The sequence below is a fragment of the Panulirus ornatus genome, chromosome 10 (genome assembly GCF_036320965.1).
Source record: "Panulirus ornatus isolate Po-2019 chromosome 10, ASM3632096v1, whole genome shotgun sequence".
Lineage (NCBI taxonomy): Eukaryota > Metazoa > Arthropoda > Malacostraca > Decapoda > Palinuridae > Panulirus > Panulirus ornatus.
The window spans coordinates 64,272,948-64,417,126 of record NC_092233.1 but is presented as its reverse complement, the minus strand read 5'-3'; the positions used below and the strand labels follow the sequence as shown (position 1 = coordinate 64,417,126).

Here is a 144,179-nt window from a genome sequence, read left to right as displayed (position 1 = left end):
GTATTTGCAACTGAATTTAATTTGCAATTTAAGGAATTTTCAGTCGACAGCATTTATGTATTCGGTTGAAAGGCAGTTCTTATCATCAATCCTCGCTCGTAATAACATTAATTACATACAACCCACAACTCCTTTTATAAAGTTTGTGCGGCTTCAAGTTGCGCTACAACTATGGAAATTCAGTTTCTAGCGATATCGGACTCGGCCTGCATGAGGCTACACCGCGAGTGGGAACCTCAACCTTGACGGGCCTATCATTAAAGGTACTCTCTCGTTAAAGAACTTCTTACGCTACTCTACAGGAGTCTATCATTTCCCTGCTAATGGAAGTACCGCAATCTTGGGTCGTAACATCTAGAAAGGTCGTGGGACGTTCATATATAAATGATAATAATCTACTTCTTACCCTCAAACTCTTGGCGATCATTTTGTTATGTACTAATCTAAAAATTTATGCAGCTAATCCTGCGTACACATGTGAGCTCTACACCGTAAGCGCATTTGATCAGTTTTACGGGGAAGTTAACATAGCCTCTCCATAACTATAGTATATATATGACGCAGATTTGTATATCATGTTAGAAAGAATAACAATTATCTATTCTAAGTGTAGGTGCAAACGAAAATAGTCTTTAAACGAAATAAGTCTTTGCCAAAATTAGTTTTCATAACTAAGCAATTACTAAAAAAAAAAATCGTGTTTGATTTGCAACTTAGTAACTTACAACTGATCCACTCATGTGTCTGTATGTATGTATGTATGTACTAGGGAAGTAAGTGAGGCTCAACCAGCCCCCTCCATGCATCCCTCACACCCACCCGAACATTTAGGCCTACACAACGAGATGCCACTTCAGCAGGGTTGGTACCACTGGTGTGCGAATTTCACCCCATTTCGCGAGGAGCTTCACAACGCGGCCGGCTGAGGCCTCCGTGCTTGCCAAACCGTCACGTTCCACCCGCCACACCGCCGCCTCTTAAGCCCTCCAAGGCCTACTTCTGGTAGCGGATCTCATCACCGCCTTGCCCTCACCACAACAGTACCTCCCTCCCCCACACCATTACGCTACTACCTCCAATGCACTACACCCAACACTACACGATGTTTTCTTATATATGTTTAACGGTATTGAATTTCCTTTTGGTATCCTAATATAAAATAACCAAGATAGTACTAATGAAAATTAAATGCTAATTTGCTATTCATTAGGTTAAACCTTTACAATCTAAGTTATCAGGCAATTATAACGTGAGTATTAGTACTTTGAATAACAAATGTAAACTTAGGCTTAATTAATACATATTTGAGCATACTAGATGTATGTTAAGTGTAATGATTAATCAACTTTATGCGTCAAAAGCACAATTTATCCACTCTCATACCTATCATGCACACGAATACGCCACAAAACCTGCCCCTCTCATCATACACAGGAATAACCTGCCCCTGCAGTTCATGAAATGTAGAATGCACAGACATAATGGAAAGCTCCATCCATAAACATAATATGTAACATACTACCATAAAAAACTGAGTACGAATAAATATCTTCAACCGAATTACACACCAACAAGAGACACAAAGACCTAATTAAAAAAGGTGTTCGTTTCACGCCCACGTCAGAGGTCCGTCAACGAGTTTCCCCACTGGAGATACAAGCGAAGATTGATGGCTAAATTGGTGCTAACAGGCCGGCTAAGTCACCCTTTCAACAAGGGGGATAAAAAGCCGGTGGACGCGGGCATAAAGAGTCCTTGTAAGCTGGTTGTGGAGGACACGCGCTAAAAAAAAAAAAAAAAAAAAAAAAAAAATGTGGCGACCGACGGGTGATAGAGACCGCGGGACGGGGAAAAAATATGTAAGAATGACCAGTGTTTAGCGAGAGTGAATGACGTCACGGTCACCGCCAGGACCTTCTAGTCCTTGTTGTCCCCTTGTCCCTTCACTCGCGCGCGGCACACTGGAATAAAAACGTTGTGGGGTTAAATGGTGGTTTTTTCCCCCCTTCCTATCGTGTTTTCTTTAGATCGAAGAGGACGGACACAGCTCAATGTATAGGCCTTTCTCCACAATTGTAAACATATACGATGCGCTTTATTTTTTCGTTCGATACACTATATAACCTATATAACCATTTAATTTTAAAAGGAAAAAGTTCGTTCTTAAAGATATTATACTCCAAAGACAACAGTTATTTCAATTTATCTTTTTAGTTAATACTTAAATCAATGGAAAGTCCAATCATATTCAAGAATCAGTTCCTTAAAGTCATGGTGCATTATATATATATATATATATATATATATATATATATATATATATATATATATATATATATATATATTTTTTTTTTTTTTTTTTTTTGCTTTATCGCTGTCTCCCGCTTTTGCGAGGTAGCGCAAGGAAACAGACGAAAGAAATGGCCCAACCCACCCCCATACACATGTATATACATACGTCCACACACGCAAATATACATACCTACACAGCTTTCCATGGTTTACCCCAGACGCTTCACATGCCCTGATTCAATCCACTGACAGCACGTCAACCCCGGTATACCACATCGCTCCAATTCACTCTATTCCTTGCCCTCCTTTCACCCTCCTGCATGTTCAGGCCCCGATCACACAAAATCTTTTTCACTCCATCTTTCCACCTCCAATTTGGTCTCCCACTTCTCCTCGTTCCCTCCACCTCCGACACATATTTCCTCTTGGTCAATCTTTCCTCACTCATTCTCTCCATGTGCCCAAACCATTTCAAAACACCCTCTTCTGCTCTCTCAACCACGCTCTTTTTATTTCCACACATCTCTCTTACCCTTACGTTACTTACTCGATCAAACCACCTCACACCACACATTGTCCTCAAACATCTCATTTCCAGCACATCCATCCTCCTGCGCACAACTCTATCCATAGCCCACGCCTCGCAACCATACAACATTGTTGGAACCACTATTCCTTTAAACATACCCATTTTTGCTTTCCGAAATAATGCTCTCGACGTCCACACATTCTTCAAGGCTCCCAGAATTTTCGCCCCCTCCCCCACCCTATGATTCACTTCCGCTTCCATGGTTCCATCAGCTGCCAGATCCACTCCCAGATATCTAAAACACTTTACTTCCTCCACTTTTTCTCCATTCAAACTTACCTCCCACTTGACTTGACCCTCAACCCTACTGTGCCTAATAACCTTGCTCTTATTCACATTTACTCTTAACTTTCTTCTTTCACACACTTTACCAAACTCAGTCACCAGCTTCTGCAGTTTCTCACATGAATCAGCCACCAGCGCTGTATCATCAGCGAACAACAACTGACTCACTTCCCAAGCTCTCTCATCCACAACAGACTTCATACTTGCCCCTCGTTCCAAAACTCTTGCATTCACCTCCCTAACAAACCCATCCATAAACAAATTAAACAACCATGGAGACATCACACACCCCTGCCGCAAACCTACATTCACTGAGAACCAATCACTTTCCTCTCTTCCTACACGTACACATGCCTTACATCCTCGATCAAAACTTTTCACTGCTTCTAACAACTTGCCTCCCACACCATATATTCTTAATACCTTCCACAGAGCATCTCTATCAACTCTATCATATGCCTTCTCCAGATCCATAAATGCTACATACAAATCCATTTGCTTTCCTAAGTATTTCTCACATACATTCCTCAAAGCAAATACCTGATCCACACATCCTCTACCACTTCTGAAACCACGCTGCTCTTCCCCAATCTGATGTTCTGTACATGCCTTCACCCTCTCAATCAATACCCTCCCATATAATTTACCAGGAATACTCAACAAACTTATACATCTGTAATTTGAGCACTCACTCTTATCCCCTTTGCCTTTGTACAATGGCACTATGCACGCATTCCGCCAATCCTCAGGCATATTGGAAAGGATCACAATTTTGCGCGTGATCAAGATGCAATTTGGTTTAGGTGTGTAGATGATGTTCTTTGTGTTTGGCCAACAAATGAAAATTTACAAATATTTCTCCCCTTACTGAACAATTCAGTACCTTCCATCAAATTTACAGTAGAAAATGAGAATAATGGTATGTTACCATTTTTAGATTTCATAGACAAGGAAACAAGTTTAAGTTTAACATATACAGAAAACCCACCAATGTATGCTCATATATCCATTATTACTCATCTCAACATGACAGAGTTAAATTATCATCATTTCAATCTATGTTCCTTAGGGCATTACATATTTGCAGTCCAGAGTTTATTGATGATGAGTTTGAGAAGATATATTCTATTGGATCTAAGTTAAAGTACCCTAGATCTTTCATTGATAAATCCCTTAAGTTAGCAAAGAAATCATTTTATAGAGTTGAGCCCAAACCTCCCATTGAAACCAAGAATCTTTTAGTTCTCCCTTTTAATAATAATTTCACTTTGCTTACCATGTTGCTTAAATCCTTTAATGTAAATGTTGCCTTTAGCAACAATAATACTATAAAGAATATCTTAATCAGGAATTCACCTGAAAATTCTCTTGGTTGCATCTATAAAGTGCCTTGTGGAAACTGTGATAAATCTTATGTTGGTCAGATTGGTAAGGATCTTTCTGTTAGACTTAAGCAACATACATATAGTATAAGAACGGGACAAGAATCAAATGCCTTGTTTAATCATGTTAAAAACTATGATCATTGTATTGACTGGAGTAACGCCATCTCAGTTATTAACTTTATTACTAAAAGAAATATCATTGAATCTTCTATCATTAAATACACAAAGAATTATAATCTTAATATTAGTGATGGTCTATACAAATCAGATAACTTTATGGTTGATAAGATTTGTAAAATGATAAGTTTATGAACGCTCGTTGTATGTTTTGGACAATCACATGTTTACCAAATGGCGTTCTAGCTTCGTCTCTTCGATGTACATCAAGTGACTGTTATATTTCTCTCTTGTGTCTCCCCTGATGATGTGATTATTACGCGAAAGTGCACTTTTCGTGTTTCATTTTCCCCGTGGACTCATAGGAATATATATATATATATATATATATATATATATATATATATATATATATATATATATATATATTATATATATATATATATATATATATATATTTCAACTATAATTCTAAAGGTATAGACTGTGAGTGTCATCTTGTACTGATGCGTGTGAGACCTGGCAAGAATCATACATGGTTAAATCTTTAATTCTTTAACAGTTAGAGCTTAACTATAGCGACTTTGCCAGATAATGATTGTGATGTTGAGGCAATTGGAAATACTGACTTAAACACGAAATACAAATTAATGGACTACCATTAAAGAGCGTACGTGTTTCAACACTAATAACACAATGAAACAAAATAATGAACAACAAAAACACTGACTGTATTTGTAAGCATTGTGGTCGTCCGGTCATGTACACCTTCGTACAAGCGTCAACCTAAATATATTTTTTCAATATCTTGAGAGATGATTATTTCATAATAACTGTTGGGCGTCATTTGTCACCTGTTAGCACCCAGTCGAACCTAATCAAACCAAGTTATCTTACAATAGAAGCACATAACATCATCAACAACAACAACAACAATAACAACAACAATGACAACCAAATCTATCCATCGTGAATTTCCAGATGGATAAGTTAAACTGCCTCCTTAGCTCCAGCTGTTCACCTTACAAGCGACGTCATATTATGTGACAATACTAACATAAGTACACATCATAAATCTTTCTCTTCATTCTTTATGCATAAAAATGGTCTACGACAGTTGTTATTCCATTAAGTTTTAAATGTCCGTTCCCGCGTTTTCAAAAAGATGGCATTGTGAAGACGACTTATCAAAATATGACCATTAACTATTTTCATACCGAAACACCGAGACACATTCCTTCATGACTATACATGGAACAAGACAGCAATTCTCTACCTCATGTAACAGCATCACCGCTGCCTGTACTGATCCAGTACACACACAACCTTGTGTACGCGCTGATCCAGTACACACACAACCTTGTGTACGCGCTGATCCAGTGCACACACAACCTTGTGTACGCGCTGATCCAGTGCACACACAACCTTGTGTACGCGCTGATCCAGTGCACACACAACCTTGTGTAAGCTGTTGGAGGGCGCTCCTGTGGGGCCTACCTATTATCCTCTTACGTCAATGTACTGCACCCACAGTACGTTACAGACTTGCCTCTACCTACCCCTGTATATGCACCCTTCACACATATCATCAATGAAATGCTTTTTCCATATATATATATATATATATATATATATATATATATATATATATATATATATATATATATATTATCCCTGGGGATAGGGGATTAAGAATACTTCCCACGTATTCCCTGCGTGTTGTAGAAGGCGACTAAAAGGGGAGGGAGCGGGGGGCTGGAAATCCTCCCCTCTCTTTTTTTTTTTTAAATTTTCCAAAAGAAGGAACAGAGGGGGCCAGGTGAGGATATTCCAAAAAAAGGCCCAGTCCTCTGTTCTTAGCGCTACCTCGCTAACGCGGGAAATGGCGAACAGTTTAAAAGAAAGAAAAAGATATATATATATATATATATATATATATATATATATATATATATATATATATATATATATACAATAAATGTTTCAAACCTCAAAAACTTAAAACTCAAGGCTCTTGTCCTGCATATACACTGGTGCAGCACAAACCCACCCACTAATCTTATTTTTTCTGTTGAAGGCTCCAGTCACGAACAAAAGTCCACATCAAGGCCAGGTCTTAACTGAAATATAGTTAGAATTATGAAACGGAAAAAGAAAATACACGATGTATTTATGAATTTTTGAGAAAGTGAAAAACCTGTTCTTTGAAATGTGCCAGGTCATAGTTGTTGGGAAAGACATGAGAAGTAGAGTTCCAAATCTTCGACGTGTAGGGAAAGAAGTAGGTATCAAAACGGCCCACCTTTGAGTTGCCAACAGCCACACAATAATCATGTGACGCAGCAACTTGCCGAGTACTGCGTGGTCTAGCTAAAGGTTGGGGGAACATAAGCAGCCAACTCTCGGAAACAAAAACCAAAGTAATACCTAAAGAAGAGACAGTGAACCAACATAGAGGTGTAGGGCAAGCGGGTCAAGTTTGGAAGTTAGCCTGGGACAATTTCAAAGACGGAGCGCTTTCGACTCAACTCTGTCAAGTAAGGATGTAGAGCTAGAACCACCCCAAATGCAAGAGCAGTACTCCATACAAGGATGACTCAATCCCTTCTATAAACGGAGCAACTGTTCAAAAGAGAAGCTTTGACATCTAAACAGGAACAGGACATCCAGTTTCTTAGAGGCAGACTTAGCTATTCCTGTAATGCGGGGTTTCCAAGAAAGAGTAAATGTTACAGTAATGCCAAGTATAATCAATGGGTCAAAAGGTGGAATTACAGAACCATTGAAAAACGGACGAGAGTTGTGAGGAGTTTTCGACAGAGAGAGGAGTAGAAACTGGGTGTTGGAGGTATTACACTTAACAAGATTTTGTTTTACCCCACTGAGAGATCCTGTCCAAGTCTGAGCTTATTTAGGAAGCTGTGCCAAAACGAGATGCAGATCATGTGGATGAATGCAGTGTTGAGTTGTCAGCGTATGAGTGCATAGGATTATTTGTGGAGATAAAATCATTGAAAAAAGGAGAAAAAGTGTAAGGGACAGGACAGAACCTAGATGGACACCGCTGTTGATGGAAAAAAGGGGGGAGGCTGATCCATCAACAACCACGATATAGATCGGCCAGAGAGGAAGTTAGATATGAAGGTGCAAAGTGAGGAAGGGAAGCCAAACGAGGGGAGCTTAGAGAGGAGACCCCGATGCCACATCCTGTCAAACGCCTTAGATATGTCAAGTCTAGAACACTCACTGGTTCAGTAAACGCATCAGTCTAGAGCACTCACTGATTCAGCGTACGCTCACTCCTTCAGCGAACGCAACAGCCTAGCACACTACTGGTCCAGCGCACGAACAAGCATGATGCTTTCAATGGTCTAAAGCAAGCACTAGTCTACACCAATCAATGACTCAACACACGAGGTAAAATAATGCTCCTACTGGCCCAGTGCATGCAATAGTCTGTAGCACTCACTGGTCCAGCACAAGCCCTAGCCTAGCCCACTAATGGTCCAGCGCACGCACTAGTTTGTAGCACTCACTGGTCCAGCACAAGTACTAGCCTAGCCCACTAATGGTCCAGCGCACGTATCGGTCCAACGCACGTACTAATCTCGCATATTCAATGATCCAGCACGAAAGTCAAGCACAAGCACTATCCAAACGCATCACTTGTCCAATGCATGAAAAGTCTAGCAAACGCATTGATCCAGTGCACGCTCTGGTCCAGCATGCGCAGCAGACAAACGTACTGATTGGTCCAGCGCCCTCACTGATCCAGCACATGTTGGTCCACCGCCCTCATTGGTCCAGCAAACGTAGGTCCGGCGCTTGCACTGATCCAGCGCACAAAGGTCAGGCGCCCTCACTGGTCCAGCACACGTAGGTGCAACGCCCAAACTGGTGCACAGTACATATGATTCCTACGCGCGCACTAGGCCAATGCATAAAGTGTCCAGTGTACTCACATTAAGAGTACGTACAGGCCTAGCGTCTTCACTACTCCTGCGCGCACACTGGTCCACCGCAAGTACCGTTCCAACCTTAAGCCAGGTGTCAAATTTGTCGACCAGCCTTACAGACAAGGCTGAACAACTGGGTTAACTACAGACTGACTGCAGCAGCCAATGTTCGAACTTTTGTGCGCCTGAGCCCGATCGGCCCGCGAATGCGTCACGGTCAGCAACGCTAATCACTAAGTTGACATTTAGCTGTACATGACGAATGATCCACTCAGGGATTTCACACGTCCTCATCTACAATAGGCCTTGACTGAACTGTGAAAGTGTTGACCACAGGCAGAAGCAAGGTCAATATTTCAGGAGTTTGGGAGGCATTGGAAAAATTCTTCCAGTTAAAAAGGGGCGGGTCATAATCATCAAGAAAGACAAGAGGGCATACACTCGCTGGGATATTCAATTACTTTAGGAGTGGGGCCGGATTATGAACTCAAATTGATGGAAGGGCTATACATTCATTTTACCTACGAAAAATTACAATTGATCATGTAATATACAGCTAATTAACAAAGTCACGGTAAAAATCCGTTTAAGCAAAATTTTGTAAGTATTCAAATAAATAAAACTTATCAATTCATTTTAATTCTTCTGAGTCTATCACATGGTCAATGAAAAGCCAGGGCCGTCTATTGAGTAGCCCTGGTATAGAGACCTCCAGAAACATACACAACGGTCCATCCTGGAGTTGGTAACAGCCTCAGAGTAAACGCATGACGCAGTTAACTGGCTGAGGATTAAGTGCTCTTGTTCACGGCCGGGGAGACACATGCAGCAGAAACTCAAGTAATTCCTACGCAAGATGGAAAATGAACCAAGGCTGCGGTTGATAGGCAAGTGGGTCAAGTATTACTCTAAGACCGTGACACGGTACACTTACACAAAAACCACGGTACACTAGGACAAAGACCACGATAAACCAGGACAAATACCACGGTAAACCAGGATAAGGAGCACTTAACACCAAAAAAAAAAGACCACGGTATAACAGGACAAAGACTAACATACACCATGTCAAAGACCACGGTACACCAGGAAAAGGAGCACTTTACACCAAGAAAAAGACCACGGTACACTAAGACAAAGACCACGGCGCACCAGGACAAGAGCAGGGTACACTAAACTGACTTAGTGCCGTTGAGGACGGGTTAGGTGATGGAGTAGTGCTCAGTGTAGTACCGTACTTCACCCCTCCCCTCCCTCCACCAGCAACCCCGGCCGGGCCGCGTCAACAATGTCCGCCATAATAAAATAGTGATAAATAATGCCAACACGAAATCGCCCCCATAAAACTCCACCCGACAAACGACCTATGACCCATGTACACACAATATTCCCTTCTCTTCCTTTATAAATATACAGAGCCATAGTAGGTTAAAGGAGGGAAAGGGCGTCGGCGGCGGGAGCGTCAATGGCAAGGGAAGAGGAAGGAAGGTATGTCATAAGTGTGGAGATTCATCGTGCGGAGTCCTCGGGGCAGCGGTGTGTGGTATTCCCGCACCAACACCTCCAACCGTCACGCATTTACCACCATCCTCTCTCTCACTATACAGCCACCTCAAGAGCAGCTGGTATACTATGTCCTTCAACAGCACACACACTTCACGAGCTAGACTCCTCCCTCTCATTACATGGGCTACTGGGTATATCAAACCCTCGCGCATGACATCACTCACAAACCTCACTTTATCATGAACCATCATGTACAGTATATCCATCAGGCTTAGCAGTCCACTATTACTATATTCATCTAGGTTTCTAGAGGGTATTCCTACCTGTATAACCTCTCGTGTTATTGATTAGACTTGGAGACGGATGAAGGTATATGGATAACATACAAAGCTTTACTGTGTAACCAAAGAGGTGACATAGATCAGCAGGGTGTGCAAAATTAGGTAAGGTTGAGAGCCGAGTCTCTGCGGTAAGAGGTTTCCAGAGGTGCTGACACGCCGGGGAGTCGAGTGTGGGCTGCTGCGTGGCAGCGGTGCGGCAGATATATGTGTTGAGGATGGCATTCCTTAAGAGAGTTGCGTACTGTTGGCTCTCTTGGAACTTCTTCAGAAGGGAAAATGAGTTTCCGAAGTTCTGAGTCAGTGGGTTGTTGCCGAGGTTTTGTGTTTTGTGCTGAAGAAGGAAGCGTCACGCCCAATATTTCAAAGTTGAGAATGCTACAGGAGACGGGTGTTGCCAAAAAATTTCCCCGGAGTCTCTCCTAGAGGGGCAGGAACTACAATAACTAGTAGGATGCTGCCTAAGGAGACCGTGGGAGATGAGGCACCACAGGACCCCTGCTGGAGAGGATTGAGCCAGGAGTCATGCAGACGTTTCCAGGTGTAAGGACACCCGGTGTCGAAGAGACAGTGGACGGCTAGACTGGCTGACTTTGACTCCTTGACAAGTGCACATGACTGCATCAGTTCTTTAAAATCCAGTCAGACTGACCATTCCGATATCTTTATTTGTGTGGTGTGGCAGGAGTTTAATTGCCCTTTGTCCCCTTGGAGATTAAGGAGAGGTTAGACAAGGTCAAACGTCGATAAATGCATTATGGCAGCAGGTCAGGTGTCAGTTTGGCTATGGGAGAACGATTCTATTAAGACCATATGGGTCTTGTGTAGTGGGGCTGACAGTGGACGCTAAGTACTGTTTTGGTATGAAGGGTGAGATGCCCACATCAACAATACCTACTAACGATCAAAAAGCTATGGGGAAAATGCCATGAGTCATCACGTTCATAAGGTTAGAGGTTGGGGTAACATATAAAGCCACTAAGGATGAAAACTGCGAAGCACATGAGATGTGTGAGGATGTATCAAGGGACACTGTCGACTGGTTTGTTGATGTTTGTTGCCACTAATGATACGTTGAGGTGTGGAGTGGGTGCGCAGTAGACTGAGTGCGTCTGACCCACACTGTGTGGGTGAGTTAGCTTGATTCTACTGAAGATCAGCATTTCAATTAATTTTGGTTACTGAAAACTGAAATGCTATTGAGCGGCAAGAAAAAAGGGAATTGGATTGTTTGGAAGGTCTTAGGACTGGTACTCCTTTGACAAGTTTCCAAATGTAACGGATTTTGATGTGTAGCCACAGGAGTGTTTTAAAGACAACTGTGAGTGCTTACTTTGCAACATGACCAAGTGTTTTAGTGCTTACTTACTAACATGGCCAAGTGTTTTAGTGTTTACTTTGCAACATGGCCACGTGTTTTAGTGTTTACTTTGCAACATGGCCACGTGTTTTAGTGCTTACTTACTAACATGGCCAAGTGTTTTAGTGTTTACTTTGCAACATGGTCAAGTGTTTTAGTGTTTACTTTGCAACATAGCCAAGTGTTTTAGTGCTTACTTTGCAACATGGCCACGTGTTTTAGTGCTTACTTACTAACATGGCCAAGTGTTTTTGTGCTTACTTTGCAACATGGCCAAGTGTTTTAGTACTTACTTTGCAACATGGCCACGTGTTTTAGTGTTTACTTTGCAACATGGCCAAGTGTTTTAGTGCTTACTTTGCAACATGGCCACGTGTTTTAGTGTTTACTTTGCAACATGACCAAGTGTTTTAGTGCTTACTTTGCAACATGGTCAAGTGTTTTAGTGCTTACTTTGCAACATGGCCAAGTGTTTAGTGCTTACTTTGCAACATGGCCAAGTGTTTTACTGTTTACTTTGCAACATGGCCACGTGTTTTAGTGTTTACTTTGCAACATGACCAAGTGTTTTAGTGTTTACTTTGCAACATGGCCACGTGTTTTAGTGCTTACTTTGCAACATGGCCACGTGTTTTAGTGTTTACTTTGCAACATGGTCAAGTGTTTTAGTGTTTACTTTGCAACATGGCCAAGTGTTTTAGTGCTTACTTACTAACATGGCTAAGTGTTTTAGTGCTTACTTTGCAACATGGTCAAGTGTTTTAGTGTTTACTTTGCAACATGGCCAAGTGTTTTAGTGCTTACTTTGCAACATGACCAAGTGTTTTAGTGCTTACTTTGCAACATGGCCACGTGTTTTAGTGCTTACTTTGCAACATGGCCACGTGTTTTAGTGTTTACTTTGCAACATGGTCAAGTGTTTTAGTGTTTACTTTGCAACATGGCCACGTGTTTTAGTGCTTACTTTGCAACGTGGCCAAGTGTTTTAGTGCTTACTTTGCAACATGGCCACGTGTTTTAGTGTTTACTTTGCAACATGGCCATGTGTTTTAGTGCTTACTTTGCAACATGGCCACGTGTTTTAGTGTTTACTTTGCAACATGGCCATGTGTTTTAGTGCTTACTTTGCAACATGGCCACGTGTTTTAGTGCTTACTTTGCAACATGACCAAGTGTTTTAGTGCTTACTTTGCAACATGGCCACGTGTTTTAGTGCTTACTTTGCAACATGGCCACGTGTTTTAGTGTTTACTTAGCAACATGGCCAAGTGTTTTAGTGCTTACTTTGCAACATGGCCACGTGTTTAGTGCTTACTTTGCAACATGACCAAGTGTTTTAGTGCTTACTTTGCAACATGGCCACGTGTTTTAGTGTTTACTTTGCAACATGGCCACGTGTTTAGTGTTTACTTTGCAACATGGCCACGTGTTTAGTGCTTACTTTGCAACATGGCCAAGTGTTTTAGTGCTTACTTTGCAACACGGCCACGTGTTTTAGTGTTTACTTTGCAACATGGCCACGTGTTTTAGTGTTTACTTTGCAACATGGCCACGTGTTTTAGTGCTTACTTTGCAACATGGCCAAGTGTTTTAGTGCTTATTTTGCAACATGGCCAAGTGTTTTAGTGCTTACTTTGCAACACGGCCAAATATTTTAGTGATGGCAAGGTTATTGGGGATGGACAGTGACGGCAGCACAGTGAACCAGCACGGCAGTGACTGTCACCCCCCCTCCCCCCACCTTACCTCCTTCCCTTCCCTACCTCAGGCTACTCTCACTTCTTCCTGCCACAAATACACGCCAGTTCCTGGCATTCAGTCCACAAAAGACACATTCTCTCTCCACCCTGCAACTCATACGGCCCATGACTAAATTTCCCTACGGTGAACGTTACGCGTTAGCCTCATCTAACGGCAAAGTCTTGTCAGTGGTAGCAAAGTTTCAAGACCCAGGGCCCTAAGACATTGTAAGTCTTTCCCGATTCGGCAGAAAAAAAATCAGACACTCACACACACACACTATCTTAACATGCTTCGAAAGACTGATAACCGCATTTAAGAAGAAAAATGAGAGAGAGAGAGAGAGAGAGAGAGAGAGAGAGAGAGAGAGAGAGAGAGAGAGAGAGAGAGAGAGAGAGAGAGAGAGAGAGAGCTCCTAAAATAAGAAAGTTGAGTTATATTAAGGGTTCTGAGACTATCAACTTACTTGCCATGAAGAGAGTATGTTGAGACTTGCACAAGTACACTGATCGTGTCGACCGTGGACACATCTTTGCGATGCATGTACTAAGCAATCAAAGGTCGTAACAATAAACTGAGCAAGAACTATGTCAGAAAAGATATACAGAAGGACTTTAATAATATCATAGTGGATGACGAATAAACTATTCACCCCCCACCTATCCCTTCCAGTAGAACACAAACATATTGAAAAGTAATTACGTAAAATAGTAAATGTCAAAAAAATAATAATAAATAAATAAATAAATCCTTCCCGGTCATCAGATAACTAAATGAAACATTTGTGCGTTTCAGAAGTATTTCTTGAAATGCCAAATCCAAAGGCGCAAAACGTTAACTGAAGACTTTCCCTTCAGGTCTGGTGAAACATGCATATCACAGCCTTCCACGAGTCCTTCAGATTGTTCAAATTACCGTTTCACGCTCTCATAGTATTAAAATTAAGAATTCCTATATTGTCTTACACCGTTGACTAGAAAGTATTTTACATTAAACAGATTTTCACGCTCTACCCTAAGATTTCAGGTTTTCAGTTCTTTAAATGAAAATATGTCAGCTTCAACCGATGTTAAATACTATAAATGTTAATTACTCGGTCTGTAGCTTATAACATTTACTCAATTTTCTTACTAACTAATTCAACCTCAACGGAATTCACAGCTGACGTAGAGTAATGCTCGTAGAGTAATGCTGTTCAGCTACTACATAAGGGGCATTGTGTGTGCGCTTGCATGCAAGCGGCACAACAGGTTAGGGTGTGAATATGTGCGTCCATACATACATAGTAGTAAAACATGGTACATATATACAAGGTTCAGACGGGGCAAAACGAGTGCAAAAATTCTCTCCCCGTAACACAAACAATAATCACAACTGTAACACATTACGATGTGTTGCTAAACATCTACTCTACGGCAAAACACTACCGAGTTTCATAACAATCCCTTCACATCTACCCTAAGGTGCAAGAGGTGAAAAAGAGGGCAAATGAGAGTTGGGGTGAGAGAGTATCATTAAATTTCAGGGAGAATAAAAAGATGTTTTGGAAGGAGGTAAATCAAGTGCGTAAGACAAGGGAGCAAATGGGAACTTCAGTGAAGGGGGCTAATGGGGAGGTGATAACAAGTAGTGGTGATGCGAGAAGGAGATGGAGTGAGTATTTTGAAGGTTTGTTGAATGTGTTTGATGATAGAGTGGCAGATATAGGGTGTTTTGGTCGAGGTGGTGTGCAAAGTGAGAGGGTTATTGAAAATGATTTGGTAAATGGAGAAGAGGTAGTAAAAACTTTACGGAAGATGAAAGCCGGCAAGGCAGCAGGTTTGGATGGTATTGCAGTGGAATTCATTAAAAAAGGGGGTGACTGTATTGTTGACTGGTTGGTAAGGTTATTTAATGTATGCATGATTCATGGTGAGGTGCCTGAGGATTGGCGGAATGCTTGCATAGTGCCATTGTACAAAGGCAAAGAGGATAAGAGTGAGTGCTCAAATTACAGAGGTATAAGTTTGTTGAGTATTCCTGGTAAATTATATGGGAGGGTATTGATTGAGAGGGTGAAGGCATGTACAGAGCATCAAATTGGGGAAGAGCAATGTGGTTTCAGAAGTGGTAGAGGATGTGTGGATCAGGTGTTTGCTTTGAAGAATGTATGAGAAATACTTAGAAAAACAAATGGATTTGTATGTAGCATTTATGGATCTGGAGAAAGCATATGATAGAGTTGATAGAGATGCTCGGTGGAGGGTTTTAAGAATATATGGTGTGGGAGGCAAGTTGCTAGAAGCAGTGAAAAGATTTTATCGAGGATGTAAGGCATGTGTACGTGTAGGAAGAGAGGAAAGTGATTGGTTCTCAGTGAATGTGGGTTTCCGGCAGGGGTGTGTGATGTCTCCATGGTTGTTTAATTTGTTTATGGATGGGGTTGTTAAGGAGGTGAATGCAAGAGTTTTGGAAAGAGGGGCAAGTATGCAGTCTGTTGTGGATGAGAGAGCTTGGGAAGTGAGTCAGTTGTTGTTCGCTGATGATACAGCGCTGGTGGCTGATTCATGTAAGAAACTGCAGAAGCTGGTGACTGAGTTTGGTAAAGTGTGTGAAAGAAGAAAGTTAAGAGTAAATGTGAATAAGATCAAGGTTATTAGGTACAGTAGGGTTGAGGGTCAAGTCAATTGGGAGGTAAGTTTGAATGGAGAAAAACTGGAGGAAGTAGAGTGTTTTAGATATCTGGGAGTGGATCTGGCAGCAGATGGAACCATGGAAGCGAAAGTGAATCATAGGGTGGGGGAGGGGGCGAAAATTCTGGAAGTCGAGAACATTATCTCGGAAAGCAAAAATGGGTATGTTTGAAGGAATAGTGGTTCCAACAATGTTGTATGGTTGCGAGGCGTGGGCTATGGATAGAGTTGTGCGCAGGAGGGTGGATGTGCTGGAAATGAGATGTTTGACGACAATATGTGGTGTGAGGTGGTTTGACCGAGTAAGTAATGTAAGGGTAAGAGAGATGTGTGGAAATAAAAAGAGTGTGGTTGACAGAGCAGAAGACGGTGTTTTGAAATGGTTTGGTCACATGGAGAGAATGAGTGAGGAAAGATTGACCAAGAGGATATATGTGTCGGAGGTGGAGGGAACGAGGAGAAGAGGGAGACCAAATTGGAGGTGGAAAGATGGAATGAAAAAGATTTTGAGTGATCGGGGCCTGAACATGCAGGAGGGTGAAAGGCATGCAAGGAATAGAGTGAATTGGAACGATGTGGTAAACCGGGGTCGACGTGCTGTCATGAATTGAACCAGTCAATGGATTGAACCAGGGCATGTGAAGCGTCTGGGGTAAACCATGGAAAGTTCTGTGGGGCCTGGAAGTGGAAAGGGAGCTGTGTTTTCGGTGCATTATTACATGACAGCTAGAGACTGAGTGTGAACGAATGGGGCCTTTGGTGTCTTTTCCTAGCGCTACCTCGCACACATGAGGGGGGAGGGGGTTGTTATTACATGTGTGGCGAGGTGGCGATGGGAACAAATAAAGGCAGACAGTATGAATTATGTACATGTTTATATATGTATATGTCTGTGCGTGTATATATATATATATGTGTACATTGAGATGTATAGGTATGTATATTTGCGTGTGTGGACGTGTATGTATATACATGTGTATGTGGGCGGGTTGGGCCATTCTTTCGTCTGTTTCCTTGCGCTACCTCGCTAACGCGGGAGACAGCGACAAAGCAAAATAAATATAAATATATATATATATATATATATATATATATATATATATATATATATATATATATATATATATATATAGGGGATAGGGGAGAAAGAATACTTCCCACGTGTTCCCTTCGTGTCATAGAAGGCGACTAAAAGGGGAGGGAGCGGGGGACTGGAAATCCTCCCCTCATTTTTTTTTTTTTTTTCCAAAAGAAGGAACAGAGAAGGGGGCCAGGTGAGGATATTCCCTCAGAGGCCCAATCCTCTGTTCTTGACACTACCTCGCTAACGCGGGAAATGGCGAATAGTTTGAAAGAATATATACATATATATATAAATATATATATATATATATATATATATATATATATATATATATATATATATATATATATATATATTTTTTTTTTTTTTTTTCTCTGTTCCTTCTTTTGGAAAATTAAAAAAAATTGAGAGGGGAGGATTTCCAGCCCCCCGCTCCCTCCCCTTTTAGTCGCCTTCTACGACACGCAGGGAATACGTGGGAAGTATTCTTTCTCCCCTATCCCCAGGGATAATATATATATATATATATATATATATATATATATATATATATATATATATATATATATATATATATATATATATATCAAGATTTACATTAAAAGATTTAAGCAAAATGGGAAGTAAAGTAAAATCATTATCACAGCTCAACAAGTTAAATCATCATCATTCCAATCTATGTTCCTTTGGGAATTGCGTATTTGCAGCCCAGAGATTATAGATAATGCGTTTGAAAAGATATATTCTATTGGATCCACGTTAAAGTACTCTAGATCTTTCATTGAAAAATCCCTTAAGTTGGCATAAAAATCATTTTATAGTTGAACCCAAACCACCCCCTTCACACCAAGAACCTTTCAGTCCTCTCTTTTGATAATAATTTCACTTTACTTCCCATTTTGCTTAAATTCTTTAATGTAAATCTTGCCGCCTTCAGCAACAACAACACCATAAAGAACATCTTAATCAAGAACACATCAGAAAGTTCTGCAGGATGCATCTAATAGTGTCATATAGAAATCCTTACCAGTCTGACCAACATAAGATCAGACTGGTACGGATCTTCCAGTTAGACTTAAGCAACATAAAATATAGTATAAGAACAGGACAAGAATCAAATGCTTGTTCAGTCATGGAGTTCTGCCTTCTCAGTTATTAACTCCAGTACCACGAGAAATATAATTTGAATCTTCTATTATTAAATACACAAAGAATTGTCGCATTTATATCAGCATCTTTCTATACGAAATAACTCGTTTGTAGTGGGATTTTGAGTAGGGTTCAAAGATTTGAGAGGTAAATAGACAGTTCATATGACTTATGAAGCATCTGAATCAGACTCTGAGGAACAGATACCCTATGCAACTATTCCTATATCTTTACAGACATCTGAACTCACCCAGCAATCTACAAAACTTGTTAACCTTACTTTACTTTAGGGTCACAATTTACTTAACATCCATCACAACAGGAGATAATAACCTAAACCCCTCCTCTATACATATTGACGTAAACATTTACAAGGTTATTTCACCTTGTATAACACAAAATATTCATTTGGTGTGGTATGGTGGTATGACTGATCGTTGTTCTTAATCTTGAACGGACAACCAACCACAGCCTATACTACTTTCAAAACATACACCAGTATTCTCGTCTCAATTCCTTGTCCACGGGCTTTCTTTTACAGCTCACCATCTCTTTTGAACCACCTTTAGCGTGACTATTACCCATGGATATAATGGCGTGCCATTTCAGCATATCCTTAAGTTATATCAAAAGCCGAGTTGATATATCTCGGTCGTTCAGTCGTGCTCAGGGGGTCTTATGCGTACGCTAGCGTTATACTGTCCAGCACATGGGGTGAACTTAAGGTCAAGGGTTTACTCTTGCATCTAGGTAATCTACCACTAGATGAGACAACAATTAGCCTCTAGATTGATCTAGTTATGCTTTCTATAAAAATGCGCATCTACGATGCACATCCTCAACTAGGGATAATAATGTATGCCCATTGTTTACACAATAAAGCTTCAACTTACCTTAATATCTAACGTGCAGAGCCACAGCCTAACACAAAATGGTTAGGAACTACATTCGCTTCTACACTTTAATTATATCGATCGAACACACTGCAGCACAACAAAAGCACAACTAAAAAATATTTTCATCCTAAGCATCGACGTAATTTCCGCGAACGTCAAGTTTGTTGTCCTGATCAAATACAGTCCGCTGATATTATTAAAGGTTATATAACATTTTGTTACTTTCTAATATCAGGTGATTTTCAATTTTCCATAACTTTTTTTACAGAACAAAAGTAATATGACACTAAAATATACAAAATGAAATTAGGATCTATAGAATAGTTGTTCATATAATTGATAACTTTCTCTCGTTTTAATGAATGTAATTAGTAGAGACCTTACATCATGTATATGATACTGGCGTCATTCAAGTCGTCTCTACATCTTTTAAAGTTAATGTAATATAACATATACAGCTTTGCCGATTTTCTTCGCTCACAATAATACGGCAATTGCGTGTGCTTGTATTTCTTGCTTAAATGATCAAGCTAGATATAATCCATAGATCCAACAACATCCACTCCATTTTCCTGCTTGAGACTACCCAAGTAATACAAATGACGCAGTCAATATTGATAGAATAAGATCACTAACCTTGAATGATAATGTTATGAAGCAAAAAAATATAGATGGTGGATTTACATTTTGGTAGTATATATTCTCTTTAGATATTTGGATTTCCATTAACATCCTTACTTGGCCGATCATTAAATACAGGAATGCAACTTTGCAGTCTTACAATAGTGTATCAACACCTATAAGGGCAGACATTTTGTACTTAACAGAGGGTATCGTAACTTTAACTATTTTAGCTAACCTAACCCAGGATCACGTCCACATTCCCCATCCCAGCGCTTTTCTGGACTAGAATAAGTAAGCTTTCTGTCCGAAACCAAATCTAACTGACAAAGAATAAACGTTGAGTGGGAGAATCTTCAATTCCTATCCCAGTCTCATTAAGACAGAATCAATGATGTTGACAATGCCAATACTAAGAACTTTAATTTGTCCCCAAGCAACTTTAAAGCCCATCCTACCATCAATCCTGTCACTCAGATATCAGCCTTGATACCAGAAGACCAAAAATTATTCTACTTAAAAATGTGCAGTCTTTGAAGAAATCTAATAAAGTTTTCAAAATATGAAATACTTTTGATACCCAAAAATTTCTTTGCTGTAGGCAGATATTCACTGACAAAAAATAATGGTATGAAGATTAAATGAAGATGTAATGGCAACATGGCCAAAGTTTTTTCAGCTATAAAAGTGTTTTAGATATCTTGGAGTGGATTTGGCAGCGGATGGAACCATGGAAGTGGAAGTGAATCATAGGGTGGGGGAGGGGGCGAAAGTTCTGGGAGCGTTGAATAATGTGTGGAAGTCGAGAACATTATCTCGGAAAGCAAAAATGGGTATGTTCAAAGGAATAGTGGTTCCAACAATGTTATATGGTTGTGAGGTGTGGGCTATAGATAGAGTTGTGCGGAGGAGGGTGGATGTGCTGGAAATGAGATGTTTGAGGACAATGTGTGGTGTGAGTTGGTTTGATCGAGTAAGTAATAATAGGGTAAGAGAGATGTGTGTTAATAAAAAGAGTGTGGTTGAGAGAGCAGAAGAGGGTGTTTTGAAATGGTTTGGTCACATGGAGAGAATGAGTGAGGAAAGATTGACCAAGAGAATATATATGTGTCAGAGGTGGAGGGAACGAGGAGAAGTGGAAGACCAAATTAGAGGTGGAAAGGTGGAGTGAAAAAGATTTTGAGTGATCAGGGCCTGAACATTTAGGAGGGTGAAAGGCGTGCAAGGAATAGAGTGAACTGGAACGATGTGGTATACTGGGGTCGACGTGCTGTCAATGGATTGAACCAGGGCACATGAAGCATCTGGGGTAAACCATGGAAAGTTCTGTGGGCCTGGATGTGGAAAGGGAGCTGTGGTTTCGGTGCATTATTACATGACAACTAGAGACTGAGTGTGAACGAATGTGGCCTTTGTTGTCTTTTCCTAACGCTACCTCGCGCACATGCGGGGGGAGGGGTTGTTATTTCATGTGTGGCGGGGTGGCAATGGGAATGAATAAAGGCAGACAGTATGAATTATGTACATGCGTATATATGTATATGTCTGTGTGTGTATATATATGTATACGTTGAGCTGTATAGGTATGTATATTTGCATGTGTGGATGTGTATGTATATACATGTGTATGTGGGTGGGTTGGGGCATTCTTTCGTCTGTTTCCTTGCGCTACCTTGCTAACGCGGGAGACAGCAACAAAGTAAATAAAATTAAATAAATGTAAAATATGTTACGACATTGGAATGCATTAACACTTAAGCAGTATACGCAAAGACTATCAATATCTTCAATTCAAGGTTACACAAATACTTGTGATATCTGTTATCATTACATAATCCTATTTCAAGAGGAGATATTTCAACCTGACCCCCCACGTTCAGCTCCAATGTAGCCATATGTTAAGTTAGTAAGAGAACTTTTTCCCATTCACCCTTTGTACAAAATGTATACGGCAGTCCACTTTCTTCATACTAAAAGGTGCTAGTCTTTTTTTCTTTCTAATGGTAGTTGAACCACTAAGAGAGGTGGGTAAGTAGATACCTTCTGCTCTCCCAACCTATTCTACCAAAATAATACCTCTCTTTACCTAACCATCCTATTTCTCCCATGATCTAACCTCAGTCAGTGGGTAACCCTGTCATGGATTATCAGGTCCCCTTTAATTGGTCCTTGATATACATCTTCCACTCTTATATTTAAATCAAGCACAATGAAACATAATCCTGTGCATCATGAGCATCTAAGCTCCTCCCAAAAGAATCTTCTTTTCTCCTAACTGCTCACTAGGTGCATAACACAAGCAACCACCCTCATGGAGTACTTTCATTTTCATCCACGAGTCTTGAACTCATTTTCCACACTCTTTAATACTTTCCCACAGTTCTTTCATCAGAAGTGCCATCCCTTCCTTTGCTTTCATCCTCACTATAATCCCAGAATTTCCCCTTGGACACTTCAAAACCTTCTTCCCCCTAGTTCGTGAGCATAGTTTCACTCAGTCAGAACATCCATACTACTTATCTTTCCCTTCTCATCCTTGTTACGTCCATGCACAATCAGACAACCAAGTCTGGGCCTTTAGGGAATTATCCTCACCTGGCTCCTTCACATGTTCCATGTTTTGGAAAGTTAGCAATAGGAGAGGAGGGTTTCTTGTCCCTATTGACAGCCTTGCATGATAATGAAGATATACATTAGTTTTTGTACACCCCTCTCCTCCTATCCTTATGGATAAAGAAAACTTGTGATTCAGGATAAAGAATCATGTGAGTGACATTTTGTTAAGTGTTACATATAACATGCAAAAAAAAAAAAAAAAAAAAAAAAAAGTGGAGCAACTCTCATGCATATGAGTCAAAGAAAAAAGTGATCTTGGTCAGGGCAGAAAAATATGACAGCCATACTCCTCCCATCAATCGAGAGGAACTTCCTCCCTGGTTAGTTCCAGTTCCACCCTTCCACTTACGACTTCCATATTCAACTTATATCTTGATTAAAGTATCATTTAAAAAGTACTCAGGGATGTATTATTTAATGTGCATATCGTAATACTCTTGAATGAAAAAAAATATCATGTTATTCACTACGAACACTTTACATGTTTAGAAAATAAGCACACGGTGATACCAAGTTTAAGAAAATAAACATGACATCCAAGCCTTTCCCCCTTTCTCAAGCTATCAGATGTCTTAGCCATACTCCCACCTCCCATTTAGCACTCAACTAGGCCAACACAAAGGTAGTTGTGTTACTTTCTGTGTAGAATACTTACTTTTGCAAGTCAGTCTATCAATTTATAAAGATTTTTTTTTCATTTAACAAACAGTGATAATGGTTTCAAACCTAACTTGCCATTTAGGTCTTAAACAGCTCATTTAGTTACTGCTGCTTTAAATGTACATCATAAACATAAAACACTTGAATAATAAAAAACTGAAAGAAATTTCACATTTATTGCACAACAAATTTTCAGTTATGAAATCTGTTTCAGGACATGAAAATAAGCAAAGCAATGATTACTTCCTTAGATAAGCCAACTGACAACAAAAATAAAGGTGAACTGAGGGAAAAAAAAAGAAAAAAAAAAAAAAGAAGCCTTCCAAGACTGATCCTACTTCCTAATGAGATGAAATGATCAGATGCACTACAAAAGTACCTGTAGTAAAACTCTTGCCAATTCACACTTCATAGGGATTGCAACCTCTCACGTTGAAAGGGCTTGCTTTGATCTCTTGACAAGCATTAATGTTATAACATGATATCCCAATACGGGTACTCATCTACAGTTGTAAATCATAGAAATAGAATTTTAAGTTTTAATGTAGTGTATCTATCTATATCTCTTATACCCATTCACTCCAGGAACTCCCATAAAGGGGCTAGCCTTTAGCAAAAGTCTCCACTTGTCCGTTCTTACATGCCTCCCTCACCAACCACTCCATGCACTCTTCCCCTTTTTCTCTCCCTCCAGAACTCTTCCACTCTATTTCCCCATGTTACAGGGTGTATTCCTCTCACTAACCCCTTTAATTGTATTATCATACACTGTCCTTGTAAACTCCACATCTTGCATTCTTTCCACATGCCTACACCTCCTCAAAGTGATATGTTTAACCCACTCTAACACTTGACAATTCATTCCCTACCATATCAAATCTCTCATACACCCTATCATTACTTTCTTTATTCCATCTAGTTACACCACATGCTTCTTTCATATGAATACACTTAAATATGTAATATCAAACTGTATAGATAAGCATGTATAAGCAAATTTGTGGTGCAATGTATTAATATTAGATAAAGCAATCAAATCCAGATGTTACCTGATATGATAAGCTGATAGCTTTTACTCAAGACAATCAGATGTCACAAACCAGAAAATTTCTGATCCATGAAGATGCTGCCCCACTTGTCAGTAAATTGTAATTGCTTTACAGCTTAAACTTTAATTTGTCATTAGACCCATTTAATACCAGGTTAAACAAATCCCAAAATTGTTAGTAGTTGGGTTTTGATTAACAAAATAACTAAACTTTTTTTTAATTATATCCAAAGGAAATTCCTGGAAGATTGTGAGAACACATAGGTGTAATAAAATATGACAAAAATTACAAAGATATGTAAATACATATATATATATATATATATATATATATATATATATATATATATATATATATATATATATATATATATATTATTTATTTTATTATACTTTGTCGCTGTCTCCCGCGTTTGCGAGGTAGCGCAAGGAAACAGACGAAAGAAATGGCCCAACCCCCCCCCATACACATGTATATACATACGTCCACACACGCAAATATACATACCTACACAGCTTTCCATGGTTTACCCCAGACGCTTCACATGCCTTGATTCAATCCACTGACAGCACGTCAACCCCGGTATACCACATCGCTCCAATTCACTCTATTCCTTGCCCTCCTTTCACCCTCCTGCATGTTCAGGCCCCGATCACACAAAATCTTTTTCACTCCATCTTTCCACCTCCAATTTGGTCTCCCTCTTCTCCTTGTTCCCTCCACCTCCGACACATATATCCTCTTGGTCAATCTTTCCTCACTCATCCTCTCCATGTGCCCAAACCACTTCAAAACACCCTCTTCTGCTCTCTCAACCACGCTCTTTTTATTTCCACACATCTCTCTTACCCTTACGTTACTCACTCGATCAAACCACCTCACACCACACATTGTCCTCAAACATCTCATTTCCAGCACATCCATCCTCCTGCACACAACTCTATCCATAGCCCACGCCTCGCAACCATACAACATTGTTGGAACCACTATTCCTTCAAACATACCCATTTTTGCTTTCCGAGATAATGTTCTCGACTTCCACACATTCTTCAAGGCCCCCAGGATTTTCGCCCCCTCCCCCACCCTATGATCCACTTCCGCTTCCATGGTTCCATCCGCTGCCAGATCCACTCCCACATATCTAAAACGCTTCACTTCCTCCAGTTTTTCTCCATTCAAACTCACCTCCCAATTGACTTGACCCTCAACCCTACTGTACCTAATAACCTTGCTCTTATTCACATTTACTCTTAACTTTCTTCTTCCACACACTTTTCCAAACTCAGTCACCAGCTTCTGCAGTTTCTCACATGAATCAGCCACCAGCGCTGTATCATCAGCGAACAACAACTGACTCACTTCCCAAGCTCTCTCATCCCCAACAGACTTCATACTTGCCCCTCTTTCCAAAACTCTTGCATTTACCTCCCTAACAACCCCATCCATAAACAAATTAAACAACCATGGAGACATCACACACCCCTGCCGCAAACCTACATTCACTGAGAACCAATCACTTTCCTCTCTTCCTACACGTACACATGCCTTACATCCTCGATAAAAACTTTTCACTGCTTCTAACAACTTTCCTCCCACACCATATATTCTTAATACCTTCCACAGAGCATCTCTATCAACTCTATCATATGCCTTCTCCAGATCCATAAATGCTACATACAAATCCATTTGCTTTTCTAAGTATTTCTCACATACATTCTTCAAAGCAAACACCTGATCCACACATCCTCTACCACTTCTGAAACCACACTGCTCTTCCCCAATCTGATGCTCTGTACATGCCTTCACCCTCTCAATCAATACCCTCCCATATAATTTACCAGGAATACTCAACAAACTTTATTTATTTATTTATTATACTTTGTCGCTGTCTCCCACGTTTGCGAGGTAGCGCAAGGAAACAGACGAAAGAAATGGCCCAACCCCCCCCATACACATGTATATACATACGTCCACACATGCAAATATACATACCTACACAGCTTTCCATAGCTTACCCCAGACGCTTCACATGCCTTGATTCAATCCACTGACAGCACGTCAACCCCGTTATACCACATCGCTCCAATTCACTCTATTCCTTGCCCTCCTTTCACCCTCCTGCATGTTCAGGCCCCGATCACACAAAATCTTTTTCACTCCATCTTTCCACCTCCAATTTGGTCTCCCTCTTCTCCTTGTTCCCTCCACCTCCGACACATATATCCTCTTGGTCAATCTTTCCTCACTCATCCTCTCCATGTGCCCAAACCACTTCAAAACACCCTCTTCTGCTCTCTCAACCACGCTCTTTTTATTTCCACACATCTCTCTTACCCTTACGTTACTCACTCGATCAAACCACCTCACACCACACATTGTCCTCAAACATCTCATTTCCAGCACATCCATCCTCCTGCGCACAACTCTATCCATAGCCCACGCCTCGCAACCATACAACTCAACAAACTTATACCTCTGTAATTTGAGCACTCACTCTTATCCCCTTTGCCTTTGTACAATGGCACTATGCACGCATTCCGCCAATCCTCAGGCACCTCACCATGAGTCATACATACATTAAATAACCTTACCAACCAGTCAACAATACAGTCACCCCCTTTTTTAATAAATTCCACTGCAATACCATCCAAACCTGCTGCCTTGCCGGCTTTCATCTTCCGCAAAGCTTTCACTACCTCTTCTCTGTTTACCAAATCATTTTCCCTAACCCTCTCACTTTGCACACCACCTCGACCAAAACACCCTATATCTGCCACTCTATCATCAAACACATTCAACAAACCTTCAAAATACTCACTCCATCTCCTTCTCACATCACCACTACTTGTTATCACCTCTCCATTTGCGCCCTTCACTGAAGTTCCCATTTGCTCCCTTGTCTTACGCACTTTATTTACCTCCTTCCAGAACATCTTTTTATTCTCCCTAAAATTTAATGATATATATATATATATATATCTTTTTCTTTCAAACTATTTGCCATTTCCCGCATTAGCGAGGTAGCGTTAAGAACAGAGGACTGGGCCTTTGAAGGAATACCCTCACCTGGCCCAATTCTCTGTTCCTTCTTTTGAAAAAAAAAAAAAAAAAAAAAAAAAAAAAGAAAAAAAAAAAGAGGGGAGGATTTCCAGCCCCCCGCTCCCTCCCCTTTTAGTCGCCTTCTACGACACGCAGGGAATACGTGGGGAGTATTCTTAATCCCCTATCCCCAGGGAATATTTTTTTTTTTTTTTCTTTTTCTTTTTTTTTTTTTTATACTTTGTCGCTGTCTCCCGCGTTTGCGAGGTAGCGCGAGGAAACAGACGAAAGAAATGGCCCAACCCCCATACACACGTACATACACACGTCCACACACGCAAATATACATACCTACACAGCTTTCCATGGTTTACCCCAGACGCTTCACATGCCTTGATTCAATCCACTGACAGCACGTCAACCCCTGTATACCACATCGCTCCAATTCACTCTATTCCTTGCCCTCCTTTCACCCTCCTGCATGTTCAGGCCCCGATCACACAAAATCTTTTTCACTCCATCTTTCCACCTCCAATTTGGTCTCCCTCTTCTCCTCGTTCCCTCCACCTCCGACACATATATCCTCTTGGTCAATCTTTCCTCACTCATTCTCTCCATGTGCCCAAACCATTTCAAAACACCCTCTTCTGCTCTCTCAACCACGCTCTTTTTATTTCCACACATCTCTCTTACCCTTACGTTACTTACTCGATCAAACCACCTCACACCACACATTGTCCTCAAACATCTCATTTCCAGCACATCCATCCTCCTGCGCACAACTCTATCCATAGCCCACGCCTCGCAACCATACAACATTGTTGGAACCACTATTCCTTCAAACATACCCATTTTTGCTTTCCGAGATAATGTTCTCGACTTCCACACATTTTTCAAGGCTCCCAAAATTTTCGCCCCCTCCCCCACCCTATGATCCACTTCCGCTTCCATGGTTCCATCCGCTGACAGATCCACTCCCACATATCTAAAACACTTCACTTCCTCCAGTTTTTCTCCATTCAAACTCACCTCCCAATTGACTTGACCCTCAACCCTACTGTACCTAATAACCTTGCTCTTATTCACATTTACTCTTAACTTTCTTCTTCCACACACTTTACCAAACTCAGTCACCAGCTTCTGCAGTTTCTCACATGAATCAGCCACCAGCGCTGTATCATCAGCGAACAACAACTGACTCACTTCCCAAGCTCTCTCATCCCCAACAGACTTCATACTTGCCCCTCTTTCCAGGACTCTTGCATTTACCTCCCTAACAACCCCATCCATAAACAAATTAAACAACCATGGAGACATCACACACCCCTGCCGCAAACCTACATTCACTGAGAACCAATCACTTTCCTCTCTTCCTACACGTACACATGCCTTACATCCTCGATAAAAACTTTTCACTGCTTCTAACAACTTGCCTCCCACACCATATATTCTTAATACCTTCCACAGAGCATCTCTATCAACTCTATCATATGCCTTCTCCAGATCCATAAATGCTACATACAAATCCATTTGCTTTTCTAAGTATTTCTCACATATATATTCCCCAGGGAATATATATATATATATATATATATATATATATATATATATATATATATATATATATATATATATATATGGATTTGTATGTAGCATTTATGGATCTGGAGAAGGCATATGATAGAGTTGATAGAGATGCTCTGTGGAAGGTATTAAGAATATATGGTGTGGGAGGCAAGTTGTTAGAAGCAGTGAAAAGTTTTTATCGAGGATGTAAGGCATGTGTACGTGTAGGAAGAGAGGAAAGTGATTGGTTCTCAGTGAATGTAGGTTTGCGGCAGGGGTGTGTGATGTCTCCATGGTTGTTTAATTTGTTTATGGATGGGGTTGTAAAGGAGGTAAATGCAAGAGTCCTGGAAAGAGGGGCAAGTATGAAGTCTGTTGGGGATGAGAGAGCTTGGGAAGTGAGTCAATTGTTGTTCGCTGATGATACAGCGCTGGTGGCTGATTCATGTGAGAAACTGCAGAAGCTGGTGACTGAGTTTGGTAAAGTGTGTGGAAGAAGAAAGTTGAGAGTAAATGTGAATAAGAGCAAGGTTATTAGGTACAGTAGGGGTGAGGGTCAAGTCAATTGGGAGGTGAGTTTGAATGGAGAAAAACTGGAGGAAGTGAAGTGTTTTAGATATCTGGGAGTGGATCTGTCAGCGGATGGAACCATGGAAGCGGAAGTGGATCATAGGGTGGGGGAGGGGGCGAAAATTTTGGGAGCCTTGAAAAATGTGTGGAAGTCGAGAACATTATCTCGGAAAGCAAAAATGGGTATGTTTGAGGGAATAGTGGTTCCAACAATGCTGTATGGTTGCGAGGCGTGGGCTATGGATAGAGATGTGCGCAGGAGGATGGATGTGCTGGAAATGAGATGTTTGAGGACAATGTGTGGTGTGAGGTGGTTTGATCGAGTAAGTAACGTAAGGGTAAGAGAGATGTGTGGAAATAAAAAGAGCGTGGTTGAGAGAGCAGAAGAGGGTGTTTTGAAATGGTTTGGGCACATGGAGAGAATGAGTGAGGAGAGATTGACCAAGAGGATATATGTGTCGGAGGTGGAGGGAACGAGGAGAAGAGGGAGACCAAATTGGAGGTGGAAAGATGGAGTGAAAAAGATTTTGTGTGATCGGGGCCTGAACATGCAGGAGGGTGAAAGGAGGGCAAGAAATAGAGTGAATTGGAGTCATGTGGTATACAGGGGTTGACGTGCTGTCAGTGGATTGAAGCAAGGCATGTGAAGCGTCTGGGGTAAACCATGGAAAGCTGTGTAGGTATGTATATTTGCGTGTGTGGACGTGTGTATGTACATGTGTATGGGGGGGGGGGGTTGGGCCATTTCTTTCGTCTGTTTCCTTGCGCTACCTCGCAAACACGGGAGACAGCGACAAAGTATAAAAAAAAAAAAAAAAAAAAAAAATATATATATATATATATATTAATAATCTAGACAATGTTTGAAAGAAAATTTACTCTGAGGCACATAGGCAGTTTTAAAGAGTAACTTCATCTTGGATCTGCTTGCTCTATGGTAGCTGAAGTGCAGACAGACTGGTGAAAAGTATGGGTCTTGTCAATGTCGATGCTAGAAATAATAGTTATAATCAATTAGTACACCAGTATTAACAAAAAGAAAATAACTTAATACAGATGCTCCCCAACTTATGATGGTTCGACTTCCGATTTTTCTACTTTACAATGGTGCAACATTCAACACTATAAAACAAGCTTTGTGTTTAATGATTTTGTGAAAGTGTTGGCTAATGAAAATGTTTTGAGAAAGTTTGAGATCAGCTAGGATAAGCTATGATGTTCGGTTGGTTAGATGCACAGTATCAAATGAATTTAATGTATTTTCGACATACAATACTTTCAAATTATGATGAATTTCTTGGAGCATAACCCCATTGTAAGTCAGGGTGCATCTGTACTTATTTCGACACATTAAAGAGCTATCTAGACTATCTAGAGCCTATCTAGACTGCCAGAAAGCATTTGACACTATCCCAAATAAGAAGGCTGGTAAGGAAGCTGAATCTTCTGGCAGGAATAATAGGGAGATTCCTCCGATGTATACATTACTTTAGTGGAAGGGAATGGGGAGTTCAAATCAGGCAGTACACATAAATTCAAGAGACTGTATGACAGAAGAGACTGTTCAAGAGTTGGGGCCCCATGAGTATAAAATTCCCTCAGCATATAGCTCAAACAGCTAACCACATACTCTTCTCTCATCCACGGTAGTCAAATTTGTGGCATTTAACTTTCTCATTGTAGTTCAGCTCTCTTAATTCTGATAAAATCTTGTTTGCCTTTCCTCAGATCTTCTTAGTCCTTTGTACCTCTTTAAGTAAGGTGACCAAACTTGAAAAGCATATTCTAGTTTTTGGTTAATGTAGGGTGTAAATATTTTGATGAACATTTTCTTGTTTGTGCAGTGGAGTGAAATTCTAATATTTACCAATATGAAATCTGTCTTTACAAATTTCCCAAGTTGGGGCTCTGGCAATAGGTTTGATGCAGTGTCAGTTCCCACCTTCTCTTACAGATTCCTGCAACTTATTTCCTGCTTGATAGTATACACATAAAGGCCTTCTTTGACTATGCATTTGCTTTGGCTGAATATCACTGACTGTTTATCTGACCAATTTTGGGTTTTGTCAAGGTCTTTATGTAAGTTGATACATTGTTCATCACTACTTTCCTCACGATTTTGGCAATATCTGTAACCATAATTCATGCAAGAGTCCAGCCCTTTTGACATGTCATTCACGTTGATCAAGAAGAGCAACGGTCTTGGAAATGTGCTTTGTGGCACCCTACTGGTAACCTCAACTAATTTTGAGAAGTTGGTTAGAGCTTGTCAGGTCATTATTGTAAGTATTGTGTTTTGTTAGTATTGTACAGTAGCTGAGGAGCATACTGTGGGGTTGCTTAGGTCTTATCAGAAACAATTTATTTATCTATTTATTTATTAATTATACTTTGTCGCTGTCTCCCGCGTTTGCGAGGTAGCGCAAGGAAACAGACGAAAGAAATGGCCCAACCCCCCCCCATACACATGTATATACATACGTCCACACACGCAAATATACATACCTACACAGCTTTCCATGGTTTACCCCAGACGCTTCACATGCCTTGATTCAATCCACTGACAGCACGTCAACCCCAGTATACCACATCGCTCCAATTCACTCTATTCCTTGCCCTCCTTTCACCCTCCTGCATGTTCAGGCCCCGATCACACAAAATCTTTTTCACTCCATCTTTCCACCTCCAGTTTGGTCTCCCTCTTCTCCTCGTTCCCTCCACCTCCGACACATATATCCTCTTGGTCAATCTTTCCTCACTCATTCTCTCCATGTGCCCAAACCACTTCAAAACACCCTCTTCTGCTCTCTCAACCACGCTCTTTTTATTTCCACACATCTCTCTTACCCTTATGTTACTCACTCGATCAAACCACCTCACACCACACACTGTCCTCAAACATCTCATTTCCAGCACATCCATCCTCCTGCGCACAACTCTATCCATAGCCCACGCCTCGCAACCATACAACATTGCTGGAACCACTATTCCTTCAAACATACCCATTTTTGCTTTCCGAGATAATGTTCTCGACTTCCACACATTCTTCAAGGCCCCCAGAATTTTTGCCCCCTCCCCCACCCTATGATCCACTTCCGCTTCCATGGTTCCATCCGCTGCCAGATCCACTCCCACATATCTAAAACACTTCACTTCCTCCAGTTTTTCTCCATTCAAACTCACCTCCCAATTGACTTGACCCTCAACCCTACTGTACCTAATAACCTTGCTCTTATTCACATTTACTCTTAACTTTCTTCTTCCACACACTTTACCAAACTCAGTCACCAGCTTCTGCAGTTTCTCACATGAATCAGCCACCAGCGCTGTATCATCAGCAAACAACAACTGACTCACTTCCCAAGCTCTCTCATCCCCAACAGACTTCATACTTGCCCCTCTTTCCAAAACTCTTGCATTTACCTCCCTAACAACCCCATCCATAAACAAATTAAACAACCATGGAGACATCACACACCCCTGCCGCAAACCTACATTCACTGAGAACCAATCACTTTCCTCTCTTCCTTCACGTACACATGCCTTACATCCTCGATAAAAACTTTTCACTGCTTCCAACAACTTTCCTCCCACACCATATATTCTTAATACCTTCCACAGAGCATCTCTATCAACTCTATCATATGCCTTCTCCAGATCCATAAATGCTACATACAAATCCATTTGCTTTTCTAAGTATTTCTCACATACATTCTTCAAAGCAAACACCTGATCCACACATCCTCTACCACTTCTGAAACCACACTGCTCTTCCCCAATCTGATGCTCTGTATATGCCTTCACCCTCTCAATCAATACCCTCCCATATAATTTATTTATGTACAGATAATAAAAATGCAGACAATTACAAATACTTAAAAACATTTTCTAATATGTTAAACAATATATTCATTTATTTTGCTTTGTCGATGTCTCCTGCATTAGTGAGGTAGCGCAAGGAAACAGACGAAAGGATGGCCCAACCCACCCAAATACACATGTATATACATACACATCGACACACGCAAATATACATACCTATACATCTCAATGTATACATATATATACACACACAAACATATACATATATACATATGTACACAATTCATACTGTCTGCCTTTATTTATCCCCATCGCCATCTCGCCACACATGAAATAACAGGCCCCTCCCCCCTCATGTGTGCGAGGTAGCGCTAGGAAAAGACAACAAAGGCCCCATTTGTTCACACTCAGTCTCTAGCTGTCATGTAATAATACATCGAAACCACAGCTCCCTTTCCACATCCAGGCCCCACAGAACTTTCCATGGTTTACCCCAGACACTTCACATGCCCTGGTTCAATCCATTGACAGCACGTCAACCCTGGTATACCACATCGTTCCAATTCACTCTATTCCTTGCATGCCTTTCACCCTCCTGCATGTTCAGGCCCCGATCACTCAAAATCTTTTTCACTCCATCTTTCCACCTCCAATTTGGTCTCCCACTTCTCCTCGTTCCCTCCACCTCTGACACATATATCCTCTTGGTCAATCTTTCCTCACTCATTCTCTCCATGTGACCAAACCATTTCAAAACACCGTCTTCTGCTCTCTCAACCACACTCTTTTTACTACCACACATCTCTCTTACCCTATAATATATTACTTACTCGATCAAACCACCTCACACCACATACTGTCCTCAAACATCTCATTTCCAGCACATCCACCCTCCTCCACACAACTCTATCCAGAGCCCACGCCTCGCAACCATATAACATTGTTGGAAACACTATTCCTTCAAACATACCCATTTTTGCTTTCCGAGATAATGTTCTCGACTTCCACACATTCTTCAACGCTCCCAGAACTTTCGCCCCCTCCCTCACCCTATGATTCACTTCCACTTCCATGGTTCCATCCGCTGCCAAATCCACTCCCAGATATCTAAAACACTTCACTTCCTCCTTTTTCTCCATTCAAACTTACCTCCCAATTGACTTGTCCCTCAACCCTACTGTACCTAATAACCTTGCTCTTATTCACATTTACTCTCAGCTTTCTTCTTTCACACCTGTACCAAACTCAGTCACCAGCTTCTGCAGTTTCTCACACGAATCAGCCACCAGTGCTGTATCATCAGCGAACAGCAAGTGACTCACTTTCCAAGCTCTCTCATCTACAACAGACTGCATACTTGCCCCTCTTTCCAAAACTCTTGCATTTACCTCCCTAACAACCCCATCCATAAACAAATTAAACAACCATGGAGACATCACACACCCCTACCGCAAACCTACATTCACTGAGAACCAATCACTTTCCTCTCTTCCTACACGTACACATGCCTTACATCCTCAATAAAAACTTTTCACTGCTTCTAGCAGCTTGCCTCCAACTCCATATATTCTTACTACCTTCCACAGAGCATCTCTATCAACTCTATCATATGCCTTCTCCAGATCCATAAATGCTACATACAAATCCATTCGCTTTTCTAAGTATTTCTCACATATATTCTTCAAAGCAAACACCTGATCCACACATCCTCTACCACTTCTGAAACCACATTGCTCTTCCCCAATCTGATGCTCTGTACATGCCTTCACCCTCTCAATCAATACCCTCCCATATAATTTCCCAGGAATACTCAACAAACTTTTTATTTATTATTATTTATTTTGCTTTGTCGCTGTCTCCCACGTTAGCGAGGTAGCGCAAGGAAACAGACGAAAGAATGGCCCAACCCGCCCACATACACATGTATATACATACACGTCCACACACGCAAATATACATACCTATACATCTCAATGTACACATATATATACACACACAGACATATACATATATACACATGTACATAATTCATACTGTCTGCCTTTATTTGTTCCCATCGCCACCTCGCCACATATGGAATAACAACCCCCTCCCCCCTCATGTGTGCGAGGTAGCGCTAGGAAAAGACACCAAAAGCCCCATTCGTTCACACTCAGTCTCCAGCTGTCATGTAAAAATGCACCAAACCCACAGCTCCCCTTCCACATCCAGGCTCCACAGAACTTTCCATGGTTCACCCCAACAAACTTATACCTCTGTAATTTGAGCACTCACTTTTATCCCCTTTGCCTTTGTACAATGGCACTATGCAAGCATTCCGCCAACCCTCAGGCACCTCATCATGGGTCATACATACATTAAATAACCTTACTAACCAGTCAACAATACAGTCACCCCCTTTTTTAATAAATTCCACTGCAGTATTATCCAAACCTGCTGCCTTGCCGGCTTTCATCATCCGCAAAGCCATTACTACCTCTTCTCTGTTTACCAAATCATTTTCCCTAACCCTTTCACTCTGCACACCACCTCAACCAAAACACCCTATATCTGCCACTATATCATCAAACACATTCAGCAAACCTTCAAAGTACTCACTCCATCTCCTTCTCACATCACCACTACTTGTTATCACCTCCCCATTAGCCCCCTTCACTGAAGTTCCCATTTGTTCCCTTTCTTACGCACTTTATTTAGCTCCTTCTAAAACATCTTTTTATTCTCCCAAAAATTTAATGATACTCTCTCACCCCAACTCTCATTTGCCCTCTTTTTCACCTCTTGCACCTTTGTCTTGATCTTCTGCCTCTTTCTTTTATACATCTCCCAGTCATTTGCATTATTTCTCTGCAAAAATCATCCAAATGCCTCTTTCTTCTCTTTCACTAATAATCTTGCTTCTTCATCCCACCACTCACTACCCTTTCTAATCTGCCCACCAAAAAGTTTCCAAATTTTCAAAAAATGTCATTTTCCTAAAACTGAAAGTAAGAAGACTAGAACAAAATGCAGAGAACAATAAAAATTGTATTATTCCTAAATATAAAAACCTGATTAAGACAACGCATATGAACTACAGTCAACAAAACTATAACAAAAGAAAAATGCTACTAACTATAAAGGTAGTCTAATGGAGTCATTACTTCTTAGATCTGCTTGATCTCTTGATACTGTCCTTGTTCGTTGCAGAGCAGACGGATTGGCAAGTAGTTGGGGTCTTATCAGAATCAGTGCTGAAGATGAATGAATTTACTATCAGTTGTTGCATGCATATGAAGCATAAATAAAATTTGGATAGCAATGGAGTTACACCATTCACAAGGGAAGAATTCTAGTGCAATCTTTAAATCAGGCACACTTTAAACACTAATCTGTGGTATGCAGAAACTATCAGGTTTTAAGTAAAAAGTCCTTGCATACCTGGATGTTACCCAGTTCCACAGGAAATAGCTAATGAGCACCTGTAAAACTATTCTCCTTTATATAAACTTCCAATGGAAACATGATATTGTAAGTGTGTAAAGCCATATCATGTAAAATGCATAATCTTCACACCCAAAGTGCAATATCCTGGAGATACTTTGGGATAGGAAATAAATGTCCACTCCTGGAACAGGTGAATTTAATAAAGTGATCATTTAAAATTCAAATATTGCTGAGTTGCAACTGACCCAAAGTTTGAATTAGAGGTAGAAGCCTAATACATGCTGTTTGCTATCTCCCTTTAGTTAGTGCATTTGGTAAAGCCCTTCAAACACTGCCAATGAATTTAGTAAAAGACAAGTTCTCCATGTTCTATAAGATGTACCATGCTATAAAGGATATGGTCATATGAACTGCAAGAAACTTCAAAAACCTGGAAAGTTCTAAGTAAAAACACTGATTCTACTTAGGACAAACAAAAAACAAGGTTTCAATGATGAACCAGGTCACTAAGTTGGTTAAAAGTGTGAGGTGCATGTTCACAAGCTTATCATTAATTTTCTATAATTTGGCTGATTCTATCGGTCCAAAATGAGTCTGTGGTAAGCCAGAGAACACAACTGCAAAGATGATACAATGACTGAGATTAGAAAATCCATGACAGGCTTAAGGAAGAAGGTTGTCATGGGATGAAAAAGACAAGCACATGTAAGCTACAGAGGATAAAAAACAAGAAGAGGAATGGAAAGACTAAAGCTTAGATACTAAGAAAATTACATTAGTTCATCTGATTAAAACGATCATACCCTACCTCGCTGAACTTGTCTCAATTCTTGCCGACCTACGAACTGGTGTGGTATCCTCACTTGATGTTAAAACTTGAGACCTTGTCCTTGTAGACTGGGTTGAATGTGAATGCTGTGGTGAACCATCAGAACCCTTGGCATCTACCTGTGTCTTCTGCTTCTGAGATGTCTTACGACGGGAAATTTTTGCACTATCCGATGACTGAGATGAATCCTCTACTGTCTTAGTCAGCTGAGGAGTATTCAAAGACTTTTTCTTGTTGCTCCTATCAGTTGGAGTTAAAGTCCTTGACTTAGATGCTGATGTCTTTTCAACTGGGGTAGTATATGATTTGCTACGTGTGATTCTAGTAATTGGAGTCAGGTGGCCAGAGTCTGAGGTAGAATCATCAGATGTTTCTAAGACCCTATGGTGGGAAACTTTTCCTGAGGGTGATGACAGACTAGAGTCAGGTGGTACCCCTAAACTGCGAGTGACTCTTCTTGCTCTTCTTGGACGATCTGTTGACATACTGCAATAAAAAAATGCATGGTTTTCAATACTGCTGGCCATTTTTCTGATACAGGCAAGGTGAGCTGAAGGTACTACTACTCACACATCTTGTTTCAACTTCATTTGGGATTAAAATTAAAACTCTTCATAGAAAAAATAGTAATATGCCATGATAGCAAAATCAAAATATATCTATTTAAAGCAAGTGAACAATTACCAGTGGGTGGAATAGCATGATATCCCTCAGTTTGTCCTAAGCCCAGTATTTTCTGAGTTTGACAATGAAATGATGGAAGCGATAATTATAATCAAATATAACACTCGTCAATATACATCTTTGTAGCAACCTATTCGTCCTTTGCCAAAGCTCAAGAGACTTTAACGTATATGAAGGACAATCAAAAATGCATGCTAGTAGTGAAAAGCATTTTAGTGATAAATCCCAAAACTATGGAAAATCAGAGTCCCTGGTATGAGACTGAACTTTCAACTTTGGAAAAGAAAATTTAACACAGAATTCAAAGTTCTGAAATCCAAATTTTGTATAACGTCTAAGAATTTTTCAAAGTCAACAGAATATGACACAGCCTTATTGTAATCTGATGCACTGTATCTATCTATTATCTATATCTCTGACGTTCGCACCCTTAAGAGGTAGCCACAGCAAAAGAGCGAACTCCAGAGTTGCTTCTTAGCCTTTAGTGCCACACCCTAACAGGCCACTAGCAGAAGACAACTCCAGCGCAGTGCTTTCAGAGGCTCCTACCTAATGTTCCTACCAACTTCTTCTACCTAATGTGTCTACCAAACACACTAATACATTACAATTCAACTATTCAAAGTATTTCAAAGTACAATTAACAAACTTACCTATATGGTAAGCCATATACTCCCTGTCTGAGGAAAGTATGGTTGCAAAAACACAAAATAGATATCAAAAACACTTGGATAATGGAACAAGTATCAAAGATATAATTTTACAAAATTATTGCCTTTCTCAAAGGTATATAGACAGAAAACTAGTGCTGTACCTTACGAATTTCATGGAAATACAGAGGTTCTAAAAGTAAAAGCATCATTTCATCTTTACATGTGAACAGTAAAAAAAAGGCAAAAAAAATATTTCACAAAACAGCTTAAGTTACAAAACAGTATGCCATAAACAGTAACCAGTCAGTTCAGAAGTATTTTATGTTGTTGGTTTTCAAGTCAATGTTACTTGCAGATATAGTATATTTCTAAGGCTAAAAACATTTTTTCTGAAAGTCCAACTGTAAAAGACATTCACTAAAGAAGCGGCATAAACACCTAACAACTCTCATGCAAGATCTTGCACATATGGGTGACATTGCAATGCATATTCTAAGAGGTAGAGGCAAACTAACACATACTCAAATAATACAATGCAGTTCCAACAATGTTATAGGGTTGTGAGGCATGGGATGTATGTAGGAGGGTGGATGTGGTGGAAATGAAATGTTTGAGGACAATATGTGGTGTGAGGTGGTTTGATCAGGTAAGTAACGTAAGGGTAAGAAAGATGTGTAGAAATAAAAAGTGTGCGGTTGAGAGAGCAGAAGAGGGTATGTTGAAGTGGTTTGGACATATGGAGATAATGAGTGAGGAAGGATTGACAAAGAGGATATATGTGTCATAGGTGGAGGGAAGAAGAAGCAGGAGACCTAATTGGAGGTGGAAGGATGGAGTGAAAAAGATTTTAAGTGATCGGGGCCTGAACATACAGGAGGGAAAGAGGCATGCAAGGAATAGAGTGGTATACCGGGGTAGACGTGCTGTCAATGGACTGAACCAGGGCATGTGAAGCGTCAGGGGTAAACCATGGAAAGGTCTGTGGAACCTGGATGTGGAAAAGGAGATGTGGTTTCAGTGCATTACATATGACTGCTAAAGACAGTGTGAACGAATGTGGCATTTTTTTGTCTTTTCCTAGAACGCAGGCAGGTTTGTGTGTGTGTGTTTTTGCGGTCAGAGGGTGCAGGCCCCACAGAACTTTCCAAGGTTTACCTCAGATGCTTCACATGCCCTGGTTCAATCCATTGACAGCACATCAACCCCGGTATACCACATCGTTCCAATTCACTCTATTCCTTGCATGCCTTTCATCCTCCTGCATGTTCAGGTCCCAATCACTCAAAATCTTTTTCATTCCATCTTTCCACCTCCAATTTGGTCTCCCACTTCTCGTTCCCTCCACCTCTGACACATATATCCTCTTGGTCAATCTTTCCTCACTCATTCTCTCCATGTGACCAAACCATTTCAAAACACCCTCCTCTGCTCTCTCAACCACACTCTTTTTATCACCACACATCTCTCTTACCCTTACATTACTTACTCAATCAAACCACCTCGCACCACATATTGTCCTCAAACATCTCATATCCAGCAAATCCACCCTTCTCCGCACAACTCTATCCATAACCCATGCCTCGTAACCATATAACATTGTTGGAACCACTATTCCTTCGAACATAGCCATTTTTGCTTTCCGAGATAATGTTCTCGACTTCCACACATTCTTCAACGCTCCCAGAATTTTTGCCCCCTCCCCCACCCTATAATTCACTTCCGCTTCCATGGTTCCATCCGCTGCCAAATCCACTCCCAGGTATCTAAAACACTTCACATCCTCCAGTTTTTCTCCATTCAAACATCCTTCTGAATTGACTTGACCCTCAACCCGACAGCACCTAATAATTACCTTGCTCTTATTCACATTTACTCTCAGCTTTCTTCTTTCACACACTTTACCAAACTCCGCCACCAGCTTCTGCAGTTTCTCACATGAATCAGCCACCAGCGCTGTATCATCAGCGAACAACAACTGACTCGCTTCCCAAGCTCTCTCATCCCCAACAGACGTCATACTTGCCCCTCTTTCCAAAACTCATGCATTCACCTCCCTAACAACCCCATCCATAAACAAATTAAACAACCATGGAGACATCACACACCCCTGCCGCAAACCTACATTCACTGAGAACCAATCACTTTCCTCTCTTCCTACACGTACACATGCCTTACATCCTCGATCAAAACTTTTCACTGCTTCTAACAACTTTCCTCCCACACCATATATTCTTAATACCTTCCACAGAGCATCTCTATCAACTCTATCATATGCCTTCTCCAGATCCATAAATGCTACATACAAATCCATTTGCTTTTCTAAGTATTTCTCACATACATTCTTCAAAGCAAACACCTGATCCACACATCCTCTACCACTTCTGAAACCACACTGCTCTTCCCCAATCTGATGCTCTGTACATGCCTTCATCCTCTCAATCAATACCCTCCCATATAATTTACCAGGAATACTCAACAAACTTATACCTCTGTAATTTGAGCACTCACTCTTATCCCCTTTGCCTTTGTACAATGGCACTATGCTCGCATTCCGCCAATCCTCAGGCACCTCACCATGAGTCATACATACATTAAATAACCTTACCAACCAGTCAACAATACAGTCACCCCCTTTTTTAATCAATTCCACTGCAATACCATCCAAACCTGCTGCCTTGCCGGCTTTCATCTTCCGCAAAGCTTTCACTACCTCTTCTCTGTTTACCAAATCATTTTCCCTAACCCTCTCACTTTGCACACCACCTCGACCAAAACACCCTATATCAGCCTCTCTATCATCAAACACATTCAACAAACCTTCAAAATACTCACTCCATCTCCTTCTCACATCACCACTACTTGTTATATATCCTCCAATTTGGTCTCCCACTTCTCCTCGTTCCCTCCACCTCTGGCACATATATCCTCTTGGTCAATCTTTCCTCACTCATTCTCTCCATGTGACAAACCATTTCAAAACACCCTCTTCTGCTCTCTCAACCACACTCTTTTTATTTCCACACATCTCTCTTACCCTTACATCACTTACTCGATCAAACCACCTCACACCACATATTGTCCTTAAACATCTCATTTCCAGCACATCCACCCTCCTGCGCACAACTCTATCCATAGCCCACGCCTCGCAACCATACAACATTGTTGGAACCACTATTCCTACAAACATACCCATTTTTGCTTTCCGATATAATGTTCTCGACTTCCAAACATTCTTCAAAGCTCCCAGAATTTTCGCCCCCTCCCCCACCCTATCATTCACTTCCGCTTCCATGGTTCCATCCGCTGCCAGATCCACCCCCAGATATCTAAAACACTTGCAAGGTAGCACAAGGAAACAGACAAAAGAAATGGCCCAACCCACCCCCATACATATGTATATACATACACGTCCACACACGCAAATATACATACCCATACATCTCAATGTACACATATATATACACACACAGACATATACATTTATACACATGCACGCAATTCACACTGTCTGCCTTCATTCATTCCCATCGCCACCTCGCCACACATGGAATAACATCCCCCTCCCCCCTCATGTGTGCGAGGTAGCGCTAGGAAAAGACAACAAAGGCCCCATTCGCTCACACTCAGTCTCTAGCTGTCATGCAATAATGCCCGAAACCACAGCTCCCTTTCCACATCCAGGCCCCACACAGCTTTCCATGGTTTACCCCAGACGCTTCACATGCCCTGATTCAATCCATTGACAGCACGTTGACCCTGGTATACCAGATCAATGCAATTCACTCTATTCCTTGCCCGCCTTTCACCCTCCTGCATGTTCAGGCCCCGATCACTCAAAATCTTTTTCACTCCATCTTTCCACCTCCAATTTGGTCTCCCACTTCTCCTCGTTCCCTCCACCTCCAACACATATATCCTCTTGGTCAATCTTTCCTCACTCATTCTCTCCATGTGGCCAAACCATTTCAAAACACCCTCTTCTGCTCTCTCAACCACGCTCTTCTTATTTCCATACATCTCTCATACCCTTACATTACTTACTCGATCAAACCACCTCACACCACATATTGTCCTCAAACATCTCATTTCCAGCACATCCACCCTCCTGCACATTACTCTATCCATAGCCCACGCCTCGCAACCATACAACATTGTTGGAACCACTATTCCTTCAAACATACCCATTTTTGCTTTCCGAGATAATGTTCTCGACTTCCACACATTCTTCAAGGCTCCCAGGATTTTCGCCCCCACCCCCACCCTATGATTCACTTCCACTTCCATGGTTCCATCCGCTGCCAGATCCACTCCCACATATATAAAACACTTTACTTCCTCCAGTTTTTCTCCATTCAAACTTACCTCCCAATTGACTGAACCCTCAACCCTACTGTACCTAATAACCTTGCTCTTATTCACATTTACTCTTAATTTTCTTCTTTCACACACTTTACCAAACTCAGTCACCAGCTTCTGCAGTTTCTCACATGAATCAGCCAATAGCGCTGTATCATCAGCGAACAACAACTGACTCACTTCCCAAGCTCTCTCATCCCTATATATATATATATATATATATATCCCTGGGGATAGGGGAGAAAGAATACTTCCCACGTATTCCCTGCGTGTCGTAGAAGGCAACTGAAAGGGGAGGGAGCAGGGGGCTGGAAATCCTTAGCTCTCGCTATTTTTTTTAATTTTTTGAAAGAAGGAACAGAGAAGGGGGCCAGGTGAGGATATTCCCTCAAAGGCCCAGTCCTCTGTTCTTAACGCTACCTCGCTAATGCGGGAAATGGCGAATAGTTTCAAAGAAAAGAAAAGAAATATATTAAGAATATATGGTGTGGGAGGAAAGTTGTTAGAAGCAGTGAAAAGTTTTTATCGAGGATGTAAGGCATGTGTATGTGTAGGAAGAGAGGAAAGTGATTGGTTCTCAGTGAATGTAGGTTTGCGGCAGGGGTGTGTGATGTCTCCATGGTTGTTTAATTTGTTTATGGGTGGGGTTGTTAGGGAGGTAAATGCAAGAGTTTTGGAAAGAGGGGCAAGTATGAAGTCTGTTGGGGATGAGAGAGCTTGGGAAGTGAGTCAGTTGTTGTTCGCTGATGATACAGCGCTGGTGGCTGATTCATGTGAGAAACTGCAGAAGCTGGTGACTGAGTTTGGTAAAGTGTGTGGAAGAAGAAAGTTAAGAGTAAATGTGAATAAGAGCAAGGTTATTAGGTACAGTAGGGTTGAGGGTCAAGTCAATTGGGAGGTGAGTTTGAATGGAGAAAAACTGGAAGATGTGAAGTGTTTTAGATATCTGGGAGTGGATCTGGCAGCGGATGGAACCATGGAAGCGGAAGTGGATCATAGGGTGGGGGAGGGGGCGAAAATTCTGGGGGCCTTGAAGAATGTGTGGAAGTCGAGAACATTATCTCGGAAAGCAAAAATGAGTATGTTTGAAGGAATAGTGGTTCCAACAATGTTGTATGGTTGCGAGGCATGGGCTATGGATAGAGTTGTGCGCAGGAGGATGGATGTGCTGGAAATGAGATGTTTGAGGACAATGTGTGGTGTGAGGTGGTTTGATCGAGTGAGTAACGTAAGGGTGAGAGAGATGTGTGGAAATAAAAAGAGCGTGGTTGAGAGAGCAGAAGAGGGTGTTTTGAAGTGGTTTGGGCACATGGAGAGGATGAGTGAGGAAAGATTGACCAAGAGGATATATGTGTCGGAGGTGGAGGGAACAAGGAGAAGAGGGAGACCAAATTGGAGGTGGAAAGATGGAGTGAAAAAGATTTTGTGTGATCGGGGCCTGAACATGCAGGAGGGTGAAAGGAGGGCGAGGAATAGAGTGAATTGGAGCGAGGTGGTATACCGGGGTTGACGTGCTGTCAGTGGATTGAATCAAGGCATGTGAAGCGTCTGGGGTAAGCCATGAAAAGCTGTGTAGGTATGTATATTTGCGTGTGTGGACGTATGTATATACATGTGTATAGGGGGGGTTGAGCCATTTCTTTCGTCTGTTTCCTTGCGCTACCTCGCAAACGTGGGAGACAGCGACAAAGTATAATAAAAATAAAATAATATATATATATATATATATATATATATATATATATATATATATATTTTATTTATTATATATATATATATATATATATATATATTTTATTTATTATATATATATATATATATATATATATATATACAATATATATACATACATACATAACTGCTTCTAGCAACTTACCTCCCACGCCATATACTCTTAATACCTTCCACAGAGCATCTCTATCAATTCTATCATATGCCTTCTCCAGATCCATAAATGCTACGAACAAATCCATCCGTTTTTCTAAGTATTTCTCACAACCATTCTACACAGCTAACACCTGATCCAAACATCCTCTACAACTTCTGAAACCACACTCCTCTTCCCAAATCTGATGCTCTGTACATGCTTTCAGCCTCTCAATCAATACCCTCCTATATAATTTCCCAGGAATACTCAACAAACCTGTCCCTCTGTAATTTCAATACTAACCTTCATGCCCTTTGCTTTTGTACAATGGCACTATGCATGCATTCTGCCAATCCTCAAGCACTTCACCATAAACCATACATGTATTGAGTATCCTCACCAACCAGTCAATAACACAGTCACCCCATTCTTTAATAAATTTCACTGCAATACCATCGAAACCCGCCGCTTTGCCAGCTTTCATCTTCCGCAAAGCTTTCACTACCTTTTCTCTGTTTACCAAATTATTCTCCCTGGCCCTCTCACTTCGCATAACACCTCGACCAAAACACCTTATAACGGCCACTCCATCATCAAATACATTCAACAAACCTTCAAAATACTCACTCCCTCTCACTTCACCACCACTTCTTATTACCTCCTTATTTGCCCCCTTCAACAATGTTCCCATTTGTTCTCTTGTCTTATGCACTTTATTTACCTTCTTCCAAAACATCTTTTTATTCTCCCTAAAATTTAATGATACTCTCTCACCCAGACTCTCATTTGCCCTCTTTTTCACCTCTTGCACCTTTCTCTTGACCTCTTGCCTCTTTCTTCTATACATCTCCCTGTCATTTGCACTATTTCCCTGAAAAACTTGTCCAAATTTGTCTCTCTCCTCTTTCACTAACAATCTTACTTCTTCATCCCACCACTCACTACCCTATCTAATCTGCCCACCTTTCACCTTTCTCATGCCACAGGCATCTTTTGTGCAAGCCATCACTGCTTCCCTAAATACATCCCATTCCTCCCCCACTCCCCTTACATTATTTGCTCTCACCTGTAAGGTATGTGTACGAGTAGGAAGAGAGGAAAGTGTTCGGTTCCCAGTGAACGTCAGTTTGCGGAAGGGGTGCATGATGTCTCCATGGTTGTTTAATATGTTTATGGATGGGGTTGTTAGGGAGGTGAATGCAAGAGTTTTGGAGAGGGGCAAGTATGCAGTCTGTTGTGGATGAGAGGGCTTGGGAAGCGAGTCAGTTGTTGTTCGATGATGATACAGCACTGGTGGCTGATTCAGGTGAGAAACTGAAGAAGCTGGTGACTGAGTTTGGTAAAGTGTGTGAAAGAAGAAAGCTGAGAGTAAATATGAATAAGAGCAAGGTTATTAGGTTCAGTAGGGTTGAGGGACAAGCAAACTGGGAGGTAAGTTTGAATGGAGGAAAACTGGAGAAATGAAGTGTTTTAGATATCTGGGAATGGATTTGGCAGCGGATGGAACCATGGAAGCAGAAGAGAGTCAAAGGGTGGGGGAGGGAGCAAAGGTTCTGGGAGCGTTGAAGTATGTGTGGAAGGCGAAAACGTTATCTCTGAGAGCAAAAATGGGTATGTTTGAAGGAATAGTGGTTCCAACAATGTTATATGGTTGTGAGGCATGGGCTATAGATAGGGTTGTGCGGAGGAGCGTGGATGTGTTGGAAATGAAATGCTTGAGGACAATATGTGGTATGGATGAAGGCAGCAAGTATGAATATGTACATGTGTATATATGTATATGTCTGTATATGTATATGTATGTATACACTGAAATGTATAGGTGTGTATATGTGTGTGTGTAAGCATGTACGTATATACATGAGTAGGTGGGTGGGTTGGGCCATTCTTTCGTCTGTTTCATTGTGCTACCTCACTAATGTGGGAGACAGCGACAAAGTATGATTAATATAAGAGTAAAACATACATATACATACACAGTGAAAAGTTTTTATCGAGGATGTAAGGCATGTGTACGTGTAGGAAGAGAGGAAAGTGATTGGTTCTCAGTGAATGTATGTTTGCGGCCAGGGTGTGTGATGTCTCCATGGTTGTTTAATTTGTTTATGGATGGGGTTGTTAGGGAGGTAAATGCAAGAGTTTTGGAAAGAGGGGCAAGTATGAAGTCTGTTGGGGATGAGAGAGCTTGGGAAGTGAGTCAGTTGTTGTTCGCTGATGATACAGCGCTGGTGGCTGATTCATGTGAGAAACTGCAGAAGCTGGTGACTGAGTTTGGTAAAGTGTGTGAAAGAAGAAAGTTAAGAGCAAATGTGAATAAGAGCAAGGTAATTAGGTACAGTAGGGTTGAGGGTCAAGTCAATTGGGAGGTAAGTTTGAATGGAGAAAAACTGGAGGAAGTAAAGTGTTTTAGATATCTGGGAGTGGATCTGGCAGCGGATGGAACCATGGAAGCGGAAGTAGATCATAGGGTGGGGGAGGGGGCGAAAATCCTGGGAGCCTTGAAGAATGTGTGGAAGGCGAGAACATTATCTCGGAAAGCAAAAATGGGTATGTTTGAAGGAATAGTGGTTCCAACAATGTTGTATGGTTGCGAGGCGTGGGCTATGGATAGAGTTGTGCGCAGGAGGATGGATGTGCTGGAAATGAGATGTTTGAGGACAATGTGTGGTGTGAGGTGGTTTGATCGAGTGAGTAACGTAAGGGTAAGAGAGATGTGTGGAAATAAAAAGAGCGTGGTTGAGAGAGCAGAAGAGGGTGTTTTGAAATGGTTTGGTCACATGGAGAGAATGAGTGAGGAAAGATTGACCAAGAGGATATATGTGTCGGAGGTGGAGGGAACGAGGAGAAGTGGGAGACCAAATTGGAGGTGGAAAGATGGAGTGAAAAAGATTTTGTGTGATCGAGGCCTGAACATGCAGGAGGGTGAAAGGAGGGCAAGGAATAGAGTGAATTGGATCGATGTGGTATACCGGGGTTGACATGCTGTCAGTGGATTGAATCAGGGCATGTGAAGCGTCTGGGGTGAACCATGGAAAGCTGTGTAGGTATGTATACTTGCGTGTGTGGACGTATGTATATACATGTGTATGGGGGTGGGTTGGGCCATTTCTTTCGTCTGTTTCCTTGCGCTACCTCGCAAACGCGGGAGACAGCAAAAAAAAAAAAAAAAAAAAAAAAAAAAAAAAAAAATACACATGCATAGATATTACATATATACACATGTACATATTCATACCTGCTTGCCTTCATCCATTCCTGTCGCTAACCCACCCCACACGAATACAGCATCACTAGCCCCTGCTTCAGCGAGGTAATTGCAGGAAAACGTGTATATATGTACATGTATTTCTATAAGTCTATGGGGAAAATGAGACACGATAAGTTCCCCAGTGCACTTTCGTGTAATAACCACTTCATCAGGGGAGATACAAGAAAGAAATATAAGTCAGTTGATATCCAACAAAGAGACGTAGCTAGGATGCCATTTGGTAAACAAATGATTGTCTTGGACAATCACTTGTGGAATGCAACTAGATACAGACACTTAGTGATGAAAATGTTTACTATATATATAGAAGTACACTTAAATACTGCTGTGTTGTATGGTCACCATAAAACACACTGAATTATACAAGGTACAAAGACAAAAAGATTTCAGAATTAAGATATATGAAATGAAGCATATGAATTAACATTAATGACTAAAAAATCTCAAGCCATACAGATTCTAACATCAAAGGGAGAGAGATATGATAATATATAACTGGCAACAAATAAAGGAAATATAGAACAATGTTCTGAAACTAAAAGCAACCAGAAAAGGGCAGTACAGGTTCATTTAAGTCAAGAGTAACTCTTGGAAACACCCCAAAAATGCACAAGATACATGGAATGCCAAGAAGGAATGATTATTTAGTGTGATACCAGGTTGTCTAGGAAATTCTAATGAAATGGCAACATAGACATTCAAAAGAAGATTAGTCTCATGGTGGCAGACACTACCAAATAGCTAGAACAGATAACTACACCAGAGGAGTTGATGCTCAAAAGAATAGCAAGACAAGAGAGAGGACAAGCGGTCAATAGAAACGTCGTTTATCAACATACAAGTCAAGTGGAGAGTACAACATGTGAGCCCTGCAACCAAGGCAAACTCTCATTGTAGGCACTTATGGGTCAGTAGGTACTATCACTGTAGCTGTCTTGTATAACGTACCATAACAAATGCCTCCAATCAAGTCAAATACTGCACATCATTCCATTGTTTCCTAGCACTGCTATCCTCTGATTCAACCCACTAACAGCATATTGCCCCCTATATATCACAATACTCCAATTCATCCAATCCCATTGATGCCTCTCATAATCTGCAATGTTCAAGCCCTGATAGCTCAAAGCTTCTTTCGCTCCATTGCTCCACATCCTTCTCAATTTCCCACCTTCCACATGCTTCCTCCATTTCTGATACATACACCCTAATCATCAGTTTCTTTCCTCAACCTCTCCATATGTCCAAACCATTTTTACATATCCTGGTCAGCTCTCTAAATCATACACTCTTGCATATACAACCTCTAGCACCAAGATGATATAATCCCTTGTACCAAAATTCTGAAGGGCTCCTTAAGATTTAAATCAACACAAATCATGAATTCCCATAAAATTTTCCTGCAAAAATTCTCTTGCAATATAACCCTAATGCCAAGCTAAATTACACTTCACTCCAAAAATACTCCCATATCATACCTATGAGTACGAGGAACTTTAGGAGGCAGGGTTGGCTCATCTTCACTTGAATTACAAGTAGTAAGTTTTTGCTTACTTCTCCTCCTCCAACTAGACACTGAGGAACTGCTTTCATCTTCATTTTCCAAGGACTCAAAGGCATCACTGAAAATAAACCCTTGAGATATTTAGAGAAAATGCAATGACCAAGCTTATGAAGGAAAATAAGGTATCAGGAGGGTTAGTGTCATCTATTTAGTGAGCCAGCACTTTAGTTGCATTCCTCTAACCCAGGTAGCTGTCTTTTTCTTCTACCTCACTAACAGGTGGACTACTGCCATTCTGTCCACAAATATACAATCTCTCCTTGTCATAAGTAACACTTGACAAAACTTAACTCATGCAGCTCATTCTTCATTACTCTAGATTTTCGTGTGGTGAGCACTATGCACTAGCCCTGCCTTTTGGCAAAATGGTAGGATCAGTAGATAGAAGTGGTAGAAAGGAACACTTAGGCAGGATTATCAAGTACAAACATTAAGTAGGAGCATTAGAAAGAAGTGGTCATTAGGTACATTTGATAAGAGCCTCAGCAAACCCTGCATTAGTACTGCCCTCTGCCAGTGGCCTGTTAAGGGTAAGACACTAAAGGTTAAGAAGCAGCACTGGAGTCCTTTAGTTATGGAGACTATTATCATGGCCACCCCTTTGAGGGAGTTCCAACTGGAACAGGCATTAGAGGTATTGATAGATTGAGGATTGGCAGAATGCATGCATACTGCTATTGTACAAAGGCAAAGGGGACAAAGGTGAGTGTTCAAATTACAGAGGTATAAGTTTGCTGAGTATTCCTGGGAAATTATATGTGAGGGTATCGGTTGAGAGGGAGAAGACATGGACAGGTCATCAGATTGGGGAAGAGCAGTTTGGTTTCAGAAGTGATAAAGAATGCATGGATCAGGTGTTTGCTTTGAAGAATGTATGTGAGAAATACTTAGAAAAACAGATGGATTTTATGTGACATTTATGGATCTGGAGAAGGCATATGATAGAGTTGCTCTGTGGAAGGTATTAAGAGTATATGGTGTGGGAGGTAAGTTGCTAGAAGCAGTGAAAAGTTTTTATCGAGGATGTATGGCATGTGTACGAGTAGGAAGAGAGGAAAGTGTCTGATTTCCAGTGGATGTCGGTTTGCGACAGGGGTACTTGATATCTACATGGTTGTTTCATTCGTTTATGGATGAAGTTGTTAGGGAGGTGAATGCAAGAGTTTTGGAGAGAGGGACAAGTATGCAGTCTGTTGGGGATGAGAGGGCTTGAGAAGTGAGTCAGTTGTTGTTCGCTGATGATGCAGCGCTGGTGGCTGATTCATGTGAGAAGCTGCAGAAGCTGGTGACTGAGTTTGGTAAAGTGTGTGAAAGAAGAAAGTTGAGAGTGGATGTGAATAAGAGCAAGGTTATTAGGTACAGTAGGGTTGAGGGACAAGTAAACTGGGAGGTAAGTTCGAATGGAGAAAAACTGGAGGAAGTGAAGTGTTTTAGATATCTGAGAGTGGATTTGGCAGCGAATGGAACCATGGAATCTGAAGTGAGTCACAGGGTGGGGGAAGGAGCGAAAGTTCTGGGAGTATTGAAGAATGTGTGGGAGGCGAGAACATTATCTTGGAAAGCAAAAATGGGTATGTTTGAAGGAATACTGGTTCCAACAATGTTATATGGTTGCGAGGCATGGGCTATAGATAGGGTTGTGCGGAGGAGGTTGGATGTGCTGGAAATGAGATGTTTGAGGACAATGTGGTGTGAAGTGGTTTGATCAAGTAAGTAATGAAAGGGTAAGAGAGATGTATGGTAATAAAAAGAGTGTGGCTGAGAGAGCAGAAGGTGTATTGAAATGGTTTGGTCACATGGAGAGAATGAGTGAGGAAAGACTGACATGGAGGATATATGTGTCAGAGGTGGAGGGAACGAGAAGTGGGAGACCAAATTGGGGGTGGAAAGATGGAGTGAATAAGATTTTGAGTGATCGGGGCCTGAACATACAGGAGGGTGAAAGGCGTGCAAGGAATAGTGTGAATTGGAAACATGTGTTGTACCAGGGTCGACATGCAGTCAATGGATTGAACCAGGACATGTGAAGCATCTGGGGTAAACCAGGGAAAGTTTTGTAAGGCCTGGATGTGGAAAGGGAGCTGTGGTATCGGTGCATTACACATGACAGCTAGAGGCTGAGTGTGAACGAATGTGGCCTTTTGTCTTTTCCTAGAGCTACCTAGCGGGAGGAGGAGGAGGATGCTATTTCATGTGTGGCGATGGGAATGGATAAAGGCAAGTATGAATATGTACATGTGTATATACGTATATGTCTGTGTATGTATATGTATGTATACATTGAAATGTATAGATAAGTATATGTGGGTGTGTGGACGGGTATGTATATACATGTGTATGTGGGTGGGTTGGGCCATTCTTTCGTCTGTTTCTTTGCGCTACCTCGCTAATACAGGAGACAGCGACAAAGTATAATAAAAATATTAAAATAAACAATACAGAATAATTTCATGCTGATATTATGTAGACATGCATGCCATTGAGGGGGAGGGGTATGAGGAGGAGCACTGCTGGCATTATACAGGCATGCATGCCATTACAGGAGAGGGGGAGGAGAAGAAGGAGAAGGAGGAGAAAGAGCCCAGCTCTAAAAGATGAAACTTTATTAAGAGAACAAAATCAAAGGAAAACATTGCAAATCTTTGTAAATACATTCCAAGAAAATGCAATGTTAATCAAAAGGTTTCACACAGATTCAGTGTTAAAAAATGAGACTGAATCCCTGGACAACAGAGCAGAAATAAATTTTGTGGACAAAGCTTCAAACCTTTCGGTGACTAGAAAAACTATAATAACTCATTAAACCATAAAATAAGTGTGCACTTAATAAAAGCACTGTAAACTGTAAAACAAGTCAACTACAGTATTATTGAATAAGATTTCAAGTATCCATGCTCAAGATAATGTGTACCATTATACCGTGATGAACAGCTTTTAGTGTCTGCAGTTCTTCTTGCTCCTGTCAGGCAGGTATTGCGATGGCTGGGTGGTATTCTATTTCTAATTTTGTAGCCAAGCAATTTTCTATCTTATAAACACAAGCACGAACTACAAACCCTCCCAAACACCTGTCTGTATTCTACAGGAAATATTTTATACCATATTTGTATCATACATATCATAACATAAATACATGGAAAGTAATCTACTATGCTGAAGAGAAAATAAAGTGGGCATCCATCACTTACAGTAAATAAAGTCCAGAAATATGCCAAAGTAACCACAAGAGCACACTATATGCCATAAAAGTGATCACATTTGTCTTTAAAGGAGTAGATAGAACAATATTTGACATAAAATATGAAAAGATTAATAGCATGGCAAAGAAAAAAAAAAAAATTTCACCATACTGCTCTCACTAGATCACTCTTGCAACCACTGAAGTATGTCTTTAAAACTAAAATAGTTAAGTAACTTAAAAAAAAATTTCTTTTATTCATGAAACCAAGGAACATTATTCATTCACCTATTATACTTGACGGCCATTTCCTGCGTTAGAGAGGTAGTGCCAGGAAACAGAAGAAAGACCAATCCACTCATATACACACATGTACATATTTATTTATTTATCTATTTTGCTTTGTCGCTATCTCCCGCGTTTGCGAGGTAGCGCAAGGAAACAGACGAAAGAAATGGCCCAACCCACCCCCATACACATGTATATACATACACGTCCACACACGCAAATATACATACCTATACATCTCAATGTACACATATATATACACACACAGACACATACATATATACCCATGCACACAATTCACACTGTCTGCCTTTATTCATTCCCATCGCCACCCTGCCACACATATATTTTTTTTTTTTCCTCCCACGTTTGCAAGGTAGTGCAAGGAAACAGACGAAAGAAATGGCCCAACCCACCCCCATACACATGTATATACATACGTCCACACACGCAAATATACATACCTACACAGCTTTCCATGGTTTACCCCAGACGCTTCACATGCCCTGATTCAATCCACTGACAGTACGTCAACCCTGGTATACCACATCGATCCAATTCACTCTATTCCTTGCCCTCCTTTCACCCTCCTGCATGTACAGGCCCCGATCACACAAAATCTTTTTCACTCCATCTTTCCACCTCCAATTTGGTCTCCCACTTCTCCTCGTTCCCTCCACCTCCGACACATGTATTCTCTTGGTCAATCTTTCCTCACTCATTCTCTCCATGTGACCAAACCATTTCAAAACACCCTCTTCTGCTCTCTCAGCCACACTCTTTTTATTTCCACACATCTCTCTTACCCTGACATTACTTACTCGATCAAACCACCTCACACCACATATTGTCCTCAAACATCTCATTTCCAGCACATCCACCCTCCTGCGCACTACTCTATCCATAGCCCACGCCTCGCAACCATACAACATTGTTGGAACCACTATTCCTTCAAACATACCCAATTTTGCTTTCTGAGATAATGATCTCGACTTCCACACATTCTTCAAGGCTCCCAGAATTTTCGCCCCCTCCCCCACCCTATGATTCAATTCCGCTTCCATGGTTCCATCCGCTGCCAGATCCACTCCCACATATCTAAAACACTTTACTTCCTCCAGTTTTTCTCCATTCAAGCTTACCTCCCAAATGACTTGACCCTCAACCCTACTGTACCTAATAACCTTGCTCTTATTCACATTTACTCTTAACTTTCTTCTTTCACACACTTTACCAAACTCAGTCACCAGCGCTGTATCATCAGCGAACAACAACTGACTCACTTCCCAAGCTCTCTCATCCACAGCAGACTGCTTACTTGCCCCTCTTTCCAAAACTCTTGCATTCACCTCCCTAACAACCCCATCCTCTTTACAAAAAGAGAAGGCAGTATCTTTTTTTTCTGATTGCATACAATCCAACATTCGAGAACTGAAGTACAGTTGACAAACCAAACTAAGACTAATAATTGTAGTGTCTACCAATTCAAGGCCAAAATTTGACCTCTGGTTACTACAACTACTTCTAGCTCTAAAAACATGCAATCAGTCTTACCTAAAGCTGATCCAAACCATAAAATTTTGGTGATCAATTAGCAGCTAAAATGTATTCTTCAAATTTTCAAACAGATATTTCTGGAGGTTCTCCTAGCATATACACTACATGCTTATTCTTCTATATAATTCTGATATTTTCTAACATCATTCACAGGATACACAAAACTGAATAAAAAAAATTCATTAGATAAATTTTTCAGTCATATACACATTTCTACAGAAAAAATGTTAAGTCCCCCTTGATCAGCTCAATAGTGTCAATGCTGGTTTTACATAAAAGCATGCAGTTTAAAAGATGGAATTTGTAGAGGAATGTTTCATTATTAAATCAAATGAGATCTTGCTTTTATTTATCAAAAATTATTCATAATAATTGGGTGTATTGCTAAAGAAAAGCTCACCTGGATACTTCCACAGAATCCAGTGACTTGAGAGTTGTTTCCTGGTTACCTGAATTGCCAAGTTGTCGACTGGGAAGTAGAGGAGAGCTACCAAGGGAGTTAATCAAATATGAACTTTGATCATCATCTTGGACAACACAAGTTCTGGAAAAGACAACCTCTTACGGAATGTAAAACAGACTCTATGATTACAACACCTGAACCAAACATCTTATGAAACTCCCATCCATCTCTATTAGGACTATATTTTCATACTCACCACAAGGTGGCTACATGACTCAAATTCTCCACAACACTTCATTGCATATTTCACATTTCTTTAGTTTGCTCTCCTATTAAATACACACATGCTCAATCTATCCCTCCTCATTAATAATAACCTTACATCAACGTTATTTCACCAATAAAAATTCAAAATCTCCTCTTCTGCTCTCTCAACCACACTTTTTATTTCCACACATCTCTCTTACCCTTACATTACTTACTCGATCAAACCACCTCATGCCACATACTGTATCATTCTCCAAAAATCTATTTCCAACACATCCACCCTCCACAAAAAAAGCTCCAACTCATCCACACATTTCTCATCAAAGACCAGCTAAAAGAGGCTAACCTTTTTATTACCACACATCTCTCTTACCCTTACATTACTTACTCGATCAAACCACCTCACACCACACATTGTCCTCAAACATCTCATTTCCAGCACATCCATCCTCCTGCGCACAACTCTATCCATAGCCCACGCCTCGCAACCATACAACATTGTTGGAACCACTATTCCTTCAAACATAACCATTTTTGCTCTCCGAGATAATGTTCTCGACTTCCACACATTCTTCAATGCCCCCAGAATTTTCGCCCCCTCCCCCACCCTATGATCCACTTCCGCTTCCATGGTTCCATCCGCTGACAGATCCACTCCCAGATATCTAAAAAACACTTCACTTCTCCAGTTTTTCTCCATTCAAACTTACCTCCCAATTGACTTGACCCTCAACCCTACTGTACCTAATAACCTTGCTCTTATTCACATTTACTCTTAACTTTCTTCTTCCACACACTTTACCAAACTCAGTCACCAGCTTCTGCAGTTTCTCACATGAATCAGCCACCAGCGCTGTATCATCAGCAAACAACAACTGACTCACTTCCCAAGCTCTCCCATCCACAACAGACTGCATACTTGCCCCTCTTTCAAAAACTCTTGCATTTACCTCCCTAACAACCCCATCCATAAACAAATTAAACAACCATGGAGACATCACACACCCCTGCCGCAAACCTACATTCACTGAGAACCAATCACTTTCCTCTCTTCCTACATGTACACATGCCTTACATCCTCGATAAAAACTTTTCAATGCTTCTAACAACTTGCCTCCCACACCATATATTCTTAATACCTTCCACAGAGCATCTCTATCAACTCTATCATATGCCTTCTCCAGATCCATAAATGCTACATACAAATCCATTTGCTTTTCTAAGTATTTCTCACATACATTCTTCAAAGCAAACACCTGATCCACACATCCTCTACCACTTCTGAAACCACACTGCTCTTCCCTAATCTGATGCTCTGTAAATATATATATATTTTTTCTTTTTTTTTTTCAAACCATTCGCCATTTCCCGCGTTAGCGAGGTAGCGTTAAGAACAGAGGACTGGGCCATTGAGGGAATATCCTCACCTGGCCCCCTTCTCTGTTCCTTCTTTTGGTGTGGGAGGTAAGTTGCTAGAAGCAGTGAGAAGTTTTTACCAAGGATGTAAGGCATATGTGCGAGTAGGAAGAGAGGAAAGTGATTGGTTCCCAGTGAATGTCAGTTTGCGGGAAGGGTGCATGATGTCTCTATGATTGTTTGATTATTTAATGGATGGGGTGGTTAGGGAGGTGAATGCAAGAGTTTTGGAGAGAGGCAAGAGTGCAGTCTGTTGTGGATGAGAGGGCTTGGGAAGTGAGTCAGTTGATGTTCAGTGATGATAAAATGGTGGTGGTGATTCGGGTGGGAAACTGCAGAAGCTGGTGACTGAGTTTAGGAAAGTGTGTGAAAAAGAAAGTTGAGAGTAAACATGAATAAGAGCAAGGTTATTAGGTTCAGTAGGGTTGAGGGACAAGTTGATTGGGAGGTAAGTTTGAATGGAGAAAAACTGGAGGAAGTGAAGTGTTTTAGATATCTGGGAGTGGATTTGGGAGCGGATGGAACCATGAAAGCAGAAGTGAGTCACATGGTGGGGGACGGGGTGAAGGTTCTAGGAGCATTGAAGAATGTGTTGAAAGCGAGAACATTATCTCGGAGAGCAAAAATGGTTATGTTTGAAGGAATAGTGGTTCCAACAATGTTATATGGTTGTGAGGTATGGGCTATAGATACGGTTGTGCGTAGGAGGGTGGATGTGTTGGAAATGGAATGTTTGGGAACAATATGTGGTGTGAGATGGTTTGATTAAGTAATGAAAGGGTAAAAGAGATGTGTGTTAATAAAAAGAGTGCGGTTGAGAGTGCAGAAGAGGGTGTGTTGAAATGGTTTGGACACATGGAGAGAATGAGTGAGTAAAGATTGACAAAGAGAATATGTGTCAGAGATGGAGGGAAGAAGGTGAAGTGTGAGACCAAATTGGAGGTGGAAGGATGAAGTGAAAAAGATTTTGAGCGATTAGGGCCTGAACATACAGGAGGGTGAAAGGCGGGCAAGGAATAGAGTGAATTGGGTCGAAGTTGGTATACCGGGGTCGACGTGCTGTCAGTGGATTGAATCAGGGCATGTGAAGCGTCTGGGGTAAACCATGAAAAGTTCTGTGGGGCCTGGACGTGGAAAGGGAGCTGTGGTTTCGGGCATTATTACATGACAGCTAGAGACTGAGTGTGGCAAGGTGATGACGGGAATGGATGAAGGCAGCAAGTATGAATATGTACATGTGTATATATATGTATATGTCTGTGTATGTATATGTATGTATACGCTGAATTGTATATGTATGTACATGTGCGTGAGTGGGCATTCATGTATATACATGTGTATGTGGGTGGGTTGGGCCATTCCTCGTCTGTTTCCTTGCGCTACCTCACTAACGCGGAAGATGGCAATTAAGTACAATAAATAATAAATATAATATTTTTCATGCAATGGCCATTTCCCTCATTAGCGAGGTAACCTTAAGAAAAAAGTACTGAGCCTACGAGGGAAAATCCTCACTTGGCCCCATTCTCAGTTCCTTCTGGAAAAGTAAAAAATAGAAGGGGAGGATTTCCAGCCCCATGCTCCCTCACTATCACAAACACGTGACAACCTCCAAATACAATCCAGTGACAACATTCACAGCACTCAATTCTATACAACAATACTACACCCCTCCTACTCACACCACTCCATAACTAACCACCAACCTCAAAGTAAAAATGAAAAGCTTACTCCTGGCTCACGCTTCCGTAAATTTTCATCACAGATCCTCACACCCAACAAACATGTCTAAGTATCTACCTATTCATACCTCTGATGCCTTTTCCCTTCTGGAACTCCCTCAAGGGAAAAACAAAAACAAAACACATCCCCTATGAAATAATGTCAAGCACTGAACAACTACCCTCCTAACTCACTATTAAACTTCTCCCCACAGACATGTTACCAAACTCCATTCCACTTACAATTACTATTCCTGTGAAGAGAGGAGCTGAGAAAAAAGAGAATGAAAGACTGTAAGACTGCTTTTTACCACCACAGCATTTAGAGTATTGTAAAGCAGTGCAGTTAAGATTAAAGAGTAATAAGCAATTTAATCTACAAGATGGTGAATGTAACTCTGCCAATGCTAAGTGATGACCCTACTGACCGACTGTTCTACACATTCTAAGCAATCTTCAATCATATAGTGCATGGAAAAATCAGCCTATTAATTGAGAACATATTTATGCACTTTGTACTGAATTATACCATTTAATACTGTTGTATTATCTGTATCTATGTCATGTCTATTTCATTAGTGAGAAAACAGTCTATTTGACTGAGCCCTGGACAGGATGTAAATATCTCCCTTAATTCTATGTTAAAAGTAGTTCAATTCAAATTCATTCCCTCTGAATTCCATTCATCGGGAATACATTCTTCATTTAAAAAGAATGATATCTGCACAAGAGTCTGCAGGAAATCTGCTAAAAAATTAAGAATTTTTCTAAACAATCACATATCTTTATTCAAACAGTGATTATAACACTTACAATTCAAGCTCAGCATCAGAGGAAGGAATAACTACAGTAGCAGGTGCAGTACATGAAGTCTTCTCTGAGGGGTTTATATTAACCTCATCTAAATTCTGCAAAACAGAAAAGAAATCAATCATCTACTATAAATTTCAATGAATTACGGGCTCACTCACTTTTCATTTTTCCATTCTATTTCTACTGTCATTCTATCATCTTAAACACTTCTACAATCTGATGCTCTGTAAATATATATATATATATATATATATATATATATTTTTTATACTTTGTCGCTGTCTCCCGCGTTTGCGAGGTAGCGCAAGGAAACAGACGAAAGAAATGGCCCAACCCCCCCCCATACACATGTATATACATACGTCCACACACGCAAATATACATACCTACACAGCTTTCCATGGTTTACCCCAGACGCTTCACATGCCTTGATTCAATCCACTGACAGCACGTCAACCCCGGTATACCACATCGCTCCAATTCACTCTATTCCTTGCCCTCCTTTCACCCTCCTGCATGTTAAGGCCCCGATCACACAAAATCTTTTTCACTCCATCTTTCCACCTCCAATTTGGTCTCCCTCTTCTCCTTGCTCCCTCCACCTCCGACACATATATCCTCTTGGTCAATCTTTCCTCACTCATCCTCTCCATGTGCCCAAACCACTTCAAAACACCCTCTTCTGCTCTCTCAACCACACTTTTTATTTCCACACATCTCTCTTACCCTTACGTTACTCACTCGATCAAACCACCTCACACCACACATTGTCCTCAAACATCTCATTTCCAGCACATCCATCCTCCTGCGCACAACTCTATCCATAGCCCACGCCTCGCAACCATACAACATTGTTGGAACCATTATTCCTTTTTGCTTTCCGAGATAATGTTCTCGACTTCCACACATTCTTCAATGCCCCCAGAATTTTCGCCCCCTCCCCCACCCTATGATCCACTTCCGCTTCCATGGTTCCATCCGCTGCCAGATCCACTCCCAGATATCTAAAACACTTCACTTCCTCCAGTTTTTCTCCATTCAAACTCACCTCCCAATTGACTTGACCCTCAACCCTACTGTACCTAATAACCTTGCTCTTATTCACATTTACTCTTAACTTTCTTCTTCCACACACTTTACCAAACTCAGTCACCAGCTTCTGCAGTTTCTCACATGAATCAGCCACCAGCGCTGTATCATCAGCGAACAACAACTGACTCACTTTCCAAGCTCTCTCATCCCCAACAGACTTCATACTTGCCCCTCTTTCAAAAACTCTTGCATTTACCTCCCTAACAACCCCATCCATAAACAAATTAAACAACCATGGAGACATCACACACCCCTGCCGCAAACCTACATTCACTGAGAACCAGTCACTTTCCTCTCTTCCTACACGTACACATGCCTTACATCCTCGATCAAAACTTTTCACTGCTTCTAACAACTTTCCTCCCACACCATATATTCTTAATACCTTCCACAGAGCATCTCTATCAACTCTATCATATGCCTTCTCCAGATCCATAAATGCTACATACAAATCCATTTGCTTTTCTAAGTATTTCTCACATACATTCTTCAAAGCAAACACCTGATCCACACATCCTCTACCACTTCTGAAACCACACTGCTCTTCCCCAATCTGATGCTCTGTACATGCCTTCACCCTCTCAATCAATACCCTCCCATATAATTTACCAGGAATACTCAACAAACTTATACCTCTGTAATTTGAGCACTCACTCATATCCCCTTTGCCTTTGTACAATGGCACTATGCACGCATTCCGCCAATCCTCAGGCACCTCACCATGAGTCATACATACATTAAATAACCTTACCAACCAGTCAACAATACAGTCACCCCCTTTTTTAATAAATTCCACTGCAATACCATCCAAACCTGCTGCCTTACCGGCTTTCATCTTCCGCAAAGCTTTCACTACCTCTTCTCTGTTTACCAAATCATTTTATTTTCCCTAACCCTCTCACTTTGCACACCACCTCGACCAAAACACCCTATATCTGCCACTCTATCATCAAACACATTCAACAAACCTTCAAAATACTCACTCCATCTCCTTCTCACATCACCACTACTTGTTATCACCTCCCCATTTGCGCCCTTCACTGAAGTTCCAATTTGCTCCCTTGTCTTACGCACTTTATTTACCTCCTTCCAGAACATCTTTTTATTCTCCCTAAAATTTAATGATACTCTCCCATCCCAACTCTCATTTGCCCTTTTTTTCACCTCTTGCACCTTTCTCTTGACCTCTTGTCTCTTTCTTTTATACATCTCCCACTCAATTGCATTTTTTCCCTGCAAAAATCGTCCAAATGCCTCTCACTTCTCTTTCACTAATACTCTTACTTCTTCATCCCACCACTCACTATATATATATATATATATATATATATACATATTTTTTTTTTTTTTTTTTTTTTTTTTTATACTTTGTCGCTGTCTCCCGCGTTTGCGAGGTAGTGCAAGGAAACAGACGAAAGAAATGGCCCAACCCCCCCCCATACACATGTACATACACACGTCCACACACGCAAATATACATACCTACACAGCTTTCCATGGTTTACCCCAGACGCTTCACATGCCTTGATTCACTCCACTGACAGCACGTCAACCCCTGTATACCACATCACTCCAATTCACTCTATTCCTTGCCCTCCTTTCACCCTCCTGCATGTTCAGGCCCCGATCACACAAAATCTTTTTCACTCCATCTTTCCACCTCCAATTTGGTCTCCCTCTTCTCCTCGTTCCCTCCACCTCCGACACATATATCCTCTTGGTCAATCTTTCCTCACTCATTCTCTCCATGTGCCCAAACCATTTCAAAACACCCTCTTCTGCTCTCTCAACCACGCTCTTTTTATTTCCACACATCTCTCTTACCCTTACGTTACTTACTCGATCAAACCACCTCACACCACACATTGTCCTCAAACATCTCATTTCCAGCACATCCATCCTCCTGCGCACAACTCTATCCATAGCCCACGCCTCGCAACCATACAACATTGTTGGAACCACTATTCCTTCAAACATACCCATTTTTGCTTTCCAAGATAATGTTCTCGACTTCCACACATTTTTCAAGGCTCCCAAAATTTTCGCCCCCTCCCCCACCCTATGATCCACTTCCGCTTCCATGGTTCCATCCGCTGACAGATCCACTCCCAGATATCTAAAACACTTCACTTCCTCCAGTTTTTCTCCATTCAAACTCACCTCCCAATTGACTTGACCCTCAACCCTACTGTACCTAATAACCTTGCTCTTATTCACATTTACTCTTAACTTTCTTCTTCCACACACTTTACCAAACTCAGTCACCAGCTTCTGCAGTTTCTCACATGAATCAGCCACCAGCGCTGTATTGATTGAGAGGGTGAAGGCATGTACAGAGCATCAGATTGGGGAAGAGCAGTGCGGTTTCAGAAGTGGTAGAGGATGTGTGGATCAGGTGTTTGCTTTGAAGAATGTATGTGAGAAATACTTAGAAAAGCAAATGGATTTGTATGTAGCATTTATGGATCTGGAGAAGGCATATGATAGAGTTGATAGAGATGCTCTGTGGAAGGTATTAAGAATATATGGTGTGGGAGGCAAGTTGTTAGAAGCAGTGAAAAGTTTTTATCGAGGATGTAAGGCATGTGTACGTGTAGGAAGAGAGGAAAGTGATTGGTTCTCAGTGAATGTAGGTTTGCGGCAGGGGTGTGTGATGTCTCCATGGTTGTTTAATTTGTTTATGGATGGGGTTGTTAGGGAGGTAAATGCAAGAGTCCTGGAAAGAGGGGCAAGTATGAAGTCTGTTGGGGATGAGAGAGCTTGGGAAGTGAGTCAGTTGTTGTTCGCTGATATATATATATATATATATATATATATATATATATATATATATATATATATATATATATATATATATAAGCTTTGCGGAAGATGAAAGCCGGCAAGGCAGCAGGTTTGGATGGTATTGCAGTGGAATTTATTAAAAAAGGGGGTGACTGTATTGCTGACTGGTTGGTAAGGTTATTTAATGTATGTATGACTCATGGTGAGGTGCCTGAGGATTGGCGGAATGCGTGCATAGTGCCATTGTACAAAGGCAAAGGGGATAAGAGTGAGTGCTCAAATTACAGAGGTATAAGTTTGTTGAGTATTCCTGGTAAATTATATGGGAGGGTATTGATTGAGGGTGAAGGCATGTACAGAGCATCAGATTGGGGAAGAGCAGTGTGGTTTCAGAAGTGGTAGAGGATGTGTGGATCAGGTGTTTGCTTTGAAGAATGTACGTGAGAAATACTTAGAAAAGCAAATGGATTTGTATGTAGCATTTATGGATCTGGAGAAGGCATATGATAGAGTTGATAGAGATGCTCTGTGGAAGGTATTAAGAATATATGGTGTGGGAGGTAAGTTGTTAGAAGCAGTGAAAAGTTTTTATCGAGGATGTAAGGCATGTGTACGTGTAGGAAGAGAGGAAAGTGATTGGTTCTCAGTGAATGTAGGTTTGCGGCAGGGGTGTGTGATGTCTCCATGGTTGTTTAATTTGTTTATGGATGGGGTTGTTAGGGAGGTGAATGCAAGAGTTTTGGAAAGAGGGGAAAGTATGAAGTCTGTTGGGGATGAGAGAGCTTGGGAAGTGAGTCAGTTGTTGTTCGCTGATGATACAGCACTGGTGGCTGATTCATGTGAAAAACTGCAGGAGCTGGTGACTGAGTTTGGTAAAGTGTGTGAAAGAGGAAAGTTAAGAGTAAATGTGAATAAGAGCAAGGCTATTAGGTACAGTAGGGTTGAGGGTCAAGTCAATTGGGAGGTAAGTTTGAATGGAGAAAAACTGGAGGAAGTAAAGTGTTTTAGATATCTGGGAGTGGATCTGGCAGTGGATGGAACCATGGAAGCGGAAGTGAATCATAGGGTGGAGGAGGGGGCGAAAATCCTGAGAGCCTTGAAGAATGTGTGGAAGTCGAGAACATTATCTCCGAAAGCAAAATTGGGTATGTTTGAAGGAATAGTGGTTCCAACAATGTTGTATGGTTGCGAGGCGTGGGCTATAGATAGAGTTGTGCACAGGAGGGTGGATGTGCTGGAAATGAGATGTTTGAGGACAATGTGTGGTGTGAGGTGGTTTGATCGAGTAAGTAACGTAAGGGTAAGAGAGATGTGTAGAAATAAAAAGAGCATGGTTGAGGGACCAGAAGAGGGTGTTTTGAAATGGTTTGGGCACATGGAGAGAATGAGTGAGAAAAGATTGACCAAGAGAATATATGTGTCGGAGGTGGAGGGAATGAGGAGAAGTGGGAGACCAAATTGGAGGTGGAAAGATGGAGTGATAAAGATTTTGAGTGATTGGGGCCTGAACATGCAGGAGGGTGAAAGGCGGGCAAGGAATAGAGTGAATTGGGTCGATGTGGTATACCGGGGTCGACGTGCTGTCAGTGGATTGAATCAGGGCATGTGAAGCGTCTGGGGTAAACCATGAAAAGTTCTGTGGGGCCTGGACGTGGAAAGGGAGCTGTGGTTTCGGGCATTATTACATGACAGCTAGAGACTGAGTGTGAACGGATGGGGCCTTTGTTGTCTTTTACTAGTGCTACCTCGCACACATGAGGGGGAAGGGGGATGTTATTCCATGTGTGGCGAGGTGGCAATGGGAATAAATAAAGGCAGACAGTATGAATTATGTACATGTGTATATATGTATATGTCTGTGTGTGTATATATATATGTGTACATTGAGATGTATAGGTATGTACATTTGCGTGTGTGGACGTGTATGTATATACATGTGTATGGGGGTGGGTTGGGCTATTTCTATCGTCTGTTTCCTTGCGCTACCTCGCAGACGCGGGAGACAGCGACAAAGCAAAATAAATCAATATTTTAAATTTCTACAGTAAAGTTGATGGAAGGTACTAGCTTGTTAAGTAAAGGGAGAAATGATTGTAAATTTTCATTTGTTCGCCAAACACAAAGAACATCATCTACATACCTAAACCAAATTGCATTAGATGGTAAGATATCCTTTAGTAACTTTGTTTCAACGAGATGACTTAATACAAGTGAAAGAGGGTTACCCATTGCCATGCCAAATTTCTGAGCATAATATTCTCTATTAAATTGAAATACATAGTCTTTTATACATAATTCTATCAATTCAATAAAAACAAAGAAACAGGTAAATGAATATCATTCAAGACATCAACTAAATATTCTAAGAGGTCATCAACTGAACTTTTGTGAACAGAGATGAAACATCAAAGCTAACCAATTTCAAATCAACATTGATATCATTAAGCTTGTTAACTAAATCTACATAGTTCATGATATTAGTATTTGATATCTTACCTACTAATGGGCTTCATAAAGAAACTAACCACTTTGGCAATTCATATGTGATGATGCCCACTGAACTCACTATGGGTCTTGCTGGAAAATTGGTTTATGTGCTTTGAGAAGTCCATACATTGGCAAACAACAACTGATTCACTTCCAAGACCCTCTCATCCCCAACAGACAGCATACCCTCCCATATCTCTAAAACTCTTGTGTTTACCTCCCTCACCACCCTATCCATAAACAAATTAAACAACCATGGTGACATCACACACTCCTACCGCTAACCAACCTTCACTAAGAACCATTCACTCTATTCTCTTCCTACTCTTACACATGCCTTACACGCTTGATAAAAACTTCTCACTGCTTCTAGCAGTTTACCTCCCACATCATATATTCTTAATACCTTCCACAAAGCATTTCTATCAATCATATCATATATTTGCTCTAGATCCACAAATGCCACATACAAATGTATCTGTTTTTGCTAAGTACTTCTCACACATTCTCAAACACTTGATCCACATATACGAAACAACTTCTGAAGCCACACTGCTCCTCCCCAATTTGATGCTCTGCACCTTCACCCTCCCAATCAATATCCTCCTATACAACTTACCAGGTACATTCAACTTACACCTGTAGTTTGGACACATCTATATCCACCCTGCCTTTATACAATGGCACTATGCAATACATCATTGTGCCAATTCTCAGGTGCCTCCCCATGGTCTATAAATATAAATCTTACAACCCAATCGACAACACAATCAACCCCTTTCTTAATAAATTCAGCCACCTTGCCACTTTCACCTTCAACCAGGCTTTACATAGGATATGTATACTTTCTTCAAACTAAACTGCTGTTTACCGTGTTAGCAAGATAGACCAAGGAACAGAAGAAAAAGGCTGCATCCAGTCACATGCAACACAACCATCAGTCAATCATATCACAACCAGGCCCCATAGGCCTTTCCATGGTTTGCCCCAGATGCTTCGCATGCTTTGGTTCAGTCCAATGAAGCACATCAGTATACCACACAGATCCTCTTTTTCAAGCTCTCTTCAGTCTTTTTTTCTATACCACACAGATCCTCTTTTTCAACCTCTCTTCAGTCTTTTTTTTATGTCCATACCGTATCAGAACACCCTCTTCAGCTTTCTCAACCACACTCTATTACCACACCTCTCTGTTACACTTTTATCACTTACTTGATCAAACCACCTCATGCCACATACTGTATCATTCTCCAAAAATCTATTTCCAACACATCCACCCTCCACAAAAAAAGCTCCAACTCATCCACACATTTCTCATCAAAGACCAGCTAAAAGAGGCTAACCTTTTTATTACCACACATCTCTCTTACCCTTACATTACTTACTCGATCAAACCACCTCACACCACATATTGTCCTCAAACATCTCATTTCCAGCACATCCACCCTCCTACACACAACTCTATCCACAGCCCACGCCTCGCAACCAAACAACATTGTTGGAAACACTATTCCTTCAAACATACCCATTTTTGCTTTTCGAGATCATGTTCTCAACTTCCACACATTCTTCAAGGCTCCCAGAACTTTCACCCCCTCCCCCACCCTATGATTCACTTCCACTTCCATGGTTCCGTCCGCTGCCAAATCCACTCCCAGATATCTAAAACACTTCACTTCCTCCAGTTTTTCTCCATTCAAACTTACCTCCCAATTGACTTGAACCTCAACCCTACTGTACCTAATAACCTTGCTCTTATTCACATTTACTCTCAACTTTCTTCTTTCACACACTTTACCAAACTCAGTCACCAGCTTCTGCAGCTTCTCACATGAATCAGCCACCAGCGCTGTATCATCAGCAAACAACAACTGACTCACTTCCCAAGCTCTCCCATCCACAACAGACTGCATACTTGCCCCTCTTTCAAAAACTCTTGCATTCACCTCCCTAACAACCCCATCCATAAACAAATTAAACAACCATGGAGACATCACACACCCCTGCCGCAAACCTACATTCACTGAGAACCAATCACTTTCCTCTCTTCCTACATGTACACATGCCTTACATCCTCGATAAAAACTTTTCAATGCTTCTAACAACTTGCCTCCCACACCATATATTCTTAATACCTTCCACAGAGCATCTCTATCAACTCTATCATATGCCTTCTCCAGATCCATAAATGCTACATACAAATCCATTTGCTTTTCTAAGTATATCGGTAAGTATATTCTTTAAGTATATGGGTAAAAAATTATTTAGCAAGCTATTCACTTTCTACATATAGCCAAAACTAGAATATGCTTCTCAGGTTTGGTCAATGCACTCAAAGGAGCATAGAGAACTCACAGAGAAGGTCCAGAGAAGGGCAACAAAGATGGTAACCAGTTACAGGGGTAACTATGAAGGATTAAATTTACCCATTTTGGAAAAGAGAAAACAGGAGTCACCTTATCAAAACCTTAATCTTTTTAAAAGAGATCAATGAAGCAGACAGTGAAGAGCTCTTTGAGAGGTATGGGGATACAACAACCAAAGGACATAACATGAAAATAGACAAGAAACTTGAATAAGATGTAAAGAAGCACTTTTATAGTATAAAAGTAACGGATGAGTGTAACAGATTGACCGAGAACATGTTTAATGCAGACGGCATACATAAATTCAAGAGGTTGTATGATAGCAAAGAGTAAATGTTTAAGAGATGGATGGCCCTTTAAGTATCAAATGTTAAGAGATGGATGGCCCTTTAAGTGTCAAATGTTTAAGAGATGGATGGCCCTTTAAGTGTCAAACTCCCTTCACATATAGCACAAACAGGTAATTACTGAAACCAAATCCCCCTAGCCTTAGCTAAGCCCCACTACTCTGTGGTTTCGCCTGACCACTTCATATGCTTGGTCTAGCCCACTGACAGTACAACAACCCTGTATACCACAACATCACAGTTTGCTCTATGGCATGCAGACCTTTAACCCTTCTACACTTTCAGTCCAGATAACTTGAAACCTCTTTCACTCCATCCTTCCATCTCCTTCTCAGTCTCTACTTATATTTCTGATGTCTGTTCCCTTCAAGAACTCCCTCAAGGGGGTGGCCACATAAAAACAGTCTACATAACTGGTGAATCCAGTTCCACTTTTTAGCCTTTGGTGCCTCACTCTTAACAGGACAATGGCAGAGAGCAACTTTAGCACTGTGTTTTCAGAGGCTCCTACCCAAGTTCCTACTAACTACTTCTACCGAAAGTCCCAACCTATTACTTCCACCTAATGCTCCCACCTAATGTACCTACCAACTACTTCTACCAAAGCTCCTATCTCATGTTCCTACCTACTACCTCTACCTATTGCTCCTACCACTTTGCCAAAGACGGATAGCACACACTGCTCACTGCAAGGAGTTATGAGGAATGAACTGTTATGTGTGATAAGGAGAGATTGCATGCTTAAGGACAGAATACCAGCAGTCCACATATGGGCAAGGCACAAAGAAAAGACAGTTACCTGGGTCAGAATGGAACTTGATAACCAATGAAGTGCTGGTTCACTATGCAACTGTCACTAAACACCCCCCCCCCCACAAAAAAAAAAAAAACCAGGTGGGTGGTACCAGTTATATAAATCCCTGGTCGGTGGCTGCCTACCAGTTAATACCTACTCATAGTTTCAGTCTCCCCCTCCCATTTGTTCCCTCCACTTCTGTGACCCATGCACCCTCTGGTTATTCTCTCTTCATTCGTCATCTCAATGCAATATAATCACAACATGATTATATAAGGGGAATAGTATTAAAACTCACATTATCTTGAGTACTAGTCATTTGTGGGGAACCAAAGTCAATAGAATCCTTTGAGGTGCTACGTGCCAAGCGTTTTGTAGGACTACCCTCAGCATCTGACTCTGCCTGCAAATATTCAAATAAAAAACTATTCAGTAACAAAAAAAGGATGAATAAGCACCTTTATAATCTTATCAAATGCAAGTCCTATATATGCACTCACTGGTAAATCCTAAAGTCTAATTATTTGTTGGATGTGATAACCACATTCCACTTCACAAAATTAAGAATAACAAGAAAAAGAAAAGTTTAAAGTATCTTATTCAGATATGGGTAACTCTCTATCATGACCAAATTGTGCACCTGTAAAGCTCCAGAAGTTCAAGTGAGCTTTTATAGAAAATTATATTTATATATGGTAGAAGCTCCTCTTATGTACCATGAATCCAACAGATGGTTAAGTGTAGGGGGTAGCCACTTTCCTAAAGGACTGGAGAAATGATCACTAGAGATTATCACATCCAAGTCCTTTTCCTCATTTACCTTTTGTAGCTCAACAGAATTCATATTATAGCTTGCCTTTTCAGTTATACTGCCAATATGTAAAACTTTGCAATTATCAGTATCAAAATTTATGAGCCATCTATTAGCACATTCCATTAGTTTGTCCATGTCAGTCTGAAGCTGCAGATCATCAGTTTCTGCTATAGACTTACTTTCCAACTTAGTGTCAGCTGCAAATTCAGATATTTTACAATGCATCCCAATGTCAATAAGATTAATGTTCGTGAGAAAAACAACTTATTCCAAGTTTGATTCCTGCAGCATACCAATTGTTACATCTAACCATTCAGAATATGAAGCCAGTCACCCAATTTCCTAACCATCAACAAACAACCCCATCTATACTATGTGACAACTTTTGTTAGTAACCTTTGATGTGAAACTTTATTGATGCTTTTTGAAAATCTAAAACAATGACATCAGCTGATTTACTTTCTACATACCTGTTGACTATTTCATAAAAGACATCGAGCAGATTTGTTAAATATGAGCAATTCCAACAAAATCCATGCTGAGAATCATTTATTAAATGATTCTTCAGTAAAAATGTGTATTCTCTTCTGAACACCAAGGAATGCTGCCAACACTTTGATATACTACAATTACCTGCACACACACACACGCATATATGCATATATTTACCTTGTGACTCTTCTGCCAGCAAGAGACAGGGCTCAGGTAGTAGAGTAATGGCCCCCTCCATGACACCTGTAAATCTAAAGCATACTCTGACTACACTTTATTGTGTGACTCTGCCACCAGTGAGAGGGAGGGCTCAGGTGGCAATGTACTGGCCCCTTCCAGTACCCTAACTAACTCAAGGATTATCCCATCCCCCACCCTTGGAGCAGCCTATTAGGTAGTAAGTTGCTGAAAACAGCCACCCAAGGTGGTACTACCATCCTGAATGAGGAGCATTAAAGTGGTGCCCAGAACCATCTTACACTCTCCATGACAGGATTGCTAGTCTTACTTTCTGTCTCATCAAATCGGGACAACCAGGCTAGTCCATCATCTTGCACCATACATCTGCTCAAATCTTGCTTATTTCTATCACCTTTTTCCACATAAGTACTTTTGCCAATTCCTGTCCATTCAAACACTTACAAGTATCTCCATGACAGAGTCTGTCATATCTATGGCCACAAGTCCCCCAGCATTATGGGGTGCTAAGACTCACCAGGTTTCTGCCTGACTCTACTGCCAATGAGAGGGAGGGATCTGGCAGAAGTGGTACTAGCACCTACCACAACCTTTCCTTCTGTTAGACCTTCCCCTTTTTCTATTCACTATACCAGTGTTACACACTGATTTTTAATGGGAGCCACTTCAGTAAAATGCTTTCACTGAGAAAGCCACACCTACCGCAAGTTAGCATAACTCAATTAAATCAAATAATGCTGGGCTGCAGGTACAATATAGTAATTAATAAAAACAAGACATGGTAATAATACTATATAGTATATAATATATTATAATTGTCACACGGGGAGTGCTCATCCTCCTCGAAGGGTCAGATTGGGGTGTCTAAATGTGTGTGGATGTAACCAAGATGAGAAAAAAGGAGAGATAGGTAGTATGTTTGAGGAAAGGAACCTGGATGTTTTGGCTCTGAGTGAAACGAAGCTCAAGGGTAAAGGGGAAAAGTGGTTTGGGAATGTCTTGGGAGTAAAGTCAGGGGTTGGTGAGAGGAAAAGAGCAAGGGAAGGAGTAGCACTACTCCTGAAACAGGAGTGGTAGGAGTATGTGATAGTGTAAGAAAGTAAAATCTAGATTGATATGGGTAAAACTGAGAGTGGATGGAGAGAGATGGGTGATTATTGGTGCATATGCATCTGGGCATGAGAAGAAAGATCATGAGAGGCAAGTGTTTTGGGAGAAGCTGAGTGAGTGTCTTAGTAGTTTTGATGCATGAGACCGGGTTATAGTGATGGGTGATTTAAATGCAAAGGTGAGTAACGTGGCAGTTGAGGGAATAATTGGTGTACATGGAGTGTTCAGTGTTGTAAATGGAAAGGGTGAAGAGCTTGCAGATTTGTACGCTGAAAAAGGACTGGTGATTGGGAATACCTTGTTTAAAAAGAGAGATATACATAAGTATACATATGTAAACAGGAGAGATGGCCAGAGAGCATTATTGGATTATGTGTTAATTGATAGGCGCTCGAAAGAGAGACTTTTGGATGTTAATGTGCTGAGAGGTGCAACTGGAGGGATGTCTAACCATTATCTTGTGGAGGCAAAGGCGAGGATTTGTAGAGGTTTTCAGAAAAGAAGAGAGAATGTTGGGGTGAAGAGTGGTGAGAGTAAATGAGCTGGGAAAGAGACTTGTGCGAGGAAGTACCAGAAGAGACTGAGTGCAGAATGGAAAAAGGTGAGAACAAAGGACATAAGGGGACTGAGGGAGGAATAGGATGTATTTAGGGAAGCAGTGATGGCTTGCGCAAAGGATGCTTGTGGCATGAGAAGCGTGGGAGGTGGGCAGATTAGAAAGGGTAGAGTGGTGGGATGAAGAAGTAAGATTATTTGTGAAAGAGAAGAAAGAGGCATTTGGACGATTTTTGCAGGGATATAATACAAATGACAGGGAGATGTATAAAAGAAAGAGGCAGGAGGTCAAGAGAAAGGTGCAAGAGGTGAAAAAGAGGGCAAATGAGAGTTGAGGTGAGAGAGTATCAGTAAATAGTAGGTAGAATAAAAAAAATGTCTTGAAAGGAGGTAAATAAAGTGTGTAAGACAAGAGAACAAATGGGAACATCAATGAAGGGGGATAATGGGGAGGTGATAAGTAGTGGTGATGCGAGGAGATGGAGAGAGTATTTTGAAGGTTTATTGAATGTGTTTGATGATAGAGTGGCAGATATAGGGTGTTTTGGTTGAGGTGGTGTGCAAAGTGAGAGGGTTAGGGAAAATGATTTGGTAAACAGAGAAGAGGTAGTAAAAGCTTTGCGGAAGATGAAAGCTGGAAAGGCAGCGGGTTTGGATGGTACCGCAGTGGAATTTATCAAAAAAGGGGATGACTGTGTTGTTGATTGGTTGGTAAGGATATCTAAAGTATGTATGACTCATGGTGAGGTGCCTGAGGATTGGCAGAATGCATGCATTGTGCTATTGGACAAAGGCAAAGGGGATAAAGGTGAGTGCTCAAATTACAGAGGTATAAATTTGTTGAGTAATCCTGGGAAATTATATGGGGGGGGGGTATTGATTGAGAGGGTGAAGGCATGCACAGAGCATCAGATTGGGGAAGAGCAGTGTGGTTTCAGAAGTGGTAGAGGATGTGTGGATCAGGTGTTTGCTTTGAAGAATGTATGTGAGAAATACTTAGAAAAGCAAATGGATTTGTATGTAGCATTATGGATCTGGAGAAGGCATATGATAGAGTTGATAGAGATGCTCTGTGGAAGGTATTAAGAATGTATGGTGTGGGAGGCAAGTTGTTAGAAGCAGTGAAAAGTTTTTATCGAGCATGTAAGGAATGTGTACCAGTAGGAAGAGAAGAAAGTATTTGGTTCTCAGTAAATGTAGGTTTGTGGCAGGGGTGTGTGATGTCTCCATGGGTGTTTAATCTGTTTATGGATGGGGTTGTTAGGTAGATGAATGCAAGAGTTTTAAGTATGAAGTCTGTTGTGGATAAGAAAGCCTGGTAAGCGAGTCAGTTGTTGTTCGCTGATGATACAGTGCTGGTGGCTGATTCGGGTGAGAAACTGCAGAAGCTGGTGACTGAGTTTAGTAAAGCGTGTGAAAGAAGAAAGCCGAAAGTAAATGTGAATAAGAGCAAGGTTATTAGGTATAGTAGGGTTGAGGGGCAAGTCAATTGGGAGGTAAGTTTGAATGGAGAAAAACTGAAGGAAGTGAAGTGATTTAGATATCTGGGAGTGGATTTGGCAGCGGATGGAACCATGGAAGCAGAAGTGAATCATAGGGTGGGGGAGGGGGCAAAAGTTCTGGGAGCGTTGAAAAATGTTTGGAAGTCGAGAACATTATCTTGGAAAGCAAAACTGGGTATGTTTGAAGGAATAGTGGTTCCAACAATGTAATAGGGTTTCGAGGCGTGGGCTATAGATAGAGTTGTGTGGAGGAGGGTGGATGTGCTGGAAATGAGATGTTTGAGGACAATATGTGGTGTGAGGTGGTTTGATCGAGTAAGTAATAAAAGGGTAAGAGAGATGTGTGGTAATAAAAAGAGTGTGGTTGAGAGAGCAGAAGAGGGTGTTTTGAAATGGTTTGGTCACATGGAGAGAATAAGTGAGGAAAGATTGACAAAGAGGATATATGTGTCAGAGGTGGAAGGAACGAGAAGTGGGAGACCAAATTGGAGGTGGAAAGATGGAGTGAAAAAGATTTTGAGTGATTGGGGCCTGAACATGCAGAAGGGTGAAAGGCACGCAAGGAATAGAGTGAATTGGAATGTTGTGGTATACTGGGGTCGACGTGCTGTCAATGGAATGAACCAGGGCATGTGAAGCGTCTGGGGTAAACCATGAGAAGTTTTGTGGGGCCTGGATGTGGGAAGGGAGCTGTGGTTTCTGTGCATTATACATGACAGCTAGAGACTGGGTGTGAACGAATGTGGCCTTTGTTGTCTTTTCCTAGGGCTACCTCGCACACATGCAGGGGGAGGGGGTTTTCATTTGATGTGTGGCGAGGTAGCGACGGGAATGAATAAGGGCAGACAGTATGAATTATGTATATATGTATATGTCTGTGTGTATATATATATGTATACGTTGAGATGTATAGGTACATATATGTGCGTGTGTGGACGTGTATGTATATACATGGGTATGTGGGTGGGTGGGGCCATTCTTTCGTCTGTTTCCTTGCGCTACCTCGCTAACGCGGGAGACAGCGACAAAGTACAATAAAAAAAAACTTTCAATGTAAAAAGATGAAAGCCAGCTCCAAAAGAGACACATTTCAATCACTCACCTCACTAGAGAAAACCTCAGGGTCTGACATGGTCTGATTGTTGTACAACATCCTCTTCTTTTTTATCACTGTATTTTCTAATGACTTATTCATTGCACTTAAACCTAGAATCAGGAAAATTTGGAATTATTCAGTATCAAATGAAAGACAAATCATAAAGTAGTCCATGAGCTTACTAACAGCATAAAAGACCATCTACTTATCTATACCTCTGATGCCCGCTCCAACTGGAACTCCCTCAAGGGGGTGGCCACGGCAATAGAGTCTCCATAACTAATGAACTCCAGTGCCTCTTCTTAACATTCAGTGCCTCACCTTTAACAGGCAACAGGCAGAGGGCAACTCTAGCGCAGTGTTTGCAGAGGCTCCCACCTAAAGTTCCTACAGACTGCTTCTACCTAAAGCTCCTACCCACTACTTCTACCTGATGTTCCTACCTAATACTCATATCATCTACTAACATTTCTTGCAAACAATTTTGTAATACCATAACTAGTCATTCCAATACCTTAAAGCTTTTTACATATAAGCATCTTGACTTTTTCACAAATAAATGCAAGCACAAACTAATCAATAAATATATATTCAATAGCTCAACCAACAAACAAATTTCTTGAAATATTAAAAAATGCTACCAGGTGTGTCCTAAATATAGATATTTTACACCATTATTAAAATACACAGCATGGGAAATTTTCAATTCATGTGATATGAACTAAGATATCTACGAAAGAGCACATCCCTATCTGACCTTAAGTTTAATACACCATATTTTCAAACCTTAGCACTTTTCCCACTTGAACAAAGTAGCATCGAGAACATATAAAACACTGGCTTGATCTATATGCATCAAGTACCTAGCTATCCTGCATAATGTACCATAATTAGGGACTACCATCCACAGCCAAGCCCTACTAAATATTCATATTGTTTCACATACCTTGGTTCACCTTCCACAAAACATCCCTATCAACTTTTTTCAGGTCTACAAACGCCAAATGTAAATTCCTCTCTTTCCTCAAGTATTTCTCACATAATATCTTCAAAGCAAACAACTGGTCCACCCATTTTCTACTACTCCTTAACATATATTTTTCAATCCCAGTTTGATGCTCCATGTATGCCATCATCCTGTCACCATACAATCCTATTTATCTATATCTCTGATGCCTGTTCCAACTGGAACTCCCTCAAGGGGATGGCCACAGCAACAGTGTCTCCATAACTAGTAAACTCCAGTGCCACTTCTTAGCCTTTAGGGCCTCACCCTCAACAGGCCACTGCCAGAGGGGCAACCCTAGTACAGTGTTTGCAGAGGCTCTTACCTAATGTTCCAACCTACTACTTCTATCTAATGCTCCTACTTACTACTTCTACCTGATCTTTCTTTCTGTCTAATGCTCCTGCCTAAAGGTTCCTACCTACTATCATCTATTGCTCCTACCATTCTACTAAATGGCAAGGCTACCGCATAGTGCTCACCACAGGAAAATCTAGTAATGAAGAATGAGATGTGTGAGTTATGTGTTGTCAAGTGTTATGTGAGACAAAGAAAAACTGTTTGTGGACAGAGTACCAGTAGTCCACATTTGGGTGAGGCAGACAGAAAGACAGCTACCTGGGTCAGGGGTGCAACCTGGTAACCACTGAAGTGCTGGCTCACTAAGCAGCTGTCACTAACCCTCCCGATACCCAAGTGGGTAGTACCGGTAATATACCTCCTGGTCATTGACTGCCTACCAACTTGCCATACAATTATACCTCTATAATTCAAGCATTCACTTTTAAATCTTCACTATCTTTATAGTATGGCACTATACTAATTTCCTGCTCGTCCTAAGGGACCTCAACTCGAACCAAACATAAAATAAAAATCCAGACTAACCAATCAATATCATCATCATCCCCTTTCTTATGAAATTCACTTACAATCCCAGCCATTCCAGCTGCTTTGCCACACTACATCTTCCATGTGGCTTTCACTACCTCCTCTCTTTTCACAGAATGATTCATGCTATCTTACCCCAAACACAGCACATCTACCACCATAAAATCCAATGCATTCAAAAGTCCTTCAAAATACTCACCCCATTTCTTCTTCACCTTTTCTTTACTTGCTACCTCCTCTCATCTGATCCCTTCACTGATGCCCCAATTTGTTCTGTTGTCTTCTTCACCTCACACAAAACATTTTCTTGTTCTTCCTGAAGTTCTCTGATAACTTATCACACCGTCTCTCATTTGCCTTCTTTGTCAGCCCCTGCATTTTCTTGCTTATCTCCTCCCAATCAATATTTTTTCTTTCCTATTGGTACTGCCCATACAACCATGCTTTCTTTTTCACTTGCAACATAACTTCCTCATCACGCCATTCCTACCACATCTCTCATGCCCATCTCCCACACACTACATACTTTACCCATACACATAAGCACTGACTCCCTAAATGCCTTCCACTCCTTGCCTACTTCCCTTGTTTCCTTATACAGTACTATTCTTCATTCACTTTCTCTTGAAATTTCTACACACCAGCCACAATTATAGTCTCAATTATCTATTACAAATGCAACAAAATACAAACAATCATCTAAGAACACTTCATATCTTAACACTCACAGAAACTAAAAAATAAGAAATCAAGATATATAGGTACTTCAAAATTCAACAACAACCGTACCAAAAAATGTCCACGTGCCTCACCTGTTAAATTGCCTGATTCATTAACTACTAATGTTGTATCTGGCTTCTCTTCCTCAGTTTCAAGATTAGGTTCAGGGGCATTTTGTAACATATTTTGAATGGAGGAACAGAAACGTTCTAAGGCATTCAGACTCACTCTTTCTCGCACACGCTGGAATCAAAGGCAGTATTCAAAGAAAATTCTTGTTTATATAATAGCTGATTAACTGAAGACAATCAAAAAAAAAAATAAAAAAGACATATCATGCTATTTTGTTATAAACATAAAACATGTTTCAGTAAACTTTTATCAATTTCAAAATTACCTACAACCATAATGTTGCCTCAGTTCATGAAAATTCATCTAATCATCAAAATATGTAGTACAACGAAAAATCCTCTAGGCCAAGCCAATTAGGCATTAAAGCCTTCAATATATCCTCAAAAGCAGAATTTGGTTTACCAAAGACATAGAGATGAATTACATTTGTCTCTTTCACTGCTGTCGAGAAGCATATACCCTAAATTCTTTTTCTGATCATTGCAGCTGAGGTATAAACATCTTGGTAATTTTTGCTGTTCTCTTCATAGGAGAATGTACATACAGCCATAACAGCAAGTAGTGGGATCCTACACAATGTTTCATATGCTAGTCAATATATGTGGAGTTGACAAGGAGGCCTGAAGTAGATCTGCATTCTCACTTTGTTACAATTGTTTTGAACTGTGTCACTCTTATAAGACAAGAGAATTTACAGATGAAAACCCTTGGTGATGATAATTTTTCATTAGAAAACAATTCTAAAAATACCTTACACCTCACTACAGATTCCAAAAAATACTCCTGGAGAACCACATACACATGACAGCAGAGCATAATAAGCTAAAGGGTGCAAAGGAAATATAAGCAATACTAATGTCCTAGTTAATAGTTAAGTGTTATAACAACTTATGGTTGTGCAATTTGTTTGTGGATGGAGTGGTGGGGGAGGTAAATGCGAGAGACTTGGAGAGAAGGGAGAATATGCAGTCTGTGGGGGATGAGATAGCCCAGGAAATTCCAGGAAGTGAGTTAGTTGTTTGTTAATGATAAAACACTGATGGTAGATTCAAGCGGGAAATTGCAAAAATTAGTGACTGAGTTTGGAAGTGTGAGTGAAAGGAGAAAATTGAGAGTGAATGTGAATAAAAGCAAAGTTTTAGGTTCAGCAAGATTGATAGACAAATCAGTTGGGTATGAGTTCAAATGGAGAAAAATTGGAGGAAGTGAAATGTTTTCAATATCTGAGAGTGGACATGGCAGCAAGTAGAACCTTGGAAGCAGAAGTGAGCCACAGGGAGGGGGAGGGGGTATAGGTTCTCAGAGCAATGAAGAATGCATGGAAAGAGAATATGCTATCTAAGTGGGCAAAAGTGGGCATCTCTGAAGCAATAGTAGGTCCAATGATATCATATGAATGTGAGGCATGAGCTATAGATAAGCTTGTGAGGAGGAGGAACGATATGCTCAAAATTAAACATATAAGGAAAATATGTGGTGTGAGATGGCTTGATCAAGTAAGTAATGAAAAGGTAAGAGATATGTGCAGCAATAAAAAGAACGTGGTTAAGAGAGCAGAAGAGGGTGCTGAAATAGTTTGGACATATGGAGGGAATGAGTGAAGAAAGGTTGACAGAGAGGATATATGTATCAGAGCTGGAGGGAACATGGAGAACGGGAAGACCAAAATGGAGGTAGAAGGATGGAGGGAAAAAGATTTTGAGCGATCGAAGCCCGAATATGCAAAAGGTGAAAGGCATGAATGGGACAGAGTGCACTAGAACCATGTGGTATGCTAGGGTTAGCGTGCTGTCAACTGACAGAACCAGGGCATTTGAAGCATCTGGGATGAGCCATGGAAAAGTCTGCGGGGCCTAGATGTGGATGGGGAGCTGTGGTTTTGGTGCATTGCACAACATGACAGCTAGAAAATGGATGTGAGTATATGTGGCCTTTCTTCATGTGCTCCTGGCGCTACCTTGCTAACACAGGAAACAGCGGTAGTGTGAGAGGATCAAGGAGAATGGTTTGGTAAACAAAGAAGAGGAAGTGAAAGCTTTGCTGAAGATGAAATCCAGCAAGGCAGCAGGTTTGGATGGTATTGCAGTGAAAATTATTAATAAAAAGGGGGTGACTGTGTTGTTGATTAGATGATAAGGTTATACAATGTATGTTTGGATCATGGTGAAGTGCCTGAGGATTGGCACAATGCAAGCATGGTGCCATTATATAAAGGCAAAGGGGATGAAGGTGAGTGTTCAAACAACAGAGGCATAAGTTCGTTGAGTATTCCTAGGTAATCATATGGGAGAGTAAAGGCCTGTACAGAGCATCAGACTCGGGAAGACTAGTGTAATTTCAGAAGTAGTAGAGGATGTGTGAATTAGGTGTTTGCTCTGAAGAATGTATAAGAGAAATACTTAGAAAAACAGATGGATTTGTATGTAGCATCTATGGATCTGGAGAAGGTATATGATAGGGTTGATAGAGATGCTTTGTGGAAGGTTTTAAGATTATATGGTGTGGGAGGTAAGTTGCTAGAAGCAGTGAAAAGTTCTTACCAAGGATGTAAGGCATGTGTACAAGTAAGAAGAGAGGAGAGTGATTCCCGTGAATGTCGGTTTGTGTCAGGTGCATGATGTCCTCATGGTTGTTTAATTTATTTATGGATGGGGTGGTCAGGGAGGTAAATGCAAGAGTTTTGGAAAGAAGGGTGAATATGCAGTCTGTTGTGGATGAGAGGGCCTGGGAAAAGAGTCAGTTTTGTTTGCCGATCATACAGCTCTACTGGCTGATTCATGTGAGAAACTGCAGAAGTTGGTGACTGAGTTTGGAAAAGTGTGTGAAAGGAGAAAGTTGAGAGCAAATGTGAATAAGAGCAAGGTTCAGTAGAGTTGAGGTTCAAGCTGATTGGGAGGTAAGTTTAAATGGAGAAAAACTGGAGGAAGTGAAATGCTTTAGATATCTGGGAGTGGACTTAGCAGCAAATGGAACTATGGAAGTGGAAGTGAGTCACACGGTGGGGGAGGGTGTGGAGGTTCTGGGAGCAATGAAGAATGTGTGGAAGGAGAGAATGTTATTTCAAAGAGCAAAAATGGGTGTTTGAAGGAATAGCAGTTCCAACAAAGTCATATGGATGCGAGGGTTGGGTTATAGATAGGGTTGTATGGAGGCGGGAGGATGTGTTGGAAATGAAATAATAGAGGACAGTATGTGGTGTGAGGTGGTTTGATTAAGTAATGAAAGTGTAAGAGAGATAAGTGAAAATAAAAGTAGTGTGGTTGAGAGAACAGAAGAGGAGTGTTGAAATGGTTTGGACATATGGAAAGAATGAGTGAGGAAAAATTGACAAAGAGGATATATGTGTCTGAGGTAAAGGGAAAAAGAAGTGGGAGACCAAATTGTAGGTGGAAGAATGGAGTGAAAAAAATTTTGAGTGATCAGGGCCTGTATATACAGGAGGGTAAGAGGCATGCAAGGAATGGAGTGAACTGGAATGATGTGGTATACCAGGGTCGACGTGCAGTCAATGGATTGAATCAGGGCATGTGAAGCATCTGGGGCAAACCATAGAAGAATTTATGGGGCCTGAATGTGGTTTCTGTGCATTACACATGACATCTAGAGACTGAATGTGAACAAATGTGGCCTGTTTTCCAGGTGCTGCCTTGCTGAGGCAGGAGGAAATGATGCTATTTCCTGTGTGATGGGGTAGTGACAGGAATGGATGAATGCAAACATGAGTAAGTACATGTGTATATATGTATATGTTTTTTTTTTTTTTTTTTTTATACTTTGTCGCTGTCTCCCGCGTTTGCGAGGTAGCGCAAGGAAACAGACGAAAGAAATGGCCCAACCCCCCCCATACACATGTATATACATACGTCCACACACGCAAATATACATACCTACACAGCTTTCCATGGTTTACCCCAGACGCTTCACATGCCTTGATTCAATCCACTGACAGCACGTCAACCCCGGTATAACACATCGCTCCAATTCACTCTATTCCTTGCCCTCCTTTCACCCTCCTGCATGTTCAGGCCCCGATCACACAAAATCTTTTTCACTCCATCTTTCCACCTCCAATTTGGTCTCCCTCTTCTCCTTGCTCCCTCCACCTCCGACACATATATCCTCTTGGTCAATCTTTCCTCACTCATCCTCTCCATGTGCCCAAACCACTTCAAAACACCCTCTTCTGCTCTCTCAACCACGCTCTTTTTATTTCCACACATCTCTCTTACCCTTACGTTACTCACTCGATCAAACCACCTCACACCACACATTGTCCTCAAACATCTCATTTCCAGCACATCCATCCTCCTGCGCACAACTCTATCCATAGCCCACGCCTCGCAACCATGTATATGTGTGTGTATGTATATAATGATATATATAAGTATGTATATATCATTATATACATACACACACATATACATATATACACATGTACTTACTCATGCTTGCATGAGTAATGATATTTACAAGTATGTATATATATCCCTGGGGATAGGGGAGAAAGAATACTTCCCATGTATTTCCTGCGTGTCGTAAAAGGAGACTAAAAGGGAAGGGAGCAGGGGGGCTGGAAATCCTCCCCTCGCATTTTTGATTTTCCAAAGGAAGGAACAAAGAAGGGGGCCAAGTGGGGATTTCCCTCAAAGGCTCAGTCCTCTGTTCCTAAAGCTACCTCGCTAACGCAGGAAACGGCGAATAGTATGAAAGTATGTATATGTGCGTATATGGGCATATATGTGTGCGTGTATATGAGTGGATGGGCTATTCTTCATATGTTTCATGGCGCTACCTCGCTGTCACAGGAAGCAGCAATTAAGTATAATAATAGAAAAAACAAATAAATATATCTCTTCATACATATTCATCATTTTCCACATTAGCATGGTAGCATCAAGAACAGATGACTAAGCCTTAGAGGGAAAATCCTCACACAAATTCCTTCTCTGTTCCTTCCTTTGGAAAAGTAAAACAGGAGAGGAGGATTTCCAGTACCCTACTCCCACCCCTTTTAGTCACCTCCTATGAATGCAGAGAATGAGTGGGAAGTATTCTTGAACATACAGGAGGGTAAGAGGCATGTAATGAATAGTGAACTGGAATGATGTAGTATACTGGGGTCGATGTGCCATCACTGAACAGGGCATGTGAAATGTCTGGGGTGAACCATGGAAAGGTTTGCAGGTTCTTGATGTGGATAAGGAGCTTTGGTTTCAGTGCATTAAACATGACAGTTAAAGAATGAGTGTGGGCAGATGTGGCCTTTATCTGTTTCCTGGCCCTACCTTCTTGATGCAGGGGGTGGCAAATTGGTGTGGGGGATGAGAAGAGAATGTATATGTTATCTTTTTTCCTTTCTTTTATGCATTTGTGCTCAAATGCTGTCTCCTGTGAGATGGGGTGGCACTGGGAATAGATGATGGAGAGCAAGTATGAATATGTACATATGTATGTGTATCTATATGTACATGTATATGCATGTGTTTGTGAGTGGAGGTGTGCTTTCTTATCTGTTTCCTGCTGCTACCTCGTTAATGCAGGAAATGGTGACCAATTATGAAGAGAAAATGTATATACAAAAGTATATTCATGTGAGAAACTGCAGAAGCTGGTGACTGAGTTTGGTAAAGTGTGTGAAAGAAGAAAGTTAAGAGTAAATGTGAATAAGAGCAAGGTTATTAGGTACAGTAGGGTTGAGGGTCAAGTCAATTGGGAGGTGAGTTTGAATGGAGAAAAACTGGAGGAAGTGAAGTGTTTTAGATATCTGGGAGTGGATCTGGCAGCGGATGGAACCATGGAAGCGGAAGTGGATCATAGGGTGGGGGAGGGGGCGAAAATTCTGGGAGCATTGAAGAATGTGTGGAAGTCGAGAACATTATCTCGGAAAGCAAAAATGGGTATGTTTGAAGGAATAGTGGTTCCAACAATGTTGTATGGTTGCGAGGCGTGGCCTATGGATAGAGTTGTGCGCAGGAGGATGGATGTGCTGGAAATGAGATGTTTGAGGACAATGTGTGGTGTGAGGTGGTTTGATCGAGTAAGTAACGTAAGGGTAAGAGAGATGTGTGGAAATAAAAAGAGCGTGGTTGAGAGAGCAGAAGAGGGTGTTTTGAAATGGTTTGGGCACATGGAGAGAATGAGTGAGGAAAGATTGACCAAGAGGATATATGTGTCGGAGGTGGAGGGAACGAGGAGAAGAGGGAGACCAAATTGGAGGTGGAGGGATGGAGTGAAAAAGATTTTGTGTGATCGGGGCCTGAACATGCAGGAGGGTGAAAGGAGGGCAAGGAACAGAGTGAATTGGAGCGATGTGGTATACCGGGGTTGACATGCTGTCAGTGGATTGAATCAAGGCATGTGAAGCGTCTGGGGTAAACCATGGAAAGCTGTGTAGGTATGTATATTTGTGTGTGTGGACGTATGTATATACATGTGTATGGGGGTGGGTTGGGAAATTTCTTTCGTCTGTTTCCTTGCACTACCTCACAAATGCGGGAGACAGCGACAAAAAAAAAAAAAAAAGTAAAAATGTTAATACATAAAAGGTGACCAAGCAGCCTCAACAAAATGTTCACATTTCAGCAACCATAAACTCACCTTTATCATTTTTCTAACTAAAACATGAACTTGACGTAATGTAGAAAAATTTGTTGGTGTAAGATGCAGATGATTCAAGCAGCGAATAAGCACTTTTGTCCAACTGCTTTCCGGGAAGGCCAAAATTTCCGTGCACAGTGTAAATACCAATGTATCATGGGTGTTAACCTTCTGTGAAAATGAACAGAAATAAATGATGTTAGTATGTGTTTGTAATTACCTGGCCATAATATATGAGGAGTCATGGGGACCCATCCCTTCAACTTTCTCTACTATCATACAGCTTTTTAAATCTCTGTATGCTGTCGACATTCACAATCTCAAAACTCATTTTCCTCTATTCATCCACTCTCATACTATACAAGTGCTTCTTTACAATTTTTCTAACTTTTGTATGCTGTGTGTGTAATTACTATTTGTGCATTACTAGGGGAGAAAGAGTGTGTTTGTGTGTGAAATTATGTATTTGTACTGCTTGGGGAGAGAGTTCTACACTATAAGTACTTAGCAAAATGCCTCAAGAATCATCAATTAATGAAAATTGCGGAATGACTCTCTTAAAATATCTACCTTTTTTGCTGTAATGTATCCAATCTGAGCAAAAACAAACTGGTGATGAATAAAAGTCTTAAGATGTTAGAAGGAATATCTAACAGCCAACTTAGGTTACAATGATCTTCTACCTACGACTTACATCTGTAATCCCATCTGCAATAATGGAAGGACTGGTGACAGACACCAGGAAGTTTGCTACATCATCAACATCAACATCTGCAAGTGGTGAGCGTGATGGCGCTTTGAAAAATGTCTGAAGAGTAGGAAGTACAGCTTCACATAAACTTTCCTGATTGCTTCCTCCATATGATGCATAAAGAGGAAAGAACACTCCAAGCATGTGCCTTAATAAACTGTCATCCTCTGAAAAAAAAAAATAAGTAAATAAAAAGTATGCAGTCTGTTGTGAATGAGAGGGCATGGGAAGTGAGTCAGTTGTTGTTCGCTGACGATACAACGCTGGTAGCTTATTCGAGTGAGAAACTGCAGAGGTTTGTGACCGAGTTTGGTAAAGTGTATGAAAGAAGAAAGTTGAGAATAAATGTGAATAAGAGCAAGGTTATTAGGTTCAGTAGGGTTGAGGGACAAGTTAATTGGGAGGTAAGTTTGAATGTATTGTTGACTGCTTGGTAAGGTTATTTAATGTATGTATGATTCATGGTGAGGTGCCTGAGGATTGGCGGAATGCTTGCATAGTGCCATTGTACAAAGGCAAAGGGGATAAGAGTGAGTGCTCAAATTACAGAGGTATAAGATTGTTGAATATTCCTGGTAAATTATATGGGAGGGTATTGATTGAGAGGGTGAAGGCATGTACAGAGCATCAGATTGGGGAAGAGCAGTGTGGTTTCAGAAGTGGTAGAGGATGTGTGGATCAGGTGTTTGCTTTGAAGAATATATGCGAGAAATACTTAGAAAAACAAATGGATTTGTATGTAGCATTTATGGATCTGGAGAAGGCATATGATAGAGTTGATAGAGATGCTCTGGGGAAGGTATTAAGAATATATGGTGCGGGAGGCAAGTTGTTAGAAGCAGTGAAAAGTTTTGATCGAGGATGTAAGGCATGTGTACGTGTAGGAAGAGAGGAAAGTGATTGGTTCTCAGTGAATGTAGGTTTGCGGCAGGGGTGTGTGATGTCTCCATGGTTGTTTAATTTGTTTATGGATGGGGTTGTTAGGGAGGTGAATGCAAGAGTTTTGGAAAGAGGGGCAAGTATGCAGTCTGTTGTGGATGAGAGAGCTTGGGAAGTGAGTCAGTTGTTGTTCGCTGATGATACAGCGCTGGTGGCTGATTCATGTGAGAAACTGCAGAAGCTGGTGACTGAGTTTGGTAAAGTGTGTGAAAGAAGAAAGTTAAGAGTAAATGTGAATAAGAGCAAGGTTATTAGGTACAGTAGGGTTGAGGGTCAAGTCAAGTGGGAGGTAAGTTTGAATGGAGAAAAGCTGGAGGAAGTGAAGTGTTTTAGATATCTGGGAGTGGATCTGGCAGCAGATGGAACCATGGAAGCGGAAGTGAAGCATAGGGTGGGGGAGGGGGCGAAAATTCTGGGAGCCTTGAAGAATGTTTGGAAGTCGAGAACATTATCTCGGAAAGCAAAAATGGGTATGTTTGAAGAAATAGTGGTTCCAACAATGTTGTATGGTTGCAAGGCATGGGCTATGGATAGAGTTGTGCGCAGGAGGGTGGATGTGCTGGAAATGAGATGTTTGAGGACAATGTGTGGTGTGAGGTGGTTTGATCGAGTAAGTAATGTAAGGGTGAGAGAGATGTGTGGAAATAAAAAGTGTGGTTGAGAGAGCAGAAGAGGGTGTTTTGAAATGGTTTGGTCACATGGAGAGAATGCGTGGGGAAAGATTGACCAAGAGGTTATATGTGTCAGAGGTGGAGGGAACGAGGAGAAGTGGGAGACCAAATTGGAGGTGGAAAGATGGAGTGAAAAAGATTTTGAGTGATCGGGGCCTGAACATGCAGGAGGGTGAAAGGCGGGCAAGGAATAGAGTGAATTGGATCGATGTGGTATACCGGGGTTGACGTGCTGTCAGTGGATTGAATCAGGGCATGTGAAGCGTCTGGGGTAAACCATGGAAAGCTGTGTAGGTATGTATATTTGCGTGTGTGGATGTATGTATATACATGTGTATGGGGGTGGGTTGGGCCATTTCTTTTGTCTGTTCCCTTGCGCTACCTCGCAAACGCGGGAGACAGCGACAAAGCAAAAAAAAAAAAAGAAAAGAAATATTTTATTTATTTATTTATTTTGCTTTGTCGCTGTCTCCCGCGTTAGCGAGGTAGTGCAAGGAAACAGACGAAAGAATGGCCCAACCCGCCCACATACACATGTATATACATACATGTCCACACATGCACAATATACATACCTATACATCTCAATGTACACATATATATACACACACACATATATATATATACACATGTACATAATTCATACTGTCTGCCTTTATTTGTTCCCATCGCCACCTCGCCGCACATGGAATAACAACCCCCTCCCCCCCATGTGTGCGAGGTAGCGCTAGGAAAAACACCAAAGGCCCCATTCGTTCACACTCAGTCTCTAGCTGCCATGTAATAATGCACTGAAACCACAGCTCCCTTTCCACATCCAGGCCCCACACGCTTTGCATGGTTTACCCCAGACGCTTCACATGCCCTGATTCAATCCACTGACAGCACGTCAACCCCGGTATACCACATCGATCCAATTCACTCTATTCCTTGCCCTCCTTTCACCCTCCTGCATGTTCAGGCTCCGATCACACAAAATCTTTTTCACTCCATCTTTCCACCTCCAATTTGGTCTCCCTCTTCTCCTCGTTCCCTCCACCTCCGACACATATATCCTCTCCGTCAATCTTTCCTCACTCATTCTCTCCATGTGCCCAAACCATTTCAAAACACCCTCTTCTGCTCTCTCAACCACACTCTTTTTATTTCCACACATCTCTCTTACCCTTACGTTACTTACTCGATGAAACCACTTCACACCACACATTGTCCTCAAACATCTCATTTCCAGCACATCCATCCTCCTGCGCACAACTCTATCCATAGCCCATGCCTCGCAACCATACAACATTGTTGGAACCACTATTCCTTCAAACATACCCATTTTTGCTTTCCGAGATAATGTTCTCGACTTCCACACATTCTTCAAGGCTCCCAGGATTTTTGCCCCCTCCCCCACCCTATGATCCACTTCCACTTCCATGGTTCCATCCGCTGCCAGATCCACTCCCACATATCTAAAACCCTTTACTTCCTCCAGTTTTTCTCCATTCAAACTTACCTCCCAATTGACTTGACCCTCAACCCTACTGTACCTAATAACCTTGCTCTTATTCACATTTACTCTTAACTTTCTTCTTTCACACATTTTACCAAACTCAGTCACCAGCTTCTGCAGTTTCTCACATGAATCAGCCACCAGCGCTGTATCATCAGCGAACAACAACTGACTCACTTCCCAAGCTCTCTCATCCCCAACAGACTTCATACTTGCCCCTCTTTCCAAAACTCTTGCATTCACCTCCCTAACAACTCCATCCATAAGCAAATCAAACAACCATGGAGACATCACACACCCGTACCGCAAACCTACATTCACTGAGAACCAATCACTTTCCTCTCTTCCTACACATACACATGCCTTACATCCTCGATAAAAACTTTTCACTGCTTCTAACAACTTGCCTCCCACACCATATATTCTTAATACCTTCCACAGAGCATCTCTATCAACTCTATCATATGCCTTCTCCAGATCCATAAATGCTACATACAAATCCATTTGCTTTTCTAAGTATTTCTCACATACATTCTTCAAAGCAAACACCTGATCCACACATCCTCTACCACTTCTGAAACCACACTGCTCTTCCCCAATCTGATGCTCTGTACATGCCTTCACCCTCTCAATCAATACCCTCCCATATAATTTACCAGGAATACTCTACAAACTTATACCTCTGTAATTTGAGCACTCACTCTTATCCCCCTTGCCTTTGTACAATGGCACTATGCACGCATTCCGCCAATCCTCAGGCACCTCACCATGAGTCATACATACATAAAATAACCTTACCAACCAGTCAATAATACAGTCACCTCCTTTTTTGATAAATTCCACTGCAATACCATCCAAACCTGCTGCCTTGCCGGCTTTCATCTTCCGCAAAGCTTTTACTACCTCTTCTCTGTTTACCAAATCATTTTCCCTAACCCTCTCACTTTGCACACCACCTCGACCAAAACACCCTATATCTGCCACTCTATCATCAAACACATTCAACAAACCTTCAAAATACTCACTCCATCTCCTTCTCACATCACCACTACTTGTTATCACCTCCCCATTTGCGCCCTTCACTGAAGTTCCCATTTGCTCCCTTGTCTTACGCACTTTATTTACCTCCTTCCAGAACATCTTTTTATTCTCCCTAAAATTTAATGATACTCTCTCACCCCAACTCTCATTTGCCCTCTTTTTCACCTCTTGCACCTCTCTCTTGACCTCCTGTCTCTTTCTTTTAGAAAATATATAATAATAAAATATATATAATATAAATAAAATAAAATATATAATAATTCCCTGGGGATAGGGGAGAAAGAATACTTCCCACGTATTCCCTGCGTGTCGTAGAAGGCGACTAAAAGGGAAGGGAGCGGGGAGCTGGAAATCCTCCCCTCTCGTTTTTTTTTTTTTTTTAATTTTCCAAAAGAAGGAACAGAGAAGAGGGCCAGGTGAGGATATTCCCTCAAAGGCCCAGTCCTCTGTTCTTAACGCTACCTCGCTATCGCGGGAAATGGCGAATAGTATGAAAAAAAAAATAATAATAATAATAATAATAATAATATTAATAATAATAATAATAATAATAAAATAATAATAATAAGAAAAAATAATAAAAATAATAAAACAAACCTTTCCTTCATGCCTCAAGATCTATGCAGCCCCTTCAGCACTCAGGAAGCTGACCATGTCTATCACATAGGACCACAGGTCAAAATGTGTAGTCATGTGAGCTTCTCTTTGTTGGGTAATCACATGACAACTGAAGAGTAGGTGTTCAGTGTCTTCAGTGTGGAAGTTGCATGATGGACATGAAGAATCTGGTGTAATAATGAAGTGATTTTTGTTATGATCACTGTTTGTACAGTGTGAATATATTTTGTCAAATCTTGAGTTCGTCAGGGAAAGGAAGATCTGTCAATATGTGTTGCCAGAACTTGAAACAGGCATGAACTTATAACTGCATATGTCAGTGGTTGGTTATGAGGTAGTTTGAGTGGGAGGAGTCAGGTTCTGTTGCAAAGAACTTCGTCCTGAGCAAACTGTGGTGGGATTGTTTTGAAAGCATTTTCTTTTTCTTTGAAAGAGATGAATCTTTCTAGCTGCTAAACTAACCAGCTATTGTTCACAGTACCTTCTTTTGTGTGGTCTTTATGTATGTAACATTAGCTTTTTGAAAGGGTGTGTAATCTCATGGAATGAAATTTCAAGAATTCTAAAAAACAATCCAATCAATATTCCTACCTGTTATTGGATTATACCACATGATAATGAGATGAGATAACAGTTTGGAAGAGGTAATACGACAAGCAAGCAAAAGCTTGCAAAGCCCCTCTGCTGCAAGGGTTCGTACATCAACACTGTCCACATCCATCATCTGTGAGAAAAAGTGAGCTTTGCATCACATCATGGTACAGAAAACTTAAAAAATTGTAAATAACAATATCAATAATGGTAAACAACCATAAATATGGAATACTTGCATCCCGAGCCAGAATGCCTGCAGCATAAATCATGCCAGATTTTGGAATTTTCTGGTTTGGAGGTTGTTCAGACTTGTACAGACAAAATAAATAATGAACATTATCTATCTGTCTATATCTCTGATGTCAGTTCCCAACTGGATCTCCCTCAAGGGGGTGACCACAGCAATAGAGTCTCCATAATCAAAAACTCCAGAGCTGCTCCTTAGCCTTTAGTGCCTCACCCTTAACAGGCCACTGGCAGAGGGGAACTCTAGCTCAGTGTTTACAAAGGTTCCAACCTAATGCTCCTACTGACTACTTCTACCTAATGTTCCTGTCTAATGTTCCTACCTACTACTTCTATCTAATGTTTCAGTCTAATGCTCCTGTCTAAATGTTCCTATTAACTACTTCTATCTACTGCTCCTGTTATTTTGCCAAAAGGCCAGGCTAGCACATAGTTTTCACCAAAGGAAAATCTAGTTATGAAGAATGAGCTGAGGTAAGTGTTGCCAAGTGTTATGTATGACAAGGAGAGATTGTTTGTTTGTGGACAGAATGCCAGTAGTCCACATGTGGGGAGGCAGAAAGAAAAGACAGCTACATGGGTCAAAGGAGTGCAACTCAACAACCACTGATGTACTGGCTCACTTTGCAGCCATCACTAACCCTCCCGATACCCAGGCGGGTAGCACTGCTGATGTACCTCCTAAGTCCTTGGCTGCCTACCAGCTACTACCAACTAATGTACATGATCAGAAACATTCATAAACTCAGTTATTTACTCATCAAATTATCATCATCAATTCTGTTTTAAATGCTGGACTGTAATACAGACATTCACTTTAGCTGTCAGGTATAATGTAAGCTCAATTTCCACAATGATTCAACAGTGGTACATAACACTGATACGACACTGATCAATGCCAATACAAGTGACACCAACACATCATCATACACATCATTTGGTACTAAAACTGATAAAACACTGATACAAAACTATGCTAAATGTGTACACACAATGTTGCACAAAGAATTCCCATCTATTTGTCACTTGTTTAACTGAAATACCTTAAACAATGGCACCATCTAATTTTTCCCAGTACTGATAAGTACCCAAACATCAGCACCATTCAATCCTCATACTAATATAAAACCCAAAGAACACCACCATTCAATTTTTCCCCTTCAGTTATTTGAAAAATTATATGTACAAAGGATGCTTAATTTAACTAAATTCATTAAGTAAATAAACACTTAATGAATCAGTACTTCCCAAAAAATCATTTAACCATTTCACAACATTTTCATAACAATGAACAGTTCTGCATCTTAATCAATATTGACGTACGCTATCTATCTATCCATCCATATCTCCATTTATCCCTGTAGTGGCCATTTAAGGATGAGGCACTGACGGCTAAGAAGCGGCAATGGAGTTCACTAATCATGGAGACTCTATTGTAGTGGCCATCCCATTAAGGGAAAACCTGAGAGGAACAGACATCAGAGATATAGCAAGATTGATAGATCCACATGGCTAAACCACCTCAAAGTATTATGTTTCATTCACTCTACCAATTCACAATGCCCCCTCTGCATCCCCTACCATGCCACATCTCTCATACAACCCCTTATTTCTTTTTTCATTCCATTTGCTTCACTCCAAATGCTCCTCTCAAACACTTTGTTTGCACAGCCTGGATTCTTGAGCACTGTGAGTCATTCCATGTCCATGTTTCTGCTGCACTGTTTAGGGTCAGGAGGATAATACTGTCCCTTAATCCTTTCTTCATTTCCATACTTAAAACTTTACCCTTCATTATTCTATCAAGAGACCCAATGACTCTTCTACCCTGTACAGCTCTCTCCCTTCTCTCTCCTTCCATATCGCCAAACTTACCTAAGATGGGTCCTTATTTTTTCTTGATAGCCGTTTCTGTGTTAACACCAAGAAACTGGCAAAGGCCACATCTACTCTTGTACACATAAATGCACATTTATATATCATATATCATAGGGTGGGGGAGGGGGCAAAAATCCTGGGAGCCTTGAAGAATGTGTGGAAGTCGAGAACATTATCTCGGAGAGCAAAAATGGGTATGTTTGAAGGAATAGTGGTTCCAACAATGTTGTATGGTTGCGAGGCGTGAGCTATGGATAGAGTTGTGCGCAAGAGGATGGATGTGCTGGAAATGAGATGTTTGAGGACAATGTGTGGTGTGAGGTGGTTTGATCGAGTAAGTAACGTAAGGGTAAGAGAGATGTGTGGAAATAAAAAGAGCGTGGTTGAGAGAGCAGAAGAGGGTGTTTTGAAATGGTTTGGACACATGGAGAGAATGAGTGAGGAAAGATTGACCAAGAGGAAATATGTGTCGGAGGTGGAGGGAACGAGGAGAAGTGGGAGACCAAACTGGAGGTGGAAAGATGGAGTGAAAAAGATTTTGTGTGATCGGGGCCTGAACATGCAGGAGGGTGAAAGGAGGGCAAGGAGTAGAGTGAATTGGATCGATGTGGTATACCGGGGTTGACGTGCTGTCAGTGGATTGAATCAGGGCATGTGAAGTGTCTGGGGTAAACCACGGAAAGCTGTGTAGGTATGTACATTTGCGTGTGTGGACGTATGTATATACATGTGTATGGGGGTGGGTTGGGCCATTTCTTTCGTCTGTTTCCTTGCGCTACCTCGCAAATGCGGGAGACAGCGGCAAAAAAAAAAAAAAATTATTTATTTATTTTGCTTTGTCGCTGTCTCCCGCATTTGCGAGGTAGCGCAAGGAAACAGACAAAAGAAATGGCCCAACCCACCCCCATACACAATGTATATACATACACGTCCACACACGCAAATATACATACCTATACATCTCAATGTACACATATATATACACACACAGACATACATATATACCCATGCACACAGTTCACCATGTTTGCCTTTATTCATTCCCATCGCCACCTCACCACACATGGAATACCATCCCCCTCCCCCCTCATGTGTGCAAGGTAGCACTAGGAAAAGACAACAAAGGCCCCATTCGTTCACACTCAGTCTTTAGCTGTCATGCAATAATGCCCGAAATCACAGCTCCCTTTCCACATCCAGGCCCCACACAACTTTCCATGGTTTACCCCAAACGCTTCACATGCCCTGATTCAATCCACTGACAGCACGTCAACCCCGGTATACCACATCGATCCAATTTACTCTATTCCTTGCCCTCCTTTCACCCTCCTGCATGTTCAGGCCCCGATCACACAAAATCTTTTTCACTCCATCTTTCCACCTCCAATTTGGTCTCCCACTTCTCGTTCCCTCCACCTCCGACACATATATCCTCTCCGTCAATCTTTCCTCACTCATTCTCTCCATGTGCCCAAACCATTTCAAAACACCCTCTTCTGCTCTCTCAACCACGCTCTTTTTATTTCCACACATCCCTCTTACCCTTACATTACTTACTCGATCAAACCACCTCACACCACACATTGTCCTTAAACATCTCATTTCCAGCACATCCACCCTCCTGCGCACCACTCTATCCATAGCCCACGCCTCGCAACCATACAACATTGTTGGAACCACTATTCCTTCAAACATACCCATTTTTGCTTTCCGAGATAATGTTCTCGACTTCCACACATTCTTCAAGGCTCCCAGAATTTTTGCCCCCTCCCCCATCCTATGATCCACTTCTGCTTCCATGGTTCCATCCGCTGCCAGATCCACTCCCAGATATCTAAAACACTTTACTTCCTCCAGTTTTTCTCCATTCAAACTCACCTCCCAATTAACTTGACCCTCAACCCTACTGTACCTAATAACCTTGCTCTTATTCACATTTACTCTTAACTTTCTTCTTTCACACATTTTACCAAACTCAGTCACCAGCTTCTGCAGTTTCTCACATGAATCAGCCACCAGCGCTGTATCATCAGCGAACAACAACTGACTCACTTCCCAAGCTCTCTCATCCCCAACAGACTTCATACTTGCCCCTCTTTCCAAAACTCTTGCATTCACCTCCCTAACAACCCCATCCATAAACAAATTAAACAACCATGGAGACATCACACACCCCTGCCGCAAACCTACATTCACTGAGAACCAATCACTTTCCTCTCTTCCTACATGTACACATGCCTTACATCCTCGATAAAAACTTTTCACTGCTTCTAACAACTTGCCTCCCACACCATATATTCTTAATACCTTCCACAGAGCATCTCTATCAACTCTATCATATGCCTTCTCCAGATCCATAAATGCTATATATATATACAAACATATACACATACACATGTACATTTTTTATACATATTTCCCATTTCCCATGTCAGCAAGGTAGCTAAATCATACATATACATTCTCTTCTTCTCCCCCACACCTTCTGCAGCTCCTCTTCACTCTCACTAAACACAGTATCATCGACAAACAGCCACTATCCCTTACTACCACTATCCAACTCTGAACTCCCTTTCCCTTGTTTTGCTTTCATCTCTCTTATTGCTTCATATATTTGTTAAAAAACCATGGTGACATCACATAGCCCTGCCTTACACCCACATGTACACTGAAATTTACTACTCTCAATCCACTGTAACACATGCATTTGCTACCCTATGAAGCATTTCACACCAACCATCAGATGATCACTCCTACCCCATATATCATTAACACATCCCATAAAGCATTCCACTTGACTCTGTCATATGCTTTCTCTAGATCCATGACAGCTGCATACAGCTTTATACCTTTTGAATGATATTTTTCCAGTTACTTTCATGGCAAAAATATGATCCACATATCCCCTACCTTTCCTAAAATTCCCTAGCTACTCATTCTACATTCAGTTACTTTCATCACTCTATCAGTCAAAACTTGCATGCACTTTTCCTGGTATCCTTGACAGACTTATCCCCCTCTATCTAAACAGTAATTCACCTATGCTACAAAGAGCAGATATCACCAACTCAACACAGGATTTCCAGGGGTCCACTGATAGCACGCCCATGCACAGTGGCCCAGGACCAGACTCTTGGACCTCAGTCTTCATAAAGAAATGCTTCCAGTACATTATGTGTGACAGCTAGAGTGTGGATCTGTGCTAATGAGATTAGTTTATCTGGTCCTGATGCTACCTTACTCAAGCAGTAGAAGCAATTAGGTATAAAAATATTCAGCCTAATCATCACTTTCATTTCATGACCAATGTAATGAACTTAATGCTTTACATACCTCACAAAGAGCTGATATAATAGCACCTCCCTCTCCATCATAATCTTCTTCTTTAGCTTTTTCCTTGGATGGTTCTTTACTTACTCTCACATCTGTTATGTCTTCAGCAGCATCAATAAACTCCTCCAATCCATAGAGGTGGAGCAAATCAATGACACACCGTAAAGCAGTGAGCTGAATCTGCTCTACATCAATTCGGGAAATCTGAAAATATATAAAGGATATTTGAAAATACAAAAAGGATGTCATCAATACTGAATTCAAAGATACATTCAGTGAACAGTAACCTGTTTATCTCTATACCATAGGGTGGTCTAAGAGGAATTTGTTCCAAATAACACTTTCCTTAAATCTATGTACAATTTCCTTGGAGTAACAGCCTTTCATATGGATACTCATTCCACCGAGGCTTTTCCATCTGTTCTTATGCCTATTACCCCCTGATTTACAAACAATGGCCATTCTTCATGTTTCCTAGCGCTACCTCGCTAACGTGGGAAACAGCGATTATGTATAATAAAAAAGATAATATCTATTCTTATTACTATCATATTTCTTATTATACTTAACTGCCATCTCCTGCATTAGTGAGGTAGCGCAATGAAACAGAAGAGGAATGGCCCAACCATCCCACACACACATGTATATATATATATACTTTTTTTTTTTATACTATTCGCTATTTCCCGCGATAGCAAGGTAGTGTTAAGAACAGAGGACTGGGCCTTTCAGGGAATATCCTCACCTGGCCCTCTTCTCTGTTCCTTCTTAAAAAAAAAAAAAAAAAAAAAAAAAAAAAAAAAGAGGGGAGGATTTCCAGCCCCCGCTCCCTTCCCTTTTAGTCGCCTTCTACGACACGCAAGGAATACGTGGGAAGTATTCTTTCTCCCCATCCCTAGGGAATATATATATATATAAGAGAAAGGTGCAAGAGGTGAAAAAAAGGGCAAATGAGAGTTGGGGTGAGAGAGTATCATTAAATTTTAGGGAGCATAAAAAGATGTTCTGGAAGGAGGTAAATAAAGTGCGTAAGACAAGGGAGCAAATTGGAACTTCAGTGAAGGGCGCAAATGGGGAGGTGATAACAAGTAGTGGTGATGTGAGAAGGAGATGGAGTGAGTATTTTGAAGGTTTGTTGAATGTGTCTGAGGATAGAGTGGCAGATATAGGGTGTTTTGGTCGAGGTGGTGTGCAAAGTGAGAGGGTTAGGGAAAATGATTTGGTAAACAGAGAAGGGGTAGTGAAAGCTTTGCGGAAGATGAAAGCCGGCAAGGCAGCAGGTTTGGATGGTATTGCAGTGGAATTTATTAAAAAAGGGGGTAACTGTATTGTTGACTGGTTGGTAAGGTTATTTAATGTATGTATGACTCATGGTGAGGTGCCTGAGGATTGGCGGAATGCGTGCATAGTGCCATTGTACAAAGGCAAAGGGGATAAGAGTGAGTGCTCAAATTACAGAGGTATAAGTTTGTTGAGTATTCCTGGTAAATTATATGGGAAGGTATTGATTGAGAGGGTGAAGGCATGTACAGAGCATCAGATTGGGGAAGAGCAGTGTGGTTTCAGAAGTGGTAGAGGATGTGTGGATCAGGTGTTTGCTTTGAAGAATGTATGTGAGAAATACTTAGAAAAGCAAATGGATTTGTATGTAGCATTTATGGATCTGGAGAAGGCATATGATAGAGTTGATAGAGATGCTCTGTGGAAGGTATTAAGAATATATGGTGTGGGAGGAAAGTTGTTAGAAGCAGTGAAAAGTTTTTATCGAGGATGTAAGGCATGTGTACGTGTAGGAAGAGAGGAAAGTGATTGGTTCTCAGTGATTGTAGGTTTGCGGCAGGGGTGTGTGATGTCTCCATGGTTGTTTAATTTGTTTATGGATGGGGTTGTTAGGGAGGTAAATGCAAGAGTTTTGGAAAGAGGGGCAAGTATGAAGTCTGTTGGGGATGAGAGAACTTGGGAAGTGAGTCAGTTGTTGTTTGCTGATGATACAGCGCTGGTGGCTGATTCAGGTGAGAAACTGCAGAAGCTGGTGACTGAGTTTGGTAAAGTGTGTGGAAGAAGAAAGTTAAGAGTAAATGTGAATAAGAGCAAGGTTATTAGGTACAGTAGGGTTGAGGGTCAAGTCAATTGGGAGGTGAGTTTGAATGGAGAAAAACTGGAGGAAGTGAAGTGTTTTAGATATCTGGGAGTGGATCTGGCAGCGGATGGAACCATGGAAGCGGAAGTGGATCATAGGGTGGGGGAGGGGGCGAAAATTCTGGGGGCCTTGAAGAATGTGTGGAAGTCGAGAACATTATCTCGGAAAGCAAAAATGGGTATGTTTGAAGGAATAGTGGTTCCAACAATGTTGTATGGTTGCGAGGCGTGGGCTATGGATAGAGTTGTGCGCAGGAGGATGGATGTGCTGGGAATGAGATGTTTGAGGACAATGTGTGGTGTGAGGTGGTTTGATCGAGTGAGTAACATAAGGGTAAGAGAGATGTGTGGAAATAAAAAGAGTGTGGTTGAGAGAGCAGAAGAGAGTGTTTTGAAGTGGTTTGGGCACATGGAGAGAATGAGTGAGGAAAGATTGACCAAGAGGATATATGTGTCGGAGGTGGAGGGAACGAGGAGAAGAGGGAGACCAAATTGGAGGTGGAAAGATGGAGTGAAAAAGATTTTGTGTGATCGGGGCCTGAACATGCAGGAGGGTGAAAGGAGGGCAAGGAATAGAGTGAATTGGAGCGATGTGGTATACCGGGGTTGACGTGCTGTCAGTGGATTGAATCAAGGCATGTGAAGCGTCTGGGGTAAACCATGGAAAGCTGTGTAGGTATGTATATTTGCGTGTGTAGACGTATGTATATACATGTGTATGGGGGGGTTGGGCCATTTCTTTCATCTGTTTCCTTGTGCTACCTCGCAAACGCGGGAGACAGCGACAAAGTATAATAAAAATAATAATAATAATATATATATATATATATATATATATTTCTTTTTTTTTTTGCTTTGTCTCTGTCTCCAGCGTTTGCGAGGTAGCACAAGGAAACAGACAGAAGAAATGGCCCAACCCACCCCCATACACATGTATATACATACGTCCGCACACGCAAATATACATACCTACACAGCTTTCCATGGTTTACCCCAGACGCTTCACATGCCCTGATTCAATCCACTGACAGCACGTAAACCCCGGTATACCACATCGATCCAATTTACTCTATTCCTTGCCCTCCTTTCACCCTCCTGCATGTTCAGGCCCCAATCACACAAAATCTTTTTCACTCCATCTTTCCACCTCCAATTTGGTCTCCCACTTCTCATTCCCTCCACCTCCGACACATATATCCTCTTGGTCAATCTTTCCTCACTCATTCTCTCCATGTGCCCAAACCATTTCAAAACACCCTCTTCTGCTCTCTCAACCACGCTCTTTTAATTTCCATACATCTCTCTTACCCTTACGTTACTTACTCGATCAAACCACCTCACACCACACACTGTCCTCAAACATCTCATTTCCAGCACATCCACCCTCCTGCGCACAACTCTATCCATAGCCCACGCCTCGCAACCATACAACATTGTTGGAACCACTATTCCTTCAAACATACCCATTTTTGCTTTCCGTGATAACGTTCTCGACTTCCAAACAGTCTTCAATGCTCCCAGAATTTTCGCCTCCTCCCCCACCCTATGATTCACTTCCGCTTCCATGGTTCCATCCGCAGCCAGATCCACTCCCACATATCTAAAACACTTCACTTCCTCCAGTTTTTCTCCATTCAAACTTACCTCCCAATTGACTTGACCCTCAACCCTACTGTACCTAATAACCTTGCTCTTACTCACATTTACTCTTAACTTTCTTCTTTCACACACTTTACCAAACTCAGTCACCAGCTTCTGCAGTTTCTTACATGAATCAGCAACCAGCCCTGTATAATCAGCGAACAACAACTGACTCACTTCCCAAGCTCTCTCATCCACAACAGACTGCATACTTGCCCCTCTTTCCAAAACTCTTGCATTCACCTCCCTAACAACCCCATCCATAAACAAATTAAACAACCATGGAGACATCACACACCCCTGGTGCAAACCTACATTCACTGAGAACCAATCACTTTCCTCTCTTCCTACACGTACACATGCCTTACATCCTCGATAAAAACTTTTCACCACTTCTAACAACTTGCCTCCCATACCATATATTCTTAAAACCTTCCACAGAGCATCTCTATCAACTCTATCATATGCCTTCTCCAGATCCATAAATGCTACATACAAATCCATTTGTTTTTCTAAGTATTTCTCACATACATTCTTCAATATATACATTATACATCTTTGAATGAAAACTCAACAACTGGAGTTTATAGTATAAATGCTTTTGGTAATGGAAGATTATCTTCATTATAAATGTTTAAGAAACATTCTACAAATGTGGAAGTACTATGATTTTGGAAAATACCCTCCCCTCCTTGTATTTTAACTTTCTAAAAGGGCGAAAATTTTGGGAGCCTTGAAAAATGTGTGGAAGTCAAGAACATTATCCCGGAAAGCAAAATTGGGTATGTTTGAAGGAATAGTGGTTCCAACAATGTTGTGTGGTTGCGAGGCGTGGGCTATGGATAGAGTTGTGCGCAGGAGGATGGATGTGCTGGAAATGAGATGCTTGAGGACAATGTGTGGTGTGAGGTGGTTTGATCGAGTAAGTAACGTAAGGGTAAGAGAGATGTGTGGAAATAAAAAGAGCGTGGTTGAGAGAGCAGAAGAGGGTGTTTTGAAATGGTTTGGGCACATGGAGAGAATGAGTGAGGAAAGATTGACCAAGAGGATATATGTGTCGGAGGTGGAGGGAACGAGGAGAAGAGGGAGACCAAATTGGAGGTGGAAAGATGGAGTGAAAAGGATTTTGTGTGATCGGGGCCTGAACATGCAGGAGGGTGCAAGGAGGGCAAGAAATAGAGCGAATTGGAGTGATGTGGTATACAGGGGTTGACGTGCTGTCAGTGGATTGAACCAAGGCATGTGAAGCGTCCGGGGTAAACCATGGAAAGCTGTGTAGGTATGTATATTTGCGTGTGTGGACGTGTGTATGTACATGTGTATGGGGGGGGTTGGGCCATTTCTTTCGTCTGTTTCCTTGCGCTACCTCGCAAACGCGGGAGACAGCGACAAAGTATAAAAAAAAAAAAAAAAAAAGGGGGGAAACAGAAGGAGTCACGCGGGGAGTGCTCTTCCTCCTCGAAGGCTCAGATTGGGGTGTCTAAAAGTATGTGAATGTAACCAAGATGAGAAAAAAGGAGAGATAGGTAGTATGTTTGAGGAAAGGAACCTGGATGTTTTGGCTCTGAGTGAAACGAAGCTCAAGGGTAAAGGAGAAGAGTGGTTTGGGAATGTCTTGGGAGTAAAGTCAGGGGTTAGTGAGAGGACTAGAGCAAGGGAAGGTGTAGCACTACTCCGGAAACAGGAGTGGTGGAGGTATGTGATAGTGTAAGAAAGTAAACTCTAGATTGATATGGGTAAAACTGAAAGTGGATGGAGAGAGATGGGTGATTATTGGTGCATATGCACCTGGGCATGAGAAGAAAGATCATGAGAAGCAAGTGTTTTGGGAGCAGCTGAGAGAGTGTGTTAGTAGTTTTGATGCACGAGACCAGGTTATAGTGATGGGTGATTTGAATGCAAAGGTGAGTAATGTGGCAGTTGAGGGAATAATTGGTGTACATGGGGTGTTCAGTGTTGTAAATGGAAATGGTGAAGGGCTTGTAGATTTATGTGCTGAAAAAGGACTGGTGATTGGGAATACCTGGTTTAAAAAGAGAGATATACATAAGTATACGTATGTAAGTAGGAGAGTTGGCCAGAGAGAGTTATTGGATTATGTGTTAATTGATAGGCGTGCGAAAGAGAGACTTTTGGATGTTAATTTGCTGAGAGGTGCAACTGGAGGGATGTCTGATCATTATCTTGTGGAGGCGAAGGTGAAGATTTGTAGAGGTTTTCAGAAAAGACGAGAGAATGTTGGGGTGAAAAGAGTGGTGAGAGTACGTGAGCTTGGGAAGAAGACTTGTGTGAGGAAGTACCAGGAGAGACTGAGTACAGAATGGAAAAAGGTGAGAACAAAGGAGGTAAGGGGAGTGGGGGAGGAATGGGATGTATTAGGGAAGCAGTGATGGCTTGCGCAAAAGATGCTTGCGGCATGAGAAGCGTGGGAGGTGGGCAGATTAGAAAGGATAGTGAGTGGTGGGATGAAGAAGTAAGATTATTAGTGAAAGAGAAGAGAGAGGCATTTGGACGATTTTTGCAGGGAAAAAATGCAAATGAGTGGGAGATGTATAAAAGAAAGAGGCAGGAGGTCAAGAGAAAGCAAGTGAGAGTTGGGGTGAGAGAGTATCATTAAATTTTAGGGAGAATAAAAAGATGTTTTGGAGGGAGGTAAATAAAGTGCGTAAGACAAGGGAGCAAATGGGAACTTCAGTGATGGGTGCTAATGGGGAGGTGATAACAGGTAGTGGTGATGTGAGAAGGAGATGGAGTGAGTATTTTGAAGGTTTGTTGAATGTGTTTGATGAAAGAGTGGCAGATATAGGGTGTTTTGGTCGAGATGGTGTGCAAAGTGAGAGGATTAGGGAAAATGATTTGGTAAACAGAGAAGAGGTAGTAAAAGCTTTGCGGAAGATGAAAGCCAGCATGGCAGCGGGTTTGGATGGTATTGCAGTTGAATTTATTAAAAAAGGGGGTGACTGTGTTGTTGGCTGGTTGGTAAGGTTATTTAATGTGTGTATGATTCATGGTGAGGTGCCTGAGGATTGGCGGAATGCTTGCATAATGCCATTGTACGAAGGCAAAGGGGATAAGAGTGAGTGCTCAAATTACAGAGGTATAAGTTTGTAGAGTATTCCTGGGAAATTATATGGGAGGGTATTGATTAAGAGGGTGAAGGCATGTACAGAGCATCAGATTGGGGAAGAGCAGTGTGGTTTCAGAAGTGGTAGAGGATGCGTGGATCAGGTGTTTGCTTTGAAGAATGTATGTGAGAAATACTTAGAAAAGCAAATAGATTTGTATGTAGCATTTATGGATCTGGAGAAGGCATATGATAGAGTTGATAGAGATGCTCTGTGGAAGGTATTAAGAATATATGGTGTGGGAGGCAAGTTGTTAGAAGCAGTGAAAAGTTTTGATCGAGGATGTAAGGCACGTGTACATGTAGGAAGAGAGGAAAGTGATTGGTTCTCAGTGAATGTAGGTTTGCAGCAGGGGCGTGTGATGTCTCTATGGTTGTTTAATTTGTTTGTGGATGGGGTTGTTAGGGAGGTGAATGCAAGAGTTTTGGAAAGAGGGGCAAGTATGCAGTCTGTTGTGGATGAGAGAGCTTGGGAAGTGAGTCAGTTGTTTTTCGCTGATGATACAGCGCTGGTGGCTGATTCAGGTGAGAAACTGCAGAAGCTGGTGACTGAGTTTGGTAAAGTGTGTGAAAGAAGAAAGTTAAGAGTGAATGTGAATAAGAACAAGGTTATTAGGTATAGTAGGGTTGAGGATCAAGTCAATTTGGAGGTAAGTTTGAATGGAGAAAAACTGGAGGAAGTAAAGTGTTTTAGATATCTGGGAGTGGATCTGGCAGCGGATGGAACCATGGAAGCGGAAGTGAATCATAGGGTGGGGGAGGGGGCGAAAATTCTGGGAGCCTTGAAGAATGTTTAGAAGTCGAGAACATTATTTCAGAAAGCAAAAATGGGTATGTTTGAAGGAATAGTGGTTCCAACAATGTTGTATGGTTGCGAGGCGTGGGCTATGGATAGAGTTGTGCACAGGAGGGTGGATGTGCTGGAAATGAGATGTTTGAGGATAATATGTGGTGTGAGGTGGTTTGTATCTGGGGTAAGAGAGATGTGTGGTGATAAAAAGAGTGTGGTTGAGAGAGCAGAAGAGGGTGTTTTGAAATGGTTCGGTCACATGGAGAGAATGAGTGAGGAAAGATTGACCAAGAGGATATATGTGTCAGAGGTGGAGGGAACGAGGAGAAGTGGGAGACCAAATTGGAGGTGGAAAGATGGAGTGAAAAAGATTTTGAGTGATCGGGGCCTGAACATGCAGGAGGGTGAAAGGCATGCAAGGAGTGAATAGAGTGAATTGGAACGATGTGGTATACCGGGGTCGACGTGCTGTCAGTGGATTGAACCAGGGCAGGTGAAGCATCTGGGGTAAACCATGGAAAGTTCTGTGGGGTGGTGTGGAAAGGGAGCTGTGGTTTCGGTGCATTATACAAGACAGTTAGAGATTGAGTGTGAAAGAATGTGGCTTTTGTTGTCTTTTCCTAGCACTACCTCGCATGTGTGCAGAAGGAGGGGGGTGTCATTTCATTTGTGGCAGGGTGGCGACAGGAATTAATAAAGGCAGCAAGTATGAATTATGTACATGTGTATATATGTACATGTCTGTGTATGTATATATATATATATATATATGTATACATTGAAATGTATAGGTATGTGTATGTGCGTGTGTGGATGTGTATGTGAATGGGTTGGGCTATTTTTTCATCTGTTTCCTTGTGCTACCTTGCTAACGTGGGAGACAGCGACAAAGTATAATATAATAAATAAATAATGAGTGGTTGGACTATTTTTCGTCTGTTTCCTTGCGTTACCTCACTGACATGGGAAACAGTGATTAAGTATAATGAATAAATAAATAAATATATATAACTGCTAGAAATAGAATAATCATATTACATGAAAAAAACTTATAATATGTATGCAAGTGAACATTCAGGTTCAAGCAGAGTGAATATTCAAGACAGCAAAATAACAACAATTACCACACAACAATATATAAGTTACAAGTGACTAAGTTGTAGTCTATTGAGCAACAACTTACTTGCATGAACAGAATAATATGCTGATGTGCAAGGTCCTTAGAAAGATGACAGAAAAGTCCCAATGCCCAAACACCCTGGTTTCTGACAGATGGATCTTCTGACCGCAGGCACAGCAATATCAGATTTTCATGAAGAGAATGGAGAGTAGGAGTCATGACTGTTACATCAGGGCATTCTACCATATGACAAACAATACTCAAACACTTGGCAAGTGTGGCACGATCTTTACGTTCTTCCTGAACCTGCAAAGTAGTGAAAGAAAAAAAATAGCATAAAAAATTATTCTTTCCAATTCCCACCTTCCACCTTTGTGCATAAGAAAGTGGCAGCAGTCATTCTTTTCCAGTATCTACATTTCTCAAATTAAGTACATTTATATAACAACTACTTCACTTATGTAATGACACATCAACCAATAATTCTGAACAGAGCCAACACTTAAACTATATGCAGTACTTCATATACTTAATATGTATGAAAACCCCAAGAAAGTATAATTTAATCGTATGCTAAACGTGTATGAAAACCCTGAGAGTTAAAAAAGTTCTGTGCCCATACAACATATCTATATAAATCACAACAGAACATAGATAAATGTTTAAGTAAACAAGTAATATTTTTTCCACAATGTACTAATTCATCTTCTCCATTCCTTCTTTTGGAAAGTAAAACAGGAAGATTTTCAGATCCCCAGTCCCACCCATTTTAGTCACCTTCTATGACACTCAAGGAATACAAGGGGAAGTATTCTCCTCATATACATGTATGTGTATATATCTAAATGTATGCATATGTAAATGTATCATTTTTTTCCTTTCTTTCACACTCCATTTACTAATTTGCCATTCCCAGCAAAGCAAAGTAGTGCTTGGAACAGAAGAACAGCCTCAGATGCTCACATCCACCCTCAAGCCATCATATATAAAGCACGCAAGCAAGAGCCACCTATCCAAAGCCAAGTCCTACAGCCCTTTCTTTGGTTTCCTCCAACCACATTGTATACTCTGGTTCTACTTGCTGACAGGAGGTAGCCCTCTTATATACCACATCACTCTATTTTCCTCTATCCCATGAACATTTCTTACCCTTCTGCATGTTCAGGCCCCAATAACCCAAAGCCTCTTCCAATTCATTCTTCTTTTTCTTCCTCAGTCTATCCACCCCCTTGCATGCTACACTTCTGAAACATATATCTTATTAATCAGTATCTCTTTACTCATCCTAACCATCTGTACAAAGCACTGCAGCATACCCGACATAGCTATCTCAATTATGTTGAGCTTACCATCATAATTCTCTTAAACTGTCATTCCCTACATGGTCAACCCTTCTCATGCCACATACTGTCATCAGGTACTTAAATTCCAAAACATCCACCCTCTTCCAATCTTTGATATTTTGGTCCCATGACTTACATTCATATAGCAACACGGGGACAAATAATTATCAAACAAACCCATCTTTGTCTCCCTATAATTCTCAATGCATCCAGGAATATTGCCCTCAACCCACCCTATGATTAATTTCAGCTCCTATAGATGCATCCATGGCCACATCCACTCTCATGGATATATATAAAACACTCCAATTCCTTCAAATTCTTTACATTCAAACTTACACCCAAAACATTGTCTCTCCTCTCTGCTGAACCTCATAAACTTAATGTTATTTACAGCTGTCACACACCCCTCAAACTCAGACATCAGCTTCAACAGTTTCTCACTTGTCTGCCATTAGAGCCATGTCACCTGCAAACAGTAATTGATTAATCTCTCTGGACCCCAACCCCCAGTTTACTGTCGATTGACCCCTCTCTCAACAACCCCACATTTAATTCATCATCCCATCCATAAACAAATTAAATAGGCATAGTGATATCACACACCCTTGATGCAGACTTACCTTCACAGTGAACCATTCGCCAACCTCCCTTCCTATTCACAAACTTACCTTACTCTCAATAAAAAAACTCAATACTACTTCTAGCAACTTTCTTCCATCTTATATTCAAAACACCTTCCAAAAGACATCCTGATCGACCCTCTCATACACTTTATCCACATTTGCAAATGTCACTTATAAATCCATCTCTTTCTCTAAGTATCCCCCTTTCAAATTCTTCAGGGCAAATACCCAAGTGAAACATCTTCCACTACTGAAGCCATAACACTCCTCCCTAATCTGATGTTCCATGCATGCCAGCACCTTCTCAATCATCAATCATCCTTACAATTTGCCAAGAGTACTAAACCAATGTATTCATCTGTAATTTGACCATTTACTAATGTCCACTCTGCCTTTATATACCAGCAATATACAGGCATTTCTCCAGTTCTCAAGCATCTCAAGCAAAACACATACGCACAACCCTACTTAACCAATCAACAACAGTGTCACCACGTTTTCTGAGAAATTCAACTGTTAATTCCCTCCAATCCAGCCTCTTTGATGCACTTTCATCTTCCATAAGTCTTTCAGCACCTCTTCTTTTTCTCCCATACCATTCACTCCTTATACCTCCACATTAAAAACACCCTATATGGTGTTACCCAAGGTAATCATCTAATTCATTCAAAAACACTTCATAATACTCACTTCATCTCCTCTTTACCTCTTACTTCCTTATAACTATTTCCCCTTCTGCTCCACTCACTGATGCCATTTAATCCCTTGTCCTCGTACTATCCACTCCCTTTCAAAATACATTTTTGTTATCCCCGAAGTCTGCCAATAATCTCTAAACCCACCTCTCATATGCCCTCTTTTTTCAGCCCCTACAACTCCCTCCTACCACGTTCTCTAGGACATCTACCAATCACTCGTACTCCTTCCCTAAATGTAGCACCCATACACCTATCTTCTCTCTTTCACTAACTTCCCCACCATACCTACCACTAACTTTTTCTCAAATGTTCACCTCCTAACTACAGCCTGCCACATACTTCACCCACATATCTAAGCAATGCTAGCTTGAATACCTTCTATTCATCATTTGATCTTAGCCATTCCTCACCAAAATCTCTCCACCTATATCCACACATGAACCTCTTTTCCCTACTCACTCACTTTCTCCATCTTCTTCCCACCCATCATTTTCAATCTGCAATAGGTCTGTGATGAGGGAATGTAACATACATGGCATCACTTTCAAGCAATGTACCAATCCACCTCACATTTGTTTCAATCAACATGTTCATGGAGTGTGTGTGAGTTTCCTCTGTAACCTTCAATCTTGTGCTGCTACCTGGCAATATCTCATGAACAATGAGGACAAGGTTGATAGGCAAGTCAGTGGATATTTGATAATGTGGGAAACCGGGGATCAACAATACAGATTAACCATACTGATGGCTGATATTCTGCAATGCCTCACATGCCTTCAGAAAGAATTTCACGGAGCCGACGGCCTCCTGTCTTATGATCCAGACATACAATTCAGATACACTTTCCACATTATATCAGTTGTGGCCCAACTTTATTGGTGGTTGAGAGGAAAAGCTTGAAGGAGAACTTGGTGCTGTTAAGTATCAATACATGGAAGAAACTTCCACAAATCCATTTGTGACTATAAGAAGCCAATCATGCAGTGCTTTGTGACAAGAAATAATTGAAATACAAACTTTTTGGAAAAACAGATGGACCAAGCAATATCTATAACACTATGAAAAATATCAGCAGTCTTTAAGTCTAGTTCTGTCAATGACTTGAAGGACCTAATTTCTTCTGTGTATGAAAAAGCATGATGATCCCATGCAGATGACTGATGATTATACTGAGCTCTTCATAAAGGTTTCCATGACAACAGAACATAATTTGAGAGAGATATTCTACAGAATCTCTTCTTGCCATGCTACTCCAACTTGCATTTACTTCAGGCTCACATTCTATGGTGATAGAGAAAGCCATATCCCACAACAATCCATTTCTACCTATCTATCAATCTATTTATATCTCTGACATCCATTCCCTCCAGGAACTCCCGTCAAGGGGGTAACCGAGGCAAGAGTCCACTTATCCCTGTCCCTATTAGATGCCTCCCTCACATATATTTCATGCTAACAAAAGACAATGTCTTAAAACAAGAAAATAATAGACAACTTATTGCCTTGAATGGGGCTGGAGCAGGTCATTCTGACCCAAATCCAGCCATAGTAATGTTTAAGTGAGTGAACCAGCGAAGATAAAAGGAACCATATGTTGACAAGTATCAAAATCACCTATGACTGTCAACTTTCAACATCCTTATGCAATAAATTGTTGAATAAGCATATATGCATCAATATATATGTGAGTCAGTTGTTGTTCGCTGATGATACAGCGCTGGTGGCTGATTCATGTGAGAAACTGCAGAAGCTGGTGACTGAATTTGGTAAAGTTAGTGAAAGAAGAAAGTTAAGAGTAAATGTGAATAAGAGCAAGGTTATTAGGTACAGTAGGGTTGAGGGTCAGGTCAATTGGGAGGTAAGTTTGAATGGAGAAAAACTGGAGGAAGTAAAGTGTTTTAGATATGTGGGAGTGGATCTGGCAGCGGATGGAACCATGGAAGCGGAAGTGAATCATAGGGTGGGGGAGGGGGCGAAAATCCTGGGAGCATTGAAGAATGTGTGGAAGTCGAGAACATTATCTCGGAAAGCAAAAATGGGTATGTTTGAAGGAATAGTAGTTCCGACAATGTTGTATGGTTGCGAGGCGTGGGCTATTAACAGAGTTGTGCGCAGGAGGGTGGATGTGCTGGAAATGAGATGTTTGAGGACAATGTGTGGTGTGAGGTGGTTTGATCAAGTAAGTAATGTAAGGGTAAGAGAGATGTGTGGAAATAAAAAGAGCGTGGTTGAGAGAGCAGAAGAGGGTGTTTTGAAATGGTTTGGGCACATGGAGAGAATGAGTGAGGAAAGATTGACCAAGAGGATATATGTGTCAGAGGTGGAGGGAACGAGGAGAAGTGGGAGACCAAATTGGAGGTGGAAAGATGGAGTGAAAAAGATTTTGTGTGATCGGGGCCTGAACATGCAGGAGGGTGAAAGGAGGGCAAGGAATAGAGTGAACTGGATCGATGTGGTATACCGGGGTTGACATGCTGTCAGTGGATTGAATCAGGGCATGTGAAGCGTCTGGGGTAAACCATGGAAAGTTGTGTGAGGCCTGGATGTGGAAAGGGAGCTGTGGTTTCGGGCATTATTGTATGACAGCTAGAGACTGAGTGTGAACGAATGGGGCTTTTGTTGTCTTTTCCTAGTGCTACCTCGCACACATGAGGGGGGAGGGGGATGGTATTCCATGTGTGGCGAGGTGGCGATGGGAATGAATAAAGGCAGACAGTGTGAATTGTGTGCATGGGTATATATGTATGTTTCTGTGTGTATATATATGTGTACATTGAGATGTATAGGTATGTATATTTGCGTGTGTGGACGTGTATGTATATACATTGTGTACAGGGGTGGGTTGGGCCATTTCTTTCGTCTGTTTCCTTGCGCTACCTCGCAAACGCGGGAGACAGCGACAAAGCAAAATAAAATAAATATATATACATTTGATTTGATATGGTGTTTTTGATAAAAAAAAAGTCTACTTTAGCTCACCAACCAAAACAGTCTTACAAATGGGCATGGTATGTGGAAAAAAAAATTCAGCCTTACTGACGTATCTCCAATCCTTGACACGAATGTGATCAAAGACACTTCAACCCAAAATCGTCTAATCATAAAACCTGGTTCTCAAAAACAAATAAACTAAAGCTTAAGATTATTATGTTTGAGTATAAACATAAATGGCAAACACATACTTCTTCTGAAGTGGTAGATTCCTCCTCATTGTCGAGTATTTCTCCAACTTCAAGTGCCTGCAATTCATCCTTCAATGCCTGGGCTCTTATTAAGTCCAAGCTCCGCACACACTCCTCTACCTCCTCACGTAACTGATTAATCTTCACTCTAATACGAGCTGCCTGGTGTAAGTATATCAGGAATTAGAGAAAAGAGCAGAATTTGAAGAAGGATGTTATTCACATTCTTTGACCAAGTAGGGTTAAAATTGTGACTTCAAAATTTCCTTTCCACTGCATTTCCACTTATATTATTAAAATGGTCTTAAATATAACCTGTTTTCACATCACACAACTTGCTAACCATTTCTTATTGTTTCGATATAATACTAATAACATAACATAAAGAGATTTTCAGAAAAGAAGAGAGAATGTTGGGGTGAAAAGAGTGGTGAGAGTAATGTCAGCTTGGGAAGGAGACTTGTGTGAGGAAGTACCAGGAGAGACTGAGTACAGAATGGAAAAAGGTAAGAACAAAGGACGTAAGGGGAGTGGGGGAGGAATGGGATGAATTTAGGGAAGCAGTGATGGCTTGCGCAAAAGATGCTTGTGGCATGAGAAGCGTGGAGATGGGCAGATTAGAAAGGGTAGTGTGTGGTGGGATGAAGAAGTAAGATTATTAGTGAAAGAGAAGAGAGAGGCATTTGGACGATGTTTGCAGGGAAATAATGCAAATGAGTGGGAGATGTATAAAAGAAAGAGGCAGGAGGTCAAGAGAAAGATGCAAGAGGTGAAAAAGAGATCAAATGAGGTTTGGGGCGAGAGTATCATTAAATTTTAGAGAGAATAAAAAGATGTTTTGGAAAGAGGTAAATAAAGTGTCTAAGACTAGGGAACAAATGGGAACTTCAGTGAAGGGGGCTAATGGGGAGGTGATAACAAGTAGTGGTGATGTGAGAAGGAGATGGAGTGAGTATTTTGAAGGTTTGTTGAATGTGTTTGACAATAGAGTGGCAGATATGGGGTGTTTTGGTCGAGATGGTGTGCAAAGTGAGAGGGTTAGGGAAAATGATTTGGTAAACAGAGAAGAGGTAGTAAAAGCTCTGCAGAAGATGAAAGCCAGCAAGGCAGTGGGTTTGGATGGTACTGCAGTGGAATTTATTAAAAAAGGGGGTGACTGCATTGTTGACTGGTTGGTAAGATTATCTAATGTATGTATGACTCATGGTGAGGTGCCTGAGGATTGGCGGAATGCTTGCATAGTGTCATTGTACATAGGCAAAGGGGATAAAAATGAGTGCTCAAATTACAGAGGTATAAGTTTGTTGAGTATTCCTGGTAAATTATATGGGAGGGTATTGATTGAGAGGGTGAAGGCATGTACAGAGCATCAGATTGGGGAAGAGCAGTGTGGTTTCAGAAGTGGTAGAGGATGTGTGGATCAGGTGTTTGCTTTGAAGAATGTATGTGATAAATACTTAGAAAAGCAAAAGGATTTGCATGTAGCATTTATGGACCTGGAGAAGGCATATGATAGAGTCGATAGAGATGCTCTGTGGAAGGTATTAAGAATATATGGTGCGGGAGGCAAGTTGTTAGAAGCAGTGAAAAGTTTTTATCGAGGATGTAAGGCATGTGTATGTGTAGGAAGAAAGGAAAGTGATTGGTTCTCAGTGAATGTAGGTTTGCGGCAGGGGGGGGGTGATGTCTCCATGGTTGTTTAATTTGATTATTGATGGGGTTGTTCGGGAGGTGAATGAAAGAGTTTTCGAAGTTTTCGAAAGAGGGACAAGTATGCAGTTCGTTGTGCATGAGAGAGCTTGGGAAGTGAGTCGTTGTTGTTCGCTGATGATACAGCGCTGGTGGCTGATTCATGTGAGAAACTGCAGAAGCTGGTGACTGAGTTTGGTAAAGTGTGTAAAGAAGAAAGTTAAGAGTAAATGTGAATAAGAGCAAGGTTATTAGGTACAGTAGGGTTGAGGGTCAGGTCAATTAGGAGATATGTTTGAATGGAGATAAACTGGAGGAAGAAAAGTGTTTTGGATGTGTGGGAGTGGATCTGGCAGCGGATGAAACTATGGAAGCGGAAGTGAATCATAGGGTGGGGGAGGGGGCGAAAATCCTGGGAGCATTGAAGAATGTGTGGAAGTCGAGAACATTATCTCGGAAAGCAAAAATGGGTATGTTTGAAGGAATAGTAGTTCCGACAATGTTGTATGGTTGCGAGGCGTGGGCTATTAACAGAGTTGTGCGCAGGAGGGTGGATGTGCTGGAAATGAGATGTTTGAGGACAATGTGTGGTGTGAGGTGGTTTGATCAAGTAAGTAATGTAAGGGTAAGAGAGATGTGTGGAAATAAAAAGAGCGTGGTTGAGAGAGCAGAAGAGGGTGTTTTGAAATGGTTTGGGCACATGGAGAGAATGAGTGAGGAAAGATTGACCAAGAGGATATATGTGTCAGAGGTGGAGGGAACGAGGAGAAGTGGGAGACCAAATTGGAGGTGGAAAGATGGAGTGAAAAAGATTTTGTGTGATCGGGGCCTGAACATGCAGGAGGGTGAAAGGAGGGCAAGGAATAGAGTGAACTGGATCGATGTGGTATACCGGGGTTGACATGCTGTCAGTGGATTGAATCAGGGCATGTGAAGCGTCTGGGGTAAACCATGGAAAGTTGTGTGAGGCCTGGATGTGGAAAGGGAGCTGTGGTTTCGGGCATTATTGTATGACAGCTAGAGACTGAGTGTGAACGAATGGGGCTTTTGTTGTCTTTTCCTAGTGCTACCTCGCACACATGAGGGGGGAGGGGGATGGTATTCCATGTGTGGCGAGGTGGCGATGGGAATGAATAAAGGCAGACAGTGTGAATTGTGTGCATGGGTATATATGTATGTTTCTGTGTGTATATATATGTGTACATTGAGATGTATAGGTATGTATATTTGCGTGTGTGGACGTGTATGTATATACATTGTGTACAGGGGTGGGTTGGGCCATTTCTTTCGTCTGTTTCCTTGCGCTACCTCGCAAACGCGGGAGACAGCGACAAAGCAAAATAAAATAAATATATATACATTTGATTTGATATGGTGTTTTTGATAAAAAAAAAGTCTACTTTAGCTCACCAACCAAAACAGTCTTACAAATGGGCATGGTATGTGGAAAAAAAAATTCAGCCTTACTGACGTATCTCCAATCCTTGACACGAATGTGATCAAAGACACTTCAACCCAAAATCGTCTAATCATAAAACCTGGTTCTCAAAAACAAATAAACTAAAGCTTAAGATTATTATGTTTGAGTATAAACATAAATGGCAAACACATACTTCTTCTGAAGTGGTAGATTCCTCCTCATTGTCGAGTATTTCTCCAACTTCAAGTGCCTGCAATTCATCCTTCAATGCCTGGGCTCTTATTAAGTCCAAGCTCCGCACACACTCCTCTACCTCCTCACGTAACTGATTAATCTTCACTCTAATACGAGCTGCCTGGTGTAAGTATATCAGGAATTAGAGAAAAGAGCAGAATTTGAAGAAGGATGTTATTCACATTCTTTGACCAAGTAGGGTTAAAATTGTGACTTCAAAATTTCCTTTCCACTGCATTTCCACTTATATTATTAAAATGGTCTTAAATATAACCTGTTTTCACATCACACAACTTGCTAACCATTTCTTATTGTTTCGATATAATACTAATAACATAACATAAAGAGATTTTCAGAAAAGAAGAGAGAATGTTGGGGTGAAAAGAGTGGTGAGAGTAAGTCAGCTTGGGAAGGAGACTTGTGTGAGGAAGTACCAGGAGAGACTGAGTACAGAATGGAAAAAGGTAAGAACAAAGGACGTAAGGGGAGTGGGGGAGGAATGGGATGAATTTAGGGAAGCAGTGATGGCTTGCGCAAAAGATGCTTGTGGCATGAGAAGCGTGGGAGATGGGCAGATTAGAAAGGGTAGTGAGTGGTGGGATGAAGAAGTAAGATTATTAGTGAAAGAGAAGAGAGAGGCATTTGGACGATGTTTGCAGGGAAATAATGCAAATGAGTGGGAGATGTATAAAAGAAAGAGGCAGGAGGTCAAGAGAAAGATGCAAGAGGTGAAAAAGAGATCAAATGAGGTTGGGGCGAGAGTATCATTAAATTTTAGAGAGAATAAAAAGATGTTTTGGAAAGAGGTAAATAAAGTGTCTAAGACTAGGGAACAAATGGGAACTTCAGTGAAGGGGGCTAATGGGGAGGTGATAACAAGTAGTGGTGATGTGAGAAGGAGATGGAGTGAGTATTTTGAAGGTTTGTTGAATGTGTTTGACAATAGAGTGGCAGATATGGGGTGTTTTGGTCGAGATGGTGTGCAAAGTGAGAGGGTTAGGGAAAATGATTTGGTAAACAGAGAAGAGGTAGTAAAAGCTCTGCAGAAGATGAAAGCCAGCAAGGCAGTGGGTTTGGATGGTACTGCAGTGGAATTTATTAAAAAAGGGGGTGACTGCATTGTTGACTGGTTGGTAAGATTATCTAATGTATGTATGACTCATGGTGAGGTGCCTGAGGATTGGCGGAATGCTTGCATAGTGTCATTGTACATAGGCAAAGGGGATAAAAATGAGTGCTCAAATTACAGAGGTATAAGTTTGTTGAGTATTCCTGGTAAATTATATGGGAGGGTATTGATTGAGAGGGTGAAGGCATGTACAGAGCATCAGATTGGGGAAGAGCAGTGTGGTTTCAGAAGTGGTAGAGGATGTGTGGATCAGGTGTTTGCTTTGAAGAATGTATGTGATAAATACTTAGAAAAGCAAAAGGATTTGCATGTAGCATTTATGGACCTGGAGAAGGCATATGATAGAGTCGATAGAGATGCTCTGTGGAAGGTATTAAGAATATATGGTGCGGGAGGCAAGTTGTTAGAAGCAGTGAAAAGTTTTTATCGAGGATGTAAGGCATGTGTATGTGTAGGAAGAAAGGAAAGTGATTGGTTCTCAGTGAATGTAGGTTTGCGGCAGGGGGGGGGTGATGTCTCCATGGTTGTTTAATTTGTTTATGGATGGGGTTGTTAGGGAGGTGAATGAAAGAGTTTTGGAAAGAGGGGCAAGTATGCAGTTTGTTGTGGATGAGAGAGCTTGGGAAGTGAGTCAGTTGTTGTTCGCTGATGATACAGCGCTGGTGGCTGATTCATGTGAGAAACTGCAGAAGCTGGTGACTGAGTTTGGTAAAGTGTGTAAAAGAAGAAAGCTGAGAGTAAATGTGAATAAGAGCAAGGCTATTAGGTACAGTAGGGTTGAGGGACAAGTCAATTGGGAGGTTAGTTTGAAAGGAGAAAAACTGGAGGAAGTGAAGTGTTTTAGATGTCTAGGAGTGGATTTGGCAGCGGATGGAACCATGGAAGCGGAAGTGAATCATAGGGTGGGGGAGGGAGCGAAAGTTCTGGGAGTGTTGAAGAATGTGTGGAAGTCGAGAACATTATTGTGGAAAGCAAAATTGGGTATGTTTGAAGGAATAGTGGTTCCAACAATGTTATATGGTTGTGAGGTGTGGGCTATGGTAGAGTTGTGTGGAGGAGGGTGGATGTGCTGGAAATGAGATTTTTGAGGACAATATGTGGTGTGAGGTGGTTTGATCGAGTAAGTAATGTAAGGGTAAGAGAGATGTGTGGAAATATAAAGACTGTGGTTGAGAGAGCAGAAGAGGGTGTTTTGAAATGGTTTTGTCATATGGAGAGAATAAGTGAGGAAAGATTGACCAAGAGGATATATGTGTCAGAGGTGGAGGGAACGAGGAGAAGTGGGAGACCAAATTGGAGGTGGAAAGATGGAGTGAAAAAGATTTTGAGTGATCAGGGCCTGAACATGCAGGAGGGTGAAAGGCGTGCAAGGAATAGAGTGAATTGGAACGATGTGGTATACCGGGGTTGACATGCTGTCAATGGATTGAACCAGGGCATGTGAAGCGTCTGGGGTAAATCAAGGAAAGTTCTGTGGGGCCTGTATGTGGAAAGGGAGCTGTGGTTTCGGTGCATTATTACATGACAGCTAGAGACTGAGTGTGAACGAATGGGGCCTTTGTTGTCTTTTCCTAGCGCTACCTCGCACACATGAGGGGGGAGAGGGTTGTTATTCCATGTGGGGCGAGGTGGTGATAGGAATAAATAAAGGCAGACAGTATGAATTATGTACATGTGTATATATGTATATGTCTGTGTGTGTATATATATGTGTACACTGAGATGTATAGGTGTGTATATTTGCGTGTGTGGACGCATATGTATATACATGTGTATGTGGGTGGGCTGGGCCATTCTTTCGTCTATTTCCTTGCGCTACCTCGCTAACGTGGGAGACAGCGACAAAGCAAAAAATAAATAAATACATTGAGATGTATAGGTATGTATATGTGCATGTGTGGACGTGTATGTATATACATGTGTATGTGGGTGGGTTGGGCCATTCTTTCATCTGTTTCCTTGCGCTACATCGCTAACGCAGGAGACAGCGACAAAGTATAATAAATGAAATAAATAATCAACTACTCAACTCCTTTAGACAGATAATAACACAAGTTGAGCAACTTCTCTAGATGTGAATCTATAGATCAAATTTCCTTCCTTCATTTCAAGGATGCCTGTCTGGCAAGGGTGGCTGGCAAGCTGGCAGTGATTATCCCTCCCCACTGTCAGTTCCTCCAGCCATGCAAATGACAATAGATTCTCACAAGCTTTTTAAGAAAGAAATTGAGTGGCTGTCTATCTTTATCTATGAAGCCCGTTCCATCCTGGAACTCCCTGAAGGGGGTGGCCATTGCAACAGAGCCACAATAACTTATGAACTCCTGTGCCACTTCTTAGCCTTCAGTGCTTAACCCTCAAGAGGTCACTTGCAGAGAGCAACTCTAGCACAGTGTTTGCAGAGGCTCCTACTTATGCTCCAACTAACTACTACTACCTAATGTGTCTACCTACTACTTCTACCTAATGCTGTTGAACTACATTATGTGCTGCAGTTTAACCCAGATTGAGAGAAGATAAGATATCATGTGAATGTTTACAGTAGACTTTATGGCATACATTCATATCCATCAAGATATGTGAGATATGCAAAAACAAAGGCTTTAAAAAGGGTAAATGGGCAATATACACATGCAGGTGAAGTAAAAAGAAAAATAGCTGCCTGGATCACGAGAATGTACCTTGACAACCACTGAAGTGCTGGCTCACTATGCAGCCATCACTAATCCTCCCAATACCCAGATGGGCAGTACTGGTAAAATACTTCCCTATCAACTACTACTACTACCTACTTGATCTACTCCATGTAAATGGCATCACAGTCAAATGATAAAGAGATAAACAATTGAATCTGCATAAATAAAGGAAACTTCTGATTAAACATTTCAACCGTCAACAAGTACCCTTCTGGTTACCAGATGTGAGGCAGAATCCATCTGCATCTCCATATACTCTAAACTAGTAATCCAATAATTCATATTTCCTACATTCACAATGCTGCAAAAACATTAACTCAAAAATTCTTAGATATAAGCATACTAAACATCCTGAATAAATATCAGTAAAGTCATGTGTAACTCTAAAACACTTCCAACTTAAATTACCTATGACAAAAGCTGTTTTTATACCCAGTGAAATGCATATCAAGCCATGTTAGCCATGCCACATACTTATACAGCTATTTTCAAACAACAGCCAAAGAAGTGTTAATTGTATATAAGACATGCACTGCTAAGAATATAAAACTGTATATTCCCACTAGACCCCAAGGCCTTAGTAATATTATCTGCATGATATTAATAATATAAATGCCAACTTCTTTGCATAATGAAGAACAACTAATCAACCCTACCTGCAACTTCCTTTTCCGCTTCTCCTCATCAGTCAGTGGCCGCTCAACTGTTTTGCATACAGGATCTCGCACTTCAGAAATAATTTCAGCTAGCTGGTTAACTCGTGTGACAGGTGAATGAAGCTTTGCAAATACTTCCACAAGACCCTTTACCAAGGACTCTCCCACCTTGTCTGACACCAAAAGAGTTCTCACCAGCTGGTCCAAAGAACGACGCCCAACCTTATAGCATTAAAATGATAAATACAAGAGCTGTATTACTCTGACAATATTCTAAACAAAATCAAACTGGATATCTGAAGAATTTAGTACTAATTCATCACTGATGCCATGAAAGAAAAGGTACTCTATATTCCCTAATATTACCTCATCAGCAAGATCATAGAGCATTGTCATGGAAACAAGCTGATTGGTGACGAACTCTCGCTCCATACAACGAACAGCTACCTCTTGTTCATCTCCAGTGTCCATCAGTTCCATCATTACATATTTATGTACATATGAGCAGAAGTGTGTCAATTCAGGAAGTATAATTTCCAGAGCATCCTCTGCTCCCTCATTCCTAAAAAATGAAATTATCATACAACTGTGTTGATTTCCTTTTCAAAATCAATGCATTTCATTACATGAATGAATAATGCATATGTTTCACACAAATAAAGATATCATCTGGTAGATTTTCATTACTGACCAATGGGTTAATGATGAGAACCAGTAGATTTACAATATAAGAGTGAAAGTACAAATCATTGATTATCTTACTGCAGGTGTTCAGCAAGACAACGCCAATAGAGTGCAGATTCCGGTTGAAGTTCATCTAGGTTTACAACACGTTCCTCCTTGACAATTCCAAAGTTATCAATGAGATCAGAATATGGTACATCACGAAAAATGGTCTTTAAAGCCAGTTCTGCCTCAGTAACTGAGGCCTCAACATCAAGACATGTAAGCAGATCCAGCACGCTACCATTTACCATACGCAACCATGATTGTATCAGAGTTTTTTCCACACACCTTCGCACCATGTCACTACGATCCTTAAGTCCTTCTGAGATAAGCCGTACCCTCTGAGCAATTGTTAAAGATTTTACGTGCACCTTCTGGGAGATTACATGATATGCCTGAAAATATCATAATCAATTTAGTATGCAGCAATAAATGTAATCAATTATCATGACTATTTCAAAATCATCACTTGATGACAATGAGTCATTACTTGTTATCTCAGAAAATATTCTTGCCAAAAAAATCATATTAAACACATACTTTCTCAGTACATCTATAATCTGTCATTATTGTGCACCTCCCTTTTCCTGTTCATATACAGTGAAAACACAAGTACGGTATGTGCAACTCTCAATCCAAAATAAATGCAATCAGCTCTAAAGGGCTTCTGTTCTAACTATCCATCTATCTATATCTCTGATGCCTGTTCCAACTGGAACTCCCTCAAGAGGGTGGCTGTGGCAATAGAGTCTCCATAACTAGTGAACTCCAGAGCCATTCTCTGCCTTTAGTGCCTCAGTGCCTCACCCACAACAGGCCACAGGGAAAGGGCAACTCTAGCGCAGTGTTTGCGGAGGCTCCTAACTTTTGCTCCTAATGACTACTTCTATCTAATGTCTCTACCTAAAGCTCCTGCCTAAATGTTCACTACCTACTACTTCTAGCTACTGCTCCTACCATTTTGCCAAAAGGCAGGGAAGGCAAGGCTAACAAAAATGAGGTGTGAATTACATTTTGTCAAGTGTTACATATGACAAGGAGACATTGTATGTTTGTAAACAGAATGCTAGTAGTCCATATGCAAGTGAGGCAGAAAGAAAAGACAGCTACCTAGGCCAGAGGGGTGTAACTTGACAACCAGTGAAATGCTGACTCACTAGGCAGCTGTCACTAACCCTCTTGATATCCCGCAGGTAGTACTAGTAATATCCCCCCCCCCCCAGTCATTGGCTGCCTCCCAACGACTACCTATAGGGCTTCTGTTCATACCTCAACAATACTTACCTGACGCCGAACAAGATCACGAACATCACGAGTACGCTCCAAAATGTCTGGCAGAGTTTGGAATGTGATTGCTGTGTTTGTTAGCACTGCACGACGAACATCAGGATTGGGATCCATAGCCAGATGGTAGCGATAAGCTACAAGATATAAAAAAAAAAAAGGAATAGACAAATACATTCAAGCAATTGGAGTAAAAAACAAAAACTAAAAGGGTGCTCCAAAGAACATTTGCGTTGCCTGCAATGCAGCACAATACTGGAAGTGAAACAAGAGGTGGAAATGTTGACTGTAAAATAACAAAAATATCTCTTAAAAAGTTCCACAAAGGGAAAATTTTCTAAAAAATCTGAGTCAGGTAAACCTTTACAGTCCTAACTCCGCACGGCATATCTGTATGGTCTGAATGTTTCCCTCAGCATCTGAAGAAATGGTTCAACCTGCTGCCATATCCACACCCAACTAATTCAACCCTACCCATTTTAGTCATAACCCTATATGTATATGATTACCTTTTATTACAGGACATTCCTTATTGCGTGGATCCTGTAGTCGTGCCAGAGCTAAAACAGCCTGGACTCTGACTATAGGTACTTTGTCCTGTAGCCGGTGTAACATGGTGTCATAGATATTGTTGTACAAATCATCATCAATGACAGCTTCTTCACCCATGTGGTTAAGGATTTTGTTAATCAGCTGACAAACGCGGAAACGGACAGCCCGATTACATGCTTCATGATTCTGTAAAATAAAAAGTCTCACATAATCAATCATATATCTCAAGACTAAAGCCTTTTATGGGGCTCAAGCTGTTTGGAGGCAGCTCAAGTAAACTAAAAACATGTGTAAATGTTTCAAGCATGTTACTCTAAAACTGGCATAAATCAAACATGTAAATCAAGGGTTCCCTAAACTATGGCCCACAGGCCAGATCTGGCCTGCCAAATGTTTCAAGCAGCTCACAGATGTGGCAAAGTAAAATGGTGAAACCACACTGCTTACTGTTGAAATAAGTAAACTACCTATTTTATCATAAAAGAATTCATGCATCAGAATAAAAAGATTAAAACAATCATCCTGATATCAGCTCTCTAAGACATTCCTATTTCCCAGCCAAGGAGGTAAATGTACCTGAAGCTGCATACTCATGTAAGCTCAAACATCTTTACTTAACTCTTCCCTGCACTTCTCCGATAAAAGATGATTTTAAAACATGGTTCAACAGTCAAAAATACACTGCATATAAAAATTATACATTTTTTAAATGAGTACAAAATATACCAATGGATGGATAATTTTGGCATTCTTTAATGTTGAAGGCTCCAATCATGGACAAAAGTCCACATCAACTGAAATATATTTATGGACTTGGAGAGGGCTTACAACTGGATTGATAGAGATGACTTGTGGAAGGTATGAAGAATATATGGTGGGGGAGGTAAGCTTCTAGAAGCAGAGTTTTCATCAAGGGTGTAAGGCATAAGTGCGTATAGGAAGACAGGAAAAAGAATGGCTTCCAGTAAAGGTCGGTCTATGGCAAGAGTGTGTGATGTCACTATGGTTGCTTAATTTGTTTATGGATGGACAGGTGAGGGAGGTAAATTCAAGTCTTGGAGATAGGGCCTGGGAAGTGAGTCAGTTGTTTACCAATGATACAGCACTGGGTGGCTGATTAGAGTGAGAAACTGCAGAAGCTGAAGACTGAGTTTGGAAGAGTGTGTGAAAGGAGAAAGTTGAGAGTGAATGTCAATAAAAGCAAGGTTATTAGGTTCAGCAAGGTTGAGATAGTTGGTAAATGGGGAGTGCCTGGAGTAAATGAGAATGGAAGCTATCTTGTGGATATTTGTGCTGAGAGGGGTTTATTCCTTGCAAACCCCTTTTTTCAGCACAAGATGATCCACAGATATATCTGGATGAGGAATGATGGAAGAGAAGAGCAAAAGACTTTGAATGACTATGTGGCAGTGGATGAAAGGCTGAGAGAGGCTATGCTAGATGCTAGTTGTGAGAGGATTCTATGGAGACTCTGACCATTGTGCAGTTCTTGTGGGGATGAGGATCAGGGAGAAGTGGAGCTATGATGTAAGGAAGAATGGAGAGGTATGACTGTTGGCAAGCAAGAAGACGAATCAGAAAAAATGCAAGGAGTATGATAGGAAGGTAACTGAAAGCTTAGATAGAAGTGCAGTGAATGTAGGGATGCAGTCATGTGTGAATGAGGTGTTTAAAATGTTTAGAGAAATACTTTTAAAGGTTGTATAATTAGTAGTTAGATACAAGGTCATGAGACATAAGGGTAAAAGAGAGCAATGCATGATGGCATGATGATGACGGCAGAGATTAGAAATGCTGCTGACAGGAAGAAAAAGGCATATGGTAGATTACTCAATAAGAATGTACCAGTAGAAGTTCAGCAAGGAGGAGGGAAAAATACAAAATATGTAAGCAACATGTCAAGAAGCTGACAGAGGAGTGCAAAGAAAGATAGGTGAAGATTTTGGAAGAAAGTTAAGAGAAAAGTTTCAGGATAATAAGAAACTATACTGGAAGGCGAAAAAGGATAGAGGTGGATGTAAGAGTAGAAATGTTGATGTGCAAAGTAAGGAAGGGGAGTTGCTGAATCAAAAGGAGAAAGTGAAAGGAAGATGGAAAGAGTATTCTGAAGAACCAATGAACGTGGGAGGAGATGCAGTAGATGCTACATGCATGGGTATGGAGGGTGGAAGGAAGAGGATACAAGTGCAAGGGCTGATAGCAAAAAGAGATAAGAATGGCAATAATGAGGTTGAAGGTAGGAAAGGCACCAGGAGTGGATGGAATTACAGCTGAAATGCTGAAGTATGGAGGAGAAAGTGTGATAAGAGTGAATGCATCTGATATGCAATTTAGCATAGAAACAAAATACTGTGAATGAGGATTTGGTGAAAGCTTTATTATTCCAATATTTAAAAGAAAAGGGGCTAAGGATCTATGCAGCAATTACAGGAAAAAGTCTATTATGTAAACTAGGAAAAAAGCATGCAAAGGCGTCGACAGATGGAGTTCTGGAAGCGACTGATTGCAGAACAAGTGAAGAGCAATGGGGTTTTAGGGAAAGATAGCATATGTGTGGATCAGATTTTTGAGGTAAAGATGACCACAGAAATGCATCTAGCAAAAAGTAAGAAGTTCTATGCGGCTTTTATGGATCTGAGAAGAAAATGGATGTGTATGAGTGGAAGGAGAGTTAAGCAAAAGTTTTGTTACACATGTAAGTGTGAGGCAGGGATGTGTGATGTCACCATGGCTTTTAATACATACATACATACATACATACATACATACATATATATCTATTTATTGTATTTATTTTGCTTTGCTGCTGTCTCCCGCATTAGCGAGGTAGCGCAAGGAAACAGACGAAAGAATGGCCCAACCCACCCACATACACATGTATATACATACACGTCCACACCCGCAAATATACATACCCATACATCTCAATGTACACATATATATACACACACAGACATATACATATATACACATGTACATAATTCATACTTTCTGCCTTTATTTATTCCCATCACCACCCCGCCACACATGGAATAACAGCCCCCTCCCCCCTCATGTGTGCGAGGTAGCGCTAGGAAAAGACAACAAAGGCCATATTCGTTCACACTCAGTCTCTAGCTGTCTTGTAATAATGCACAGAAACCACAGCTCCCTTTCCACATCCAGGCCCCACAGAACTTTCCATGGCTTACCTCAGACGCTTCACATGCCCTGGTTCAATCCATTGACATCACGTCGACCCCAGTATACCACATCCTTCCAATTCACTCTATTCCTTGCACGCCTTTCACCCTCCTGCATGTTCAAGCCCCAATCACTCAAAATCTTTTTCACTCCATCTTTCCACCTCCAGTTTGGTCTCCCACTTCTCGTTCCCTCCACCTCTGACACATATATCCTCTTGGTCAATCTTTCCTAACTCATTCTCTCCACGTGCCCAAACCATTTCAAAACACCCTCTTCTGCTCTCTCAACCACGCTCTTTTTATTTCCACACATCTCTCTTACCCTTACGTTACTTACTCGATCAAACCACCTCACACCACATATTGTCCTCAAACATCTCATTTCCAGCACATCCACCCTCCTGCGCACAACTCTATCCATAGCCCATGCCTCGCAGCCATACAACATTGTTGGAACCACTATTCCTTCAAACATACCCATTTATGCTTTACGAGATAATGTTCTCGACTTCCACACATTCTTCAACGCTCCCAGGATTTTCGCCCCCTCCCCCACCCTATGATTCACTTCTGCTTCCATGGCTCCATCCGCTGCCAGATCCACTCCCAGACATCTAAAACACTTCACTTCCTCCAGTTTTTCTCCATTCAAACTTACCTCCAAACTGACTTGTCCCTCAACCCTACTGTACCTAATAACCTTGCTCTTATTCACATTTACTCTCAACTTTCTTCTTTCACACACTTTACCAAACTCAGTCACCAGCTTCTGCAGTTTCTCACACAAATCAGCCACCAGCGCTGTATCATCAGCGAACAACAACTAACTCACTTCCCAAGCTCTCTCATCCACAACAGACTGCATACTTGCCCCTCTTTCCAAAACTCTTGCATTCACCTCCCTAACAACCCCATCCATAAACATATTAAACAACCATGGAGACATCACACACCCCTGCCACAAACCTACATTCACTGAGAACCAGTCACTTTCCTCTCTTCCTACATGTACACATGCCTTAAATCCTCGATAAATACTTTTCACTGCTTCTAACAACTTGCCTCCCACACCATATATTATTAACACCTTCCACAGAGCATCTCTATCAACTCTATCATGACTTCTCCAGATCCATAAATGCAACATACAAATCCATTTGCTTTTCTAAGTATTTCTCACATACATTCTTCAAAGCAAACACCTGATCCACACGTCCTCTACCACTTCTGAAACCACACTGCTCTTCCCCAATCTGATGCTCTGTATATGCCTTCACCCTCTCAATCAATACCCTCCCATATAATATCCAAGGAATACTCAACTTATACCTCTGTAATCTGAGCACTCACTTTTATCCCCTTTGCCTTTGTAAAATGGCACTATGCAAGCATTCCGCCAATCCTAGGGCACCTTACCATGAGTCATACATACATTAAATAACCTTACCAACCAGTCAACAATACAGTCATACCGTTTTTAAATAAATTCCACTGCAATACCATCCAAACCCGCTGCCTTGCTGACTTTCATCTTCCGCAAAGCTTTTACTACCTCTTCTCTGTTTACCAAATCATTTTCCCTAACCCTCTCACTTTGCACACTGCCTCGACCAAAACACCCTATATCTGCCACTCTATCATCAAACACATTCAACCTTCAAAATACTCACTCCACCTCCCTCTCACATCACCACTACTTGTCATCACCTCCCCATTAGCCCCCTTCAATGAAGTTCCCATTTGTTCCCTTGTCTTACACAATATCTACCTCCTTCCAAATCATCTTTTTATTCTCCCTAAAATTTAATGGTACTCTCTCACCCAAGCTCTCATCTGCCCTCTTTTACACATCTTGACCTCCTGCCTCTTTCTTTTATACATCTTCCACTCATGTGCATTATTTCCCTGCAAACATCGTCCAAATGCCTCTCTCTTCTCTTTCACTAATAATCTGACTTCTTCATCCCACCACTCACTACCCTTTCTAATCAACCCACCTCCCACGCTTCTCATGCCACAAGCATCTTTTGCGCAAGCCATCACTGCTTCCCTAAATACATCCCATTCCTCCCCCTCTCCTCTTACATCCTTTGTTCTCACCTTTTTCCATTCTGTACTCAGTCTCTCCTGGTACTTCCTCACACAAGCCTCCTTCCCAAGCTCACTTACTCTCACCACTCTTTTCACCCCAACATTCTCTCTTCTTTTCTGAAGTTCTCTACAAATCTTCACTTTCGCCTCCACAAGATAATGATCAGACATCCCTCCAGTTGCACCTCTCAGTACATTAACATCCAAAAGTCTCTCTTTCCCGCGCCTATCAATTAACACGTAATCCAATAACGCTCTCTGGCCATCTCTCCTACTTACATACGTATACTTATGTATGTCTCTCTTTTTAAACCAGGTATTCCCAATCAGCAGTCCTTTTTCAGCACATAAATCTCCCCTATCCCTAGGGATAGGGGAGAAAGAATACTTCCCACATATTCCCTGCGTGTCATAGAAGGTGACTAAAAGGGGAGGGAGCGGGGGGCTGAAAATCCTCCCCTCTCGCTTTTTTTTAATTTTCCAAAAGAAGGAACAGAGAAGGGGGCCAGGTAAGGATATACCCTTAAAGGCCCAGTCCTCTGTTCTTAACGCTACCTCGCTAATGCGGGAAATGGCGAATAATATGAATGAAAAAGAAAAAGATATATATTATTTATTCATTTTACTTTGTCGCTGTCTCCCACGTTAGCGGGGTAGCGCAAGAAAACAGACGAAAGAACGGCCCACCCCACCCACATACACATGTATATACATACACGTCCACACACACAAATATACATACCTATACATCTCAATGTATACACACAAACATATACTTTTATACACATGTACATAATTCATACTGTCTGCCTTTATTCATTTCCATCGCCACCCCGCCACACATGAAATAACAGCCCCCTCCCCCCGCATGTGCACGAGGTAGCCCTAGGAAAAGACAACAAAGGCCATAATCGTTCACACTCAGTCTCTAGCTGTCATGCAATAATGCACCGAAACCACAGCTCCTTTTCCAGGCCCCACAGAACTTTCCATGGTTTTCCCTAGACGCTTCACATGCCCTGGTTCAATCCATTGACAGCACGTCAACCCCAGTATACCATGTTGTTCCAATTCACTCTATTCCTTGCATGCCTCTCATCCTCCTGCATGTTCAGGAAATTTTTGTGGGGCCTGGATGTGGAAAGGGAGCTGTGGTTTCAGTGCCTTATACATGACAGCTAGAGACTGAGTGTGAACGAATGTGACCTGTGTTGTCTTATCCTAGCACTACCTCGTGCGCATGCGGGGGAGGGAGTTGTCATTTCATATGTGGCGGGGTGGCGACGGGAATGAATAAAGGCAGCAAGTATAAATTATGTACATGTGTATATATGTATATGTCTGTGTATGTATGTATAAGTTGAAAAGTATAGGTATGTATATATGTGGGAGACAGAAACAGAGAAGGGGGCCAAGTGAGGATATTCCCGCAAAGGCTCAGTCCTCTGTTCTTAACGCTACCTTGCTAATGTGGGAAATGGCGAATAGTATGAAAAAAAATCTATTATTATACTTAATCGCTGTCTCCCGCGTCAGCGAGGTGGCGCAAGGAAACAGTCGAGGAATGGCCCAACCCATCCACATACACATGTATATACACAAACACTCATACATACATATATACATACATATACATTCCACTATATACATACATATACATTTCAATGCATAAATACATATACATACACAGAGATACACATATATACACATGTACATATTCACACGTGCTGCCTTCATCCACTCCTGTCGCCACCCCGCCACACTTGCAACAGCATCCTCCCCCCTTCAGCGAGGAAGCGCCAGGAAAAGACAAAAAAGGCCACATTCGTTCACACTCAGTCTCTAGCTGTCATATGCAATGCATTAGAAACCACAGCTCCCTTGCCACATCCAGGCCCCACAGACCTTTCCATGGTTTACCCCAGACACTTCAAATGCCCTGGTTCAATCCACTGACAGCACATTGACCCCGGTATACTACACCATTCCAATTCCCTGTATTCCTTGCATGCCTTTTACCCTCCTGTATGCTCAACCCCTGATCGCTCAAAATCTTTTAGATGTGTGGCTGGGTGGCGACAGGAATGGATGAAGGCAGCAAATATGAATATGTACATGTGTATATTCTGTTTCCCCTTTTAGAAAGTTAAAATACAAGGAGGGGAGGGTTTCTAGTCCCCCCGCTCCCGTCCCCTTTAGTCGCCTTCTACGACACGTGAGGAATGCGTGGGAAGTATTCTTTCTCCCCATCCCCAGGGAGACAGCGACAAAGCAAAATAAATAAGTGAATAAATAAATAACATGTGTATATATATATATATATATATATGTCGGTGAATGTATATGTATGTATACGTTGAAATGTATAGGTATGTATATGTGCATGTGTAAGTGTTTATGTATGTATATACATATGTATGTGGGTGGGTTGGGCCATTCTTTTCATCTGTTTCCTTGCACTTCCTCGCTAATGCGGGAGATGGCGATTAAGTATAATAAATCAATAAATATATACAGATAGATAGATATATGTATGTGAGTGGATATCTTTCTTCACCTGTTTCCTGGCACTACCTTGTTAACACAGAAATGGTGGTCAAGTATGAAGAAAAATTAGTTTCTTATTCAGAAGTACAGAGAAAGCCATACAAAGCTAGTTTTATTAAGATTACTGTTCTGATAAGATGGACAGTGGACATGTTGAAGATGAAAAGTTTGAGAATATGGGGTGTGACATGGTTTGATGCAACAAGTAATAAAAGGGTAAGAGAGAAGTAAGGTAATAAGAAGAGAGTGGTCAGGAGATGAAGGGGGTCTAATGAAATGATTTACACATTTGAAGAGAATGAAAGACGATATATTTGCCCAAGGTGGAGGGGAAAAGGGGAAAGAGGAGACCAAATTGGAAATGAAAGGATGGACTGAAAAATATTTTGAGTAGTCAGGGTCTGAACACATGGGAGGGTGAAAGGACAGCATGGGATACATTGAATAAGAATGATTGGAGCATTCAAGGCCACTTCGGGTGCTTTTATTCTACTTTTATTCTATTTGTCCAAAATGATCAAGGAACCACTCAAATCATGCCCATGGGCTTCCTTGCATTAAGTATATCTATGACTGAAAAGACAAAAGATAAGGAAACAGGATGAATATAATAAATTCCTTACATTCAAAAGAAACTGAATAAGGTTTACAAGAAAAGGATCTGCTTCTTCCTCTTCTTCCTCTTCCCTTCCTTCTAGCTCATCTTTTTGTTCATGTTCACCCTTTTTTGTTGTGGCGAATTTTGCAACAAAGTTTAAAGTTCTCTCAACTGCAGGTTGCTTGTCCCCATGAATAAGAGATTTTCTCAACAATCTTGTGAATTCTTCCACAAATGAATCAAAATCACCCTGAAAAGATAGAAATACCACCTATCAGACTTTAAAATAAATGCATTCTTCCAACATCAAAAATTCATATATAAGCAGTGCTCATTAAAAATTCATTAAATAGGTGACAGTCTCAGATAACCAGTCTACCATGAAGTGATGAAGTGTCAATTAATTAACATCAGTCCTTGCAAAATATTAAGAATTCTACATAATTGTTGGTTATCAGTACATGAAACAAATATGTATTTGCAAAACCTTCACTTCACCATGAAGAGCTATATGCACAATTACCACCAGAAAGAGAAAATAAGAAATGATGAGTACTTTCATTTATCATATCCTCAGACGGAGTGAGTGAGATGTAAATGTGGAAGTATTAAAAAACACAGAGGTAGCAGTGAGGAGGGCTTCATTAATACCCTTATCGAGCAGGTGGGCACTAATGATGTTACTTGATGTCTGAACTTTCTCTCCTTCCATGGTGTGTGGACAGGGTTAATCTGGTGGATACTTCTTCATAATTATTTCAGTTAACAGTTTATCAAATTCAAAATGATCAAATTACATATTTACATTATGATCAAATGTGCCAGAGATCAAACATGATTCAATTACATTTCTTTCACTGAAACAATTTGATTTAGCTATGGTCTTAGCTCCTTCCCTGTTGATATGGTGATCAAAAGCAGCTTTATGTTGAAATAAGCCATTGCTCTGTTGGGCTATCCTAACACTATACTCATGTTCTGTGATCCTAGTCTCCAAATCTTTCCCCAACTGTCCAAAATAAAAATAACTACAGTCTTTACACAGAACTTTATAAACACCTGTATTATTTGATTGGCTATTTTTGATGAGGGCTTTCTTGATGGTGTTGTCATATTTGAATACTAATTGTACATTAAGTTTTTTAAGAATGTGAACACACTGACCCCGAGACAGATGGCCTACGCAACAGCGCCACTTCCTTTTACCACCACCTACTCTCCTCACATTTGAACCATTATCATAATCACCATTACTGATCACAATATCATGCTGCTCTTCCTCCTACCTTCATTCTTCCACATTCTTGTGATAACTATGACCACTTCATCCACTATCATTCACCTCTGAACTGTCCAAGTCAAGCGTACCTATTAAGTCGACGTAATAATTTGGGTTTTCTTGTATGATTGGCACAAGGCAAAACTGTTATATTGCACACCTCCATATTGTGATGATTATGGCTACTAAAGTGGGGAAAAAGTAAGAACTAATACATGGAAATACCCTCTAAGATGCCAGTAAGTGAACTCTGATTAATTAACACCCCAAGTGCAGTCAACTGGAGGCAGAGCATCCGATATTAGGGATTTCATCAGTCAGCAGGTTAAAATCTAAGCTAGGAATCAACAAATGGAAAGTACAACCTGTGCCTGGGATCAAAGATGTCATCATACCAAATCTGATCAAAACAAGACATTTCACAAAACCATTTAATGTTGCCCACAGCAACTTCAGTTAATAAGGAAAGTATGGTTCCACTTTTGAACACGGGTTGAGCATTAACAAAGAGTGATCTTGCAAAATGTAATAAAATTCAGACATACTTAACCAAAGCATTAAAAATATGGTGTAATCACATTCAGTATTCATAATATATTACCAACTATCTCTAGTCAAGCACCAAGAAATGGAGTTACACTGTTAGATTCAACCAAAATCACACAGAAGTTATTTCTCAGGTGCTTGTGACAAACAAATAGTGATGATACTGCTTGGGATAGGAAAGTTTATATGATTATCCTATTATCAATATGGAATTCAAATAAGGAGTCACAAACCCATGAATTCCTAAGTTATGTCCAGAGGTATATCTACTGATGAGATCATGGCCATTGCCTATAATTCCCATAGACAAAAAGAAAATCAAAATCCTAAAATCAAGAGGAACAAAAAATACAAAACATACCTTTAAGTATATCTTCAACATCTTTTTCACCAATATGGGATGAGATACCACCGTCCGCTGAGAGTCTGAGAAAATTTGCTTCAGTGGAGTCATCTTTGATATCTGAAGCAAAGGGTGTTTTAACATTACTTACTGATTACCTTTAAATCCATCCCCATTTACATGGGGGCAAATGCAGAGCAAACAGTCTCTAACATTCATTCACACATCCTTAAGTCATGCAGCATGTAAAAATGAACAATAACTTTCACACCAGTAACAACACTTTTCCCACTTCATTCATTAAATAAGACTAATGTCTCCAATTTCCTTCCGTAGTTTACACTTATCATTTAAGTTTCTTCCTCCAAGAGCCAGTTGCTTGTAGCCCACACCATCATCTAGACCACATAAAACTTTGCAAGCCACTGTACCATAACTACTGTGTGGCAGCAAACAATTCAAGAGTAAGACACTGTTATGTGTTTCTTTCCCTACACTACTAAGCTTTGAAACTCTACCTTCATATATTTTTCCTAGGAGGTATGACCTTTCTAGAAAGGCAGGCTCAGCACGTTCTCCTTATTACCTACAACCTTCAAAGATAGAACCACACAACTACAACCTACCATGCTAAGTCACCTTGGTGTGGGGATCTGTGAAGAAAAACATTCTTCAAGATGTTTTAGCAATAAACTTACATGAGATGAGCTAGTGCAATAAAAGTGCATCAACTGCAAGGAGAAAGAAGTCAGGGAATAAAAAGTAAACTACCCCACTCTGCCTACTTTCCAAAAAACCGAGCTGGCTGCCACAGCAGAAACCCAATCCAGAGGCTGGGCTGCCACCCTCCTCCAGCAGCCACGTATGCTAAGACTAACTTTTACCAAATTAAATAATCCCTTGGAGGACAAGGAGCAGGGTAGTCTCCCCAAAGAAAGATGAGCCATTTCTCATATTAAGGGGAAAAGTTATGAACAGTACTGACCTAAATAAAATGAGGTATTCACTGAAATTCAAAGAAATCCAAAAGCAAAATGGAAAGTTATGCAAAACTATTGTTCTTTGAGAAAATGTAGGTGCTATGCAAGAAAGTTGCCAAGTACCAATCGATAACAGGCACTTCTACACAAAAATGCTGAGAAGATAGCATGACAAACTTGTACAAACACACAAATCAGCACTGTGAAAATAAGTAAGTGTTAAGTATAAAAGCTGATCAGAAGCAAAAGCATATGATATTCCAACACAATGAAAAGATAAATGAAATGCATTACAATTAGAAAATACAACAGTACTTCTACACTTATGAGGTACAATGATAATGGGGAGAAAAATGAAAGAGAAGTTGAAAATCTGTTAAGGCAAAACAATTCAAGACTTTTCTATGGGTCCTGCATATGTATAGTGCTAATCACCACTTTTAAGAATAAAATGGCAAGTGAGGCAACATCAACACGAACTGCACATTTTCCTCCCCACTGTATGTGCACAGTAACTGGGAGCACTTATCTAGTGGAAGCATTCATCATCCATATGCACTCACCTCCCTAACCTAATCCAGAACATATCCTTGAAATTATGACAAGGATCTTCAATGTGAAGATTTTCATCTGTGGATGTTGATTACATGGTAATGATCTTCATCTGCAGATGATGACCACACAGCAAAGATCTTTGTTGATGAATGTAAGATACTTAATTCACATGCTACTGGGGATTGCTTGCTGTTTCCAGACATTCAACAGCATCCGAGTGATTTTCAATCAAAGGTATGACTGGTATGTATCAATTGAATATTGAATATTAAGGTAAGTCTCAATTGCTAAGGGGAATTTCGTGAGATTTTCAGGGGTTCTATTGATTTCTTACAAGTGTTTTACCTCTACATAAAAAAAATTCTTTCCTAATACAGATTCGTTACACAACTCTCACTTATTTCTAAAACATTCAATACAACATAATGTTCAAATTCATTCTCCACAGCTGTTAGTGTATCCTCTAACACTACATAAGTAATGCAGAACAAAATCACCCAATATCCAAAGGTATGAAAAATGCAGATATAAGCTGGGCATTTACTTTCCATGAGATTCTTCCATGCAAATAGCTGGCTATTGAGTTGTATAATACTATTCTAGTGTTTATAAAATAAAAAAGCTGTTACATGATTTGAAATATTAAATGTTAGCAAATGATTCTAAATATGGTGACGGTCGTAAGGTTTATGCATATAAGGGGTAAATGTGGTATTATTCTACAAACAGAAAACTTTCAGCGAATCTATGAATACTTCAACCAGCGGACAGTATACAGAATTAGCATTACATTCCTCTGCTTCTGAGGATGCCAAAGCCGCTTGGTCTGTATTCTGCCGACATCTGACGGAATTATCCTGCTCAGCAATGGACATGACGTTATTTCAGCAAATAATGAGATAAATATTGCTTACCGCGGATGCTAAATCGTCTCTTAAGAGATACTGATACTGTCACACTACATAACTACATTTTCCTGATAAACATAACACTCTACATATTTCAATAGTTTGATGAAATATTAATGTTCCACAATTACATTCACAAAACATTCCACCAACACTGAAAAACAGTCATTTAATATCAACATTGAGAACCGCATTAAAAGCGAGTACTTGAATATACTTTGTGATATTCCCGGGGGGAACTTTATTGCCAAATTCACTCTCACAAAATTAATTACGATGAGATAAACTGGATCTTTTAACCTAGAAAATGACACCACTGTTTTTATACAGAAATTTCTGTCTTACCTAATTTCACTAATACAATATAATACAAGTCAATTTTCTAGTTTTTCATTCATGTAGCTGACAAGAAACAAGACTCCCGCCAATACATCTGTTTATATTTCACTCGTCGCTGCCTTTCAAAACTCTCAGATGGTGATGGTTCTTCTTCATATATGTTTAACTCATTCCAAAACTCGGGTTATCATGGAAATAATTATCGTTTTGTTTTTAGAGATCTAAAACTATATATTCTACAAGAAATGTCAATTATGATATTTACTAAAACCTACATATACATAGGAACAATGTAGGACATTCCATCTGCGGTCCTTGTCCCCAATGGCGAGACACGGCAGACAACCAATATAAATAAATATGTATATTTATTTCTTTTTTTAATTTTGCTTTGTTACTGTCTCCCCCGTTAGCAAGGTAGCGCAAGGACACAGACGAAAGAATGGCCTAACCCGCCCACATACACATGTATATACATACATGTCCACACAAGCAAATATACATACCTATACATCTCAACGTATACATATATATACACACACAGACATATACATATATACACATGTACATAATTCATACTGTCTGCCTTTATTCATTACCATCGCCACCCCGCCTCACATGAAATAACAACCCTCTCCCCCCTCATGAGCGCGAGGTAGCGCTAGGAAAAGACAACAAAGGCCACAGTCGTTCACACTCAGTCTCTAGCTGTCATGTAATAATGCACCGAAACCACAGCTCCCTTTCCACATCCAGGCCCCACAGAACATTCCATGGTTAGGTTAGGTTAGGTTAGGCTTCACTTACCCTGGTTCAATCCTTTGACAGCACGTCGACCCCAGTATACCACATCGTTCCAATTCACTCCATTCCTTGCACGCCTTTCACCCTCCTGCATGTTCAGGCCCAGATCACTCAAAATCTTTTTCACTCCATCTTTCCACCTCCAATTTGGTCTCCCACTTCTCGTTCCCTCCACCTCTGACACATATATCCTCTTGGTCAATCTTTCCTCAGACATTCTCTCCATGGGACCAAACCATTTCAAAGCACCCTCTTCTGCTCTCTCAACCACACTCTTTTCATTACCACACATCTCTCTTACCCTTTCATTACTTACTCGATCAAACCACCTCACACCACATATTGTCCTCGAACATCTCATTTTCAGCACATCCATCCTCCCTCGCACAACTCTATCTATAGCCCACGCCTTGCAACTATATAACATTGCTGGAATAAATATTCCTTCAAACATACCCATTTTTGCTTTCCAAAATAACGTTCTCGACTTCCACACATTTTTCAACGCTCCCAAAACTTTCGCCCCCTCCCCCACCCTATGATTCACTTCCGCTTCCATGGTTCCATCCGCTGCCAAATTCACTCCCAGATATCTAAAACACTTCACTTCCTCCAGTTTTTCTCCATTCAAACTTACCTCCCAGTTGACTTGTCCCTCAACCCTACTGTACCTAATAACCTTGCTCTTATTCACATTTACTCTCAACATTCTTCTTTCACTAACTTTACCAAACTCAGTCACCAGCTTCTACAGTTTCTCACCCGAATCAGCCATCAGTGCTGTATCATCAGCGAACAACAACTGACTCACTTCCCAAGCTCTCTCATCCACAACAGACTTCATACTTGCCCCTCTTTCCAAAACTCTTGCATTCACCTCCCTAACAACCCCATCCATAAACAAATTAAACAACCATAGAGACATCACGCACCACTGCCGCAAACCAACATTCACTGAGAACCAATCACTTTCCTCTCCTCCTACACCTACACATGCCTTACATCCTCGATAAAAAACTTTTCACTGCTTCTAACAACTTACCTCCCACACCATATATTCTTAATACCTTCCACAGAGCATCTCTATCAACTCTATCATATGCCTTCTCCAGATCCATAAATGCTACATACAAATCTATTTGCTTCTCTAAGTATTTCTCACATACATTTTTCAAAGCAAACACCTGGTCCACACATCCTTTACCACTTCTGAAACCACACTGCTCTTCCCCAAGCTCATGCTCTGTACATGCCTTCACCTTCTAAATCAATATCCTCCCATATAATTTCACAGGAATAGTCAACAAACTTATACATCTGTAATTTAAGAAGTCATTCTTATCCCCTTTGCCTTTGTAAAATGGCAATATGCAAGCATTCCGCCAGTCTTCAGGCACCTGACCATACGTCTTACATACATTGAATAACCTTACCAACCAGTCAACAATAAGGTCACCCCCTTTTTAATAAATTCCACTGAAATACCATCCAAACCCGCTGACTTGCCGGCTTTCGTCTTCCGCAAAGCTTTTACTACCCTTTCTCTGTTTACCAAATCATTTTCCCTAACCCTCTCACTTTGCACACCACCTCGACCAAAACACCCTCTATCTGGCACTCTATCATCTAACACATTCAATAAACCTTCTAAGTGCTCACTCCATCTCCTTCTCACATCACCACTACTTGTTATCACCTCCCCATTGGCCCCCTTCACTGATGTTTCTATTTCTTCCCTTGTCTTACGCACTTTATTTACCTCCTTCCAAAACATCTTTTTATTCTCCCTAAAATTTAATGATACTCTCTCACCCCCAACTCTCATTTACCCTCTTTTTCGCCTCTTGTACCTTTCTCTTGACCTCCTGCCTCTTTCTTTTATAAATCTCCCACTCATTTGCATTATTTCCCTGCAAAAATCGTCCAAATGCCTCTCTCTTCTCTTTCACTGATAATCTTACTTCTTCGTTCCACCACTCACTACGCTTTCTAATATGCCTACCTCCCACGCTTCTCATGCCACACGCATCTTTTGCACAAGCCATCACTGCTTCCCTAAATTCATCCCATTCCTCCCCCACTCCCCTTGCGTCCCTTGTTCTCACCTTTTTCCATTCTGTACTCAGTCTCTCCTGGTACTTCCTCACACAAGCCTCCTTCCCAAGCTCACTTACTCTCACCACTCTCTTCACCCCAACATTCTCTCTTCTTTTCTGAAAACTTCTATAAATCTTCACCTTCGCCTCCACAAGATAATGATCAGACATCCCTCCAGTTGCACCTCTCAGCACATTAACATCCAAAAGTCTCTCTTTCGTGCGCCTATCAATTAACACGTAATCCAATAACGCTCTCTGGCCATCTCTCCTACTTACATACGTATACTTATGTATATCTCTCTTTTTAAACCAGGTATTCCCAATCACCAGTCCTTTTTCAGCACATAAATCTACAAGCTCTTCACCATTACCATTTACAACACTGAACATCCCAGGTACACCAATTATTCCCTTAACTGCCATATTACTCACCTTTGTATTCAAATCACCCATCACTATAACCCGGTCTCGTGCATCAAAGCTACTAACACACTCACTTAGCTGCTCCCAAAACACTTGCCTCTCATGATCTTTCTTCTCATGCCCAGGTGCATAGGCACCAATAATCACCCATCTCTCTCCATCCACTTTCAGTTTTACCCATATCAATCTAGAGTTTACTTTCTTATACTCTATCACATACTCCCACAACTCCTGTTTCAGGAGCAGTGCTACTCCTTCCCTTGCTCTTGTCCTCTCACTAACCCCTGACTTTACTCCCAAGACATTCCCAAACCACTCTTCCCCTTTACCCCTGAATTTCGTTTCACTCAGATCCAAAACATCCAGGTTACTTTCCTCAAACTTACTACCTATCTCTCCTTTTTTCTCATCTTGGTTACATCCACACACATTTAGACACTTTAATCTGAGCATTCGAGGAAGATGAGCACTCCCTGCGTGACTCCTTCTGTTTCCCCGTTTAGAAAGTTAAAAATACAAGGAGGGGAGGGTTTCTAGCCCCCCTGCTCCCGTCCCCTTTAGTCGCTTTCTACGACACGTGAGGAATGCGTGGGAAGTATTCTTTCTCCCCTATCTCCAGGGATATATATATATATATATATATATATATATATATATATATATATATATATATATATATATATATATATATATATATATATATATATATATCCCATTCCTCCCCCACTCCCCTTACTTCCATTGTTCTCACCTTTTTCCATTTTGTACTCAGTCTCTCCTGGTACTTCCTCACACAAGTCTCCTTCCCAAGCTCACTTACTCTCACCACCCTCTTCACCCCAACATTCACTCTTCTTTTCTGAAAACCCATACAAATCTTCACCTTAGCCTCCACAAGATAATGATCAGACATCCCTCCAGTTGCACCTTTCAGCACATTTACATCCAAAAGTCTCTCTTTCGCGGGCCTGTCAATTAACACGTAATCCAATAACGCTCTCTGGCCATTTAGGGAATCAGTGATGGATTGCGCAAAAGATGCTTGTGGCATGAGAAGCGTGGGAGGTGGGTTGATTAGATAGGGTAGTGAGTGGTGGGATGAAGAAGTAAGATTATTAGTGAAAGAGAAGAGAGAGGCATTTGAACGATTTTTGCAGGGAAAAAATGCAACTGAGTGGGAGATGTATAAAAGATAGAGACAGGAGGTCAAGAGAAAGATGCAAGAGGTGAAAAGAGGTCAAATGAGAGTTGGGGTGAGAGAGTATCATTAAATTTTAGGGAGAATAAAAAGATGTTCTGGAAGGAGGTAAATAAAGTGCGTAAGACAAGGGAGCAAATGGGTACTTCAGTGAAGGGCGCTAATGGGGAGGTGATAACAAGTAGTGGTGATGTGAGAAGGAGATGGAGTGAGTATTTTGAAGGTTGAATGTGTTCGATGATAGAGTGGCAGATATAGGGTCGAGGTGGTGTGCAAAGTGAGAGGGTTGGGGAAAATGATTTGGTAAACAGAGAAGAGGTAGTAAAAGCTTTGCGGAAGATGAAAGCCGGCAAGGCAGCAGGTTTGGATGGTATTGCAGTGGAATTTATTAAAAAAGGGGGTGACTATATTGTTGACTGGTTGGTAAGGTTATTTAATGTATGTATGACTCATGGTGAGGTGCCTGAGGATTGGCGGAATGCGTGCATAGTGCCATTGTACAAAGGCAAAGGGGATAAGAGTGAGTGCTCAAATTACAGAGGTATAAGTTTGTTGAGTATTCCTGGTAAATTATATGGGAGGGTATTGATTGAGAGGGTGAAGGCATGTACAGAGCATCAGATTGGGGAAGAGTAGTGTGGTTTCAGAAGTGGTAGAGGATGTGTGGATCAGGTGTTTGCTTTGAAGAATGTATGTGAGAAATACTTAGAAAAGCAAATGGATTTGTATGTAGCATTTATGGATCTGAAGAAGGCATATGATAGAGTTGATAGAGATGCTCTGTGGAAGGTATTAAGAATATATGGTGTGGGTGGCAAGTTGTTAGACGCAGTGAAAAGTTTTTATCGAGGATGTAAGGCATGTGCACGTGTAGGAAGAGAGGAAAGTGATTGGTTCTCAGTGAATGTAGGTTTGCGGCAAGGGTGTGTGATGTCTCCATGGTTGTTTAATTTGTTTATGGATGGGGTTGTTAGGGAGGTGAATGCAAGAGTTTTGGAAAGAGGGGCAAGAATGAAGTCTGTTGTGGAGGAGAGAGCTTGGGAAGTGAGTCAGTTGTTGTTCGCTGATGATACAGCGCTGGTGGCTGATTCATGTGAGAAACTGCAGAAGCTGGTGACTGAGTTTGGTAAAGTGTGTGAAAGAAGAAAGTTAAGAGTAAATGTGAATAAGAGCAAGGTTATTAGGTACAGTAGGGTTGAGGGTCAAGTCAACTGGGAGGTAAGTTTGAATGGAGAAAAACTGGAGGAAGTAAAGTGTTTTAGATATCTGGGAGTGGATCTGGCTGCGGATGGAACCATGGAAGCGGAAGTGAATCATAGGGTGGGGGAGGGGGCGAAAATCCTGGAAGCCTTGAAGAACATTATCTCGGAAAGCAAAAATGGGTATGTTTGATGGAATAGTGGTTCCAACAATGTTGTATGGTTGCGAGGCGTGGGCTATGGATAGAGTTGTGCGCAGGAGGATGGATGTGCTGGAAATGAGATGTTTGAGGACAATGTGTGGTGTGAGGTGGTTTGATCGAGTAAGTAACGTAAGGGTAAGAGAGATGTGTGGAAATAAAAAGAGCGTGGTTGAGAGAGCAGAAGAGGGTGTTTTGAAATGGTTTGGGCATATGGAGAGAATGAGTGAGGAAAGATTGACCAAGAGGATATATGTGTCGGAGGTGGAAGGAACGAGGAGAAGAGGGAGACCAAATTGGAGGTGGAAAGATGGAGTGAAAAAGATTTTGTGTGATCGGGGCCTGAACATGCAGGAGGGTGAAAGGAGGGCAAGGAATAGAGTGAATTGGAGCGGTGGTATACCGGGGTTGACGTGCTGTCAGTGGACTGAATCAAGGCATGTGAAGCGTCTGGGGTAAACCATGGAAAGCTGTGTAGGTATGTATATTTGCGTGTGGGACGTATGTATATACATGTGTATGGGGGGGGGGCATTTCTTTCGTCTGTTTCCTTACGCTACCTCGCAAACGCGGGAGACAGCGACAAAGTATAATAAAAAAAAAATGATATATATATATATATATATATATATATATATATATATATATATATATATATATATATATCTTTCTTTCTTTTAAACTATTCGCCATTTCCCGCATTACCGAGGTAGCGTTTAAGAACAGAGGACTGGGCCTTTGTGGAATATCCTCACCTGGCCCCCCTCTGTTTCTTCTTTTGGGAAAAAAAAAAAAAAAACGAGAGGGGGAGGATTTCCAGCCTCCCGCTCCCTCCCCTTTTAGTCGCCTTCTACGACACGCAGGGAATACGTGGGAAGTATTCTTAATCCCCTATCCCCAGGGATAATATATATATATATATATATATATATATATATATATATATATATATATATATATATATATATATATATATATATATATTGCAGATAAAAATTATCATGGTTGCTTTGGAAAGTCACATGAGATTTTCGTAGGATAAGTCATGTTATTTATTTAGCTTATTTTATGTCAGGTTGCCTTAGTTTGGGCGAAATACTTCAAGATATTTACAGACTCTATGAACACCGCACTTAACACTCCCTATTAAAGCTAAGGTTTACTCTCATTTCTGCTATTATAGCTTATATATATGTATAGTCTAATGCATCCCGCCACTGGGGACGAATAAATGACAGCAGCTAGTTGCAGGAAGATGTTATTATGGAAACAACTGGATACAGCACAATTTCTTCCACAGATGAGGATAGGATATGGGATTTTTATAAACAAGATACAAACCATTGTCGTGGAGGGCTCTACGAAATCTTCAATGAAGTTCAAGTATGGGAACCACTGGCTATAAATGCTGACCAAAGAGCTGGAGATAATGTAAGGTTACGTTGACAATGTCAAAAAAGAAAACAAACATAGATATGTAACAAAGAGGAGAAGTTAGTGGCACATCAGTCAGCCGGCAAGCATATGAGAGGTATAAGAGGGCAAGGAATGTGTATGGCAAGAAAGAAAAAAAGGAGAAGAGAAACTATAAAAAAGAATATTGTAGACAAAGCGTGAGGAAACCCAAAATGCCTTCCATTGATTAATCAATAAACTGTCAGTTAAAGAGCAACTCTTTAGAGAAAGGAAATTAGGGCGAAGAGCTGAAAAGGACTGAAAAGATGAGCGAAGAGCTGAATGGCAAGTTCAAAGGTTTATACACAAGGCAGGACGATATATAGAGTCCAATCAACAGCGAGATGGGACGGGGTAAGAAGACTTCGAAAGCACTGAAATCGACAAATGCCATAAGACTCCAAGGGGCCTTGACCCATATGAAACTCACTGTCCTAATGAAATTTTCCTTATGTGCTAAAGGAATGTGCAGAAACACTTGAAAGGCCACATGATATACTGTTCAGAAATTCGCTGGAAGAGGGTACTATGTCATGCAAATGGAAGATGGCGAATGTCGTGCCTATCTTTAAGAATGGACATAGAGAAACTACGCTGAACTACGAACCAGCCTCGCTTACTAGAAGTGTCAGTAAAATACAGGAAAACGAGAATGAGAAAGAAAATCTTCAAAGTTGGTTTGATAGTTGGTTGTTGAACCCGGGTAAATACAAAGTAATGAGGATGGGAAACAATAGAGGAAGGCCTCAATACGAATGTAAACTTGCAGGAAATAAGATGTAGGGATTTGTGACAGGGAATGAGAAGTCAACACTGTAAATAACCTCTCACAAGAGTACCAACTCAGGACACAGACTGCCTGATGAGACATTAGCATTGCCTTCAGGCACAGTGAGCTATACGTGACGTGTACCAAAACTAGAATACGCTTCTCAAGTTTGGTCAGCGCATTTAAAGAAGCACCAAGAATCATTAAAGAAGGTCAAGATGAAGACAACAAAGACGTCCTGGAAATAAGAGGGCCGAGTTATAGTAAGGTGTTGTAGGTCATGATTTTGCATACCAGAGAAAATAAAATGAGTAGGGAAACCTCCAGTATCTCCCACGTTTCCAAATTACTTTGATGTCGACAAAAAGGGAGAACAAACACAAGACATAACCAGAAATCAAGCAAGATCTTTTAGAAAAGACGTAAAAAATACTTTTGTAGGAGACTAATGGATAAACGGGATAAGCAAAATGATAAAAGTGTAAACACTGACGGCATAAACTGATAAAAAAAAAGCTTATAATTTTGTATGACAGAGAAATTTTCAAGAGATGAGGCCGCACGAATGTAGAACTCCCTCCCTTGTACTATGCCAGTAAGTAATTAAACATACAAGTGGGATGTATCATGTAACCCCAGGACCCCTGTTTGGGTCTCCTGCAGCTTCAAGGCACCGTTACATTCAGTAGTAAGGAAACGATGGACTTTGGAATTAAAAGTTCCTTAACGAGACTTACCTTAATGATACAACCTCGTCGTTGACTTTCCACTCGTGGTGTTACCTGCTGTAAGTGGAGTCCGGTAACATCAGATAGTACACATACATACACGATGACAGTTAACAGTTCCTCATACGGTGGTGTCGGAGGTCATGATCAGAAACCGTAAGAGGACTGTCAAGAAAGATGAAAAAACCATGCTACATTGTAGGGCTGGTAGATGGCTAAGATGTTAACTTTAAGGAGACGGCCTATGCCGGCATCCTATAAAGAATTAAGTCTTCTGATGGCTTAAAAAGTCCAAGAGACGGGTCCTACGAGTACATTGTTCCCTCCCCATATTATACAAATTGGTGATTACACACATAAACACATTAAACATACTCCCTATCGTCAACGACGATGATGCAACCAAGGGATCGATGTTTTGGTACGAAAACATCGCAAACATAAATCAAAAGAAATACATATATGAAAATGATTATCTGCAATGCTAATTGTGACAACAATAAGGCTAAGCTAAACGTGCGCTAACTTGGATTGCAGTGAGCTCTAGCTTGGGAAAAATTTGGGCCTCTATACTGGTGTACCTGTAACCTTGAAAGTCTCGTACCTAGATAATCAGCCGCGACGCGCATCACAAAATGCATGAAGCCGATGATTTAGATTTTCCTGAGGCAGCACTCTACATGATTATGTATGAGTCAACGTCTTGAATTCTTTCGGCTGGTTTAATCCAA

At 41.0% G+C, this 144,179-nt stretch overlaps 1 protein-coding gene across 1 annotated transcript; it reads right to left on the bottom strand.

Moving 5' to 3' along the window:
• Positions 1 to 30,267: 30,267 nt before the first annotated feature.
• Positions 30,268 to 134,688, bottom strand: Cap-G (Chromosome associated protein G). The gene is made up of 24 exons (XM_071665321.1): positions 134,580 to 134,688; positions 131,810 to 131,911; positions 129,649 to 129,873; positions 121,160 to 121,388; positions 120,651 to 120,787; positions 119,403 to 119,761; positions 119,007 to 119,202; positions 118,641 to 118,862; positions 114,119 to 114,280; positions 105,031 to 105,273; positions 96,154 to 96,357; positions 90,694 to 90,826; positions 85,279 to 85,502; positions 84,585 to 84,755; positions 77,948 to 78,098; positions 75,248 to 75,351; positions 69,773 to 69,877; positions 59,603 to 59,697; positions 58,879 to 58,897; positions 55,383 to 55,540; positions 49,874 to 50,017; positions 37,547 to 38,053; positions 36,428 to 36,545; positions 30,268 to 30,481 (listed from the first exon to the last, which is right to left on the bottom strand). The coding sequence occupies exons 2-23, from the start codon at positions 131,900 to 131,902 to the stop codon at positions 36,452 to 36,454; spliced, it is 3,975 nt and encodes a 1,324-aa protein (XP_071521422.1). The 5' UTR covers positions 131,903 to 131,911; positions 134,580 to 134,688; the 3' UTR covers positions 30,268 to 30,481; positions 36,428 to 36,451.
• Positions 134,689 to 144,179: the final 9,491 nt, after the last annotated feature.

Excerpts from the sequence above, each read along its gene's own strand:
- Cap-G (XM_071665321.1), bottom strand. The coding sequence starts at position 131,902 with ATGACTCCACTGAAGCAAATTTTCTCAGACTCTCAGCGGACGGTGGTA. Across the intron at positions 121,389-129,648 it reads TTATTCAGTTTCTTTTGAAT|AATCATGAAGCATGTAATCG; the intron begins GTAAGGAATTTA and ends TTTATTTTACAG. Across the intron at positions 118,863-119,006 it reads TCTATGATCTTGCTGATGAG|GTTGGGCGTCGTTCTTTGGA; the intron begins GTAATATTAGGG and ends TAATGCTATAAG.